The following is a 144,179-nucleotide window of genomic DNA, read 5'->3' as shown; positions in this document are numbered from 1 at the left end:
TTTGTGCAGCTGAAGTCTATGAGGAGAGAAGTGTAACGGAGGTCGAGTATGAGGAGAGAGGAGGGGGCCATTGCTGCTGCTGCTCTCTCTATACATGTACTGGCAGGGGGTACATGAGGTTCCTAGTCCTACTCATATATATTAGTCTATAAGCAGCTGCTAGGAGATTCTTATAGAGCTGGAAACCCAGTGTAAGTAATAGCAATATAGAGATAATAGATGTGATATAACGCGGTGCCAGGGGGAGGGAGAATTATTACTCACACTGGGTTTCCAGCATTGTAGGAATCCTCTGGCAGCTGCCTATAGACAAATATATATCAGTAAGAGCCTCGTATCCCCCTGCCAGTCTCTGATGACGTCACAGTGATGACGTGCCATGCCTGCTACAGCTGTATATATTAGCCTGGTGGCCAGTGGTTGGCTGTATCAGTCACCTGTCAGTATGATATGTCCCTGCACTAGTAATATAAAGATGGTTCCCCTGATCTCACTTTATATCACTAGTGTGATGACAAGCCATATCATACGGACAGGATCACCATGCTGTGATATATATAAACCAGTATAATGTTTTTGTATCTTGGAATCTCTAAGGGGTTACTTTTGATGATACTTAAAGGGAAACAATCAGCCCAATTGGATCAATGTTCCATGCATCAATGTATATGGATAAATGAACAAAGAGGGGCGCTTATAGTGCAGTAGGTTTGATTTGTTGAAATAATTTACATCAGGCAAGGCAACTCACCTTCTGGTGTTGTGCGAGCAATAGGCACAACACTAGTGGAGCTTGTAGATACTGTGGAGTCCGCAGCCTGGCACCCAGCATGTAGAGGATAGATCCGTCACGATACCATCACTCGCAATTCATAGGGGAAAAGACTAAAAGCAAACTGAGATGGCCTTGGCGCTGGACATGAAAATCAATCTCCAATTCTTGTAGAACACTTCTTTATTATGAGCAACGTGTTTCGGCGGCTTGATAAAGGCAACAGAACGCCGCCGAAACGCGTTGCTCATAATAAAGAAGTGTTCTATAAGAATTGGAGATTGATTTTCATGTCCAGCGCCAAGGCCATCTCAGTTTGCTTTAAGTCTTTTCCCCTATGCATCAATGTATAAAGCTGCTGCGCAGCTCGCGGTACGTACCGGACGCAGTAACAGCTTTATACAGGAGAAAATGAAGTTATAATCCTCGGGGGGCACAGCAGGTAGAGGCGGACAGGTAGTCATCTGGACCGCTCCCCGCCTGTTTGTAGTCACCACTCGCCAGTCACCAGTCACCGCTTGGTGAGGATGATTGACAGGCAGAGAGCGGTGACTACACATGGGCGGGGAGCCACCCAGATGACTACCTGTCCGCTTCTGCAGATGGTATGTGCCGCAAGCTGCACAGGAGCTTTATACAGAGATGCAGGGAACCAAACTAGCCCATTTGGGCAGATTGGTGGCCTTTAAAGTGACTGTACCACCAGGCCCAGGCTGAAGCACCGGAGGCGGGCCAACCCACCCCCAGTGGGAAGAAACTCCAGCCCCTCCATGACATGACTCCATTAGAAACAATGGAACCCTATCATAAAGGGGCTGGGGTTTCCTCCCACTAAGGGTGGGTCGGCCCGCCTCCAGTGCTTCAGCCTGGGCCTGGTGGTACAGTCACTTTAATGCTTCATGACGCATTGTATGACCTCAGGTGTGCAGCAACTTTTTATGTGTTAGTAGAAATACATATCCCTACATGTGACACCCAAGAGAGAGAAACCTAACCACCTCCTGCGTGCCATTGTCTGCAGCCTAGGACTATGAAACACTAGTGTCATACTTTAAAGCAGATGTACCATCAGGTACATTGCTTTAAAGCGGCACTATCAGCAGGTTCTGCCCAGAGAACCTGCTGATATGCCGCAGAAACTTAGGAGTATATTGCTGTCCCTAACGTTCCTCTAATTTTCCTCTAACGTTACCTAATTGCTCTTATGCAAATCTGCTGCCTAAGAGCATTTGGGGTGACACTACCTGGCCCTAAGCACCACCGCGCCCCTGCCCACTATGCATATTCATAGTGGGCTCTATGTACCACAATGAACCCTCTCATCATGCACACTCCCATCATCCACGCTCTCAACAGGAACACACTACCACTCACTCTCATTCAAACAATTTGCAATTTGCACACATTCACAGGTGAACACTAAGGGTCCATTTACACAGAAAGATTATCTGACAGATTATCTGCTAAAGATTTTAAGCCAAAGCCAGGAATGCATTTTAAAAGAGGAGAAATCTCACTCTTTCCTTTATGACCTGATCTCTGTTTATAGTCTGTTTCTGGCTTTGGCTTAAAATCTTTGGCAGATAATCTGTCAGATAATCTTTCTGTGTAAATGGACCCTTACACATTCACGTCCTGCCCACTATGCATATTCATATATGCATAGTGGGCTCTATGTACCACCATGCTTCCTCTCATCATGCACACTCCCATCATCCACACACTACCACTCACACTCATTCATACAATTTGCAAAAAAAACAATCGCACACATTCACAGACGAACACTTAACACATTCACCTCCTGCACACTATGCATAGTGGGCTCTATAAATCGCGCATGCGCGGGAAGCAGCCTGTCTCCGAAGGGACATCTTGCCTACGCCGGCGTGGTACATACGGCCCACTATGCATATATGAATATGTACATTGGGCAGGACAGGAGTGGGCGGGCTGGTTGGGGCATGGTGGTGCTCGGGGCCGGTGGATGACGCCCCAAATGCTCTTAGGCAGCAGATTTGCATAAGAATTAATAAAGAATGCAGGGGGAAGAGGAATGTTAGGGGCAGCAATATACTTCTAAGCTACTGAGCTTCTGCGGCATATCAGCAGGTTCTCTAGGCAGAACCTACTGAGAGTGTCACTTTAAGTCTTTTACATGAATGGATTGGTGTGGAAATGCTGGTACGGTGGTCCTTTTTTTGAACCGTCGCTAGTCTATTCCCAGGCACCGCCCTGGCATGAAGCATGGCGACAGACCTGCCAGCTCCCAGTGTGATAATCTCCCCTTCCCTCTGTGACACAGCTCCATTAGAATCGATGGAATCACATGGTAGCCGCATCACAATCGACTCTCCTTTGCACAGCAGAAGGTTATTTGCCAGTCATGGGTAAATGTGGCAACCTGAGTAACTTTGCTGACAGGGAGATCGATGTGTCAGTATTTCTAAAATAGGCAATACCTTCTCTGCTCCCCCACAACCTCTCTAATGCAAAGGTTCTTCTCATACACTAGGCTTGCTCTTTCTAGATAATGGCCCATAGCTACCAGTCTGACATTTGTTTAGAACGAATGGCAACCAATTGCAGCTCGGCTTTGGTTTCTCAGAATGGACTGTGATTGGTTGCTATTCGTCCTAAACAAAAATATGTTGGATTGAAATCATGGCCAAGAGAAATGGGTCCTTTCCCTTCTGTTAAAGGGGTTATCCAGCGCTACAAAAACATGGCCACTTTCTTCCAGAGACAACCCCACTCTTGTCTCCATTGGGCACGGGGCTCCAAGTTTAAAAGTTGTTTTTTAGGACAATAACTGCATCCCCTGCCGAACGGACCCCAGGACAGATCTTGGATTAAAAGCAGCTATCCAAAGGTACAAGTGGTTTGGGGGGGGACAGATTGTCGTTACAGAGTCACTTTAATGTTCTGCGGCTGATCTTACTGAACAATAAGTAATAAAATACATCAGTTCTCATTTTTTTATTGTATGTATCACAAACCTAATTGTTTCCTTTTTCACAGATCAGGTGACAGCTATCTACAACAACAAGACAATGTGCAGTCTCCTGAACAACAAGATGAGTAGCAACTGAGGAGAGGTCGCCCAACATACACAACATCGGCTACACAAGACCTTCATGGGTGGGCCAACAGTCCTAGTCTGAGGAGGGAATGGCAGCAGCCTCCACAGCATCTAGGGCTGCTACTGGCATCCATCCAACCATGCCATGACCCAAACTCAACAGAACTACTACTACCTACTGGTGGAGGCACAGAACCCTACAGACATTGAACTAGCTGTGGCCACATTATAGGGGGATTCTGGCATTGGGAAACTTTTTATATAGTGCTGCAGTTATATAGAATATAATAAGCTATTCTTATCTCACCTGTCCCATTGTCCACCTGCAACATCTTTGGGTCCCGCGCTTAACAATCCCTCTGCCACTTCTGAGGCAGACTCGCCAGTTGCTGACTGGGAAGAGACATCACTGCAGCCATGAAGACTAGTCTGTGCCAGAAGTGGCAGTGGGATGCTTCAGTGGGTGACCTAAAGACACCAAAGGAATGTGGTGAGGTAAAAATAGCATTTTCTGTATAACTGCAGCATTATTAAAAACTTTTTTTTTAAGGCCGGATCACCCCTTTAAGGCTAGGTGGAGGTTTAGCTGCTAACAGGAGTGCTGAGATGGGTGGGAGTTTTAACTTTTTAGAATTTTAAATGGGCTGGGGTATGGTTAGGTGTCAATGATCTTTTTTTTTTCTTTTCTAGTTTATACTGTAATAAAATTATGAACATATTTCAGCCCATTCGCTTAAAGGGTCACCCTGATGCCTCTGCTTGATTATTCTTATGAACCCTGTTCTACTCATTACATTGTTAACATGCTGTGTGCCTTGTTGACCGGCTGCACTGGGTTGAGAGCGTGTCATTGGGGTAAGTAAACAGGGGTGCTGGGCTCTAGAAGGTGAGTATACACAGTTTTATTATTTTACATCCCTGCTAGACAAATCAAAATGTGGATGACTCGAAGCACACTGTACACACTTTCATATAGGGCACATTTTTCACCCCCTGTAATGCCAGTGTACTAGTGTAAAAAAAGCAGCTCTTTTGATCTGACTGGGACAATATAGCATAAGGGCCCAAAAGGTTGCTATTGTACACATCTAAAAATTCTATTAAATGCCCCCGAAAAATTATACAAATTACCAATATACACTAATTTTGCACATTAAGTTTTTCCCTGCACTTCCCTGTCAATTTTTATTGTTTGGAAACAATTACCACAGCCATACTGAACAACGGCCTTTGTTTCAATTGATTTCATTGTTGTCCATTTCTTATGACAAGAATGGCTATTGTTTGAATCGTCAAAACAGGACTGGGCACTGCACCCTAGATTGTGTGACCAGGGCAACTGTGTGCAGAGTAGCTGCTGCTGCTCCTGGCATAGTTGTGGTGCCAGTATCCCTGTCCCCCGGGATAATACTATCGCCTGTCTCATGGCAGGGCATCGTTCCCCTCTGCCCTGGGAGATGCTCACTTTGTCTATGCCGCCCTGTGTCCTTCAGAGCGCTCCCCCGCAAGGACTCCACACCTTACATCCCCCTGCTGGTACTCCGCTGCATCCCCAGCCCAGTCTGGCTTTATTACGTGTGTCTGCGCTGCAGCCCCAACAGTGGCGGCAGACAGAGCAGGGTCTAAGAGTAGACAGCCAGGCGATATAAGAATCGGGGAGGCTGCAGTGTATTTATTGCAAGGGCAGCTGGGATACAGGTCGCCAGAGAGACACTGAGCACCCCCCTGGACAGAAGAGAACACTGCCCTGCCGTGATATGGGGACCACAAAGTGCCAGAGGCAGCAGCAGCTTCTGGGCACACAGCTGCCCTGGTCACACTCTAGTCCTCAGTTGCAGGGTCTAGTGCCCAGTCCTACCATCATCCTCTTCAGCAGCCACAGCCCGCACAGCTCTGGGAGTCAGGTTGTGACATCACCATTTTATCCAGGAAGTGAAGCCTTGATGCAGTAGTAAGTGCAGGGAAAAAAGCCCTTTATGTGCAATACCCGTAATAAGTGTATATTGGTATTTTGTCTAACTTTTTGGGGGCAATACAATACTTTAATAAAAATTTTAGTATGTAAAATGTAAAGTTTTCAAAATTGCAAAATATAAAAGGACAAATGACAGCAGACCTAAGGCAATACTTAGAGGTTTTCCCACAATTACATGTTACTCCCTTTCCTCAAGAGGGGATAAATAACTTAATACAAGGGCTCTGCTGGGATCCCTCATCATGTTTCAAAAACAGTGACCTGAGCCTCCTGTCAGAATGGAGTGGCAGGAAGTACATGTACATTGCTGCTTTATTCATTCTCTAAACTTGCTCCTGGAGATAGCTGAGTACAGCATTCAGCTGTTTGGATCCAGTAAAGAATGAATAGAGTAGCCCTTTAGAGGCGCTGAGATTGTGTCACAGTCTGGCACCCCTTCAGCTTTATGACCACGGAACCCTGGGTCACTAAGCAGAATGTAGTAAGCCATTGTTATATGGCCCAGGTTGTGTGTACTAAAGATTTCTTGAATCCTCCTTGCTAGATTAGTAAATTTTCAGAAATAATGAAGCGAATCGCTTCATTATCTCTGCAATCTGCTCATCAGCTGGCTGCCTTTTTTACCTCACGGCTGCTCCTCCTGGGTGCCTGGAAAAGCTGGATCCAGTCCTGGGAAACTGGGAGAAGCTTCCCAGGACAGGATCCTGCTTTCCCTGGCACTGAGCAGTATGGAGTTCAAAGGCAGCCGGCTGATGAGCAGATAGAGCAGGTAGAGATAATGAAGCGCTCATCTCTACTCCTGGCCCTGGGAATTTACTGACTGTAAGCCAGTGATGCATAAAGCATTTCCGGTTTCCTGTGCAGTAAAGGACTCCAGTCAGTGTTTGAAAAGAACCCTCTTCACTTTATGGAAACCTGTAAACATAAAATTTCAACCTAAGCTATAGGCATCATGTTATAGAGCAGAGGGAAATCAGTGGATTGATATATATCTTTATGGAAAAAGATTCAGTATAAGGCTATGTTCACACTATGTATTTTTTTATGACAAGGACGGCCGTTGTTGACAATTAAAACATTGTCCGTTCTTGTAATAAAAATAAACTACATTGAAACAACGGTCGTGCTCACAGAGTGGATGTTGTTCAGTATGGCCATAGAAATAATTGACCTGTCAATTATTTCCAGCCGTTTTTTCCAAACAATAATAATTGACAGTTCAGACACAGTGTGGCCGTAGTGTGACTGCAAATCAGTGCCAACAATGGCCGTGTCAAACAACATGTGCACCTGTTAATTATTGATTGAAATCTCTGATGTTTCCATGCTAAATAGAGATGAGCGAACCGGGTCGATCTGAACCCGAACGTTCGGTATTTGATTAGCGGTCGCTGCTGACCTTGGATAAAGCTCTAAGGTTGTCTGGAAAATGTGGATACAGCCAATGACTATATCCATGTTTTCCACATAGCCCTAGGGCTTTATTCAGCTTCAGCAGCCACCGCTAATCAAATGCCGAAAGTTCGGGAACGGATCGACTCGAGCATGCTAGAGGTTCGCTCATCTCTAATGCTAAAGAGTCCAGTCCATTGGGCTCCTTAACCCCTTCACGTCAGCCATCTGTATATATACGTTCCTATTGCACATGCCCCGTGCAGTAGGAATGTACATATATGTTCCTGACTGACAGGGGCTTTGTGATGAGAACGGGATCGCTGCAGGGACAGCGATCCCGTTCTCATCTGTGTACAGCACCGTAGATAATGAGGATCAGCTGCGATCCCGCAGCTGACCCCCATTAACCCCTTAGTGACCGCCGAAACGGCGGTCACTAATGGGCCGGTGCCGCCGCTGTATTTCATCTCCCCCCACCGTGAATCCACGGTGGGGGGAGATGAAATATGTAAAAATCAGACCCCAGATCAGCCCCCTAGTGCCCCAGTCACTAACCCCCCCTCCCGCGGCGGCCATCAGATCCAAGATGGCCGCCGCGATCACTGTGAACAGACTAATGTCTGTTCACAGTGATCAAAAAAGAAAAATGAATGAAAGCCCCATGCTCTCCGCCACCGGAGGTAGCGGAGAGCATGGGGCAGTCATCGGGACCCCCCCTGTGGGGTCCCGGTACAAGCGGTACAATACTATATACCGCTGATCGCTTGTGCCATGTGCCGCCGGCACTTTTTATCCCCTGTCACCAGGAATGATTGGTGACAGGGGATAAAAAGTGATGTCCCCCCACCCCCCCTGTCACCCCCGTCCCCCAGTCACCCCCCCTTCCCCATATACTCACCGCATCCACGGAGCTCCTTCCTCCTCGACGTCCTGGCTGGTTATGAAGTGCGCATGCGCTCCACAACCAGCCAAGCTCTGAAAATTTAACGTGACAGAGACCAATTTGGTCTCTGTCACTGAACTATGATTACTGTGATAGAAAATATCACAGTAATCATAGTAATACAGTGAAAATGAATGTATAAAGTACAAAAAGTGACAAACATACAAAAAAATAAAACACACACTTTTTATTATAGTAATAATTACAGTTTACTCCCAAATTACCCCTAACCCCCCCCCAGATTACCCGTAACCACCGCAGGTTGCCCATAACCACCGCACGTTGCCCGTAACCACCCCAGGTTGTCCGTAATCACGTCAGATTGCACGTAACCCCCCAGATTACCCGTAACCACCGCACGTTGCCCATAACCACCGCACGTTGCCCGTAACCACCGCACGTTGCCCGTAACCACCGCACGTTGCCAGTGACCCCCTTCAGATTGTCCGTAATCACCCCAGATTGCCTGTAACCACCCCAAATTACATGTAACCACCCCAGATTAGCTATAAGCACTTCACTCTATCCGTAACAATTCTAGATTGTCTGTAACCCCTCCAGGTTGCCCCTAACCACCGCAGGTTGGGCATAACCACCCCAGATTGCCCGTAATCATGCCAGATTACATGTAACCCCCCAGATTGCACGCAACCACCGCAGGTTGCCTCTGACCACCGCACCTTGCCTCTGACCACCGCACCTTGCCTCTGACCACCGCACGTCGCCTCTGACCACCGCACGTCGCCTCTGACCACCGCACGTCGCCTATGACCACCGCACGTCGCCTATGACCACCGCACCTTGCATCTGACCACCGCACCTTGCCTCTGAACACTGCACCTTGCCTCTAACCACCCCAAATTGCCAGTGACCCCCTCCAGATTGCCCGTAACCACGCCAGATTACAGGTACCCACCTCAGATTACCTATTAGCACTTCAGTTTATCCGTAACCACAGCAGGTTGCCTGTAACCACCCCAGATTGTCCGCAACCACCCCAGATTGTCCGTAACCACAGCAGGTTGCCTGTAACCATACCAGATTGTCTGTAACCACAGCAGGTTGTCCGTATTCACCCCACGTTGCCCATAACCACCCCAGGTTGCCTCTAACCACCCCAGGTTGCCTCTAACCACACCAGGTTGCCTGTAACCACCCCAGGTTGCCGTAACCACAGCAGGTTGCCTGTGACCACCCCATGTTGACTGTATCCACCCCAGATTATCCGTAACCACCCCAGATTGCCCGTAACCACCCCAGACTGCCCATAACCACCTCAGACTGCCCGAAACCACCTCTAGATTACCCGGAACGACCCCAGATTACCCGTAACCACCCCACATTACCTGTAATCTAATTTTTTTTATTGTATTTTAGTAACTGCGCTATTCTAATAACCATTACTAGCTGCGGTTTTGCTCCAGCAAATTGGCGCTCCTTCCCTTCTGAGCCCTGCTGTGTGCCCATACAGTGGTTTATGCCCACATATGGGGTACCGTTGTACTCAGGAGAACCTGCGTTACAGATTTTGGGGTACATTTTTTATCCTGTTCCTTGTGAAATTTAGAAATTTCAAACTAAACCAACATATTATTGGAAAAATTCAAGTTTTTCATTTTTACTGGCCAATTTTGAATACTTTCCTCTAATACCTGTGGGGCCAAAATGCTCATCCTACCCCAATATGAATTCTTTGAGGGGTGTACTTTCCGAAATGGGGTGACTTTTGGGGGGATTCTATTCTGTAGACACTACAGGGGCGCTGCAAATGCACCTGGTGCTCAGAAACTTCTTCAGAAAAATCTGCAGAGAAAATGCTAATTGGCGCTCCTTCCCTTCTGAGCCCGGCTGTGTGCCCATACAGTGGTTTATGCCCACATATGGGGTACCGTTCTACTCAGGAGACCCTGCGTTACAGATTTTGGGGTGAATTTTCTCTCCTGTTCCTCGTGAAATTGAGAAATTTCCAACTAAAGGAACATATTATTGGAAAAATTCGAGTTTTTCATTTTTACTGTCTACTTTTGAATACTTTCCTCTAATACCTGTGGGGTCAAAATGCTCACCACACACCAAGATGAATTCTTTGAGGGGTGCACTTTCCAAAATGGGGTGACTTATGGCGAGATTTTACTCCGCTGGCACTACAGGGGCTCTGCAAACCCACCTGGCGCTCAGAAACTTCTTCAGCAAAATCTGCATTGAAAAAGCTAATTGGCGCTCCTTCCCTTCTGAGCCCTGATGTGTGCCCATACAGTGGTTTATGCTCACATATGAGGTACCGTTGTACTCATGAGAACCTGCGTTACAAATTTTGGGGTACTTTTTTTCTCTTGTTCCTCGTGAAATTGAAAAATTTCAAACTAAAGGAACATATTATTGGAAAAAATTTGAGTTTTTCATTTTTACTGTCTAATTTTGAATACTTTCCTCTAACACCTGTGGGGTCAAATTGCTCATCCTACCCCAAGATGAATTCTTTGAGGGGTGTACTTTCCAAAATGGGGTGACTTATGGGGTTTTTTCTCTCTGCTGACACTATAGGGGCTCTGCAAATGCACCTGGCGCTCGGAAACTTCTTCAGCAAAATCTGCAATGGAAAAGCTAATTGGCGCTCCTTCCCTTCTGAGCCCCACTGTGTGCCCATGCAGTGGTTTACGCCCACATATGGGGTACCGTAGTACTCAAGAGAACATGTGTTACAAATTTTGGGGTGCTTTTTCTCTCATGTTCCTTTTGAAAATGAGAAACTTTAATCTAAATGTATATATTATTGGAAAATTTTAATTTTTCATTTTTTTACAGCCTAAGGCTGGGTTCACACACTGTATACTTCAGGCAGTATTTGGTCCTCAAGTCAGGTCCTCATAGCAACCAAAACCAGGAGTGGATTGAAAACACAGAAAGGCTCTGTTCACACAATGTTGAAATTGAGTGGATGGCCGTCATATAACGGTAAATAACTGCCATTATTTCAATATAACAGCCGTTGTTTTAAAATAACAGCAAAAATTTGCCATTAAATGACGGCCATCCACTCAATTACAACATTATGTGAACATAGCCTTTCTGTGTTTTCAATCCACTCCTGGTTTTGGTTGCTATACAGCCTCACAAATACAGCCTCAAATATACATAGTGTGAACCCAGCCTAATGGTGAATACTTTCCTCCAGCCCCTGTAGGATTAAAATGCTCATTATACCCCTAGATTAATTCTTTAAGGTGTCTAGTTTCCAAAATGGGGTCACTTATGGGGGTTTCCAGTATACAAACCTCCTAAATCAACTTAAAATAAGAACTGGTCCCAAAAAAATCAGTTTTGGAAACTTTCACGAAAATGTGGTAATTTGCTGATACATTTCTAAGCCCAGTAACACCCTAAAAAAGTAAAATATGTTTATGAAATGAAGCCAGAATAAAGAGGACATATTGGTAATGTTACTTAGTAACTAATTTATGTAATACAACTTTCTTTTTTTAGAAGCAGAGAATTTCAAAGTTCATAAAATGCTAATTTTTTCAATTTTTCATGATATTTTGATGTTTTTCACAAAAAACACACAAAGTAGTGACCAAATTTTGCCACTAATATAAAGTGCCATATGTGACGAAAAAACAATCTCAGAATCGCTAGCATACGTTAAAGCATCACTGAGCTATAAGCGCATAAAGTGAGACAGGTCAGATTTTGAAAAATGAGCCTGGTCTTTTAGGTGCAAATAGGCTCGGTCTTGAAGGGGTTAAAAGGAATCTGTCAGCTGTAATGTATGTTCCAAACTGCTGACACTGTTAGATCAGGGAGACACAGGGTACCTTTCATATATCTGTGATTCCAGGATGCAGAGAAATGACTTCATTCTTTGGTACAAAGAGTCAAATAGCTCCTGATGTGCTATAAGCTGGAAATGCTTCCTCTCTCCCCCTGCATGCTTGATTGACACCTGGAAGCTGAGTCCCAAGCAGGTCAGGTAGGGGAGTAAGGAGGTGTTATAGAGCACTTCAGGAGCACGGGAACCAGATTAAAAGCATTTTTCAACATTCTGGAAGCACATATACAGGGGCGGGCTGGGCCGGGGGTCAGGGTGGCATCTGCCCCCCGGGCCGGCCTTCGCCAGTACAATACAGGGCCACGCTGAGGCTGCTTACCGCCCCAGCGCTCTCCTCTCTGCCTGTGCTGCAGGGCCGGTCTGTGATGCCAGTGGCAGCTGAAGCTGCTCCCCGCCCCCGTTAAGCCCCGCCCCCTGTGTACCTCCCATGTTCCTCCTGGCCCGGGACTTCCTGTATTACACAGTGTGGAGAGGAGGAGGCTGGGCTGGCTGCTAACCTCCAGCTACACAGCGTCCTCCAGCTACGGGCTCCTGCTCCCTGACCATCCCCCTCGTGTCCTGCTCTGTGCTCAGCAGCTATAAATGCAGGTACTTTGGGTTGTAGATAGGAGGGAGGTCGGGACAGAGAGGAGAGGGCTGTCTAGCTGGGCTGACAGAGGCAAACACACACACACTAGCATCTGTTCCCCCAACCCCTTGTAGCTGCTGCCCTTAACCCCCTATAGCTGCACCCTCTTCCACAGGCTGCATTGCCCCTCTGCACCTGTAGTTCATATGTACCTCCTAAGGCTGCTGTGTGAGCCTTCCCCCAGACTGCAGCCCCTTCAAGCTGCTGTGCCCCTCCCCCCCTTTCAGGCTGCTGTGCCCCCCCTTCAGGCTGCTGTGCCCCCCCTTCAGGCTGCTTTGCCCCCCCCCCCCCCCCTTCAGGCTGCTTTGCCCCCCCCCCCCCCCCCTTCAGGCTGCTTTGCCCCCCCCCCCCTTCAGGCTGCTTTGCCCCCCCCCCCCCCCCACACACACACACACACTTCAGACTGCTGTGCCCCCACACACAGAATGATACACACTCAGAGAACAATATACGGTCATACAGAACCATACAGAACAACACGCACCCATACAGAACAACACGCACCCATACAGAACAACACGCACCCATACAGAACAATATACACCCATACAGAACAACACGCACCCATACAGAACAATATACACCCATACAGAACAATATGCACCCATACAGAACAATACGCACCCATACAGAACAATATACACCCATACAGAACAATATACACCCATACAGAACAATATGCACCCATACAGAACAATACGCACCCATACAGAACAATACACACCCATACAGAACAATACACACCCATATAGAACAATACACACCCATACAGAACAATACACACCCATACAGAACAATATACACCCATACACTACAATATACACCCATACAGAACCATACAGTGCAATATACACCCATACAGAACAATATACACCCATAGAGAACAATACGCACCCATACAGAACAATACGCACCCATACAGAACAATACGCACCCATACAGAATATACACCCATACAGTGCAATATACACCCATACAGAACAGTACACACTCATACAGAACAATATACACCCATACAGAATACGCACTCATACAGAACAATACGCACCCATACAGAACAATATACCCCCATACAGAACAATATACACCCATACAGAACCATACAGTGCAATATACACCCATACAGAACAGTACACACTCATACAGAACAATATACACCCATACAGAACAATACGCACCCATACAGAACAATATACACCCATACAGAACCATACAGTGCAATATACACCCATACAGAACAAAACGCACTCATACAGAACAATATACACCCATACAGAACAATATACACCCATACAGAACAATACGCACCCATACAGAACAATACGCACCCATACAGAACAATATACACCCATACAGAACAATACACACTCATACAGAACAATACACACTCATACAGAACAATATACACCCATACAGAACAATACACACATTTTGTTGGGTATTTTGGAGCATATTGTATAGTAGTCAGTATGTTGGAGGTCACCCAGCTTTCCCAATATCTTTCACTCAGTATAATATGGTCACCCAGCTTTCCCATCATCTTATACTCAGTGGCTGGTAGCTTCCGGGAGCTGCATAGTATATCTATACTGTGCAGCTGAAAACCATATCATCACAATTGTGCTAATTGGTTCCCTTTAAGGAGCACTCCAGCCCTTACCTATTATTACCCTCCCCACATCAGTGCAGGGATGGTAGATGGCACCCCGGGCCTGTACTTCTGCCAGCGGCGATGTTCCAACAGTTTGGATAACGTCTCCTTCCCTTCTGGTCATTTGTGACAGGGAATTCCTACTGCTCTGTGTGAAGGGGCCAGAAGTCACCTTGTCAATGTAAGTCTATGGGATGGTTCCGTGTCAGTGCTGAGCCGTCCCATATACTTATACAGTAAAGAGATCCCCGACCCCGTCACAGCGAGCAGTAGGAATTCCCTGTTTACAAATGACTGGAAGGGCTGAATGTGTTATCCGAAGTGTGAGAACAGTGCTACTGGAGAAAGTATTGGAGTGGGTGGCATCTACCTTCCCTGCACTGATGTGGGGAGCGTAATAAGTGAGGGCCTAGAGTGGTCCTTGAAGGATGGGCCGCTAGCCGGCTACTCATGGGCCAGTGCTGTGTGCTTGCCCCCCAGGCTAAAATTTGCCAGCCAGCCCCTGCACATATATGTGGATATATGAAAGGTACCAGGTGTCTCACTCTCCTAACAGCTACTGGATCTATCAGTGTCAGAAACTTGGAGTGTGAATTGCAGCTGACAAGATTCCCTTTAACACAGAAGAGCAGGGATTTCAATCAACATATTACAAGTTAAACAGAATTTTTCCCACAAAGATATATATATCTATCTGCTCAACTCTTCCTGCTCTATAACATGATGGCGATAGATTAGATTGCATTTTCTTGGTGACAGGTTCCCATTAAGTAGTTTAATTGATGATCTAGGCTGTCTACACATCACTGGTCATGTACAGTACATGGCTCTACACAAACTGCATAAAGCTATAAACTATAGACAGCACTCAAGCGTGCAGCACCAAGATGTCACCTCATTGAGACTTCTTTGGAACTGGCTACACCTGTATGTGAAGGATGAAGTAAAGGTAAATTATCAGAAAGTTAGAAGCAGGTCCCTATAGTGCTGTTAAAATTTGAGTAACCAATGGGTAATTTTCAGAGGCAGTGTATGGCTTCATTAAAGAAAAAAAAGTTGTGGGGAGAAAGTGGTTTACATCAAGTGGGAAAACATATATGGTGGGATGGCGGGAAGAGATTGTAGCCAGGAATGTGAGAACTGCTACGGAGGAAACAGATAAGATCCGGTCTTCAGGTGCTAAGTTGACAGTAAAAGCTAATTTTGTGGTCTATAAGAAGTTCCCCTCAGAAGGTGTGAAGATCCTATCACCAGTTATCCTTTCTTGAACCACATCCCATAGACCCTTTTACTGTCTGCCTTCCTTGGATCACTTTTGGTGAGTACTAAGCACAGGGCACAGCCTACCAGTTCTGTTCCTGAGATGCTCTAACCAGTTGTCTAGCCATCACAATTCCACCTTTGTCAGTCACTTACATCTTTGCACTTAACAATTTGGCCCCCTTCCAACCGGTAATTTTCAAAGTTGAGCAATGGGTGTGTATATATGGATGGCACAACGTTTTGGAGCTCTATGTAATCAATGTATGAGGTAGTGTATACTGATATCACATCTGTCGTGGTCCATGTGGGAACCAATGACAGGATACAAGGTAGGTGGAGGTCTATTAAAAATAATTTTTGAGAACTAGGTGCTAAGTTGAAGGGAAGGACCTCCAAGGTGGTATTCTCTGGAATACTGCCTGTGCCATGCGCATCACAGGAAAGACAGCGGGAGCTTAGGGAGTTAAATGCATGGCTCAAGTCATGGTGTAGAGGAGAAGGGTTTGGGTTTTTAGAGCACTGGGCTGACTTTTCATTGGAGTACAATCTGTTTTCCGCAGATAATTTGCACCTTAATGGAAGGGGGTCTGCTGTGCTGGGGGAGAGAATCCTAGAAGGGGTGGAGGGGTTTTTAAACTAGGGATGTGGAGGGAGGACAATGTAGTATGTAATGTAGTGGCAGATAGGTTAGAGAGGGGACAGAACAATGAGGAGGGAGGAGAAGGGTCCTGTGGGGGGAGGATAAGAGCAGTGCATAGGGAGATCCATATGTTGCGGATGAACAGTGGGGATGATTGTAGCCACAGCACAGTAATAAATCCCATTTCTTATAATGTAGCGGTTAAACTCGATGGTAATATAAAGTGTATGGTTACTAATGCCAGAAGTCTAGCCAGCAAGATGGGGGAGCTAGAGGCCTTGTTTCTGGAGGAGTCCATTGATGTGGTTGGTGTGACTGAGACATGGCTGGACTCCTCACATGACTGGGCTGTCAATATTCAGGGATTTACGTTGTTCAGAAGGGACCGGGTGGGCAGAAGGGGAGGAGGAGTATGTCTGTATGTCAGAAATGATATTAAAGTGAGTGTAAAAGATGCAATAGTGGGCGATGACTGTGATGATGTGGAAGCATTATGGGTAGAACTACAGAAGGAGGTAAAGAGTGAAAAAATTATTCTTGGTGTAATCTATAGACCCCCCAACAATACTGAGGAGGTAGATGGCCAGTTGAATAGACAAATAGAACGGGCTGCCCGGGAGGGAACAGTAGTGATAATGGGAGACCTCAACTACCCTGGATCCAACTACTTGGATCTGGTTATTTCTAACAACGCTGAGCTGGTTGGGGATGTCACTGTCCATGAACACCTGGGGAATAGTGACCACAATATAGTGACTTTTAGCTTAAAGTGTAGAAAAGAAAAACATGTTGGGAGGGCAAAAACTCTTAATTTTAAAAGGGCCAATTTTCCTGGGTTAAGGGCTGAACTTCAGGGCATAGACTGGAAGCGTCTGCTGTCACATACGGATACAGCTAATAAATGGGAAATCTTCAAATCCACATTAAATAACTGTACTGCCAAATATATTCCTATGGGTAACAAATATAAACGGTTAAAATCCAATCCCACATGGCTTACAACCGAGGTTAGAAGGGCTATAAATGAGAAAAAAGGGGCATTCAAAAAATATAAATCAGAGGGGTCAGCTGTAGCATTTAAACATTACAAAGAAGTTAACAAAACCTGTAAAAATGTAATAAAAGCAGCAAAAATTCACAATGAAAGGCAGGTAGCTATAGAAAGCAAAAGAAACCCCCAAAAATTCTTCAAATATATTAATGCAAAAAAAACAAGGTCAGAGCATGTAGGACCCCTAAATAATGGCGACGGGGAGTTAATAACTGGGGATCAGGAGAAAGCTGAGTTACTTAATGGCTTCTTCAGTTCTGTATATACAAAAGAGGATGGAGCTGTGGTGGGTGGGGCCAGTACTGAGGTGGGTGGGGCCAGTGCTGCTAACACATGTAATGTACTGAACTGGTTTACTATAGATATGGTCCAAGATAAATTAAACAAACTCAATGTAACCAAAGCTCCAGGGCCTGATGGATTGCACCCCAGAGTTCTTAGGGAACTCAGTTCTGTAATTTTTCTACCCTTGTATGAAATATTCCGTGATTCTTTGCTTACTGGTATTGTGCCGAGGGACTGGCGTAAGGCAAATGTAATGCCGATCTTCAAAAAGGGCTGTCGAACTTCCCCAGGTAACTATAGACCCGTAAGCTTAACGTCCATTGTGGGGAAACTATTTGAGGGGCTTATAAGGGACTACATCCAGGAATATGTAGTGGCTAATAGTATTATAAGTGATAACCAGCATGCTTTTACTAAGGACAGAAGCTGTCAAACCAACCTAATATGTTTCTATGAAGAGGTAAGTAGAAGCCTGGATGGCGGCGCGGCTGTGGATATAGTGTACCTGGATTTTGCAAAAGCGTTTGACACAGTTCCTCATGGACGTCTGATGGGTAAGTTAAAGTCTATCGGTTTGGAAAATTTAATGTGTAACTGGATTGAAAACTGGCTTAATAATCGTACCCAGAGAGTGGTGGTCAATGATTCCTACTCCGAATGCTCCCCGGTAATAAGTGGTGTACCCCAAGGGTCAGTACTGGGCCCTCTTCTGTTTAACTTGTTTATTAATGATATTGAGAATGGAATTAACAGCAATGTTTCTATCTTTGCAGATGACACCAAGCTTTGTAGTACAGTACAGTCTATGGAGGATGTGCAGATGTTACAGGATGACTTAGACACACTGAGTGTTTGGGCGTCCACTTGGCAAATGAGGTTCAATGTGGATAAATGTAAAGTTATGCACCTGGGTACTAATAACCCACATGCATCATATGTCCTGGGGGGAGTTACTCTGGGAGAGTCACTGATAGAGAAGGATCTGGGTATACTTGTAGATAATAGACTACAGAACAGCACACAATGTCAGTCAGCTGCTTCTAAGGCCAGCAGGATATTGTCATGCATTAAAACAGGCATGGACTCACAGGACAGGGATATAATATTACCGCTTTATAAAGTTTTGGTGCGGCCCCATCTGGAGTATGCCGTCCAGTTTTGGAACCCGATTCATAAAAAGGATGTTCTAGAGCTGGAGAGGGTACAAAGACGGGCAACTAAACTAATAAGGGGAATGGAGCATCTTAGTTATGAGGAGAGATTAAAAGAATTACATTTGTTTAGTCTGGAGAAGAGACGTTTAAGGGGAGATATGATTAACTTATTTAAATATATAAATGGCCCCTACAAGAGATATGGGGAAAAGATGTTCCAGGTAAAACCCCCTCAAAGGACAAGGGGGCACTGCCTCCGCCTGGAGAAAAAAAGGTTCAATCTCCGGAGGCGACAAGTCTTCTTTACCATGAGAACTGTGAATCTGTGGAACAGTCTACCACAGGATCTGGTCACAGCAAAAACAGTAGAGGGCTTCAAAACAGGGCTAGACAAGTTCTTAGACCAAAATAATATAAATGCATATGTATAGAACCTATCACCCCTCCCCCTTCCCTGTATCCATCCCCTCCTTGGTTGAACTTGATGGACATGTGTCTTTTTTCAACCGTATTAACTATGTAACTATGTATGAAATCTAGAAATGGAACTCTTATTTACACATTCTGTGCACAGTCCATATACATGGGCGCTGTGCAACGGAATGGAGTACCCAGGGTCATGTATACCTTTCAGCCAATCAGTGCTGATGTGAGGTTAAAGGCGCCAGGTTACATACTCGCAGCGGAATGAAAATTCCACTGTGGGTATGTAACCCCATTGAACTTCACAGCGTGAAATCTGCTGCAAATCCGGCATGTGTGAAGTTACCCTTAATTATCTGTTCTGACACAGCTGCAAGGCTGTCAGTACAGTAACAGGAAGATTTAAACTAATTCCGAGCTCCTGGCATCATAATGATGCATAATGCCGGAAGGTCCGTTAATCCTGTCCATAGCACATCTTATGTTCACGGAATGTGAGCATAAGGTAGAGGCAAAGTCACCTAGTCTAAAGGTCAGATGCTGTTACAGTATACTGTTAGATAAAAAAAATTGGTTGTCTTTTTTCCTTATTTTACACCATGTGTGAACACTAGAGATGAGCGAACCTTCGTATGAACCTGAACTCTCGGCGTCTGATTGACGCTGTCTGCAGCCTCCGTGAAGAGGGTGGATACAGCCGGAGGACCGCCTGGAAAACTGGGATATAGCCATAGGCTTTATCCCAGTTTTCCAGGCGGTCCTCCGACTGTATCCACCCTCTTCACGGAGCCTGCAGACAGCGTCAATCAGACGCCGAGAGTTCAGGTTCATACGAACCCGAACCTCGGCAGGTTCGCTCATCTCTAGTGAACACAGTGATCCTCAATGCAAAGGGCTCGTTCCCACTGAGGAAAGGTAGCGGAATTCCGCGACGGAATTGTCCGCCGCGGAATGCCGTTAGCCTCCCGCTCATAATGTTCATTCTTCAGCGCGGACAGGGCAGGAGCGCGCGCCTCCCATAGACTCCCATTATGAGCGGGAGGCTAACGGCATTCCGCGGCGGACAATTCCGTCGCGGAATTCCGCTACCTTTCCTCAGTGGGAACGAGCCCAAACAGTGGCAACTCGATTTTGTTTTCTGTATTTAATAATAAAATAACAATTTACAAAAACATAAACATTGGTGCCAGAAATAATTACTTTAGAATATGGTATAAGAACTGTGAATAAGAACTGTGAACAGTTACATACAGTAACAACTCTGTAAAACAGAATAAAATTAAGCAATCTTTAGGTATATGGTGCATATATCCTAAACTGGAGAGTCACTAAAATGTTTTCTCCTTTTTAACAAGTGCTATGACATCATTCATAATGTCAAAGAGAAAACTTTGGCAAGCTGGCTTATACAGTGCTTTCATAGTCCACGACTTTTGACTATTGGAAATCTCCAATTTCTGTGTCATTGGGCCCAATGCAGCGTCACTTGCAGCATCTTTCACCACCGTCTTAACAGTATGGACATTTCTATTGAGGTCGAGGACAGCAAGCTGTGTGCGTGCTACCATAGAGTCCATGAAGAAATGTAATGTCTTTGGACAATATTTAAGGCAAGTTCTATAGTATATCTCTAACTCTCCTGTGTGACAATGGAAGGACAGCTGTTTTAAGTCCTCTAATAGACTGGGATTTTCTACAATGTTTTTGAGTTGCTCATGGGCGGCCGAACCTTTCTCCAACCAGTTGGTACTGTTCACCACATCTTCTGGGAGAGGTGGGTGATGACATGCTCTGCAATCACTATCACCATCCCACTCATGGACATTGGTGACATGCTGAATAATGGATTTCCATTTCTGGATTAACAAATCAGGGTTTTTACAACATGTGCAAGAGCTCCACCAAAGATGGTTTCTGATCGCCTCCACCCATTGATGTAAGATTTCACAGTCTTTATTTTTTGCTGCCATTAAAACTTCTTCACCAATGGATCTGGAGAGGTGCCATAGATCTATGTGATGTATGATATCTGGATGACTTTCCTTTAAAATTTCCTTAATAGCAACACTCCTGCCAGTAACAATCATTTTCACATTAGCATTTATGGTCTTGAGTTCCTCCATAGCCTTTAGGAATCCTATCTTTTCTAGGTCTTCCAACGTCACTTGTTGAGTAACCGGCTCCACTGAAAATGAACAAATCTTTTTGCTAGCTACGTCCATTAAGGAGTATGTAGAATACTTAGCAGAAAATCCAGGATTGTCCAGTTGTTGATCTCCTGCCAGGCAGAGGGGTCTTCCCTGTATACTTTGCATGACTGCCTTTTGTTCCTCCTTCCAGTGATGATTAATGGTTGGGAATAGATACATAGACTGATGTTTTGAATAAGTAGTTTTGTCCATTGATTTCAAATTAAGCAATTTAAACATTTGTTGGGATTTCACAAAACTGGAGCCACTAAACAGCACTGCGGCAGATAACAGAACATTTCCCAGTGGTTCATATCCATGTCTTGGCTGGCTTTCCCACAGTAAACTTGTATGACCAGAACTGCAACGAACTTCTATTGACAGATATGATCCAACAGTTTCCTTCCTGTACTGAGTGAGCGGTGACATACATTTTATTTGGGCCCTACATGGTATCATCATTATCAGTTTCTTGAGACAGGATTCAAACACAATATACTTTTCTTCTTCAATAGGATTCTCTTCTGGTGACTCCAAGTCCTGGAAGACATGTTTTACATCATCCTCATCTTCTGCATCACTTGGAACCAAGAAGGATTCATCTTCATTCTCGCTCAATTCACCGATATGGAACGAGTAGTCATTCAGCTCCTCTGGTTCATCCTCAGTCTGTATGGCAGAGGTTTCCCATGATGTTGGATTGCTGCAAAGTGAAGAAAATTGGTCACATGGAATGGGTGAAATCCTTTCAATTTTAGGACTTTGAAATATGAAGGTGGTATCTTGTAAAGAAAAAGAAATTGGAAATTTATCCTCTTCTGTTTTTATAGTGGGTTCTATTTTCAGTGCACTGGTGTCCAAATCTGGTATTGTAAAGTTACTTTGGAAATGAATTGGGGACAGACCCACTTGCCCTACAGATGAATCATTCTCTTCTTTAATATGGAATTCATGTTTTATATCTGAAGCAGCAAGTACAGATGTTGCCTCTTCATAATCCGATAAGACTTCAACTTTAACAAATTCTAAATTAACAGTATCCAAGTCATCACATGGATCATTGTCATTGTCACTTGAGCAGGAAGGACTGTAGTCATTAAGTTCTATGTCTTCTGAGCTATCAGATTCTGATGATTTATCAGTTTCTCCTCTTGCAACTGATAAGGTGCACATAATTTTACGATCCTTAGTATATATCTTAGTTTGTGTGCGTACATTTCTTCTATACATTACATTAGTGCCAACACAGCAACTTTTTCTATTTGTTAGGTGATCAGTATTGACACCCTTGTCAACCATTACAGGTTTCTGAATTAAACAAGATGTTTGAACCAATGGGATGCTGTTTGATAAATAATAAAGATTACCTGTAACAGATAGTTGGCTTATGCAAGGCTTAGGCAAAATGAGTGGACTGGAAGAGGATACAGAACCGCGTTCCAGTTTTCTCTTCTTTGATGGTGGCACACAGCTAGAGATTAGGGTTTGTGATGTTTGAGATGTTTTTAGTGGAATACGAAAAACAGATATAGGGGATGCTTTCTGCTCTAAAGAAGATACTGGTGATGTCTCTGTCACAGAGGACACATTTGCCAAGGAGCACGGCTGTGTTTGTGATGTAGATGTTTTTAGAGGAATACGAAAAACTGATATAGGGGATGCTTTCTGCTCCAAAGAAGATGCTGGTGATGTCTCTGTCACAGAGGACACATTTGCCAAAGAGCACGGCTGTGTTTGTGATGTAGATGTTTTTAGAGGAATACGAAAAACTGATATAGGGGATGCTTTCTGCTCCAAGGAGGATGCTGGTGATGTCTGGGTCACAGAGGACACATTTGCCAAGGAGCATGGCTGTGTTCCACTAACAGCAGTAAAAGGAAGATCATTCAGATTTTTTTCAAATGCAGAAGTAGAGATTGCTGGATTTGATGCTGGAGAGAAAGATGTATTTCGACATGAATTCATAGTGGAAGATGCAGTTTTGCTGCTTGAAAACGAAGCTTCTGGTGTGAGCTGGGTATCTATAGTCAAATTGGAATTTGTAGACAAGAGAGAATGCATTTGCTTGTCAGTTGTTATGGGTTGAATAGGAAGTGATGATCTGTCGCCAACTACTGAATCAGTTTTTTGACTACTTCCGCATTCTTGAAAAAAAACCTGTTGAGGTACCACAGGGACTAAAGACATTTGCTGTATAGTGGGTTGTGAGGAAGCCTCCGGATCAACAACTGGAAAGTCTACTCGATATGCACGAATTGTGCCAGCGCCAGATTGTTTCTGGCTGTCAGCAGCTGGAACAGAAGGTTTTGGTTTTTCATTGAAAATACATGGTGGACTAGAAACTGAGGGAATATCTGAAGATACTGAAGATGGAACTGTAGATGGTGTTACTGTATTAAAAATAGTAGGAATGGCTGTCTTTTTTAAAGTCCTCCGATAACCATCATAGTGGTAACTGTCATTTGTAAAGTGTAAGGAACACATTCTATAGGAGTCATTTACTTTTCCAAGATATACTTTAACAACCATATCGTCAAGGTTGGCATCATATTGTCCAGTCTGCTGAAGCCAAAGCTTGATTTTTTCAGGTTCTCTTGGAAAGCCATGAAGAATTATAGAAGAATCACGCTTCTTCCTTGTGGGAAGACAACCATGCACAACACAATTCGGCATGATGAGATGCCTACAAAAAATAAGACAATAATAGTATTGTTAGAGAGGACTGTTTTACACGTGGAATGGCAGCTGTGCAGTAATGGTGATGCTCCCTAACACACTAAGGCCATGTTCACATGGCGTATTGGACCGGCCGGATCACGAAACGGCCAGTCTCTGCAAAGATCATGCTGGCCAGTACTAAAGAACCGTACGGATGATCTTTCCGGCTGCAGTGTTCTGATGCGGGCGCATCAGCGCGCACCCGCATCAGAACTCCTCATAGCACACAATGAAGCAATCGGCCGAAGCCGCTCACTCTATTGTGTGAACTGACAGGTCTTTCTGCGACCGCTATTCGCTGAATTGTAGCTGCAGAAAACTGACATGTCAGTTCTTTGCGGCGGCGCCGCTTGGGATCCCAGCCGGAGCGTATACTATGTGTATACACTCTGTCCGGGAACCCATAGAAAAACATGCAAAGTGTCAGGGCATACAAAGTAAGGCCGTTGTTGCAGATTGCAATGGCCGTACTTTTACGCTGTGTGAACATAGCCTAATACTGTGTGAATGTGACCTAATATTAGCATGGTCTGGCCTGTGAGAAGAATCAGTTTCTCTGCTACTCTTGGTGTTTGCATTCTGTTGACTGCCTAATGGATGGATTTCTTTTAAAAGATAATCACTAAGGCTGGGTAAATATGGTATATTTGCCATCCACTATGCAGGCAACGGATCTATAAACGCTGCATGCAACAAAAATGCCAGATGTCCTGAACCATGTCCAATTTCAGCCAACTGGGCAAAGGATGCAAAAGATTTAGCTTGTGGCATCCAGTGTGTTCATCCGTTCTCATCACAGGCAAGGCCAAATATTAGAGATTTGTAAACCCAGACTTACATGTAGTACGTCAGGTAGAGGCTGGTGAGACATGTCAATGTGATCTCTGTTCAGTCACCATATCAGAGGTCTAAAAGAACTGAGCCCACTTGCACTGGTAGAGGACTGGCAACCATAATTTCCGAGAGAAGATGAGCGTACTATACAGATATAAGACCCTGAAGTCCCTGTGAGTTAAGTATACTCACAGGGACTCACAGGGGGTAGGGAGAGAGATAATGCGAACCATTTATTTTTTTCTTTATTTACTGTTGAGACAAACAGCAAATGAGATGCAGCTCAAATCACAAAATGCAACATACTGACAGACATCTGATACAATTGAAGATGGTGAAATCACCAACAAATAATATCAGATACAGAATCTACTAACAAATTCAAAGAGCTAGCAACTCACAACTGCACCCGACTCAATTTATACAATTTTATGGCATGTAGACACCGAAAAAAAGAGATTGACAGGTCAGACATTAGATAGTTAGAGAGACAACGCAAGAAGAAAATAAGGAAAACTAGGAAAGGAACATATATACGACTGGAGAGTCATGTCCTGGCCTGTGATTGGCCAAGTGGCCTGTCAGCTGAGACAAGCCGATGTGAAGCCGGAGCGCGCGGGACCCGGGGAGAAGCACAAAGGAAGAGGAGCCCTGCAACCTGGATAGGTAATGTATTCCTTTTTTCATATTGTCAGCATTGGCCGTGCACCGCTATTACACGTAGCGGTGCGCAGTCAGCGCACGACGATTATAGGTCTGAACCTATATCAACGATCATAAGCTGATCGTTGTCATTATTACACGGAACGATAATCGGCCGGGTAGGGCCAATTCGGCCGATAATTCTTCCCTGTAATAGTACCCTTATGCAGAAGTCATTTACATGGACAGCTAAGTGCCCATGGGGGCAGGTGGGACCTCCAGATTTACTTATAAGTGTTGGATTCTTGGAATTGCATCCAGGCCAACCAAATGAGGGTAAAGCGAGATGAGGTATCTTGTAGACTGGAGGTAAGGTCTTCCATGTTCATGAGATTCTTGACTTAAGCGATCCACAAAGTGATAGGAGGAGGTTCATGTTTTTTCTAGTAAAGAGGAACACATGCCCTTGCAGCTATCACCAGGAAACGTACTAAAGAATGTTTGCAAGACAGAAAAGACATGTCGCAGTGATGGAGAAGAAAGAGTGCAGGACCCATTAGAATCATCAGGATAAACAGATAACCCGAGTCACCTCGTTCTAGAAAGGGGTAAGTCTAAGACATAAACAAAATGTGTGCAAAAATGTCCCTTCCTCTGATCCCTACTTTAGGGATAAAAGCGTGCAGGTGAGCCGGCACCCTGTACCACCTAGATAACAGCCTAAAGCCTGCTTTTGTAAAGCGTGAACTAATAGAAGCCTTGTGAATATGTGTATAGATCCTTAACGTTGAGGGGCAGGTTCTGCCTCCCTCTTCAGCATAAAATCTGATGAGGGCTCTTCCAGGGGGCGTCAGAGTGTCTGAAAAGTTAGATGGGCTTGGTATAGACACTAAGAAGTGGTGCAACTGTGCTACCCTTCAGGGGCGCAGCGGACGTGGGTTCAGACGATGCCAAGAGGGTAACAGAAAAACTGTGCACAGTTTGGGCAGAGAGTCTGATGACTCTTCAAAAGGCCCAGCAAAAACAAAGTAAATATGCAAACCTAAAGCACCGTTCCGGTCCTGACTACACAGTGGGCAATAAGGTCTGGTTATCCACAAAGAACTTACACCTCCGTGTCCCTTCTTATAAATTCGCTTCCTGTTTTATTGGTCCATTCCCCATCACGGAAGTCATAAACCCGATATCTTTCAAATTACAATTACCTCGTTCCCTTCGCATACACCCTGTGTTTCATAAAAGCTTACTTAAACAGTACATTCTTCCAGTGGTTTCTCGTCTTCCGTCCTCTCCAGTGGTAGTACAAGGTGAATTGGAGTTTGAGGTCGAACGTATATAAGATTCTAGGAGAGTTCGTAATTCTTTACAAGACTTGGTCCAGAGGAGCGAACATGGGTCACTGCTAAGGACTTGCATGCTTTGAGTCTGGTGTCAAAATTTCATTCCTTGTATCCCACCAAGCCTGGAGGTCCTCAGGGGAAGGGTTCTGTCAGGAGTCTGGCCGCACGCTCGGCTCTCTGCGCCGCTGGCTCTCTTACAGTGTCGACAGCGTCCATATTGATCGGCACAGCCGATTGCTAGGAACGCGTCAATGGCGTCCTTAGCAGTCGGCCGGGCTGCTGGGAATGCATCGGCGATTTCTTTTGATGTTGCTGCGGCCGGGTGTCGTCTAGTCACCACTCTCTACGGGGATGACTGACAGGGAGAGGCACTAGTAATGGGCCTCTCTGCCTGTCTCCTTGTCTCCTCCTCATAGCTACCATCCACTGCCAAAAGGTACAAGGAAACCTGATTGTTATGAATGCCAGTTCTGTGCCCAACAGTCCACCTTTAACCATATATAAACTGCAGATGTTGGTAATGGATTTAGGAAGCGCATGTAGAGATATGTGACTTCTATATCACTATGGCTGACCCCTCTATATCACAGGTATCTGGCATTATCATCAGTGTTTCTTTGTGTATGGTGAATATTAGTTAGAAACGTAGTTAGAAAGATGGCCAGCAAAAAAGACCACCTGCTCCATCTAGTCTAGTTCTGAATTGTTCGGGACAAGGAGGCTGGAGACTGGCTGCATCCACTGCACACACATAGGAGAATCTGCTTTATATCTTTCCTTATTTACTCAGAAGTTGCCCCAGGATCATGTAGGACATTAGGGAGAAGCTGCTGAGACAGTGTGATAAATAACTCCCCTGGTATCTGACTGGTCATTTATGAAGGAGCAGGATTCGGGAATTGGAGTTGGTCCATATAAAATTAAGAAGTCAGAGCTTATCGATTCCACAGCCCTACATGCAACTACTGCAGTGTCCTGCCATTGTATAGGGCAGGGCAATGCTGCAGTACCTTGTATCAATCCTACCATGTGTGCTGAGAAACACAATCTAACCCAATACTGATGGCCGATACAGAGAGCATTTACAGTTTTACAGAGCTGGACAGTGCTCACTGATTGTCTGATGGGGACCGAGAGGGAGCCTGGAGGGCGGTTAAAGAGGACCTGTCACGACCCCCGTTAGAGCCCCCTATACTCACCTCATCGCGCCGGGTCCCGCTTCCTGAGCCGGTCGGGTGACTAAGATTTCAGCGCCCGAAGCCCGGCGCACGCGCTCACAGGAGAGTCAGATGCTCATAGAGAATGAATAGGGAGTCCGATGCTCCATCATTCTCTATGGGCATCGGACTCTCCTGCGAGCGCCGGGCGCTGAAATCTCAGTCACCCGACCGGATCAGAAAACGGGACCCGGCGCGATGAGGTAAATATAGGGGGCTCTAACGGGGGTCGGGAGCCTGTCACCCCGACACGGGGAGTGACAGGTTTCCTTTAAAGGGGCCGGGTTACATATCCACAGCGGAATGAAAATTCCACTGCGGATATGTAACCCCATAGACCTTCAGACTACCAGGATTCACTGCGGATTTCGCTGCAAACTCGCAGCATGAAATCCGGTACGTGTGAAGCTACCCTTAAAGAGTTTTTTTTTATTTATTGAATTTTACGGTTTTACTACTTTAAGGAAACATTTGAGTTTTCCTTTGGACCTAGTAACAACAGCACAATATATGTGAGTACTAACATGTCCGGCCACTGCCCCATACTCCGCCCCCTAGCAGTGTGCACTGCACCTCATCCCTTATACACCACCCAGTAACACAGGGCAGTGCATCCATAGTGATCTATAAGGACAGCAATACACAGGGAAGGTGACACATTGGCCGGCCATACATAAGAACACAGCACACCATCATCCCGCCAGTTACCTCAGCACACTGTGCCGCCTATACGTCTCATAACCACTTCAGCTTCTCTGACGTCACACGCCGGCGACCGAGCTGCGCCGCCGAAGTGACGTCACCGGCCAAGATGGCGGAGATGTTGAGGCCACCCTCGGGGTCTCATGCAGGTGATGGGAACATAAAGTCTATGAGGAGAGAAGTGTAACGGAGGTCGTGTATGAGGAGAGAGGAGGGGGCCATTGCTGCTGCTGTATATAGAGATAATAGATGTGATATAACGCGGTGCTTACACTGGGTTTCTATAGGAATCTTCTAGCAGCTGCTTATAGATCACTATAACCAATAAGAACCTCGTATACTCCCCCTGCCCCGCCCTTCGTGGCCCTGTGCACACCCACACAGTGTCTGATGACATCATAGCAATGATACGTCATACTATTATGCCCGCTGCATTGTATTACTGTATATAACTGCAGTGCCCAGTGGTCGGCTGCATCTGTCACATGTCAGTACAGCAGTGATGTAAAGTGAGATTAGTGGGCACCATGGAGTGCCTGGGATTGATAATGTGAATAGGCTTTTATTTGCCTATAAGTGGCTGTTATATGTTGGTCCTTTTTAAGTTGAATTCTCTATAGTTGAGGGGGCGTGGCTTAAAGTGTACCTTCAGGGTTGTGCAATGTGTTCTGCACAGTGTAGTATGGAGAGGACCAGCTCATACTTGGTGGTCTGGTTGGCTGGATAATGTACTATGCCTAGAACAGAACTTACCGATCATTGTACAGTGGAATTGGCAACCTGACCACCACCCACCATGAGCTGTGTGTTTCCATGATGTACTGTGCAGAATGCTTGGGACAGTGACTGTGGGGGACACTTTAAAATGTACCTGTCGTTATAACTTCAACAGTAGATGTGATATAGGCAAGTTTGCAATTTAAATTCATTATTTTTGTTGTTATCATGCTGTAAAACAAAGCTGAACTTACCAGAAATCCAGGTCCAGTCTCCTGAAGGCAGTGCCGTGTTTTCCATGATAACTAAAAAAAAAAAATTGAATGTATATTGAAAACCTGCTTTGTATCACATCTACTGTTAGTACAGATTTAGAAAGTTATAACGACAATGACACTTTAAAGGGATACTCCGGTGGGGGGGCTATTTTGGGATCTGGCCAGGGAGAAGGTGGCTGAGAGAAAAGACGTCCACTCACCAACCCGGATCCAGCGGCGGGTCCCGTATCGCGGTGCTCCGGTCCCCGGCCGCTTCCTGGTGTCTGACGCAGGCTAGAGACGGGACGTCTCAAGTCCGTTCAGCCAGTCAGTGACAGATGCGGGAGCTGAGCGGACTTGAAACAGATCCGCCTCGTCCCGTCTCGAGGACACCTTTTAATGTACCCTGCTGTGCTAAAATCTCAAGTGTACTTTTTAGTCTAAAACAGTAAGGCCCCCTTCACACGTCCGTGTCAGTTTTTACTGTCAGGAAATCCTGATCAGGAGACCTTAAATGTCATCAGGATAGTATCAGGATTTCCTGACAGTAATCCGTTTTTACCATCAGGAAACCATCAGGAAAAACCTTCAGGATTTCCTGATGAGATAATATTGTCTAGTATGCCAACATAAATCACAGGTACCCGTGTACCTGGATGGCCACAGGCTGCAGAACTACAACTCCCATCATGGCCTACCAGCAGAGCCATGATGGGAGTTGTACTTCTGCAACCTGGATGGCCACAGGCTGCAGAACTACAACTCCCATCATGGCCTGCCAGCAGAGCCATGATGGGAGTTGTACTTCTGCAACCTGGATGGCCACAGGCTGCAGAACTACAACTCCCATCATGGCCTGCCAGCAGAGCCATGATGGGAGTTGTACTTCTGCAACCTGGATGGCCACAGGCTGCAGAACTACAACTCCCATCATGGCCTGCCAGCAGAGCCATGATGGGAGTTGTACTTCTGCAACCTGGATGGCCACAGGCTGCAGAACTACAACTCCCATCATGGCCTGCCAGCAGAGCCATGATGGGAGTTGTACTTCTGCAACCTGGATGGCCACAGGCTGCAGAACTACAACTCCCATCATGGCCTGCCAGCAGAGCCATGATGGGAGTTGTACTTCTGCAACCTGGATGGCCACAGGCTGCAGAACTACAACTCCCATCATGGCCTGCCAGCAGAGCATGGTGGGAGTAGTAGCCCTAATCTCACCTGTCCCGGATCCTGCTCTGTCGGGGCCGCGAGGTTGGGGTCCGGGTCAGAGTGCAGTGCTGAGGTCCGGGCAGCGGCGGCGGTCGGAGGTGCGGAGCATCCGGCGGGCGGCCTGGTGGTGAGTTCCCGGGGGGGGGGGGGAGAGAGGGTCAGATGCGGCGGCGGGGGCGGCGGCGGCGGGGGCGGGGGCGGGGGCGGCGGCGGGGTCGCGGCGGAGGTACTGGAGCATCCGGCGGCCGGCCCGGTGGTGAGTTCCCGGCGGCGGCGGCGGCGGCGGCGGCGGGGGGGGGGGGGGGGGGGGGGCGGGGGGGGGGGGGGGTCTGTAGTGCCGGGCAGCGTGTGCGGTGCGGTGCGGGGGGGATGGGGGTGTGCGGGTGATCGGACGGCGGCCGGGGCTGGCTCTCTACCAGTCCGGAATCGCGGGCACTTTCCTGATATACATCAGGAAAATGCCCGTGATTCCGGCGCTCCCATAGACTTCTATGGGGGCGTCCGTGCCGGATTTCCGGACGAAAATAGGACAGGATCTAAAAAATCCGGTCCTATTTTCCGGAACGGACACCCTTCCGGAAAAATCCGGAAGGGTGTCCGTGTCTAATGTTAGTCTATGAGTCCGGAAATCCGTCCGGATTTCCTGATAGGAAATCCGGACAGATTTTCCGGACGTGTGAAGGGGGCCTAACTAGACAGTCTGTGGTTGCACTAAATCCGGTAAACAGACTGAGCCACTGCGATACATTATACAACTACAGACATGTCCAAAGTTTTGATAAATCAAGCCTGCAACCCCATCCAACCCCCCCCCCCCCCCAGGTTATTTTTCAATGGCTGTAATGCTTTAACTATAGTACAGCAATGTTTATTGCATGAAATGAGGGCTGCAAATCAAAGCCGATCTCCATCATTGGTAAGCCAGCCGCCGCTCCCCAAAGTATTACATAAATGTATTCATTCAATTAAGCACACTGTGCATAACATTACATTAGTTTATATATACAATAAAGTCCCATAGACTTCTACATATAGAGCGTCTCCTGCTGGACACTCCATAGGAATTACACCGTTCGTCGTGACGTCACTGTTTCTGAGAGAATTTTAACACTCCATGATCTACTAAATTAAGGGAAATAGCCCTATATGTGCATTTCCCATAATTAATGTACATTAGAAATTCGTATAACTTTCCATAAGTAATAACATATCAAAAAAGAATTTTGGCCGGACTTCTCCTTTAATTTAAAAGGAATCTAACAGCTGTAATTCATGTTCCTAACTGATAATACTGTTATATGCTGTTAAGACAATGAGACACTTTACCTTTCATATATCCAGCTGTGCTTCCAGACTCCTCCCTGTTTGATTGACACCTGGAGTCCTAAGCAGGGTCAGGTACGGGAGGGGAAGGAGAAGTCCGGCGAAAATTTTTATTTAAAGCGACTCTGTACCCACAGTCTGTCCCCCCCAAACCGCTTTTACCTTCAGATAGCTGCTTTTAATCCAAGACCTGTCCTGGGGTCCGTTCGGCAGGTGATGCAGTTATTCTCCTAAAAACAACTTTTAATCCTCCAGCGCTGTGTCTAACGGCCGGGGCTTACATTTGTATATGCATTAGGCTGCCACCACCTCTCCGTCCTTCCTCCCCACCCTCCTCATCATTAGGAATGATCCAGGAACATTTACTGCTGTTTGAGTTTTGCACAGGTGTCTTAACGATCCAGCCCATGTTCATTATGCACACAGGTGGGGAATAGGAAGCAGTCTGCCTGGAGCATTCAGACAAAGAGTGATTGCCAGCCTAATGCATATACAAATGTAAGCCCCGGCCGTTAGACACAGCGCTGTAGGATTAAAAGTTGTTTTTAGGACAATAACTGCATCATCTGCCGAACGGACCCCAGGACAGATCTTGGATTAAAAGCAGCTATTTGAAGGTACAAGCAGTTTGGGGGGGTCAGATTGTGGGTACAGAGTCGCTTTAAGCGTAACTGTCATTTCAGGGTCATTTTTTTTTAAAACAATAAATATCTATAGTTCAATCGATTTTAAGAAACTCTATAACAGGTTTTATTTACCGAAAGAGTTTCTTTCTGTACTGAAAAAGCAGTTTTCCTAGGTCCCCCCTGACTTTAGAAGAAGCAGGATTTCTGTGTCCATTATGTGTCTATGAAGAGGGGAGGGGCTGAGAGGAGTGAGTGAGCACAGAGCAGTCCTACACAGCACAACAACCTGCAATCTTCTCTCAGCAAGTTCCTAGATAAGCACTGACCTTTCTGACCCCTGAATCCAGCATTTTAGGTGCCCAGAAGTCTACAAACAGCTGACCTTCATGTCTTCTCTTCCTGCTCACTCATCTCCTTGGCCCCTCCCCCCTTCATAGAATATAATGGACACAGCAGAACTTGTCTTCACAACGGATTTGCCTAATAATGCACAGATAAGAAGTGAGGAAGGGAGACTTGTAAATTGCTTTTTGAGTACAGAAAAAGGCTTTTTTGCCTAATAAAACCTATTAGTTTCTTAAAATCGCTAATACTACTGATTTCTGCAAAAAATAAAAAGTGACAGTTACGCTTTAAGTATTGTATTGTCCCCCAAAAGTTATACAAATCCCCAATATACACTTATTACGGGAAATGTTTATAAAGTGCTTTTTTCCCTGCACTTACTACTGCATTAAGGCTTCACTTCCTGGATAACATGGTGATGTCATGCCCCGACTTCCAGGGCTGTGGCTGCTAGAGAGGATGATGGCAGAGGAATGCCCAGTGTCCCTCCAGTGTCCTGTGTCCCTCAGTGTCCCCCTGCCACCATCCTCTCCAGCAGCCACAGCCCACACAGCTCTGGGAGTCGGGGCGTGACATCTCCATGTTATCCAGGAAGTGAAGCCTTGATGCAGTAGTAAGTGCAGGGAAAAAAGCACTTTATAAGCATATCCCGTAATAAGTGTATATTGGTGGTTTGTATAACTTTTGGGGGGCAATACAATACCTTAATAAAAAGTGGCTGAGCATAGTTCAGTGAAAATCGTGGCTGAGCAGCTGATGGCGTGGCAGAAGGGGGCCGGCATGAGGGACGGCTGGAGAGGTCCTCCCGAAGATGATGTCGTCGACCCAAGATGGCGGACGGGGTCGACAGCGAACACGTAACTACACTTAACTACACTTCTGGGGTGGGGGAAGGGGGCCATTCACGTAAATAACAGACATTACAAAGTTGTATAACTTTGTAATGTGTGTTATTTAGTAAATTAATGTTAAACGCCGCACTACCCCTTTAAGGAGGTGTTACAATTTGCTGCACACTTAAATGTTAGCTGGAATTTCACATACATGCTTTTCATCTATTTACAGGGTCCCTGACTGTCCCTGGTCAGTCTTCCAAGGATAGTGATGTCCTAACCACTGAGGATTGCTCAGGTAGTGATGAAGAGGATAATTCCAAGGAACCAGATATGGTTGGAATGCCCCCAGACTTCAGCGAGTACTGGAAGGAAGCTGTAAAGAAACAGAGTGATTACACTGCATGGACTAAGCTTGTAGCATATACAGAGAAACAGGTATGATCAAAACTAAACCCACGCTCGCCTTCTTTTATTTAAAGGGGTTATCCAGCGCTACAAAACATGGTCACTTTCTTCCAGAGACAACACCACTTTTGTCTCCAACTCAGGTGTGGTTTGCAATTAAAGGGGTTATCCGGGTAACAAAAACAATATTCTAAACAATCCCCCTTCCCAATACCACCCTATGTCTAATATACATATTTTTAGCGCCTCTTGTTGTCTAAAATCCTCTACTCTGGATCCACTCTGACCACACTCAGCTTCCCCTACCTTGTAGTCACAGGACATGTGATCTCCTCTCTGGGGGGCAGGCTAGCTGTCTATTGACTTTGTAACCCGACCTCCAGGAGACATTATCTACATCATCTCCATGCACCTGTGCTCATCTATAGACTTACATGTGTCCCTCCCTAAGACTAGGTTTCTGTAATGTAAAAAGGTATAGTTCTATCTCTGCTATCACCGAATGCAGGCATATGTACCTGTCTTTGTGTCTCAGCTCTGCATATTGTAAGTGTTATGGATGTTCTTAGAGTCTGGATGGAACTAGAATGTTTTCATTCAGAGTCAGCAAGGAGAGATCTAAACCTACACTGGGCCATTCCATCCAAACTGAACCTTTTGTAACACCCATAACACCTAGTCAAACTTTTTTTTTAACAGCTAATTAAAAAAAACAAACTGCAATATAACCACAAAAGTTATAAATATACATTAAGACGCATCTGTATATACCATAAAAACAAATTTAGGCTGGGTTCACACTACGTATATTTCAGTCAGTATTGTGGTCCTCATATTGCAACCAAAACCAGGAGTGGATTAAAAACACAGAAAGGATCTGTTCACACAATGTTGAAATTGAGTGGATGGCCGCCATATAACAGTAAATAACGGCCATTATTTCAATACAACAGCCGTTGTTTTAAAATAACAGCAAATATTTGCCATTAAATGGCGGCCATCCACTCAATTTCAACATTGTGTGAACAGATCCTTTCTGTGTTTTTAATCCACTCCTGGTTTTGGTTGCAATATGAGGACCACAATACTGACTGAAATATACGTAGTGTGAACCCAGCCGTAATGTATATATATAATATATATGTGTGTGTGTGTGTGTTGTTTATACATTTTAAGCTGTGTGAATGTAACACCCGTAACAATGGAATGGCCCCACTACAACCCTCACCCGCGGTAAACAGATGCCGTTATGCAGCACATAGCTACACCATGAGCGCATCAGCTCTGATACATCATCAGCTAGTATAGAATACATATTGGGGTGATGTGATGCAAAATCAGTGAAAAAACAATGGTTACGGTGCAATAGTAATGACAGCAGTGGGCAGTAACGAAAGCTAAGGGGGTGCGCAAATGGACAAATCAGGGAAATTCATGATGGGAAATGTAGTTTCCTATCTTGGTTATAGATCAGCTTTTAGAAAAACTTGTAACTAAGGAATGGCAGCTGCTAGAAAGACAGGAGAGGGCTGGTGAGTAAGACCAGGGGGACTTGGTAAGTATGGGTCCATTTACACAGATTATCTGCCAAAGATTTGAAGCCAAAGCCAGGAATGGATTTGAAAAGAAGAGAAATCTCAGGCTTTCCTTTATGACCTGATCTCTGTTTATAGTCAGTTTCTGGCTTTGGCTTCAAGTCTTTGGCAGATAATCTGTCAGATAATCTTTCTGTGTAAATGGACCCTTAGACCAACTAGCATTTAATTTTTTTGCTCGTAGGTGGATAACCCCTTTAAGCCCTTGCGTCGTTAGGGGCGTTCAGAGGGGGGGCGCGCGTCGCCCGCGGCAATCAGCCAATCAAAAGTTGACAAACTAGCTATCAAAGTTGACAGCTGCATTTAAAAGGCTATTTCCCCCATTGGTGGTGGTCTAGTGGGGGGATAGCCCCCCACTGCAACACAATCAAGGAGGAGCGGTCCCCGCATCTGCTCCGGCCGGAGGTCTGCGCCGTAATGACGCTGATCCCGTCACGGCAGTCGCTCTCTGCAGCAGCATAGAACACAGATCTCAAAGTAAAAAGTACAAATCATGGCGCAAAAAAATGAAACCTCACTCAGCCCCATAGACCAAAGGATAAAAGCAATATAAGCATGGTAATAAAGTGATTTTAAGGAACATTTCTTTAAAAAAAAATTAATTTTTTAAAAGCCATCAAATAAAATAAAAGTTACACGACTTACATATCGTTGTAATCGTACTAACTTGAGGAACATGTATAACAAGTCAATTTTACCCTATGGCGAATGGGGTTAAAGGGGTTAAAGGACACCTATCACTTGATAGTGGTATGTCAGAAGTTATGAATAGTGGAAATCGAGGTGCTGAGACCCCAGTGTATTAGACAGAGTTTTCACCAGTACACCGGTCTTTATATAAAATACATTTTATTCCAAAGTATTAAAGACTTCAGAGCCACATTACAAAAAATGCATATCCTCTTGACAGACAAAAATAAAAGATGCTGATATGCCACTGATTGCTAAGCGCACAGCTGAGTGCTGTGGCCATTGTTTTCTATTTGAGTCTTCTTGGAAAGAAAAGTGTCTAGTGTAGTGACTTATAGAAAGTTTAATAAACTATGCAGTACTCTTTGCATTGCTTGCTCCACTTTCTGAGGAAAACGGAGTAGAAAAGAACAGATATCATGTCTAGCTACTCTACCCCTAGAAAAAAAAAATGGAAGCACTCCAATGCCTCTGTTTACACTGTAGGTTGCACGCCACATGTGGCTAGATTACAGGCAGAAAACAAGAAGAGCAACCGCAACCTACAGGTGCAAGTGCTTACCGTACATACTCCGCCCGCCACCCCCTGTGTACACATGATAAAAAACCTGCTCAAAAGATATTAAAAAAATGAGGATCTTAGCAAACCATTTGATCAAACAGAGTGTACCATGTCAACACGTTAAGGTGTCTTTAGAGACATGGTCCTACTCTAGCATTCCCATACTAGCAATGGCCTCTCCTGGGCTAACATTAAAGGAGAAGTCCGGCCAAAATTTATTTTTGATATGTTGTTACTTATGAAAAGTTATACAAATTTCTAATGTACATTAATTATGGGAAATGCACATATAGGGCTATTTCCCTTAGTTTAGTAGATCAGGAAGTGTTAGAATTCTCTCAGATCCAAGGTGTAATTCTCTCAGATCCAAGGTGTAATTCCTATGGAGTGTCCAGCAGGGGGCGCTCTCTATATAGAAGTCTATGGGACTTTATTGTTTCTATGGATTTCTATGTAATGTAATGTAATGTAATGTAGTGTAGTGTACAGTGCTTTATTGAATGAATACATCTATGGAATACTTGCTCCCCAAAGTATTCCATAGATGTATTCATTCAATAAAGCACTGTACATTACATTACATTACATTACATAGAAATCCATAGAAACAATAAAGTCCCATAGACTTCTATATAGAGAGCGCCCCCTGCTGGACACTCCATAGGAATTACACCTTTCGTCGTGACGTCACTGGATCTGAGAGAATTCTAACACTTCCTGGTCTACTAAATTAAGGGAAATAGCAGTATATGAGCATTTCCCATAATTAATGTACATTAGAAATTTGTATAACTTTTCATAAGTAACAACATATCAAAAATTAATTTTGGCCGGACTTCTCCTTTAAGCCTACTGTACAAACTGGGCAGATAGGAGCCAAGTAATCTCAATTTATAGCACCCAAGGGACATGGGTGGAGTGCAAGCTAACAGAAGGTAGCCACACACCCCCATATGGGTTCCCTCTGCTAGATTTATCAAGAGGCACACACTTCTTGATAAATCCAGCATAGCGCAGGCTAGTCCAGGTGCTGTTGCTACTTTAGCAGTGAGAGCAGGGATTAAGGGGCGGAGTGTGTGCTGCTAAGCGCCTCTGCCTCTTTGATCAGAGGCGTTGGTGCAGCGCACTGATTGGCTGAGCGGGACGTCCATCCGGGAGCCCCCGAAGCAAGCCGGATCGCAGAGCAGGTAATGTATAAGCTCCGGCCAGCTGGGGGATTAACGGGGCGGTCTCCCGACATATTGGCAGCGAGAAATCTGCTGCGGATCTGTCATGTGTGAAGGCACCCTAAGGCATTTTTACGCAGGCTCCCCAATAATGTTGCTGCCCTTGCAGAGAATGTAGCAAACAGGCTATTTTCACCTTTCCGCAATCCCCCAGTGTCCTAGAACATCTTCGGGTCCTCTGCTGAACGATCCCGCCTCCACTTCATAGACACACTTGTCTCTCAAGTGACCAATCGCTGACTGAGGTTGGATAGTGCAGCGGCCAGTGATTGGCTGAGTGGCTGAACCTCTTGCACTGCCAAGAAGAGTCAACTGAGAAGTGGCGGCAAATTGTTCAGCGGGGGGAACTAAAGACATCACAGGAGGACACTGGAGAAGTAAGAACAGCATGGTCATGTTTTCCAACAGGGCAGCAACATATTAAAAATTTTAGGAACTGAATACAGTGGTACCTTGGTTTAAGAGTAACTTGGTTTAAGAGCTCACAGTTTTTCAAAATTATGACTTGGTTTAAGAGCATTGCTTTGGTTTAAGAGCTCCCTGTACTGGGTGGGAGCGCGAGTGGAGGAGGGGCATGGCCTGTATAGCGGGGTCTACAGCACTTTACTGTGACCCAGGAAGTGTCCCTCACCTTCCAAATCATGGCAGATCCACTTCAGGCTGGGGCTTGCATTAAGGGACAGGACTGTGGAGGTAATCTCTTCATAGCTGTAACCCCTCTCTCCCCAGACAGAGAATGCTGCATGTATGTGCCCACATCTGTCCTGCTCATTCCTTCATGCTCCCTGCAGTCTCTGTCCGCCCTGGTGTTTCCCATCTTCTCCATTACTGTACAGTAACTTATAATATCACATATTCTGCTGTTTCTGCATGTTTGTTTCATCTTTTGTACATATTCAGAATAATAAATTTGCTTTGGTGTAAGAGTGATTTGGATAACAAGCATGGTCCCGGAACGAATTATGCTTTTAATCCAAGGCACCACTGTACCTCTTTAAGCTCAGTATGTCACTTACCAATATGTCACTTACCAATACATGCAATTTAGACTTCTTCCTCCTTAGCTATGTACTTTAAGGACTTTGACAAAACAGCCTAATGAAGTTGCTAAAGTCATTTGGACAGCCCTGCTCTATAAAAAGCCATTGTGTCTGTGTAAACAAGAACTGCATTGTCAGGGTGGGTTCACACTGCGTTTTAACGGACAAAAAAAGTGTCAGCAACGTCCGTCAAAAAAAAAACTGATCCGTTTTGATCCGGTTTTTTTTATAATGGAAGTCAATGGAAAAACGTGTGTGGTTTCTTTTTTTCTGTTTTTTGGTTTGTTTGTTTTTTGCACCCTGATCCAGAATACCACTTTTAAATCTGCAGGCTTTAGATAAACACATACAATTTCCAAGAAGGAGCTTGCAAACGTTATCATTGTTGTTGCAGGGCACAGCTCTGCTCAGTATTCTGATTATGAAACCTTTTGTTGGGTCACAGTCAATTTTTGCCTGTCTGCATTATAGGTCTATGGAGACTTCGCCTGCTGCAGGCTGGGGAGTGAAACTTTTGTATGTGTTCATAATGTAATGCATTGCTTTACATAGCTGTGTGTTCTTAACTTCCACAGAAGAACCTTGCAGCCTGTAGAAAAGCGTATGATGCTTTCCTTACGACTTTCCCACTTTCTCATATCTATTGGAGGAAGTATGCAGAGTTAGAGCAGCGTCTTGGCAATACAGAAGAGGCTGAACAGGTATGTTGTTCTCAATCTGGAAAGCTCTTTGTATTATTACAGTACAAAGGAGAACTCCAGTAAATGCATTCTGCAAAAATACACTACATTGCAACAGGCCTACAGTAACACATGGGTTTAATACATTTTAAAACTGAAAACATATTCTTTGTAAGTACATTAGCGCCAATTATTTATATTTCTTTGAGTTGATATACATATTGCGTAGATAGCTCTTGTCTTATCTTCCCATCAGCTGTCTGCAGACAAGGGCGGATTGCAGATGAAAAGATAAAACAATTGACATCAGACTTTTAGCTGATGGCTGTTTACAGTTAAAACCATGTTTTCCTTCCTGGTTCAATTGTCAAAGAGGAGGTGCTGAGCTGCAGCATGCACACCTCCTCCCCTACCTGCTTTGTACCAATTTCTTTCTTACTACAGGATGCTCCCAGATATAGATATTTAGACATCAGGAAGTGGGAAAATATTACATACTAGTTAAAACTTTGGAGGTCTAAAGAAGTGGACAAGTTTTTTTTAATTCAACTTTCATTGACGCTTTTCAAAAAAGAAAAACACTTCTTTTTCGTACAAACAAAACCCAGAGAGGACATGCCCGCTCCCCCCACCCCAGCTTTCCACTTGTGACACTTCATAAATGTCCCTACATAGAATATTCCAAAACAATAAATACAACATACAACAATACAGATAGAATAGGAAACCTTCCCTGCCTGACCAACGATGGTGCATGTCCAGTAATGTCTAGCCTTACAAATAGACCTTTGGCTTTCTATATGGGAAGCTTAATTGGAGATTATGTGTGGGGACCTGATGGTGCAAGATCATGGGTACTTAACCCTCTACTTCAGATCTTATTAAATTTGGTAGACGCTGCAGTGTTCTCTCCCTGACAGGAAATTGAATATGATGTGCATTCAGCATCTCCTGCTACTCTGCACTGATCATAAAGTTTTATGCCAGGCTGTATGGGAGAGAACCATGCAGCTGTGAATCACTGTATTAAGAGGCATCTGCCACAGGCTTGCATGCAAATCTAAACCTGATTCGGAGCAGGTGTAGACATCTGACATGGTTTTTGCCTATTTCCAGGCGTAAACCATAATAATTTAGGTGCAGGGGGAGGCCACACTTCATCCCCGTCTTGCCGCACCCCCCCTTTTCCCACTCTTTTCTGTCTGCTCATCAGACAACTAGGGCTTACGGCTGGCAAAGGTAAAGGTGAAAATTTGCGCCTTTTCCTTGGTGTACACCATGGACGAATTTTTGTGTGCTGCATAGAGGGCAGAACTGTGCAATTTTTTTAAATGTAATTTTTATTGAATTTTTTGTTTACTGTTGACAACACAAAAAACATAGAAATACAAGGATATAAGTATTAGGAAATCACGGCATTGGAAAAAATACATGAACTGTAAAAACATATCACATCAATAAGTCAGAACTGTGCAATTTTAAGCAGCCTCACGGTTCTCTCAGTGACTAGTGCTTACTATGGGCTGTAAGATGCAGGCCGAAAGATATTTCTTGCTTAAAGTGCATCTTATGGCCCCCAAAATTCTGTAGTTTTAGTGTATCCTGAACATTCATCCTCGCCACGGTAAGTATCTTAAAGGAGTCAAGAGAAGAGGAACAAAAAACTTGCAGACCACAGAAATTATCCACGTTGTCTCACAGCAATGGAGCCTCTTCAACGTTCTTCCTCAGGATCACTATGGCCTTTCTCACACCGCTCTGGAGTAGAAAGAAAGAAGATGACAAGATAATGTGAAGAAGCAAAGGTTCACCTTCTGATGCAATTACTGCAACTCAGGAATTTACTAACCAAGTCACTTTGTTTTACAGTCTGGAGTTCTTTGTATTCTGTCACTGCTAGCTCTCTCTAGTAACCTAAAGTGGTAAAATGTACTTCTCTTCACCTTCTTTTTTTAAATAAAGAATTGTTTCAGCTTCTACAGCATTGGTCCTTAACCTGTTATTCTTCAGCTGTCACAAAACCACAACTTCCAGCATGCTGCTGTCAGGATATGCTAGGAGTTGTAGTTTTGCAGTAGCTGAAAAGCTATGGTTTGGGCTAACATTGTTCTAGATGGAGCTAATAGTGGGCTTAAAGCATTTGCTAAAATCACTTTTCTAATCCAGAACCTATTGCTTAAAGCTGCACCTATAAGAAAGACACTTGGATGGTTGTCAGCGATATGCACACTGTTATGTGGAGATACATTGCTTCATAATATTCATGTACATTTACTGCATGTACAGCTTCTGTCCTGTCACACTTCATGTCATTTCTCATAGATATTCCTTTTCATTACCTATGTAAATCTATACGTACCTGTCATTTTAAAATACCTGCATAGTTTGGTTACATTAACCCTTCAGAGTGATACCAAATGATTTTTGCAATCTCACTGCTGCTATTGAGTCCTTGAGAGTCCTTTCCATAGTGAACAGTCTCTCCTTTTTATTGACTAGGGCTGTGTGGCAATAGTACAAGACTTCCTTTCCCTTAGTTCTCTGACCAGCCACTGCACTACCCATACTTCTCTCTGCTCTGCCATGATATAGTGCTGGGGGGTGTTTACACACTAGCAGCACGGTAAGAAAGGGGTAAGGCTAAGCACTGAACTACTGCCGTTGCTTCTGCTGAGAAGCTGAACCAAGGGTGAAGGGGAAGTTACACGTCAGCACTGTAGATTTGCAGCAGTAGCCACACTGGTACTTACACAAGGGACAGCTAAGCTTTAGTGGTCAGACATAAGAGTCAAGCCTTGATTTACTTTTCAGGAACAGTGTGGATCTGCATCAGCAGGCAGGCTTGCTTATGTTACAGTTTCACAGCTTAGGTTTAATCTCTGCCCTACTTCCTATGTTCTATCTTGATTTAGCTGATTAGGGACAGATTTATCCTAGTAACAATCAGTGAACAGCAGATTGCAGGGTGGGAAGACTCCTAGTGGCCAAAGCTTTAGAGCTGTTTTTCTGAGATATGGAGTAATATTTTTTTTTTGTAAATGAAGGGAAATACAAAAATGGAGTACAAAGAAAGGATTTCCAGCAGCACTTACAATGAAAAAGATGTATATTTATTTGTAGCATTCAGAAACAGTGTATCACAGCAGGTCACTGATACGCTACTTCCCAGCTTGCGGCCATTTCATGCCCACTGGTGCCGGTGGGTTTGAAACATACGGAGTGAAAATGCTACGTAAAGGGAGTTGTATACACATGAAGTTATCCCAGCATGGGTTGATTGTGATGAGTAATAGAGCTGAGTGAGCGATAAAGAGTGTCATAGAAATTGCTTTGTCATCTCTTCTTCCTCATACCATTAATGCCTTATATCATTCAGACAGACAAATCAATGGAGACATTTATTGTGAGTTTGCTGATCATTATTGGTGGTTTTGGTGATTACTGGTGTCAGACAGTAATTTCAGCATCTTTCTCTTAGGTGCCTGGCTTCCATTTATTTTAAGATTTCATTTGCTTTATTGTTTGGCTTTAAATTGATGTTTTTATCCTGACAACCTGGCAATGTGTAAAAATGGAAATGGGTCAGTGATGTAGAATGATGGGGTGGAGACTGGTAGGGTAGATGGACAGGGGGCAGCTTTTGTTTGCAGTCCATTTGGAGACACCACATCTACTTATGTTGTTTGTCTTGTGAATGTTGTACAGCATTGTATGTTTATAGGGGGCATTGCTCGACTCTATATCTTACCAGAGAGGTGATTTTCTTCAGAATGAGCTTGTTTAAAAACTAAGTAAATGTAGCAAGGTGCTGCTGACCAATCAGTCCTGGGCCCTGGTATTTGTTCAGCTACGGTGAATATGGCGATTCTAAAGGACTGAGACTACTGGACCGGAAAAGGCAAGTTCTACAATAATGTCTAATTCAAAGTTTAAAATTCAAAATAAGGATTCAGGTGTCACTGAACTAACCCTAATCTCTTCCCCACGTCAAAGTTAGATTGAAGCTGAGATTTTTTTGTTATGTCTGAGCCTTTTTATTTTTGGATAAAGTGGTGATTTTGCCGGACCCATTAGTATGAATAGGAAGTATGTTGTTTTTACGCCCGTGGATCAGCAGTCTTAAAAACAATAAACCCTCTTCCATGTCTTCCTCAAAGTTGAGAGTTTGGGTTAAAGGGATTATCTAGACAGCAAAAAAGGTCCTACCTCTTCTGCTCTCCAGTTGTGTGTGATATTACTACTTGGCTCTATTCACTTTAATGGAGTAAACTAAGGACAGCAGGTGCATTTCTGTTTCATAAAGAAAGCAGCCATGTTTTTCTAAACCTGGATAACTCAACTCCAACATCATTTTGGAGTTTTTAAAATTTGGGTGGTGTTGGGTTCTTAGATACTAAGATAAATAAGCCTTTTGAATTCATTAAAAAACTGCATTCTCTGATGTTGTAAAAATGTTATAGTAATAAGCACATGATAAAGATTCAAAAAATATACTGGGAAGAAATATCTGTGATCCCAGACCTGACATTAGATGTGAAGAGATGCTCAGGTGTGCTGGGCGGAAAGTTTGTCAAGGCTACTAGATTCTGTTCAGCGAGTTTTACATGTGGGTCCTATTATAATCGGATTGATGAATGATACTTTCCGAATGTTGTATGGTTACCACAACAGCTCTACCGTCCAGGGTGCATGAGCTTCTCGCCACAGGCAAGGTTACATCAGGCAGAAAAGATTAGCTAGTGGTGGTACACTATAACATCAATACCTTACTACTTCCCCAATATTACACTGCTGTATAAAAGCTCACTAGCAGGCTCTTCACTCACTTTATAAAGACGTCTTTTGCTCTAGGGTCCTGCAAAGTTAGTGATTTGGGACTTTTATATATTTATAATTTTTTTTTATTTTCCCACTTTTGTATAGTTTTTTATTTTTTTTATCTTTACCTCTTTTCACTATGGGGAGAAATATGTATTTCTACTTTCTTCTTTGATGCTATGTATTAGGTAATTGCGCTGCAGGATTACTGATGTTTCTGATCTGTGCAGATCTTTAGTCGTGCTGTGAAGTCAAACCAACTGAATGTGACCCTGTGGACAAGCTTCATCTTATTTTTATTTAAGAAAGTGAACAGGAAGGTGCCAAACTCTGCCGAGCAGTTACAAGGGTAAGAAGAGTGGAATAATGCTATAGTATTACTTTGTAGAAGATGTTAAAGAGGTTGTCCAGGCAAAAAATAAGTAATCGCTTATTCACAGGATAGGAATCGAATAGTTGATTGATGGTTTCTTACACCTGGCCCCGCTGTCAATCATCTCTTCGGTGCCTGCACTATGGTGGGAAGGGAGGCAGAATTAGTTGGCTTTCTTCCCTGTGTAGCAGTGAACTTCAGCCTTGGTCCCTAGTCACTTTAATAGGAGGCTGCAGTGCGTCTGCTACACGGGGAAGAGAGCCAATTGCTTCTGCCTCTGTTCCCACCGTAGTGCGGGTACCGACGAGCTGACTACCAGGGGGGCCAGGTGTCGGCGCCTCACTGATCAACTATTTCCTATCTTGTGGATAGGCTGTAACTTGTTTTCTTCTGGAAAACCTTTCATGAATGGATGGATGAATGAAGATGATTGGATTATTATTTTATTTAAAAAATGAATGTGAGAGAACTATGTTCACAATGTGTATTTTCATAGCAGGAATCAGAGGTTGACCCTCAAATTTCTGTTGTGGGTGTGCAGTTTGCACTGCAGCAGATCTGCAAGCTGGTTAACCCCATTGTCATCAAAAGTTTCAATGCTTAGGAATGGGTGGTGGAAACCCCATTTGTTTGCTTTGGACACAGGTTATTATCTGATATGAGACAGATTTTTATGTGAAATGTGGGTCAAATGTAGCCAGTTTGAACCTTGTCTTAAAATTTCCTGATGGTTTGCAGTGATAATATAATAGGTGCATGAATTCCGCCTCATTCCCTCTGCTACAGTTACAGCCCTACATATTCTGATCAAATGGGGATGAGGTCTAAAAACTCCAAATCTTTGCTTCAGATCATTACTGCAGTGCTAGCAGACACCGCAAGTAGTGAAGAACCCTGCTGGTGGTCAGCACATACTTTTTTATACTAATTATTATATGTACTATACATAATATTTATTATACATTGCTCTTTTGTGTGTGTCAACTGTAAGTGGTAAGTCTTTAATTTTCTTCCCAAGTCCTAATCAAATTAGTCCTGATAAAAAAAAAAAAATCATACTCTCCTTTCTGTATCCCCCATAGCTGCTGTTCTACTGTATCCTGGTCCCTGCTACTTCAGAACTGCTCACAGCCAAATCCTGGCTGCAGTGGTGTCTGGTATTTGGCTGAGCAGGCAACTCTTGTGGGGGCCCATGTCTGAGAAACTATTTTGCCATTTTCTAACAATAAACACTTTATAGCTATCCACAGGATGGCTGATAAATGTTAGATTACTGGGGCCCCCAGTTTCTCCTCACCAGCACTATAATGATGAAGCGTTTGTAAAGAGTAACAGCATGCATGCTTGACTGCTGCTATATACAAACTCTTTGTAAGATAGGAAATATGCACTTAAAGGCTATGGACACCTTTGCCCTGACTTTTTTGTTTGTTTGTTTTTTGCGCATTTGTTTTTAAAATGCAAAATGACATAAAACCATTAGATACACTTTCTTCTTGTTGCATTAGAGATAGCAGCAGGGAGGGAGGGGGCTTTACACAAGCTCAAATTGTGAAACAATGGAGGAGAGAGACCTTTGAGGGCAGCTCACACAGGCTGTACATAGAGAGGAAAGTAGACACAAGGCATTGTGGAGGGGTAATTATATAAGCTATGCAGAGAGAAAGCTAAGCACCCACACTGAAATTTTTGAGATTTTTGTAGAAGCAAAAACAAATTCTTAGTAAAGACCTATAGAGAAAGTACATAGCAAGAATGAATAAATTTCATATAGAGTTTGTATGGTGCAGCAGTAGGCATGTATGAATGCTGTGCCATACAATCTCCTGCCTACCATGGTTGATGGGATAAGAAGTAGTGGAGGACTTCAGGTTCTTTTGTTGCATCCTGCTGGATTTTCTTTTAACAGGTAGCCTGGCGATAACTCTTAAAGAAACAATGAAGACATTTTTTCATTGGAGACATTTATCTATGTACAGCGTTCAGATTTATCTTCAATGTTAATTCACTATTGTAAATTCTGTTTGCTATGTATTACTTATAATAAATTCTCTTTAGTTTACCCTTTGCTTTATTTCTTATCTCGAGCATTGAACATCATTTTTCATTTGATTGGGAGGTAGTTTTATAGTTATGAGAAATACTACATTATTTCTGCTTTAGAAAAGTGGAGAACTACTAGTAGACAGTCCCTTTTACAATTATGTGCCACAAAACACACATCTTGCTTTAAAGCAAACCAATCCCCTCCCTGGAGGAGTGTGACCTGGCCCCAGTTACCTTACAGCTGCTGGGCATAGCTCTCCAACACTGTGCCCAGAAGACTATGGTGGGGCAGCAACTAACTAGCGCTCTGCCCTGGCACCTTGTAACTATGCATGGGGGCGGAGCTGCAACAGCATGTAGTGACACTGGCTCCACCCTCCTCCCAGCCACTCACAGTTGATTGGCAGCCTGAGCCCTGGCTTTTGCATTAAAAGGGGTATTTCACTCAAACATAACTTTTCATATGGTGCTGCCCATGGTGTGGCTAGCAATTCATTCCATACTTTTTATTATCTTATCTCAACTAGTAGAAGCAACTCGGCTTCTACTGTATAGACACACTGTATAGACACACTCAATACACGTCCGTGTGGTGCTCAATGATAGTTAGATAATATCCATAAATATATAAAATGAGAAAAAAGATCAGGCACTCACCCATCAACGTGTCAATTTTCTTCTTTATTGATCATAGAAAAATCATAAAAATGCAGGGAGAGGGAGCATGGCAAGCAGGTCTCAGCGACGCACGTTTCGTGTCAAACAAACACTTCCTCTAGCTGATGATTGACCATGGTCAATCATCAGCTAGAGGAAGTGTTTGTTTGACACGAAACGTGCGTCGCTGAGACCTGCTTGCCATGCTCCCTCTCCCTGCATTTTTATGATTTTTCTATGATCAATAAAGAAGAAAATTGACACGTTGATGGGTGAGTGCCTGATCTTTTTTCTCATTTTTTTTTCTCATTTTATATATTTATTATCTTATCTGTCTTCTTCCCCCAATTCTGAAGACACAAAAAACTGTGAGCTTTTCTCTCCTCCCCTCTCCCTTCCGAGACAGCTGATGTAAACAAGACCTATCTGCAACTTTGTAATGCTGGGAGGAATAATCACAGTGAGTTCATCAGCAACCTGACCTCAGATTTTTTTTTATAAATCTTAGGGGTGACATTTTTACATTCTTGAGTGGATTTCCCTTCTTAATATAAGGAGAAAAATACACTGCAATATTCCACAACATATAGCTATGTATGCATGGATTTATACTTTTAAAATGTACATGCTTGAATCTATGTGACACTACGTGTGTCTGTATGTGCATATTGGTATTTATCATAGAGTGTATATGTTTTTATCTGCTTGTATGTTTGTGTGCATATGTCTGCTTGTGAGTGTAAATTTGTATGTGTTTGAGTGTATATAGATATATGTTGATGTGCATGAATATGCATCTGTGGGAAGCACTACTGTTGTGATCTTATATTAAAATAAATTTGTGGGGGTGTTATATATGTACCTTAATGGGAATTGTGTGAGTTGCATTGTAATATATTAATATAAATGTTTGCATATCTTGCTTGTGATTGTAAGTGCATGTATGTATCTACAGGAAGAATTGTCTCTATTGTGTGTCTATAAGATCTTTATTGATATGGTGTGTGTGTGTGTGTGTGTGTGTGTGTGTGTGTGTGTGTGTATATATATATATATATATATATATATATATATACATACACCAAATTGGGGTGTATTTATATGCATGTGTTTTGATGTTGTGTGTTACTTTTACACATCAGAATTTTTTTTTTTTTTTTTTTTGCCAAATACCTTGATACATTTGGATTACATACAAGGGTTTCTTCTGTTGCAATTTTTTTTTCCAATGGAAATCTACCCTAACAATTTTACCTTCCTCTCCCTGTTTATTCACTGCTTGAAGAATTAATCAAAGATTCTGATCTCAGATACACTGGATTTACTAAGAGACATTTACTTTTACTAAATCCAGCATAGTAAAGGGGGGCGGGGCTTGATCTTAGACCAGCATACTTGTACGCTGCTTTCGGGGGCAGCATTAAACTCATGACACATGACAATGTCTGTTTAGCAGCATACAGACAGAGTCCCTATGAGTCTTTTGTATAAGACCTCAATCATTACCATATGCTTCTCTAGAACGTTACTTTTATATTATGGCATGCAGTGGATCATGCCATGATTTGTCTTTTAGATTCTTGGAGGCATGAGGAAAGCCTATAACAGGCTTCAAGCCGTGTATTGTGGATCTGCACAACAGTGCGCCATTTCAAAAGGGAACCATGGAAGCCATGATGCTAGTGTGAACAGAGCCTAAAACTTGCTGTTATGATGATGTAGTAGCTTTTCCAGAATGTTAACTTATTAACTAATTAACTGCATGACATTGTAACGTCCATTGTTGTGACCTACCAAATAAACGTTAAAGTTAATTGAACTATGATTGTGATATTTCAAGGACTTTTACTTCCTTGCCTATTTAAGAGCTTCATGGTCTGTCTGGCAACATATCGGATGTAGGATTGAAAAACGTGTGTGTGTGTGTGTGTGTGTGTGTGTGTGTGTATATGTATATATGTATATACATACACACTGTATTGTCAATCAAGGAAAAGATCAAAATCATTGAAACACATATCTGAATGGTAAGTAGACACTTATAGTCATTGACACTTATACATTGACTGACAGCAGTAAGGGACAACACAGCCCCTCTGCTTCCACCAATTGCTGCGTCAGGAACTGTGGGGCTGCATAAGCTTATGTCCTGGCTCAGCTACGTGTTTCTAACTCTATAGCGATATTGAACCTCCTCTAATCTCTATTCTAATGCATTGTAATTTTTATTCACCAGAATACCCCTTTAAGAATAAAATCATATTTGTAAAGTCTGTGATCTCAGTCCACCACTAAGATCCACTATAATGTGCTGAGACGGGTGTTGTTGTGACAATACATACACTGAGCCTTCAGTTGCATAACTTCACATTGGTTTGGATCTTTACTCTCTACCCACAGGGTGTTCAATGAAGCTATTGATGCCTGCGGCTTGGAATTCCGCTCAGACGAGCTCTGGAGCCTCTATGCAGAGTATGAGATAAAACATTGTCATTTTCAAAAAGCCTTGGCAGTGTATAATCGGTTATTGAATATCCCCACTCAGCGGTATCAAATGCATTTTGAGAGGTGAGGACACAGGCAGAAAAGGAGGGGATTCTGTTTGTGATAGTATTGCTTTTCTGTCTCCTTTACAGCGTGTAGAAAAATAAATATTACAGTGATTCTGTTCCTTGGTTACGTTGCAAAATAATTTCCTTATTTTTTGTTCCATACAGGTTTAAAATCCTTGTATCTACCCGGTCTCCTGTGGAATACCTGACCGCGGAAGAGCTCAATACGATTCACGTGAAACTACAAGCTGACAATGATGATGATGATCAGGTTGCTTCGGAGGATTTACCATCAGACGACATTGCAGACTCGCTAACTGTGTGTACTGTTCTCTATCCCCACTACTTTCCTATTATTGTAGCAAGTACATATGCTGTTTATCTTAGATTTGTAGTATATTTTCTGTTAGAGGGATTTTCTGGCAGAGGTGCATATATGTATGTATACAGTGGAACCTTGGTTTAAGAGTAACTTTGATTCAGAGTGTTATGCAAGAAGAGCTCAGTTTTTCAAAATTGTAACTTTGTTTAAGAGCATTGCTTTGGTTTAAGAGCGTGCGGTACTGGATGGAAGGTCTGCATAGTGGGGTCTACAGCCCTGTACTCTGACCCAGAAAGTCTCCCTCACTTTCCAAATCATAGCAGATCCACTTCAGGCTGAGGCTTGCATCAGGGGACAGGACTGTGGAGGGAATCTTTTCATAGCTGTAAGCCCTCTATGTGCCCACATATGATCTGCTTGTTCCTTCATGCTCCCTGCTGTCTCTGTCAGCCCTTTTGCTTCCCATCCTCTTCATTCCTACTCAGCTATTCACACTGCTGTAAAAAAGTTTCTGTCACTGTCCTCCCGCACAGCTCTGTGATTCTCACTTCCTGATTGGTCTATGCTGAACACACACCCCTTCCCCATTGCTGTCATGTGACCACACAGACCTCTGACAACAGCTCTGCTTCTCTATTCTAGCCTGTTGTACTACGCTACTGCATTATGGGGATCTGCAGCTCTATCCTGTATTTATAAACCTGCTGTATTTTCAGGTTTATGCGCTTACTATACATTATACACCACATGCTGATTGCTATACTGTACAGTAACTTATAATATCACATATTCAGCGGTTTCTGAATATTTGTTTCATTAGTTTTACATGTTGTTCAGAATAAAAAAAAACAAACAATCTTCTGCATTTCAATGATTTCTTATGGGAAAAATTGCTTTGGTTTAAGAGTGATTTGAATGAAAAAAAAAAAGTGGCAGGCTCTCGAAAAACACTTGACAAATAAATCTTAACTTTTAAATTTTAAACTTTAAGTTCTTGATTTATATAGTTTATAGGTAAAGAGCAGTAAAATAAAACCACTTTATAGATATAAATTCACTTAGTAAAAATAACGCATACAGTGGTGACTTGGATTACGTGCATAATTCGTTCCGGGACAGTGCTTGTAATCCAAATCCACTCTTAAACCAAAGAAAATTTTCCCTTAAGAAATCATAAAAATGGTTCCACACCCCAAAAATGATTTTTTTATTCTGATTAACATGTAACACAGATGAAACAAACATTCAGAAACAGCAGAATATGTGATATTATAAGTTACTGTACAGTAATGGAGAGGATGGGAAAGACAAGGACTGACAGAGACTGCAGGGAGCATGAAGGAATGAGCAGGACACATCTGGGCACAGTATAGCAGCACTCTCTGTCCGGAGAGAGGGGTTACAGCTATGGAGAGATTACCTCCACATTCCTGTCCTCTGATGTAAGCCCCAGCCTGAAGTTGATCTGCTATGATTTGGAAGGGGGAGGGAAATGTCCTGGGTCAGAGTACAGTGCTGTAGACCCCGCTATGCAGACCATGCCCCTCTCCCACTTGCGCTCCCACCCAGCACAGGGAGCTCTTAAACCAAAGCAATGCTCTTAAACCAAGTCACAATTTTGAAAAACTGTGAGCTCTTAAACCAAAACGCTCTTAAACCAAGGTACCACTGTATATAATTAGCCACTTATGATATTCTACGGCGGTGCAGGGCCCTTTCTTGCCGCGTATCAGAAAGTGATTTGCCCTTTACTCTTTTATGCTTATTTAAGTTTTTATTACATAAATTAATGTTTATGCTTTGGTGTATATATGTAGTTCTTACTCTGTAGAGTCACGTTGTATGATTTTTGTATGGTGGATTACCACCTCTCACCAGTTTCCGCAGCTGTACAGGCTCTCAGCGGTATTTTCTCTGTTTCATGGCAGTTGGTAGTAATCACGCCCTCCGCTGTTGTGCAGGTTCCCGACGGCATGGTGTCTGTTTGATGGGGGTTGTAGATAGTATCTCCCCCACTTGATGTCTTTAGATCAGGATCGCGTTCCCTCAGATGGGTCGCCGGGTCCGTGCCTGTGTGGATTGTATCCAGCGTTCTGCTTGTGACTTCTAACTGTGAGTCGAAAGCCCCTATTACACTGGTCGTTTAGAGGAACAAACGAGCGCTCTCAGCGCTCGTTTGCTCCTCGTTCCCCGCTCGCTGCCGCCGCTATTCATCGCGGTGGCAGCGAGCGGGTGAGTGCGGGAGGGGCGGCGGGGGGGCTGCCCGGGGGATCGCTGATCGTCCGGGCAGCCCATAGGATATAGCAGCGTCTGCTGCCGACGCTCCGATTCAATGGAGCGACGGCAGCAGATCGCTGCTATTTCAGTCGCTTGTTTTTCAACATGTTGAAAAACAAGCGACTGCAACGATCAGCCAACATGAACGATGTCGGCTGATCGTTGCACTCTATTCCACGGGACGATTATCGTCCGTAGCGGCCGATATCGGCCGAATACGGGCGATAATCGTTCCGTGGAATAGGGCCTTAAGTGCATAGGGGTCGTCCCCCCTTCGCCGTTAGGTAAAGTCCTTTGCATGCAGTGCACTCGTGCATGCGCGTGGATTTTCAGGATGAGTAATGGGTTGTGCAGTCAACTATTGCAATAGTGGCTGATTATTCTGAAAAACTGCAACATTCTTTACTGAAGAAAGGATACATAGAATCTCTGCAACATTCTTTACTAAAGACAGGATACATAGAATTATCCTGAAATGCGTCTAAAGGGTTGCAGTTTTTCAGAATAATGATCCACTATTGCAATAGTTTATTGCACAACCCGTTACTCATCCTGAACATCCACGCTCATGCACGAGTGCACTGCACGCAAAGGACTTTACCTAACGAAGGGGGGACGACCCCTATGCACTTAGACTAACAGGTAGAAGTCACAAGCCGAACGCTGGATACAATCCACCCAGGCACGGACCCGGCGACCCATCTGAGGGAGCGCGATCCTGATCTAACGACATCAAATGGGGGAGATACTATTTACAACCCTTATCAAACAGACACCATGCCGTCGGGAACCTGCACAACAGCGGAGGGCGTGATTACTACCAACTGCCATGAAACAGAGCAAATACCGCTGAGAGCCTGTACAGCGGCGGAGATTGGTGAGAGGTGGTAATCCACCATACAAAAATCATACAACGTGACATTAATTTATGTACTAAAAACTTAAATAAGCATAAGAGTAAACGGCAAATCATTTTCTGATGCGCGGCAAGCAAGGGCCCTGCACCGCAGTAGAATATCATAATAAGTGGCTAATTATGTGTGTGTTTTTATACACAGTTATGACACATTTTTATTTAATATATTTTTATTTTTCGATTTCGATATATTTATTTATATCTATAAAGTGGTTTTATTTTACTGCACTTTACCTATGAACTATATTAATCAAGAACTTTAAAGTTTAAAATTTAAAAGTTAAGATTTATCTGTCAAGTGTTTTTAGGGAGCCTGCCACTTTCTTTTCTTCGTTCATTAATCGCAATGAAGGTTCTGTAGGGTGCAGAACCAGGTAGTGCATTCAAGGCACAACATTAACGAAGTACTCTCCTCTGACCCTAGGTTAAGCTCACCACCTCTCTTTTTTTGTATTAAGACAACTTTGTAATGTATGTTATGTCTGTGAATGGCCCCCTTCCCCGTGTCCCACCACCCCCACCCGTGTACCCGGAAGTGTGGTGCGCTATACTCACCTGTCACAAGCCGACACCAGTCTCCGATCTTCATTCAGTGACGTCTTCTTCGGCCGGCCGGCGAACAGCTCTGTCTGTTCCGAATGCCGGCCGCCCTCTGCAGCGTCATCTGATGCTCAGCCGCAATTGGCTGAGCATAACTGTGCTCAGCCAATCGCGGCTGAGCACAGTTGTGACGCGGCGGAGGGGGGACGGGCGGCAGCGACTCGGCCATCCGTCCGAAGATGATGTTTGGCACAAAATGGCGGACGGCCCTCGACACTGATCAGGTAATGTATAATGCACCAACACTTCCGGGTACACGGGTGGGGGTGGTGGGACACGGGAAGGGGGCCATTCACAGACATAACATACATTACAAAGTTGTATAACTTTGTAATGTGTGTTATTCTGTGAATAATTTTTTAGCGCCGCACTACCCCTTTAATATAGGAAATCACTTTTTCAGTTCTTTGCTCACTGTAGGTTTAATGGTGCTGGTGAATAGTACTACAGTTGATTGCTAGATATTAAAGTTGACCTGTAAGCAGTTGTTTGCAGACAGTGGCGTAGCTACCACGGCCGCGACCGGGCCAGCCACGAAGGGGGGCCCGCGGGGCCCTCCCGATCAATCACTCTTGTGACCGCAAGCATTGTTTTGCTTGCTGTCACAAGAGTCCGGCTCCGTCTTCCCCCGGCTGCTGCACGGCTGCCGGGGGTGTCGCGTCTTATCCCCGGCAGCGCGCGAATCCCAGAGCTCCCTGGGCCCTGACTTCCGGTTCCGGCGCACAGGGAGCTTTGGGATGCACGCGCTGCCGGGGATAAGACGCGACACCCCCAGCAGCCGGGGACAGATCAGGAGGAGTGAGGATCAATGTGGGAGCGTGTTGTCAGGTGAGTTAAGTTTTGTTTTGTTTTTTTATCAGCCTGCAGGGTGGGGGGAAGGAAGGGCCTCTTTGAGGGTGGGGGGGAAAGAGGGGGGGCATCTATGAGGGTGGGGGGGGGAAGAGGGGGGGCATCTATGAGGGGGGGGGGAAAGAGGGGGCGTCTATGAGGGTGGGGGGAAAGAGGGGGGCATCTATGAGGGTGGGGGGAAAGGGGACCATTTATGAGGGTGGGGGGGAAGAGGGGGGCATCTATGAGGGTGGGGGGGAAAGATGGGGCCATCTATGAGGGGGGGAAGGGGACCATCTATAAGGGAGGGGGGGAAAGGGGACCATCTATAAGGGAGGGTGGGGGGAGAGGGGGCCATCTATGAGGGTGGGGGGAGAGGGGGCCATCTATAAGGGAGGGTGGGGGGAAAGAGGGGCCATCTATAAGGGAGGGTGGGGGGAGAGGGGGCCATCTATAAGGGAGGGTGGGGGGAGAGGGGGCCATCTATAAGGGAGGGTGGGGGGAGAGGGGGCCATCTATAAGGGAGGGTGGGGGGAGAGGGGGCTATCTATAAGGGAGGGTGGGGGAGAGGGGGCCATCTATAAGGGAGGGTGGGTGGAGAGGGGGCCATCTATAAGGGAGGGTGTGGAGAGAGGGGGCCATCTATAAGGGAGGGGGTAGAGGGGGCCATCTATAAGGAGGGGGGGAGAGGAGGCCATCTATATGGAGGGGGGAGAGGAGGCCATCTATATGGAGGGGGGAGAGGAGGCCATCTATAAGGGGGGGAGAGGGGGCCATCTATTTGGGGGGGCAACATAGGGTTAGAGGGAATACACAGAGGGGGGCATATATTATTAGGGGCTCACATAGAGTCAGGGCTACCCACTAAATGAGGGTGTAAAGGGGCCAATACAGATGTGCAGTTTGTATAGAGATGAGGATGGTGCCAGTTTGAGGAGACTGGCAGATTCTGTGGATTCGTGGCTCGGAGAAGTTCTCATAATGGCCCAGGGCAGATGGAGAAGATGGAAAGAACTCCGATCAGAAAAGACGTCTCCTGTGAGTCACCTGATATAACTGCACTGTAATGTATATGGTGTATAGAACCTGTGTAGAGCTGGGGCCACCTCTATATGACTGGATGAGGTGATTTAGTATACTGGATTTGGTCAGTAACAATATGGTGGTGATGGTAGTGTTTGTGGTGTGGCAGTAATGTTTCCTTCCTATATACTGGTATTACTGGTAATATTGGTCTCAGTATACAGGATTTGGTCGGTAACAGTATGGCGGTAATATTTACGGTGATAATACTTTCTCTTCCAGTATGCTGGTGATATTGGTATTGATATTGGTAATATCTATCTTGGTGTATGTGTATGTATGTGTGTGTGTGTGTGTGTGTGTGTGTGTGTATATATATATATATATATATATATATATATATATATATATATATATATATATAAACAATAGCATCACTTGGTCGTGAAAGGAGGGGAGGGGGGCCCAAGTTGGCCTCTCGCACCAGGGCCCAGGAGACATTAGCTACGCCCCTGTTTGCAGACCCATCTAAGCATGTGATTCTAGGCATACCTTTGTTTTCCTGACTATAAGAGAATATGGCACATGTGCTCCAAAACACCAATTTTCAGCTGCCTTGTAACCTTCCTTCCCCGTTCGTTGACTGTCATTAGGCTGCCTTCTTTACTCTGCTTCTGATTTGAATTCATGCCCCAGTGACATGCACTTGTGGTATAATAAAGCTATATTCTCCTGGTGGCTTCATGTGTGCTCATTCTGAGGCTGCTGGGAGAATACAGCATTATTGCATATGTGCTGTGCCATGGTAAATGCCAGTTCTATTCAGATACAGGTTAGTAAAGGCATCCGATTTTATACTTACCTGTCCAGGCTCCTCCTATGTCCTGCACAGAACTTCAATGGTGACTGTGGGGAACAGGGAGCAGGACACCAAGAGAGCCTGGACAGGTAAGTATAATCTTACTTTTACACGGACATCGCTAATGATTCCTGTGCAGTGTTTGTGGCATGATAATTTAGCCAATTAATAGGCTCTGTATGAGCGCCTATCTAGCAGGTCACCGCTTGCTTACTGTGTTAATCGGGCCATGTAATGTGGCGCTTAGATCTCAGCACTGAGGGACAGTGGGGAAAAAAAACTGCGATGTGCCCGGAAGCACGTTTAAATGCACTATTGGGCCATGTGCTTGTTTGGGTGGAAGAAACTGCTAAAAGGTCCACTTTAACCCCTTAGGGACCAAGCCTATTTGGGCCTTAATTACCAGGCTCATTTTTCAAAATCTGACCTGTCTCACTTTATGCGCTTATAGCTTAGTGATGCTTTAATGTATGCTAGCGATTCTGAGATTGTTTGTTTGTTTTTTCGTAACATATGGTACTTTATGTTAGTGGCAAAATTTGGTCACTGTCTTGTGTTTTTTTTGTGAAAAACATCTAAATATCATAAAAAAATATTTAAAAAATTTGCTCTTTACGCACTTTGAAATTCTTTGCTTCTAAAAAAAGAAAGTCACATGACAAAAATTAGTTAGTAAGTCACATTATGAATATGTCCTCTTTATTCTGGCTTCATTTTGTAAACATATTTCACTTTTTTAGGGTGTTACGGGGCTTAGAAATGTATCAGCAAATTATGAAATTTTCATGAAATTTCCAAAACTGATTTTTTTTTTTAGGCACCAGTTCTTTTTTTAAGTTGATTTAGGAGGCTTGTATATTGTAAACCCCCATAAGTGACCCCATTTTGGAAACTAGAAACCTTAAAGAATTAATCTAGGGGTATAATGAGCATTTTAACCCTACAGGGGCTGGAAGAAAGTATTCACAATTAGGCCGGACAAAAATGGAAAATAGAAATTTTCCAATAATATATTAAAGATTAAAGTATCTCATTTTCATAAGCAACATGAGAGAAAATGCACCCCAAATTTAGTAACGCAGGTTCTCCTGAGTACATTGGTACCCCATATGTGGGCGTAAACCACTGTATGGGCACACAGCGGGGCTCAGAAGGGAAGGAGCGCCTATTAGCATTTCCAGTTCAGATTTTGTTGAAGAATTTTCTGAGCGCCAGGTGCGTTTGCAGCTCCCCTGTAGTGTCAGCAGAATAGAACCCCCGCAAAAGTCACCCCATTTTGGAAAGTACACCCCTCAAAGAATACATCTTGGGGTGTGGTGACTATTTTGACCCCATAGGTATTAGAGGAAAGTATTCAAAAGAAGACGGTAAAAATTAAAAAATATAATTTTTCCAATAATATGTTTGTTTAGTTTGAAATTTCTCAATTTCACGAGGAACAGGGGAGAAAACTCACCCCAATATATGTAACGCAGGTTCTCCTGAGTAGAACGGTACCCCATACGTAGGCATAAACCACTGTATGGGCACAGAGCAGGGCTCAGAAGGGAAGGAGTGTCATTTTAGTTACAGGCAATATGTGGGTGTTTACTGGCTATCTGGGGTGGTAATGGACAATCTCGGGGTGTTTACTGGCTATCTGAGGTTGCGAAAGGGAATCTGGGGTGGTTATGGACAATCTGGGGTGGTTACGAGCAGTCTGTGCCAATCTGGGTAGGTTATGAGCAATCTGGGTAGGTTATGAGCAATCTGGGTAGGTTATGAGCAATCTGGGGTGGTTACGGGCAATCTGGGGTGGTTACGGGCAATCTGGGGTGGTTACGGGCAATCTGGGGGTGTTTACTGGCTATATGGGGGGGGTACGGGCAATCTGGGGGTGTTTACTGGCTATCTGGGGGTGTCTACTGGCCATCTGGGGGTGTCTACTGGCCATCTGGGGGTGTTTACTGGCCATCTGGGGGTGTTTACTGGCCATCTGGGGGTGGCCATCTGGGGGTGTTTACTGGCTATCTGGGGGTGTTTACTGGCTATCTGGGGGTGTTTACTGGCTATCTGGGGTGGTGACGGGCAATCTGGTGGTGTTCACTGGTGATCTAGGGTGGCGACCGGCAATCTGGGGTGGCGACGGGCTGTCTGCGATGGCTACAGGCAATCTGTGGTGGTTACGGGCTGTCTGGGGGGGGTTACGGGCAATCTGGGGAGGTGACGGGCAATCTGGGGTGGTTACAGGTAATCTGGGGTGGTTACATGTAATCTGGGGTGGTTACTTGTAATCTGGGGTGGTTACAGGTAATCTGGGGTGGTTACAGGTAATCTGGAGTGGTTACAGTTTATCCGGTGCGGCTTTTGACTTTGGTGACAGGGGTAAAAAAGTTCTAGCACTATTTGGAACAAGCGATCAGCGGTATATAGTATATACCGCTGATCGCTTGTACTGGGACCACACCGGGTGGTCCCCGATCATTGCCCCATGCTCTCTGCCACCTCCGGTGGTGGAGAGAATGGAGCTTTGATCATTTTTAGGAATCCATCACTGTGATCAGAGTCTGTTCACAGTGATGGTGGTGGCCATCTAGGAGTCAGTGACCAGGTCACTAGGGTTAATTCTAGGGACAGGGGGGGGACATGTTCTCATCTCCTCTCACTGTGGATTCACTGTGAGAAGAGATGAAAGTGTTCAGCTGCGCTGGCAATGCCTGTTACCGGTGGCCGCCGTTATACTGGTAACAACGGCGATCGCCGGTGAGGGGACTGGCCGGGACTGAACCCACTTCCTAGCAAAAACCCACAAAAACTGTCGCCACATTGCAAGATCCATAGTGTTCTTATCTTTTGCGCGGCAGAGCTGGTTTAGGGCTTATTTTATGCGGGAAGATCTGTAGTTTCTATTGATACCAAGTTTTATATGTATATGACTTTTTGATCTCTTTTATAACGTATTTTCTAAAGCAGATTGATAAAATACTGCTATTCTGGTACTGTTTTAATTTTTTTTTTTTTACAGCGTGTGTCGTGCGGTGTAATTATTGATATAGTTTTATAGATTGGGTCGACGGATGAAACGATACCAAATATGTATAGGATTTGTGTTTTTGATCACTTTTATGTCACGTTTTATTGTGCATGGGGAATGTAATGCATCTTTATTATTGGGGGGGGGGCTGGGGGGGCTGTGTTGTGTTTGGTGCACACTTTTTTCACTTTTTTTTTTTACTTTTACACTAGTGTACACTAGTGTAAAATACTTAGATCACTGATACAATACACTGCAGTACCTGATGTACTGCAATGTATTGTATCATGCCTCATGCATTGCTGACATGCAATAGCCATGGCCACCCCTGTCACCATTGGGCATCTCCATGGAGACCCCGGGGACCTTAATTAGGACCCCGGGATCACCATGGAGACATCGGGACCCCGGACAGCGCCGCGGGACATTTCGATCGCGTAAGTGACCCACGGCGCCGTCCGGGATCCACCGGGACCCATTAGATGCCGCTGTCATGGTTTGACAGCGGCATTTAATGGGTTAAACTGCTCGGAGCGGAGAATCCTCCGCTCCGGGCAGGTACAGGAGGGTGTCAGCTGTCACACTGACCGCTGATCCCACGTCCTGCAGCCGCCACCGGGCGATAGTTTATTCCGATGCGCCCGCCGTTAAAAGGCGTACGCATCGGAATAAAGCCCATTAGTGGCTGCCGTGAATATGCGTGCTGCGGTCACTAAGAGGTTAAAGGGTTTGTCTAATTAAAAAAAAAGTGGTATGGTGTGTGTTTTCTGGTAAGGCTTGGTCCCAGTCACCATTCTTTATGCTCAGACAGTGATGTGTTGACACGACATGTTCCCGCTGTAGCAATAATCCCTCTAGGGATTTTTCTTTAAAACTAGTTTTATACCATGAATTTCTAATTTTTCTTTTTCTCTTGAAGGATTTAGATCTGCAGAGGATCCGGCAGCATGTTCTAGATACAGGAAAACAGATGTATCTCTTGAATGTAGAGCAAGTTAACAGGCGATGTGGGTTTGAAGACGGGGTAAGTGCTATAACTGAACTCAAGCTTGTCGCATCTGGATTTGGCTTGTCCATCTGGGCTTGTGTCACTCTTGACAGCAAAAATAGTGCAGCAGGCTGCATTTTTTTTTTTTGCCATTAAGCTTGGAGAAATCTTGACAGGGCCCCCTTACAAGTCAACAAGTCTTTTCAGCACTGTAGGTATCAGTCATGTGACTGAGGTGCCACAACATTATGGCTTCCATCTTAAGGTTAAATGGCTGTGTGAACAAAGCCTCATGTTTCATAGATTTGAAGGGGCATTCCGATCTGGACACATCCACAGGATCTGCCATAAATGTCTGATAAATTCGATTCGGTCTATATTGAGGTCTAAAAAAGCAGAATGTTTGCACAGCGCTCACTAAAGGTGTGTTTACACAGACAGACTCATCTGACAGATTATTGAAGCCAAAACCAGGAACAGACTATAAACAGAGAACAGTGCATAAAGGAAAGACTGAGATTTCTCCTCTTTTCAAATCCATTCCTGGCTTTGGTTTCTGTCTGTGTAAACACACCATAACATCAGTTGTCTCTTGTGTTCTCCATATCATGTTCACGTCTGCGAATAGGCCTGGGAGAGCCTTGATCTTAGAGGTGGACTCTGCATCCATATGCTGTAATGGCTCAGAACGATATTTAATGTCAGGCGTCTGGAGATGTATTGTTGCTATTGGCAATCCTAGACTGCCTGTATTAAGGGCTTATGTATTTACTGCTCTTCCCTATCTTTCTTATATTGATACTGTTTTCTGCCATGTATATATTTAATATGTTGATATGTATTAATTTTTAATGAGAAAAATGTTAAGCTTGATCAGTACTCCTCCCATGCAACCTATCACACTCTTGTGATTGGCCAGGGGAAAGTTAGCTCTGCCCACCCCCTACCCAGAGGGGCTGTGCGGTCTCCTCAGTGATAGTTGGAGCTCTGGCTCTGCCAGAGGTGGACCGAACCTCCCCACGTCACCTCAGTGATCCTGTCAGACTCTATCTTCCACTCCCTAACTTGCTCCAGTCAGCCATAAGGACTAATTCGTGCCCCCTAAGTCTAAGCAGTATATACTATGTATTTATTAGTGCCTGCTGTCAGATTGGTGAGATGTTTGAGGGTCTCCCGCTCACCGTTCACATGTTCCTGGCTTCCATGTCAGTGTGTTCATGCGTCTTCCTCCTACATGATCGCGAGCGTCGACAGCGTCAAGTCTTCTACTTCTATGCGTCTTCCTCCTGCAAGTCAGTGAGTGTTGGCAGCGTCATTTTCTCCTAGTAACTCAAGTTACACGTATCCTTATAAAGGCTAAAAGCTATAAAGTCACTGGAACAGGTCTCTCTGTGTCATCCATGGGATCACCCTCACTAGGTATACTGATCAAGCTACCAAATGTCTACTACGAGAAGTCCTTACCTTTTAAGTGTACCAAGTTATCCTTCGAGTAAAGTCTTAATACATTTTCACCACTATCGTGTGAAAACTTTTTTATTAAAAAATATATGTCCCTGTGTGTATGCTGAAGAAGACAAGGGCCCCAGCCAGGGCCGGATTAAAGGGAGGGCACCAGGGGCACGTGCCCCGGGGCCTCCACCACTTAGGGGCCCCCACCAGCAGGAACCCTAGTAGATCGGTGTTGCTTATCCAGGATATCAGGCCATGTAATAGGACCCTAAAACAGTGGGCAACAGCGTACAGAAAGTGCTGTGTTCTCACATTGCATTATTAACACAAACACAATGTGGGAATACACTCTGATACTTAGCCCTCCCCGCTCCTGTCTCTAGGATCTTGCATCTTCCTCTGCACTGCAGCCTCTAGTGACCATCACATGCGCAACAGAGGAGGATGCTAAGCAATACAGCCAGGAGCGAGGAGGGCCTGTGCTAAGTCGCCTACAGTAAGCTGCCATCTGTATAGATCGTGGCATAGTCGTGGTTTGTCGCCCTGGGCCTCTACCAACCTTAATCCGGCCCTGGCCCCAGCACCCTCGGACCCCACCGTGACAGGAAGGTTTCAGAAAGTGAGCCCTAAGGTTGCACTACCCACCTAGCAACACAACCCCTCAGCATACCACAGCACAACACCAAAGGGACATTATAATGCCATAAATGTCCAGATGGAAACACCCCTTTAAAGCATAGTCTATCAGAGTAGTGGTGGCATTGTTGGTGAAACCCCTTAACGACCGCGGGCGTAAATGTACACCCTGCAGCCCATGCCTTAATGCAAACAGGCGTACATTTATGCCCGCGGTTTATCCAATCGCTGTGTGTACATGGCTATAATAGATAGCAGGCCATCTCTGCTTGTCGGCATGGGGGGGGGGATTTACACCCCCCTGTGCTGACGATCACTGTCATTGGCTGGTCAATTTAAACCAGCCACTGACACGAATTTTCAGCTTTCCGGGTCATCGGTGACCTGGAAATTAATAGCGATTGGTGCTGTCCGAGACAGCACCAATGGCCATTAATGTGTACAGTACATTATAACTACAATGCAAGGTGCCCCACATGAGATGATCCCTCGTATGACCGCCTGTACAAAGTACGACCGGTCATAGATCATTTCTCATCCAAATTTGCTGAGATGTATATCCCAGAGAAATACATGTCAGTAGATGAGTCCCTCCTGAGCTTCAAAGGAAGACTCCATTTCCGCCAGTACCTTCCCAATAAGAGATGATGGTATGGCGTGAAACTATAAAAACTCTGTGAAAGTACCTCAGGGTACACTTACAGATTTAGAGTATATGAGGGTAGGGACAACCCAACCCCCAGAAGGCCCCCCCATCCTCAGAGTTTGTGGGAAGATCGTTTGGGAACTGACCTTCCCACTGCTGGATAAAGGTTATCACCTGTATGTTGATAACTTTTATACCAGCGTCCCTCGCTTCCCGAGCTATTGTAGCTTGCGACACGATTCGGAAAAATCAACAAGGCCTCTCAAGTCATCCGGTAAGACAACCGATGCCAAGGGGTGAGAGCAGGTGAGAGCTTTGCACGTGAAAATATGTTGTTGGTTAAATATAAGGACAAACGGGATGTCCTTATTTTTACCACAATTCACCACCTCTATCCCTGTGCGAGGTACCACAAACGTGGTGCACAAACCTGATTGTGTTCTAGACTACAATCGGGAGGAGTTGATATATCAGATCAAGTCCTCAAACCATATAACGCCACGAGAAAAAACAGAACTAGGTACAAAAAGATGGCCGTACGTCTGGTCCAAACAGTGTTGTATTGTACAGATGTGCCGGCCACCCGGGGAAATACCTTGAATTCCAGGAAGCAGTAATAAAAGCCCTGATATTTGGCAGCCACGGAGAGGGTGCCATTGCTTCTGGATATGAAGGACCCCGTATCGTACCAGGACAACATTTTCCAGGTAACGTCCCCCACACTGGGAAAAAAAGGGAGATCCCAAAAGAAGTGCAGAGTGTGCCACAAAAGGGGGATCAGGGAGGACACCATTTTCCAGTGTGTCACCTGTCCTGATCACCCCGGCCTCTGCATAAAGGATTGCTTCAAGGCGTACCACACGTCATTGGAGTTCTAAATTTTCTAAATTCTTTCCCTATTCTTTTTCTATTTCAGGGGTCACGTTGATCCAGGGATTATTCTGATTGCTATTTTGGAGTCAGGAAGGAATTTTTTCCCTGTGATGAGGCTACTGTCGTCTGCCTTACGAGAGTTTTTTGCCGCCTTTTGGATCAACACAGGTTGAATTTGATGGACTCCTGTCATTTTCAACCTTATAAACTAGTAATTGGCCTAATACCCCCAAATAAATTAGAATGGTCCCTTTTCCCCAACTAAATAGGTATGGCCGCCATTCCCATTAGAGGCTTGCCATGTTGCATTTACAAATGCTGCCAGGACAGTGGAAACCCTCCACAAGTGATCCCATTCTGGAAATTACACCCCATAAGGAATCTAACAAGGGGATATGGACCCCTTGGTGGTGGGTACATTTGTGCCGTGAAAATGAAAAAAATTATATTTTTCATTTCCACAGCACATGTTCTACATATGTGACCGTCACCAGTGGGGTGCATATGCTCACTGCAGCCCTTTTTAGATTCCTTATGGGGTGTAGTTTCCAGAATGGGGTCACTTGTAAGGGGTTTCTACTGTCCTGGCAGCACAGGGGCTTTGTAAATGCGACATGGCCTCCATCCTCCATTCCAGCCTCTAAATGGCGCTCTGTCCCTTTGGTGGCTTTCCCTATGCCCATATGGCACACTATGTCCACATGTGCGTTATTTGCGTTCTCAGGGAAACCCAACACTGTTTGTGGTTTTTTTTTTTTTGTTTTTTTTTCCCTCTTTTAACCCCTAGACGACCCTGGACGTAGGGTTACGTCATGGAAGTCTGTCCCCAGACGACCCATGACGTAACCTTACGTCATGGGTGTTATTCCCGCTATGAAGCGCGCTCCGGAGCGGCGCGCGCTTCATAGGAGGTGGGGGCCGGCTGCAGTGAGCAGCCGGGACCTCACCGATAATGACACGCTGCAGCGATCGCGCTGCCGCGTGTCATTAACCCCTTAAACGCCGCGATCGCGGCGCGACCGCGGCGTTTAAGTGTAAGTGACAGGGGGAGTCCCCTGTCACTTACCGATCGGGACCCCCGCAGTGTGACTGCGGGGGTCCCGATCGGTAAAACGGACTGCAGGAGGTCTCTCACCTGCCTCCGTGCGGTCCGATCGGTGATCTGCTACACTGAGCCTGCACAGGCAGGCTCAATGAGCAGATCGCCGATAACACTGATCAATGCTATGCCTATGGCATAGCATTCATCAGTGTAGAAATCAGACTAATCTATGTACAAGTCCCCCAAAGGGACTTCAAAAGTGTAAAAAAAAAAAAGTTCAAAACACTAACACACTACCCCAAAACCCCTCCCCCAATAAAAGTCTAAATCACCCCCCTTTCCCATTATATAAATAAAACATATAAAAATGAATAAATAGATAAACATATAATATACCGTAGCGTGCGTAATTGTCCGATCTATTAAAATATAACAAGCGTCATTGCGACCGGTAAACGGCGTACACGAAAAGAGGGGAAAAAGTGCGCGGATTATCGATTTTATGTTACATTATATATTAAAAAAAATCAATAAAAAGTGATCAAAACGTCCGATCTTCACAAATATGGTATTAATAAAAACTAGAGATCATGGCGGAAAAAATGACACCCCATACAGCCCCATAGGTGAAAAAATAAAACCGTTATAAGCATCACAATATGCCCATTTTATTAATATTTAATTGCCAAAAAAAAGGATTTCATAAAAAAAATATATATAACATTAGAGAATCTGTGTAACCTGCATATGGTTGTGTTCGGGCTGACCTATAGAATAATAGTGTCATGTCGCTGTTACCATATAGTGCATTACGTAGACACAGGAACCCCCCAAACGTTACCATATTGCATTCTTTCTTACGATTTCACCTATTTATATCTTCATAAATAATATATTTGGAATTCCATCATACATGTTATGGTAAAATGAATGACACCATTACACAGTACAACTATTCCTGTAAAAAACAAGCACTTACATGGCTTGTAGATAGAAAACTGAGAGTGCTAGAGCTCTTAGAAGGGGAGGAGGGAAAAACGAAAGCACTAAGATCAAAATTTGCGCGGTCCACTGGGTCATTTTGGGCCTGGTCCTCAAAGGGTTAACCCCTTGTGGGAATGAAAACAAACCAAGGCTAGACCAACATTTGGTGTAAAAAAAAATAAATAAATAAATAAAAACTTTTACACTAAATCCTTGATCTAGTCTTGATTTTTTTCATTTTCACAAGGGGTTAAAAGATAAAAAAAAACAAAACAAAACACAATGTGTAGAGCAATTTCCCCTTACTACGGAAATACCCCACATGCAAGGAGTGCCATTTGGCTAGAATGGATGGTGAATGCCATGTCACACTTACCAAGCCCCTGGGTTGCAAAAACTGTGGAAACCCCCCACAAGTGACCCCATTTTTTAAACTACACCCCTCAAGGAATCTAACAAGGGGTTCATTGAGAATATGGACCCCTTGATGACGTGGAACAATGTGACGTAAAAGTGAAAAATTTTATTTTTTCCTTTTTACAGCACAAATGTGCCAATTTGTGCCCGTCACCAGTGGGGTCCATGGGGGTTTCCACTGTCTTGGCAACACAAGGGCTTTGGAAATGCGACATGCCCCACATGTGGACTTAAGGCGCCATGTGGCCGCAAGACGAGCCTCTAAAGGTAAGGCGCGCCATTTGGCTTTTGGAGGCTGGTTTGACTGGAATGGATTTCGAGGGCCATGTTGCATTTAAAAGGCCCCTGTTTTGCCGAGACAGTTGAGTCTGTAAATACCCCACATGTGGACATAAAGCGCCATGTGGGTGCAGGGCAAGCCTTCAAAGGGAAGGAGCGCCATTTGGATTTTGGAGGCTGGATTTGGCTAGAATGGATGGTGAATTCCATGTTGCATTTACAAAGCTTCCAACACACTGGAAACCCCCCACAAGTGACCCTATTCTGGAAACTACATCCCTCAAGGAATCTAACAAGGGGTGCAGTGAGGATATGGACCCCTTGATGTTGGGCACATTTGTGCCATGAAAGTGAAAAAATTTAATTTTTCACTTTCACGTCATATTGTCCCACATTTGTGCCCGTCACCAGTGGGGTCCATATGCTCACTGCATCCCTTGTTAGATTCCTTGAGGGGTGTAGTTTCCAGAATAGGGTCACTTGTTGGGGGTGTCTTGGCAACACAAGGGCTTTGTAAATGCGACATGGTCCTCGAAATTCATTCTAGCCAAATCCAGCCTCCAAAAGCCAAATGGAGCTCTTTCCTTTTGGAGGCTTACCCTGCACCCGCATGGCGCTTTATTTCCACATGTGGGGTATTTCTGTACTTGGGAGAAACTGCGCTACACGTTTTTGTGTTTTTTTTGTTTTTTTTTCCATTTATCCCCTTGTAAAAATTTTAAAATGAAGGCTAGAACAACGTTTTAGTGTAAAAAAATAATAAATATTTTTCCATTTTCACGCCACATTGTTCTGAAAATCTGTAAAACACCTGTGGGGCCAGATACTGACTGCACCCCTTGTTACATTCCTTGAGGGGTGCAGTTTTCTAAATGGTGTCCCTTTAGGGGTGTATTTCATGTTTTGGCACCCCAGAGCCTCTGCCAACCTGAAGTTGTACAGTAAAAAATGACCAAATATACCAGAGGCGTTGAAATTCCCTAGGCGCTCCTTTATATCTGAGGCTTGTGGTTGCGTCAAATAACGCAATAGAGCCACATATGGGGTATTTCTATAACCATTTCCTGTACAAGCAGAAAAGTTTCAAAGTTGGAAAAATGCAGTTTTTCATGTTATTTGGCCTTTTTTTTTTTAATAAAGATTTGTTATAAGTATTGACTCCAATTTACCAGAAATGTAAAGTACAATATGTCACGAGAAAACAATCTCAGAATCGGTCGGATAGGTAAAAGCACTCCCAGGTTATTAATAAATAAAGTGACACAGGTCATATTCATAAAATTTGCCTCGGTCATTAACCCCTTAACGACATCGGGCGTAAATTTACGCCCTCGCGCCCTGGTACTTGGCGCATCAGGGCGTAAATTTACGCCCGATGTTTCCCCGATCGCTGCGTGTTCACACACAGCGGTCGGGGAAGATGGCCTGCTATAAATCATAGCAGGCCATCTTAGCTTCACGGCACGGGGGGTGGTTAACACCCCCCGTGCTTACGATCGCCGCTATAGGCTGATCAATTCAGATCAGCCAATAGCGGCGATCGGAACCTTTCCGGGTCATCGGCGACCCGATGACCCGGAAAAAAAATGGCGGTCGGTGCTGTCCGAGGACGGCACCGACCGCCATTACTGTAAAAAGTAATGGTGATCGCCGTGCCACCGGCCCGATCGCCGTGAACGGCCGGCCGGCCGTTCACGGCGATCGGGCCGGTGGCACGGCGATCAGAGTCCCACAGAATAGTAAATACCTGCCCTGGACCCCTCAGCTAGGTAGCCGAGGGGTCCAGAGCAGGTATTTGTACATTACTCACCTGTCCCGGGCTCCTGATCGGCGTCTTCCGGGTTCGCGGCATCCTCGTCTTCGTTCGGGTCTTCGGCTTCTTCCGTGACGTCACGTTCGGCTTCTCTCGGCTATTTTCGGCTCCAGCGTCGGCTCTTTCCGTATTTTGCGCTCTGCTGCCCTCTAGCGGCTGATATGTGTAATACACTTATCAGCAGTTACAGGGATGTTCAGAATTTTTTTCAAATTTTTTTTTTTCTATTTTCCGCACCCTATCGCCGCTGAGTGTTGATCAGCATCGCACGAAAGTGCGCTGCTAATCAGCAACTCCTCCTTTTTGGCGTAGGGTGTTTTTTTTCTATATTCTACTGCCACGGTCTGCTTATAAGTGCCGCACATAAGTGCGGCATTTATCAGCAACTCCTTTGTTGGCGTAGGTTTTTTTTTTATACTTACTGTAAAAAAACACGTAAAAAACACTACATTACACCACACTACATTGAATAAAGTTTGACACTACACCACTACATACCCCATATACCAATCCCCATATAAAGATGGCCCCCAGGGTGTTTTCGGTATCGGACGCATACATTATTATTACCTCCGACTCCGAAACAGCCAGTGAGGATGAATGGGGGGATCCTTCTTTCCTCCATTCATCCTCATCATCCTCATCATCCAGTGACGTGTCTGGGGGTAGCGTAGCGTACGCTGCCCCCCAGACACGTCTTTTCCGCCAGTACCGTCCCAATAAGAGATGGCGGTATGGTGTGAAATTCTACAAACTGTGTGAGAGTACCTCAGGGTACACTTACAGATTTAGGGTACGTGCACACTGCGGAATGGCGAAGGATAACCCTTTGTGCATTCCACAGCTGGCACCCGCCGGCGGACTGATGCGGGCGCGCATGTCTCTACCCGTGTCATAGACTCTATCCTATGCATGGGCGGATTCCATCATCCGTCATTCCATCAACACGTTGGACGGAGAGCGGAATCCGCCCGTGCATAGAATGGAGTCTATGACACGGACGGAGACGTGCGCCTGCATCAGTCCGCCGGTGGGTGCCAGCTGTGGAATGCACGAAGGATTATCTGTTGCGATTCCGCAGTGTGCACGTACCTTAGAGTGTATGTAGGAAGGGACACCCGAATCCAGCCCCCAGATGCCCCCAGATGCCCCCCCATCCTCGGAGTTAGTGGGGAGATCGTCCGGGAACTGATCTTCCCACTGCTGGATAAAGGTCACCACCTGTATAGGGATAACTTTTATACCAGCGCCCCCCTCTTCCGGTCCCTCGCTGCCCTGTAGCTTGCGGCACGATCCGAACATATCAGAAGTAGTAATAGCGCCCTAATATTTAGCAGCCATGGAGCGGACCCAGCGCTTCTGGATATGAAGGACCCCGTATCGCACCAGGACAACATTTTCCAGGTGACGTCCCCCACACTGGAAAACAGGAGACCCCAGAATAAGTGCAGAGTGTGGCGTAACAGGGGGATCAGGAAGGACACCATTTTCCAGTGTGACGCCTGTCCTGATCCCCCCGACCTCTGCATACTGGATCGCTCCAAGGCGCACCACACGTCACTGGGGTTCTACATTATCTAAATTCTGTCCCTTATTCCTATTTCAGGGGTCACGTTGATCCAGGGATTATTCTGATCGCCATTATGGAGTCGGGAAGGAATTTTTCCCCTGTGATGAGGCTACTGTCGTCTGCCTCACGAGGGGTTTTTGCCTTCCTTTGGATCAACACAGGTTGAATTTGATGGACACCTGTCATTTTCAACCTTATAAACTAATAATTGGCCCAATACCCCCAAATAAATTAGAATTGTCCCTTTTCCCCAGCTAAGTAGGTATGGCTGCCATTCCCATTAGAGGATGCCATGATGCAATTACAAAGCCTCTATGCGGCCAGGACAGTAGAAACCCCCCACAAGTGACCCCATTCTGGAAACTACACCCCATAAGGAATCTAAGAAGGGGGGCAGCGGGGATATGGCCCCCTGGTGACGGCCACATTTGGGACGTGAAAATGAAAAAAATTGTATTTTTTATTTTCTCGGCACATGTTCTACGTAAGTGCCTGTCACCAGTGGGGTCCATATCCTCACTGCACCCCTCGTTAGATTCCTTATGGGGTGTAGTTTCCAGAATGGGGTCACTTGTCGGGGGTTTCTACTGTCCTGGCAGCACAGGAGCTTTGTAATTGCGACATGGCCTCCATCCTCCATTCCAGCCTCTAAATGGCGCTCTGTCCCTTTGGTGACTTGCCCTGTGCCCATATGGCACATTATGCCCACATGTGGGGTATTTTCGTACTCAGGGGAAACTACCCTACACGTTTTGTGTTCATTTTCTTTTTAACCCCTTGTGGAAATGGAAAAAAATCAAGGCTAGACCAACATTTAGTGTAATTTTTGTAAAATTTTTACTCTAAATCATTAATCTTGTCATGTTTTTTCATTTTCACAAGGGGTTAAAAGATAAAAAAAACATTTAATGTGTAGAGCAATTTCCCCTGAGTACGGAAATACCCCACATGTGGACATAAAGCGCCATGTGGGCGCAGGGCAAGCCTCCAAAGGGAAGAAGCGCCATTTGGTTTTTGAAGGCTGGATTTGGATGGAATGGATTTCGAGGGGCCATGTTGCATTCAAAAGGCCCCTGTGTTGCCAAGACAGTTGAAACCCCCCACAAGTGACCCCATTATGGAAACTGCACCCCTCAGGGAATGAAACAAGGGGTGTAGTGAGCATATGGACCCCACTGGTGACGGACACAAATGTGGAACAATGTGGCGTGAAAATGAAATATTACATTTTTTACACTATAATGTTGGTTTAGCCTTGAATATATCATTTTCACAAGGGGTTAAAAGAGGAGAAAAAAAACAAAATATGTAGCGCAATTTCCCCCGAGTCCGTAAATACCCCACATGTGGACATAAAGCGCCATGTGGGTGCAGGGCAAGCCTCCGAAGGGAAGGAGCGCCATTTCGTTTTTGAAGGCTGGATTTGGATGGAATGGATTTTGAGGGGCCATGTTGCATTCAAAAGGCCTCTGTGTTGCCAAGACAGTTGAAACCCCCCACAAGTGACCCCATTATGGAAACTACACCCCTCAGGGAATGTAACAAGGGGTGTAGTGAGCATATGGACCCCACTGGTGACGGGCACAAATGTGGAACAATGTGGCGTGAAAATGAAATATTACATTTTTTACACTATAATGTTGGTTTAGCCTTGAATTTATCATTTTCACAAGGGGTTAAAAGAGAAAAAAACACACAATATGTGTAGAGCAATTTCCCCCGAGTCCGTAAATACCCCACATGTGGACATAAAGCGCCATGTGGGCACAGGGCAAGCCTCCGAAGGGAAGGAGCACCATTTGGATTTTGGAGGTTGGATTTGGCTAGAATGGATGATGAACGCCATGTCGCATTTACAGAGCCCTCGTGCTGCCAAAACACTGGAAACCCCCCACAAGTGACCCCATTCTGGAAACTGCACCCCTCAAGGAATCTAACAAGGGGTGCAGTGAGGATATGGACCCCTTGATGACGGGCACATTTGTGCCATGAAAGTGAAAAAATGAAATTTTTCCCTTTCACGTCACATTGTTCCACATTTGTGCCCGTCACCAGTGGGGTCCATATGCTCACTGCACCCCTTGTTAGATTCCTTGAGGGGTGTAGTTTCCAGAATGGAGTCACTTGTGGGGGGTTTCCAGTGTCTTGGCAGCACGAGGGCTCTGTAAATGCGACATGGCCCTTGAAATCCTTTTCAGTGAAATTCAGCTTCCAAAAGCCAATTGGCGCTCCTTCCCTTTGGAGGCTCGTCCTGCGCCCCCTTGGCACTCTATCGCCACATGTGGGGTATTTCTGTACTCGGGAGAAACTGCGCTACACATTTTTTGTCTTTTTTTGCCTCTTATCCCTTTAAGAAAATGAAAAATTGAAGGCTAGAACAACGTTTTAGTGTAAAAAATAAATTTTTCTTTTTTCACGCCATATTGTTCGGAAAATCTGTGAAGCACCTGTGGGGTCCAGATGCTCACCGCACCCCTTGTTACATTCCTTGAGGGGTGTAGTTTTCTAAATGGTGTCCCTTTAGGGGTGTTTTTTAGGTTTTGACACCCCAGAGCCTCTGCCAACCTGAAGTGGTACAGTCAAAAATGACCAAATATAACGGAGGCGTTGAAATTCACTAGGCGCTCCCTTATATCTGAGGCTTGTGGTTGCGTCAAATAGCGCAATAGGGCCACATATGGGGTATTTCTATAAACTGCAGAAACGGGGCAATAATTATTGGGGTGCATTTCTCTGGTAATAGGTTTATAATTATGAAAAATATTGGATTACAATAAAATCTCTGCACAGAAAATTAAAATTTTCAAATTCCTTACACACTTAGCTTTTATTTCTGTGACTCCCCTAAAGGGTTTAAAACACTTTCTGGATGTGCTTTTGCAGAGTTTGGGGGGTGCAGTTTCTGAAATGGGGTGCTTTGTGGGGCTTTCTAACATACAGGCCCCTCAAATACACTTTAAATCTGAACAGGTCCCTAAAAATATCTGATTTTGAAATTTTACTGAAAATTTGGAAATTTGCTGCTAATGTTTTAAGCTTCCTATCGTCTAAAAAAAATGAAAGATAGTTTAATAAATGCCGCCAACATAAAGTAGACATGTTGCTAATGCTATTTAATATATAATTTATGTGGTATAACCACTTTCTGTATACGCAAAGAAGTTTCAAAGTTGGAAAAATGCATTTTTTCACATTTTTTCACATTATTTGGGTTTTTTTCATAAAGATTTGTTATGAGTATCGACTCCAATTTACCAGAAATGTAAAGTACAATATGTCACGAGAAAACAATCTCAGAATCAGCCGGATAGGTAAAAGCATCCCGAAGTTATTAATGACTAAAGTGACACTGGTCATATTCATAAAATTTGTCTCTGTCATTAAGGCCATTTCAGGCTCTGTCCTTAAGGGGTTAAGGCTATTTCAGGCCCGGTCTTTAAGGGGTTAAAGAAAATCTTTGCTTCTATAAAGATATGAAAAAATGGACATATCATTTCTGTTTTCTTTTTTTTCTCTTTATCCAGATCAAACGATTGTATTTCTTTGCCACACCTCTGTCTATTAAACAGCTGAAAAACTGGAGGAACTATCTGAATTTTGAGATGGCAGAGGGTCAGCATGAACGAGTAGTTGTACTGTTTGAGCGCTGTTTAATGCCATGTGCAAAGTATGAAGAATTCTGGCTGTTGGTGAGAACTGCTCTCTTGATTGTCAAATAGGTTTGTGCTAGGGATATAAGTCAATAGTACCTACATTAGGATATCTGTTGGAGAGGCTTGGGTGATAGGGTGAGGCAGCGGAAGGCAAATCTAATTCCCTACAAGTAAGAGGAGACTAGATATAGAGAATTCAGATTCCTGACACCAGTTGTGGAATCCAGGCTTTGTTTATACTGGTACGTATCTTGTGCCTGTCTTGGTTCACTTGCTGTCATGTACAGTATACAGTGATAGGGCATGTTTACATGGGCATTTGTGCTCTCTGTGCTGTGGGCAGCAGGGAGTGGGCTAGCCCTAAAGCTCCCATTGACTTCAGCATGTCATCACATGGAAAAGGAAGTGATATGACTCACCTTTTTTTGCCAGGTTCTCCATGTGCCATTGAAGTCAATGGGTAGAGGGTTTTTAAAGCAGCACTATCAGCAGGTTCAGCCATATGAACCTGCTGATATGCCGCAGTAGATTATTACTTGAGAAGAGCAGGGCTGCTACTAAATCTTGTCTTCTGCCCCGCATTCAAACGATAGCTTCTAATTACCCCTATGCTAATAAGGGGTTTAGGAGCATTTGGGGGCGCCACCCTAAGTGCCGAGCACCAGCTCGTCATGCCCAGTCCACCTCCCCCCCCGTGCTGCCCCCTCCATTGTCGCTCTCTATGCACACATGAATATGCATAGTGGGCGGCACAGAGCAACCCCTCGGCACGCCCGGAGCAACCCCCTCCTGTGCTGCCAGCCCGCCCCCCTCCTGTGCTGCCTAACCCTTCCTAACAATGTTTAGATGGAACAATATATCGAACGGAAAAATCGTTTTGCGAACGCTTAAGCCTATCAAGCACATAGGTTAAATCGGTAAATTTACACGGAACGATCTGCAAATTTTTTGCGTACGACCAACGACGATTTGCGAACATGTTCAAAGATCAAAATTAACGATTTCTCACTCGTTGCTTGATCGTTCGCTGCGTTTACACGTACGATTATCATTAGAATTTGATCGTTATCGTGCAAATTCGCACGATAATCCTTCCGTGTAAATGCAGCATAAGTTTACACAATGCAAAATGTACATAAAACTATTTGTACAGTAACTTGTCATGGCTACTCAAAGCGACTCTGTACCCACAATCTGCCCACCCCAAACCACTTGTTCCTTTTGATAGCTGCTTTTAATCCTAGATCTGTCCTGGGGTCCGTTTGGCAGGTGATGCAGTTATTGTCCTAAGAAAAAACTTTTAAACTTGCAGCCCTGTGCCAAACAGTCGTGGCCTAGAGTGTGTGTGCATTAGGCTGGCACAACCTCTCCATCCCTCCTCACTGCCAATCAGTGACCGGGGCTGGACACGTCTGTAGTCATTGATTGGCTGAGCGGGCGATCCATCAGCCAGGTTGGGTTATTTTCCCCCAGGCTGCGATGAGAACGGAACCCAGAGAAAAATGACTTCCACTGGGGATCCTGAAGCCTGTGATGCTGCGCTGCAAGGGCAGGGGGAGAGTTAAGTAGTTTAACATGTTCTCCCCTGCCTGCAGTAAAATTTTACTTGTTGCCAGGAATATCACTTTAAAAATAACTTTTGAGATGTTATCAGACATGTCTAAAGTTATTGAATGCAGCAGGTCTCATGCTGAGAACCAATGCGATCAGGAGATATAGCCAGGGAGAAAGCTGGGCAGTCACGCAATCTACTCTTCAGCTGCTTTCAATGTGGCTCACTATGAGGCAATGTTGATCGCCTTATAGACTGACATTGTTGGAATTAGCTAATCAGAAGATAAAGCAGGGGAGTAGATCGCACTGCTGTCGTGCTCTCTTCCCAGCTAAATCTCCTGATCACAGTGGTTCTCACCATAAGATCAGTAACTTTTGATGTGCCTGATAACATGGCAAAAGTTATTTTTAATGACAGGTCATTAATATAACGCATCAGTAAAGATTAGAACATTCACACAGGCACAGACTTATTAGAATTCGCTATATATATGTCAGTCTAGTCAAAATAGCAAAGGCGCATTTTGGTCTATCCCAGGAATGAAATGAAATGTATGCCTGCTATACGCATTTGTTAATGTGCACAGAATTTGTAACATTTTCTGGCTCTGAATTTCTGATGGTTTGCTTCTATACAGTATATCCGCTATATGGAAATACATTCCGTGGAAGCTGCTCGTTCTATTTTTGAGAGAGCCTGTCGAATCCATTTGCCATTGAAATACACACTACATCTCCAGTGGGCTTTATTTGAAGAAAAACATGGTACGTGTCATTGTATAGCTAGTAGTCAGTGTTCACTTATAGTTAAGCATTATGTCATGTATATTTTTTCCTATCCCAATGGTCTTCTGCGTTTAGGGCAACTGGACTCTTCTCGGACCATTTTGTGCAACATAGAAAATGCTGTACCTGGAGTCATCATGGTGCGTCTAAGACATGTGAACTTTGAGCGACGCAATGGAAATCTGCAAGAGGCTGAGAGATTGCTCAGAGAAGCTGTGCAGAACAGCCCTGGCTCAGGAATGGCAGCTTTTTATACTGGCAAGCTTGCTCGATTCCTGCTAAAGCTGAAAAAAGATCCAGAAAAGGCCAGAGAAGTGCTTATAGAAGGCCTCAAGAAAGAACCGGTGAGAAAGCAACAGTGATCAAGTTATGACACCAGAAATGCAGAGCTGCTGCAAAAAAATAAGCACTACCTTCATAACGGTCAGAATAGGCCATTATAAATAATGAAGAGAACGTCCATAAAATATGCAAGGAGTACAAACTAGATTAATTTAAAGAGAATCTGTCAGCAGTTTTAAACTATTAGGGTGCATTCACAAGTACAGGATTTGCAGCAGATTTGATGGCGCAGATTTGAATCTGCAGCAGATCCGCAGCAGATTTGATGGCCCAGAATTGATTTGCTTTGAATCTGCAGCTTTAAATCTGTGCCATCAAATCTGCTGCAGATCCTGTACGTGTGAACGCACCCTTAAAGTGTGGCTTTTTTCTTTTTCTGCTTAATAACACACATTACAAAGTTATATAACTTTGTAATGTGTGTAAATAAGCTGTCTGACCCCGCCCTCTTCTCCCGGGTGCCATCTTGCGTTGATGTTGTCACAGCGCATCACATGGCTTCCAGGGATGGTAAGTATATATTCTACGTGTATATATCCTACTGCTGACCACCATAAAGATGTTGGTGAGAGAGTAGAATCATACCGTAGCTTCCATGACTAATGTGAAAGCTGCAAGTGTAAAAGAGGTGGGCTCTCTGCATGGAGATTCCAGCTGCGACCATCCTCTATGATTGACAGCTAGTGGTCTTCTGATTGGACCCTAGAGATGTCAGTTTTACTTGAGCTAAAACAGGGAGAAAAAATTAATCCAATTATCCAGAATTATCCAACTGGAGAGATGTTAGGCTGCAGGCTGTACAAAAAACCCAGAATACTCCCAAAAGGGGCCGGTGGACATGCAATAAAAGAAACAAGTAAATGATATTGCTACCAAGTCAGCAATATCCAAATATGCAGACGACAAGTAGGTTAGTTCCAAAAAAGCTTTATTTGCAAATAAACCTTTGTTGGGATTTGCCTACTTGTCTTTTGGATATTTTGATATCTGTTCTGACAACTCAGTAGTACTATCTTTTATTTTTTATTCTTTAGCTTATGTTCACTCGGGACTGGAATGCTTCTGTTTTGTCGTGGGTTTTCCCCATTTCAGTAAAATAGTGAAGTCAAATCTGCAGCATTTTCTTGTTTGAACATGCCCTTTAAGTCATACATGAGAGGAGGGGCCATGCAGAGAGCTCCATGTACATAAGAGCCCACCTCTCGAATCATTCAATGACCAAGACCTAAGCTGCCATTCCTCTTCCCTATCAAACAGCTCAAGACTGCTGAGCAATTTCCTTTATGTGGCTTAATCTAAAAAGCAATGAACAGCATTGGTGTCTCTCTCCTGCTGCTGCAAGACTACAACTTTAAGCGTGCCATAAAGCAGAAGCATCACAGGCTGGAGAGACTGTTGGAACATCCTGCTGAAAGTAGTCACTGTAAGCTTTTGGCAGCTGAGAAGGAAAGCGATGTGATAAAAGCAGAATCAAGAATCCAATGTCTGTGTCCAGTTTATATTAGTGGTCACATATGGCAGTCCACTTTTGGATTTAGTTTATAAACTGAAGTGTGTGTGACCACAGCCTTATGGTATGGTATGGTATAAAACCTTTTGCACACCTATAAACTAGACTGAGAAGTGAAAGCTGAGGCCTCATTGATTGTCCGCAGGCATCACTGACAATATTTGTGAGAAATTTTTCAGGTATATTATTTATCATGAAAGTTATTCTCATTATCACATTAAAGTTGCATGGTGGATACTCATAGTTTCAATCTCAGATAAATAGGTTTATCTTTCTGACTTTTTTTTTCCAGAATAGTCCTTTCCTGCATGAGTTTCTTCTGGAAACTGAGATTTCTAGGAATGCTGTAGATGATGTGATGCTTTGTGTGGAAAAGGCGCAGAACAGCAACATCCATGATGCTGTAAAGGGGATCTTGTCACAAAGACGTCTTGAGTTCATGGAAGACTGTGGGGACAATATTAAAAGGTACACAGACCTGTCTTGCTTCATAGCATTGAATGGTAGAGTCTAGAAATTGATGCCATGTTTTAGATTAATAGTCTGTTTAAATGGGTTTTTCCATAAACCACACTTATTACCTATTCACAGTGTCTGATGGGTGGGGCCCCACCACTTGGACTCTCTCCAATCATGAGACTGGAGGGAGCAGGGCAGCAGTCAGGCATGCACAGTCCACACCATTCAGAGTCTACAGGACTGACAGATGGACAAGCACTGTACTTGCTTTCAGTCTGTTATACTTTATATTCAGAGGCTGCACCCATGCCTTACCACCGCTCCATTCAAACAGAGGATATAGGACCCACTTCTAGTCACTGGTTTGTCCCCCAGTGATCACTTGGTCCTGGAAAAGTCGTCTTCGCACACTGTGAAGAACATATACATGGTGGTGATCGCTCAGGGCACAGAAGCTTAGCCTGTGTGATCACCCTGGAGAACAGCTGTGAGAGAGCCAACCACCAGCAACAGTGACCAGAAGTGAAGAGATCTGAGCATGCTCTGTAGAACCCTTTCTACACTGCCTAGGCTGACTAAACATTATAAAGCCTGCTGTCTAGTCAGAGATTTTTAAAATGCAATCAAAGTGAAAACAGAAAGATATAAAAATCATTGACCGTAATTTGAATGTTATTTCCTCGTGCAGTTTACTTTACGCCTATGATGAACATCAGATGCTATTGATGAAACAGGAAGAACTGAAGAGGAAAGCAAATGACAAGTAAGAGTATTATCTTTTACCAAAGGTTATCTAGACCAGCGCTTCTCAAAGTGTGAGGCGCGGGTCACAGGTTGGTGAGGCGCAGGACCGTAGCCAAACACGCTGCGCCTGTCAGCAGTGGAGCAGCGGCATACTTGCAAGCTCTGACGGATGCCCTCTCGCTTACGCTGCCCGCCCACTCACCCGCCCGTCTCTGTCAGAGTCTGCATTGCTGTTCCTATGCTTATTCATGTATGTACACTCTCAGGCCAGCGGCTGCACTTCCTGACCGGCCTGAGTGTGCACCCATGAATATGCATGGAGGAACGGAGGCTTGTCAGCTGGGAGAATTTTTGAGATATTTAAAGTGGAACAGCCTGAACCCTGGCCAGCAGCAAAGGTTAATCTTCCTGGTGGCCGAGGGTTAGGCTGTCTGTTTCACCTTAAATAAGCTCTCAACAAATCCCCCGTCCCCTCTGCTCTTACCAGCCTCAAGCTTCGGATGTCATTAGTTATGGTGGTAAGTAAGAGCAGGGGATGTGTGCAGTCACGCACATCTCACACATCCCTGCTGTCTGCTTCCACATCTCTGCTCCCTGTGCCCACATCTCTGCCCTCTGCGCCCACATCCCTGCCCTCTGCTCCTATATCTCTGCTCACATCTCTGACCTCTGCTCCCTGTAACTACATCGCTGCCCTCTGCTCCCATATCTCTGCCATCTGCTCCCTGTGTCCACATCCCTGCCCTCTGCTCCTATATCTCTGCCCTCTGATGCCTGTGCTCACATCTCTGATCTCTGTGCCTACATCTCTGCCTTCTGCTCCCTGTGCCCACATCTCTGCCCTCTGCTCCTATATCTCTGCTCCCTGTGCCCACGTCTCTGCTCTCTGCTCCCACATCTCTGCCCTCTGCTCCCACATTCCTGCCCTCTTCTCCCCGTTCCCACATCTCTGCCCTCACATTCCTGCCCTCTGCTCCCTGTGCCTACATCTCTGCCCTCTTCTCCCATCTCTTTGCCCTCTGCTCCCTGTTCCCACATCTTTGCCCTCTGCTTCCACATCCCTGCCCTCTGCTTCCACATCCCTGCCCTCTGCTTCCACATCCCTGCCCTCTGCTCCCACATCCCTGCCCTCTTCTCCCCTTCCCCCCAAATTACTGCCCTCTGCCCCCACATTTCTGCCCTCTGCTCCCTGTGCCTACATCTCTGCCCTCTGCTCCCACATCTCTGTCCTCTGCTCCCTGTGCCCACATCTCTGCTCCCTGTGCCCACATCTTTGCCCTCTGCTCCCACATTCCTGCCCTGTGCTCCCTGTGCCTACATCTCTGCCCTCTTCTCCCCTTCCCACCACATTACTGCCTTTGCTCCATGTGCCCACATCTCTGCCCTCTGCTCCCATATCTCTGTCCTATGCTCCCTGTGCCCACATCTCTACCCTCTGCTCCCTCCCCTAACATCCCTGCTTCCTGATCCTCCATCTCTGCCCTCTGCTCCCACTTTCCTGCCCTTTGCTCCCTGTACCCACATCTCTGCCCTTTTCTCCTTGCCCCTGATAATCTTTTAACTCTTTTTCACTTTTGGCTTCAGCGTCCACCAATGGTGAGGCCCGAGCAACACTGTGGTTTGGTTGGTGAGGCCCGAACTGTACATATCCTATTTTTCTGAAACCAATAAATATGTTTGAAAAAAAAAAAAGTTTGAGAAGCACTGATCTAGACTGCTCTCCGTCATTACTTACTAATGCAACTAATGGTACTTTTACATGGAGCGATAATTCGCACGATTAACGATTTTGAATGAACAATGTTTTTTTTATAACGATCAGCCTTTAGACGGAACGATACATCGTACGGAATAATCGTTTTGCGATCGCTTAAGTCTATCTCACACATAGGGGAAATCGTTGAAAGACTGTTTACACTGAACGATCTGCGAATTTTTTGCGAACGGTCAACGATGATTTGAGAACATGTTGAAAGATCTAAATGAACGATTTCCCGCTCGTCGATTGATCGATCGCAGCGTTTACAAGGAACGATTATCGCTCAAATGCGATCATTATCGCGCAAAAACGAACGATAATCGTTCCATGTAAAAGGACCATAAGTCTCAGTAATAAAGCAATAAAACATTGCACCTGTCTATAAACAGGTACATGCTAATGCTGGTGAACTGACCAGTTTTAGAATTTTACAAATTTTTGGTGGTTCTCTGCCCCTATATTATGTGCTGGAAGCTCTGTAGTGCACAGAGCTCTGACACTGATACGCCAAAGAACAATGAAATATTCATTGTTGCTTTTCTCACAAGCAGCGTTCAGCATGGCTAAAGGTGCCATTACATATCTGACAAAATTCTGGTAGAGGCATAGGGTTAGTTCTCCTGATGTTGGAGTACAGAAGGATTAGGACTGCTGGGTCTGTAGTATAACAGATCGTGAAGGTAAAAAAAAAAAGTAGTAGTAGACTATGTCATGTATTCTATACACACCACACTCTCCTGATGTTGGAGTACAGAAGCACTGGGACTGCTGGGTCTGTAGTAGGGATGGTCCGAACTTGCCGAGGTTCGGGTTCGTATGAACCCAAACGCTCGGCATCAGATTCCTGCTGTCTGCCTGCTCCGTGCAGCGGGTGGATACAGCGGGAGGACCACCTGGAAAACTGGGATACAGCCTATGGCTATGGCTGTATCCCAGTTTTCCAGGCGGTCCTCCCGCTGTATCCACCCTCTCCACGGAGCAGGCAGACAGCAGGAATAATTTCCGAGAGTTCGGGTTCGTACGACCATCCCTAGTCTGTAGTATAACAGATCGTGAAGGTAAAAAAATAAAAAGTAGTAGTAGACCATGTCATGTATTCTATACTTGGGGTACAAAAACACACAGCAGATACGCAGCAGATTTGATACTGTGTTCAGTTATTTAGATCTAATCTGCTGCGTATTGCAGCAGTAAATATGCAGCGTATATGCCGTGTGTGTTTGTACCCTTAAAGTGAATGTACCATAAGGTACATTCGCTTTAAGCTTTGCCTGTGGATAGAACGGCGCCAGCACGGGGAAGCCGGTGCCACGGTCAATGGAGCTGCGTCATAGAGGGGTGGGGGTTTTACTCACACTGGGGGCGGGCTGTCCAGCCTGCCTCCACTGCTTCACCCACGACCGGTGCCCGTGAATAGAACGGAGCCGTACATAGGAACCAGGCGGTCCAAGGAAAAGGGACACTGCCCCGGCTTCCCCGCCCTGGCACTGTTCTATCCATGGGCAAAAGTTAAAGCGAATGTACCTATTGGTACATTTGCTTTAAAGGGAATCTGTCAGCTGTAATTAATGTATCAAACTGCTGATGCTGTTACATCAAGATGATACATGGTACCTTTCATATATTGCTCTGTGCTTCCAGTATGTAGAAAAATGCTTTTATTCTCCTGTGCAGAGTCAACGAGGCTTTTCCAAGCTCCTGAATAACTGCAAGCTGGAACACCTCCTCTCTCCCCCTCCCTGTTTGATTGACACCTGGAAGTCCTAAGCAGGGTCAGGTATAAGATGGGGGAGTAAAGAGGTGTTACAGGAGCTCAGGAAAGCCTCTTTGACTCTTCATACTATAGAATAAAAGCATTGGTATATGCTGTGGAAGCAAAAACTCTTTGCAAAACAATGATTATATATTTAGATATTAAATTTTGTCTTCCTATACAGGGATAAAGAAGATACAAAAAATAAAAAAGCAAAATCTGAGTCTGATAACTCTTCTGTAATAGAGCATGTTCCCATCCCAGGAGTTTCTCTTGTAGTATCAAAGCAAAGTGTTTCTACAACTGTATCATCTACATCAAAAACCAGTGTAAATGTCCTGGAAGCAACTAAAATGGGTAGGCCAACCCCTAAGGAACAGTTTACTGTACCAAGATTTGCTCCTCCCAGAGCAGCAGGCCTACCTTTCATGTCTCCCCCACCAAGAATGGGACCACCGATGCCTCCTCCATACTATATGGGAAGACCTCCTTGCCCTTTTCCTCCACCACCAAGAATGGGACCACCGATGCCTCCTCCATACTATATGGGAAGGCCTCCTTGCCCTGTTCCTCCTTACAGCTTTGGACCATTGTATCAGGTAAGAAGAAGTAATGATATATATTTTTGCCATCTTGTCCATCTGTTTTCAGTGCTAAATGGCGTTTTTCTGTTCTTAGAACTTTGGAGGATATGGCCGGCCGCCGCCTTGGAATTACAGCAGATTTTACCCTCCCTTTTGATCTCCCATGATTGGAAGTTTGTTAACTGTTGCTAACTGTTTAAAGCCAAAACCTGTGAACGGGGGTATGTTTGTTTTACCCCTGTATTAGAGACAAGTTACTGTCGGTGCTCTCTGGGAAAAGCAGTGGCTGTACCAGTAACTTACTGATGCAAAGAGTGTGTGGCATGTTGTCAGATACTAGTACACATGGGCGGGTGACCAACCACAAGATCATACAACGTGGTTGCATCAAGGTTTTATTTTGTTTCTAGGGAACAGCAGGATTGGATCCTAAAGAGACCAGCAAACAGGACACAGCCACAGTGTGTGAACCATGTCGAATCGTTTTGGTTATACATGTTCAGTGTAATGGAAAATAGAAAGTCATATACATTTCCATTTATTTAGTTGACTTTTTTTATGTAAATAAAGTTAAACACAGAAACTAACAAGGAGTCGCTGGTTCAGTAATGTTTAAAGTTGAAGGGGTTTGTCATCAATTCACCAGCTTTGTATGCTTGACATATGGCTCTGTAATGAGCAAATTGTTACATTAAAGGGGTTGTCCGGAATGAAACAAGTGATAACCTATTAACAGTTGATCAGCAATTTGCTGACAACCAGACACCGATGCCAATCAGCTGTTTAGTGCTCACTCTCCTGTGGATAGGCTATTAGCTGTTTTATCCCGGACACCCTCTTTTAAATATGCTGACCAAATCTATTGATAACTTGACCAGCCAGTTATCTGATCTGTATGGCGCCTTAATGATTTTCCCCAAACATCTGACTTCTTTTTACCTTCCTCATCTCCATAAGGAATACATGCACACTTAGCAGTTAGGTAATTAAAGGGGTTATTTAGCACTAAAAAACATGGCCACTTTCTACCAGAGACAACTCTTGTCTGCAGTTTGGGTGGGGTTTTGCTACTCAGTTCCATTGAAGTGAATGGAGCTTAAAGGAGTACTACGGCAATTTACTTTTTACACTTAATTAACACACTACAAAGTTATAACTTTGTAATGTGTGTCAATAAGCTATCTGGCCCCTTTCCCAGCCCTCGGAAGTTAAATAAAGTATACATACCCAATCACTGTCGACCCCGTCCTCTTCTCCTGGGCGTCATCTTGGGTCGATGTTGTCACAGCAGGGGGCGGTTCTGGTCTTCTTCCTCTTTGTTGTCTTCCACAGCAGTGAATGGGAGAGGAAAAGGCTGATTTGCTTTTCTCTCCCATTCACTGATCCGCAACCCGGAACTGAGGGAGATCCGAGGACGCCGGACGAAGATGGCAGGGACACGGCCGGTGGGAGATTCAAACAACGATCGTCACCGGAGGGATGCTAAGTATGTGAGTGCGCCATAGTACTCCTTTAATGGCCAACCACACCTGAACAAGAGCCAAGAATTGTCTCTAGAAGAAAGTGGTCATTTGTTTTCCTAACGCTGATGAACTTACAAGCAAGACAATCTAAACACCTGATATGTATGTGGGCCTCCCAACATTCTCCTCCAAAAAGCCAGGGATAGAAGAATAGAGTGCACAATCTTTTTGTTCTAGGGGAAATAAGCTGGTGCCAGTTTTTTCACTCTCCATATTCAGAACATGTGCAGAGTCTGTTAGGGTATGTTCACACTGAGCAAATGTGGAGGAATTCTGCGGCGGAACTCTCTGTGTGACATTCTCTTTGTGTGTCACTCTCCGCTTAAAGAACTGACATGTCAATTCTTTGTGCGGGGCACGGAGATGCCCTAGAGAAATTGTTTCACACTGAGGATTCCGCCACATTTGCTCAGTGTGAACATACCCTAAAGCCAATGTTGTATGTGGGGATCAGAAGGGATAGCTGTCCAGCTGTCTTATTTGTAGGACCAGCTTTTGATTGATCAACAAAAAGGTTATTAAGCAGGGTTATTCCTGGTTAATAACAACACATAATAGTTTGTACTGTGTTAAACTACAGTGACAAATCCAACCAAGATCACTATGATAACTTCTCTAGACTATGCATCATCTCTGCCATTTGTTGGTTGCTGGGTATTGAAAAACCTCTTTGCACCTTCTAAAAGCCATGATTAACACCCAAAGATAATGGCAGACCTCAGAATGTATAGTTTAATAAGTCCATAAACCATACTTCATATGTATCCTGTTTTCACTTTTTCAAATGTTATCAAAAGAAGGAATTGTGAAATACAACAGTCTTTATTGGTTGTCACCAAAGTCTCTGTTCTCTCAATTACAAACAGTGTCAAAAACCCTTCTCAGACAACCATGTTTGTAATTCCTTATCAAAGTAGCCTTTAATCCGGATTGAGTGATTGATCTCATTAACCTGGGTTGCTGGTGTCTTTCCTGTCAGATTGGTAAGGAATTCCCGTACTTCTGCTTCCAGAGCCTATAGAGGGTAGAGAGGTGAAGGGAAGTAAGGATCTATTAACACTTCTACACAAATATAACATGATGGTATCTATCTAATGGTGACATGATGACATGAACTTATTTTTACTGATCAGACCAGATACCAAAACATGTCTGTGCTTTCTGTATAGAATTTAGAAATGTGCTTTACAGCAAAAACAATCTGGAGGGGACCTTACTGATTTCTATGGGAGAGGTGACTAGACATGCTCTGTGATCTGTACTGAGATCATTGTGCAGGAAGGCACCTCTTAATAAATCTGCACCATGTACTCCAACACAGATGTGTAAAACGCTGGTCTTTACTAAATCTATATGTGACACCAATCCTTTTTTCTTCTTAAGATTACAAAGATACATTTGGAACTAGAAGAAAACACTGTGCACCAATATTTTTGTAATGGCTTCAAGTTACTTTTTTGCCATGATTTTCAGTGCCATTGGTCAAATCATCAGATAAAACATTATACACACTGCATCCAATCCGAAGACATCTAATAATTCCATTGGTCAGCAATAATTCTTGACAGTTCATAAAGATCCAACAACGTTTAGTTGCCACACAGATTGCCATTAAATAACAGTGTAAAGCTCAGCTGCTCTACCATGGCGTATGGTTTGTCTGCCAACATCGCCCCTCAGCAATATCTCTCCTAACAGCCTACTTTTGCCATGATGCTTTAGATTTTGCAGATTCTGCATTAGCTTTAAGTGCAGCAAGTGGTAAATCATTGACACAGAACTTCTGTTTCCTAATCTGCACTATAGAGCATCATATGACATGCAGCTTCAATCTAAAGGACCACCCCCTGTTAGGGCCCTTGCACACTACGGAAATTGTGTGGATAAGCTCCGGCGGATTATGTTTGCGCATGGAATCCGCTGGAGCTTATCCGCACAATTTCGGTAGTGCAAGGGCCCTTACACATGAAAGCATGTCATTTTCTGGTAGCTGCCGTAATAAGATGTATGAACGCAGCTGAGCTTAGGTGAAACAGATGACGCTGGGGGAGAGTTAGGGACTTTATGGGCAAAAATAATAAATGCAATGATGCTATTTTTGCTAGAAAAGGAAAGCAAGGATAAAAGCAAGAAACATAAATACAGTTGGCTTCACTCACCCATATGTCACCTTCAATCTTCCGGATAATGGTCATGTGTCGATTACCATGGGTAATGTCTGTGTACACTGGAATATTGTGCATCCGGGAGCGCCTCACAATGTAAGGAAGATCTGGCACTGTGTCTAGCAAAAAAAATTAAATGTTTAAACTGGAAGTTATGTTTCAGACAGAAAAGCTGTAACTATGTTCTCAGTGTCACTGTCGTTTTAAAAAACATTTGATGTATCATAGTGTTCGGATCCAAACCGATCGTGAGAAGGAGCGGTGAGAAAACTGCTGCAGCATGGTCTGCTCTCTTCTCTGTGTCAGTGAGAGTCGGGCTCATCACATGACACAGAGCCAGGAGAGGGTGACACTTAGGATAAGGATAATCCAGGATTAACATAAACCATACTAACCTGTGTATGGGCAAATCAGCACAATGGCGCTGATCCTAACAAGGTCTTGCTTCCGAATTGGTTGCACTGTTCTGGAGATATGGGCCAACAATTGCCACCTCTGATACGGAGAGCAAGATAATTTTCATATAATGTGCCCAATATCTCCAGAAACGAGCAAAGGTTTAGAAAACCCTGCCATGTTAAAGCTAGATTTCCTTAAAGGGAATCAGTCATCACATGCTGCCTTAACCATGAGTCATCAGGATGGCCCCTCGATATATTATTCTTACCAGCAATGTATGACTAAATAGCCATCTGGATGTTGCCAGTTGTGGGTGTTTTCCTGTATTGTCAGCTTCGATTAGATGGTCTCAGACAGTGTAGGGGCATGCCCCCAACTGGTACCACCCAGGAGACTATTGGCCCATGCATTTCTTGTACGAATAACAGAAACAACACATCACCTATAAAAAAAATGTTCTAGAATTTTTATTTCACGGGGAATACAAACTATTACACTGTTCAATTTCATTCTCTCTAAATCCTGAAACGCAGCCCCCGGTCAGGTTAGCTCTATTTTCTCCTCTCCAAAATGATCATCTAAGCTGAAATCTAATAAGCAATCAAATAATATTTTTGCTTAGGTGTGTGTTCAGGAAATGAGAAAGGGAGCAGGAGACTGACCTGTCAGGAAGCTGCTTGTTGAGACTGAACAGCATGAAGCAGCTTGCTGTGTACTGTGCAGAACAACAAACAACTCAAACCAACTCCAGAAATAGTTTAGATCACAATGCACTGATCAGCTGACCATGGTGCATCTGACTTCAGCCACCCAATAATCAGCTGATATTGCATAGGCGAGCAGGGGCCGGCCATACATCTACCCTGTAGCAGAAGTAGCTGGAATAAAAATGTAGCATACTATTTAAATGAATGGGTGGTATTGCCCCTTTCCAATGTATGGATCTGAGCTGCAGAACCAGACACCGTCCAATGAAAACATAAATCATTCTCTTCTCTTTTTATGCTCTTTCAGGGTAATTATGACGGAAACTCTGTTGCAAAATTCTCAGCTCGCGGACTGCAGCGGGCGCGTGCGTCTCCAGCTGTGTCATACCCTCCCTTCTATGCACGGGCTGATTCTTTTATCCGTCCAAAGAATGATCAAGTTCATTCTTTGGACGGAGGGTGGAATCCGCCAGTGCATAGAATGGAGTCTATGACACAGACGGAGACATGCGCACCCGCTGCAGTCCACGAGCGGGCGTGAGCTGAGAATTCCGCGATGGAGTTTCCATCATAATTACTTAGTGTGCACATACCCTGACATAGCTTGCCAGGAGAAACAATGATGTCTAATTGTAGCCGCCTGGGGCACATGCTTGCACCCACATTGCTATATGCAGTTAGAGCAAATCTGCAGTATACAAACCTTTAGCGGGGATCCACCCAGATGGGGCTACTCCAGTATGCTTTGGCGGTGTCGGCACTCGTGTTGGTGGTATGAGACGTTCTACAAAATGAAACTCTTCGTGGGACTCTATAATACCTGGATACTGAGATGTTACGCTGGCAGCTGACCCACTGCATGGCCGCTGAATAAAAAGACATATATATATTTACAGTGAATGTGAAAGTTAAAAAAAATATATTCTGCTGCGGCTCTGATCACACACCATTCAATGTAAGTGTTTGCAGATTCTAATAGGCCAGTGATTTAGGAGCCACATGTGGCTCGCCATAGCAATCCTGAGGTACGTTCTAAAAAATGACCCACCTCAGTAAGTGATTGGCTAAACAGGCACTAACTGTGTGTCAAGATGAAGGAAGCACTGCTCGGCCTGAACCATTAAAGTGACTGTACCATCAGGCCCTGGCTGAAGCACTGGAGGCGGGCCGACCCACCCTTAGTAGAAGGAAACCCCGCCCCTCTATGATAGGGTTCAATTGATTCTAATGGAGTCATGTCATGGAGGGGCTGGGGTTTCTTCCCACTGGGGGTGGGTCGGCCCGCCTCCAGTGCTTCAGCCTGGGCCTGGTGGTACAGTTACTTTAAACATTCATTCACTAACTCCCCATCATTGACTAACAGGTTAAGGGTGGGTTAACATGTAACAGATCTACACTTATGGCCAGACAAACTCGCAGCAGGACGGACATCCCGCTGCGAGTTTGTCAGCAGCCCGCCCTGTTAAACCCCCAGCCACCGAAGCCTATACATTACATGGTCCCCGCTCCGGCTTGCTTCAGGGGTTCCCAACATGTCCTGCTTGCCCAATCAGTGCATCTGCCCCGTCACAGCGCACTGATTGACTGAGCGGGATGTGCCGGGAACCCCTGAAGCAAGCCGGAGTGGGGACCAGGTGAAGTATAGGCTCCGACAGTGGGGGGTTAACAGGGCGGGCTGCTGACAAACTTGCAGCGGGATGTCCGTCCTGCTGTGAGTTTGTCTGGCCATAAGTGTAAAGGGCAGGGATCCGCAGCGGATCACACTGCAAATTCGCAGCAAGAAAGCTGCTGTGGATCCGTTACGTGTAAAGGCACCCTAAAACTCCTGCCTCCAAATCTCACACCTAGGGTCCATTTACACAGAAAGATTATCTGCCAAAGATTTAAAGCCAAAGCCAGAAACAGACTATAAACAGAGATCAGGTCATAAAGCAAAAGTCTACGATTTTTCCTCTTTTCAAATCCATTTCTGGCTTTGGCTTTAAATCTTTGGCAGATAATCTTTCTGTGTAAATGGACCCTTACCCGGCACAATGATGACATATGGAAGCTAAAGATAAGCGAACCTCAAGCATACGCAGGTTAATTTGAGCCCAAACTCTTGGCATTCCATTACCAGTGGCTGGAGAAGTTGGATGCAGCCCTTCCAGGGAGTCCTGGAAAACATGGAGACAGCCATAGGAGGTTTTCCAGGACTCTAGCACTACATTCAACGTCTGCAGCCATCGCTAATCAAATAGAGAGAGTTTGGGGGTCGGCTGATGGCTCATCCCTAGTGGAAGCCACAGAAAGCCTCTTTGCACTATAGAATAGAGACAGATATATGAAAGGTACCATGTGTCTCCCTGACCTAACAGCTATATAACAGTGTCAGCAGCATGGAATCACATCTGGCAGCTTCCCTTTGGATGCTGGGTACTGGGGCAGCACTATGGCCTCCTGACCATGGCTCCTGTAACTGCACTTCTCCTGGATAGTGGATGATGGCGCTGCTGTGCTGGGGGAGAAACAGTAAGAGGGCGCTATAGCAGCACTATAACCCCTTCATACTAAAACCGCTGCTACTCCATGGCCATCCTGAAGTGTCTAATTATATGCAATCTCTATGTGGCTATATTCACATTTGATAAGTACAATACATACCACAAACCCACTAAAACGTACAGGACATAGGTCGGTACCTGTAGCTTGAGAACCGCATTCAGGGCTCCTAGCGCTGTCCTTCTCAACATGGGGGCAGCCATCTTTGCTTGACAACTAACAGGAGGTGTACCAACATGGACGCCACTCCTCTCCCTGCATTAGCGCAGTAATGAGAGTCCCAACATGGCCGTGCGGGTGACAGCGCGACGTCATATCCCAGTACGTGCGCGTCCGCGTTCTAGTTTAAGATACGTGCGCGCTCCTTTCTCCTCCTCTTTCCTTTCCTCCATTTTGCGAGACGCGGAGAGGCCGGTGAGAGATAAGAGAGATGTTTAGGGGGATTATTCTGCCGGGGGCCGGAGGGTAATGGCGGGGCTGGTGGGTGAGGTGCTGGGAATGAGGGTGAAGCCGAATCCGAGTTCTCGTGTAGTCGGTGTCTGCCGTAATCCATCACGTGTGCCCTGCCCCAAGCATGGTGTAACGTGTGCGGGGATGTGCGCCTGTCCTGTGTACAGTTTGACCACTGCAGGCACCTGTAGCCCGTCACGTGCCCTGTATAAGTGTGAATAAAGCCCAACATGGTTACACTGCGGCTTGTTTCTATTTCCTCCGCTGCTGCCTTGTGTGTTACCATGACCGTACATCATCCCATAGCTGTTACTGTATGCTGCATATCACTATATTTCCTGTGGCTGTGCCAGTATATTACCAGACCCTCTCTGTAAGGCTATGAGGGACTGAAGCAACAAACAGGAATTCTCTAGAACAGACGTGTCAAACTTAGGCCCTCCAGCTGTTTTAAAACTACAACTCCCATCATGCCTTGACAGCCAAACCTTTAGCTGTCCAGGCATGATGGGACTTGTAGTTTTGCAACAGCTGGAGGACCTGAGTTTAACATCCCTGCTCTATAATCTCCTTTATCAGGTCTGTCATGTGTTTACCTCAGCCCAGTGTAACCTGTGGTCTGTCATGTGGCAGAGAGAAATGACATGAGTTCTCAGTGTATCGGCAGCACATCCAGTGCAGTAGGGGTTAATAAGGTACGAAATATATTCTCTCAGCTAATTGCCTACTGTTAGGGCCAGTTCACACTAGTAAATTTGGCAAACTCCACCTGCCTCAGTGTCAAATAGTTTCTCTTTGGGAGGGACATGTCAATTCTTTGAGCGTAGAGGGGAGGAAGCGGAGGCATGCACCCTCACATACAGACACTGAGACAGGCAGAACTTACTAGGTGTGAACCAGCCCTTATGTTAGAATAAGTAATTTCAGTCTTTTTACCACATTAGTTCTCATTGCTATGTAGCTCTGATTTTTTTTTTTTGTCTTGTTGCAGCTGAAACCATGCAGCTTTTTGTGAGAGCGCAGAATCTGCACACCCTTGAGGTGACTGGACAGGAGACTGTGTCCCAGATTAAGGTGAGAGCGTGAAGAACCAACATACACGACAGACTTGATACTCTGTACATAGGGGACAACCCAGAGTTGGGAATACTCTTTAGGGCCAGTTCACACGGAGTAAAACTGGCAGAATCCCGCCACACTCCATGTCATACAAGCAGTCTATGGGAGGGCTCGGGTCTCCTCCCGTAGACAGCCTGTATGACACGGAGGCTGGCGAGGTTTAGCAGAGGAGAGTTCTGCCAGTTTTGCTCTGTGTGAACTGGCCTTAAAGGGACTCTGTACCCACAATCTAACCCCCCCCACCCAACCACTTGTACCTTTGAATAGCTGCTTTTAATCCAAGATCTGTCCGGGGGTCCGTTCAGGTGATGCAGTTATTGTCCTAAAAAAAAAATTAAAACTTGAAGCCCGTGCCAAACGTGAGTATCTGTGCCCTAACTTTGCCCCACCCCTCTGTCCCTCCTCCCCACCCTCTTCATCATTAGGAATGCTACTGAAACATTTTCTCCATGCTGAACATTGCACAGGTCCTTAACGATCCAGCCCATGTGCTGGGCTGCCACAGGTGGGGAATAGGAGGCAATCTGCCTGGAGCATTCCTAATGATGAGGAGGGTGGGGAGGAAGGATGGAGGGGGTGGTGCAAAGTTAGGGCACAGATACTCCCGTTGGGCACAGGGCTTCAAGTTCAAAAGTATTTTTTAGGACAATAACTGCATCACCTGCCGAACGGACCCCAGGACAGATCTTGGATTAAAAGCAGCTATCCGAAGGTACAAGTGGTTTGGGGGGTCAAATTGTGGGTACAGAGTCGCTTTAAAGCTGAGACTGCAAATTTAATGCTCCTGACATTTGACATATGATGGTTTGACCTCTATATGCTGCAGTTGATGGTTTGACCTCTATATGCTGCAGTCGGTAGTAACAAGTTTTAGGTAGTGGGTTGTGCTTTCTTATGACCACCTTCTTTCTTGTAAAGAAATAACATGATGTAAGGCAGCTGGGGCTTTGTGATGGTTCCTAGGCATGCCAGCTCAGTACTCATAGTATATAGGGCTGAAGGTAGGATATAAAAGTGGATCGATTAGATTGCAGTGCATTAGCCTTACATTGATTACTTAGGGCTACTGCACACGTCTGCAGAATCCTGTCCATGCACAGATTGTGTTCTGGGAACTGGACCCCGGAGCTCCCAGCATCATAATTATGATATTTGGGGCTCCAATACTGTAAAGTTTTGCACTAGTGTATGGACACTGCATTGGAGCTCCCGATATCATAATCCGTCATGATGCTGGGAGTTCCGGGGTCCAGTGCACAGATGGATTCTGTGGATGTGTGCATTTGCCCTTAGGATAACTATTAGCTTATTGTTGGCCATTATATTTTCATTATATGTTTTCATTATTTCTTGTTTTGGATCCACTCCTTGTTTTGGCTTAAATGAATGAATAAAGCCTCAAACAGTAAAGTGTGAATGAAGCCTTATACCCAACAGATGTGTCTGCAGTATTTCATTGTTACTTGTACAGTGTCTGCACGACTCGATGTAAACTTATTCTAATCTTATATCTGTGCAGGCTCACATCTCCTCTCTTGAGGGAATTTCCTCTGAAGACCAGGTTATTCTCCTTGCTGGTACTCCTCTTTGTGATGAAGCCACCCTAGCCCAAAGCGGAGTATGTGAACTCAGCACCTTGGATGTAGCTGCCCGTCTTCTGGGAGGTTTGTTCTTCTTACTTGCATTTTTCCTACTCTCTAACTTAAAGTGAAACTGACAGCAGGTTAGACTGTAACCTGCTGTTGTATTTCCAGAAACACTGAGGATGAAGGTTAATTGCTCACCTTCATCCTTAGCGCTGTTGTTTAATCTTCTCTGGTGGTTTACCAGAGGCTATACAACACTCCTGCCTTTTTATTCTTCTTAAGGGTGCCTTCACACCTACCGGATCCACAGCGGATCTCACTTCTGCGCAATCGAAGCGAGAACCGCTGCGGATCCGGTATCAATTCACCCCTATGATAGCACATATTCGCAGCGGGATTGACATCCCGCTGTGAATATGTGCTTTAACTCCCTGGTGCCCGCAGCCCCGCCGTCGCATCCCCCCCCCCCCCCCCATCAGCCCACCCCCAGCCCGCATCCCGCCGCCGAGAGCATACAGTACCTGCTTGGCGGTGAGGCTGCCGGCTCCGGTCCCCCTCAGATCAGCGGGATTGGAACCGGGAGCCTCACTGCAGCCGCGCCGTCGAGCAGGTAATGTATGCTCGCGACGGCGGGCCGGAGATGGGCTGATGGGGGATGCGATAGCGGAGCTGCGGGCACAAGGGAGTTAAAGCACATATTCACAGCGGGATGTCAATCCCGCTGCGAATATGTGCTATCATAGGGGTGAATTGATACCGGATCCGCAGCGGTTCTCGCTTCGAATCCGCAGAAGTGAGATCCGGTAGGTGTGAAGGCACCCTAAAGGTGTTTTAAGTATATAAGTGCTATAACATTTTTTTTTTTTGTTTCGTTATTTAAACAGGTAAAGTCCACGGTTCTCTAGCTCGTGCCGGTAAAGTACGAGGTCAGACTCCAAAGGTATGTAGTTAAATTCAGTCATGGATGCTCAGTGAGGTAGTCTAGGGCTACCTTTTTATTGTGGAGCAAGGCTGCACAATGTCTGCAGGATGGGTCATACAGTGTAAGGTCCGCCACAGTTGCCCAGTCCCAGGTCGGCTGCTGTCCTCAGCCGCCAGCATTTTCAAAACATTCAGTGACATGCAGTTCCTCCGGAAGTGGAAGGTCAGTCGACAGTGTGTACGGAGCTTTGATTTCTGTCAGGAATGGTGCATCACCAGAGGTTTTGGAATTGCAAGCGGCCTGGGACCTGGCAAAGGCAGCAGAATGTGGCACGTAAGTATCCCTATGTCTCTGACATCTCCCCCGTGGCATAGTTAAATATATCCTGGATAACCCTTTAAGGTTTGGATGTGGATCCATCATATGGGATGTGGGGGGGGGGGGGTGGGGGGGGGGGGGGGGGGGGGGGGGCTGCGAAGCTGCCTGTGTATTTGGGATTATTCCTTAACTGGGGGTGTAATACTATTGCAGGTGGCCAAGCAAGAGAAGAAGAAAAAGAAGACTGGCAGGGCAAAGAGGCGCATGCAGTACAACAGGCGCTTTGTCAATGTTGTCCCCACCTTTGGCAAGAAGAAGGGACCCAATGCCAACTCTTAATTTGTCATAAAGAGTTAATAAAATGTAGAAATCATTGTCTCCTGTGGAAATGTAATTATTTTCTGCACTCAACAAAGTCTTGATTTTAAGTGAGAAGTCAGAATCTAAAGTGGTTATTAACTATTTCCCCAGGTGTTTGTAGGTTTGCAGTGTTTTAGATTTTTTCATTATTGGGATATAGCTTTGACTACAATGACAAGACCTACTGGGAGTCTGCCCCCCACCTACTGTCTCATCATTTGGTCAGACAGCGGTGCCCTCACCACTTTGGTTGCTGTCTATGACCAGAGGCCAGTGCAAAGAGCAGATTGAGTATTGTCTTGAGTATTCATAAAGGATTAGTGCCCAATTCATCATTTGCAACTTTTGAAAAAGTTGCACACTGGTGCAGGCCTATGTCTGGTCAGTACCAGGTAAATTTGAGCAATTTTTCCTTTTCAGACTTTACTTTTACAGTGATACATTTTAATCAGTCACAAGATATTGGGACAAAGTGAGACGATTGGTAAGTTTTGTTAACCTTATGTATAGAGGTATTATCCTTATGCTTTTGAGGCATTACTTCATACAGAGAATATCTCTAGAGACACTTGAGTACAGTGGGATCTGTACCACTATACTGTACCTGTACAGCTCTGTGATAGGCGTACCATGTAAGGTACATTTACAAGGCAAAATGTGCTGTTTTGGATGCAGATGCATGCTCACTGCCTACTGAAGTTATTCAGAGCAGGAAAAAGAAGGAACCTCTGTCATTTTCAGTGTGGTTCAATGATAAAACGCTTATTGAAGATCTGATTATACACTGTTGTGTGGGTTGGGGGAGAACCATATTTATCATGGCTGATATGTTTTCGGGTCACTTGTTGCACATATACTAGCTTTCTCTTTTGACTCTAAAGTGAAAAGTGAATGTAGTATCTAGCTATGATTAGGCCATGAAAGAAAACCATTTCAGAGCACAGGTGCATCGGCCCCTGCCTTGGAAGGTACAATGGTAAAGTAAACCCTGTCTTACTTAACCAGGGCTGTTGTCAGCACAGGGCTTATTTGGGCAAGTGCTGAGCCATGGCGCCTCTAAGTCCCAGAGAGGGAGGCCCAGTGTTCTAATGTTCAGCCAAAATCAATAACTAACCCTAAGTGTGCCTAAAAGGAATTCATACTGATGGAAATACTATCCACCACAAAACACAGGGCCGAAAGCCCAAAACACATCAGATTGGATTCCCACTATTAAAATATAACTTTTATTGGCTCAATCAAAAGTAAAACTATAGTGCGATTAAAAGATACGCACTCCTATTGCCTTTATCCCATGTGATCTCCACTTGGGGTATATACACTAGCTGGGTGGCTGCAGACTACTCGTTATAAATTATACTATCTGTCTATCTACTTGGTATCTATTTTATCAGAAGGCAGTGGAGTGCGCTCATTAAAACAACCAACGTATAGCCCCTCAACTAGTTTCACCCTCACTCGGGCGTCATCAGGAGGTGGGCTTATGGCACAGAGTAGGACGGAGGAGTAGCACAGAGTAATGATGACTGATGAACGGATTGCGGCGATAAAAAAAAGCAATTCACTTTATTACTGTAAATTCACTCAAGTTGTAGATCATTCACCTAGAGCAATGATGTGCCATCTGTAACGACACTACCTTAATGCTGTGATAAATATATATATATATTTATTTATCCTGCACAGTTGATTTAGTACATCAGGTTTTTTTTTTTTTTGGGGGGGGGGGGGGGGGGTTTGTACCCTTTTACATGTAGTGTGTTTCATGCTGCCATACAGAGTACCATTCTTACAGAGGATTTTTATTCCACAGTGAGGATGTAGTGCAGTAGCCTTGTACAACCTAAAGCTGCTATAGTACAAAACAATAAGGCAGCCATACTTGTCTGTGCCCGCTGGCACCAGTCCCCTACTTGGTGGCAGTCTGCTCAGCCATTTACTGCGCTGTCCTCCCTCAGCTAGTGACTGGATGAGTGGGGGACCAAGACCAACATCAGAGGACATTGGGAGTGCAGACAGGTATGAGTGGGGGACCAAGACCAGCATCAGAGAACATTGGGAGTGCAGACGGGTATGAGTGGGGAACCAAGAACAGCATCAGAGGATATTGGGAGTGCAGACAGGTATGAGTGGGGGACAAAGACCAGCATCAGAGAACATTGGGAGTGCAGACGGGTATGAGTGGGGAACCAAGAACAGCATCAGAGGATATTGGGAGTGCAGACAGGTATGAGTGGGGGACAAAGACCAGCATCAGAGAACATTGGGAGTGCAGACGGGTATGAGTGGAGGACCAGGAACAGCGCTGGAGTGCAGACAGGTATGAGTGGGGAACCAAGAACAGCATCAGAGGACATTGGGAGTGCAGACAGGTATGAGTGGGGGACCAGGAACAGCGCTGGAGGGCAGCAAGAGTGCAGACAGGTAAGTATGAGTGGGGGACTAGGAACAGCACTGGAGGGCAGCGGGAGTGCAGACAGGTAAGTATGAGTGGGGGACCAGGAACAGCGCTAGAGTGCAGACAGGTAAGTATGAGTGGGGGACTAGGAACAGCACTGGAGGGCAGCAAGAGTGCAGACAGGTAAGTATGAGTGGGGGACCAGGAACAGCGCTGGAGGGCAGCAAGAGTGCAGACAGGTAAGTATGAGTGGGGGACTAGGAACAGCGCTGGAGGGCAGTGGGAGTGCAGACAGGTAAGTATGAGTGGTGGACCAGGAACAGTGCTGGAGGGCGGCGAGAGTGCAGACAGGTATGAGTGGTGGACCAGGAACAGTGCTGGAGGGCGGCGAGAGTGCAGACAGGTATGAGTGGTGGACCAGGAACAGTGCTGGAGGGCGGCGAGAGTGCAGACAGGTATGAGTGGTGGACCAGGAACAGTGCTGGAGGGCAGCGAGAGTGCAGACAGGTATGAGTGGTGGACCAGGAACAGTGCTGGAGGGCGGCGAGAGTGCAGACAGGTATGAGTGGTGGACCAGGAACAGTGCTGGAGGGCAGCAAGAGTGCAGACAGGTATGAGTGGTGGACCAGGAACAGTGCTGGAGGGCAGCAAGAGTGCAGACAGGTAATTATGAGTGGGGGACTAGGAACAGCGCTGGAGGGCAGCGGGAGTGCAGACAGGTATCAGTGGTGGACCAGGAACAGCGCTGGAGGGCAGCTGGAGTGCAGACAGGTAAGTATGAGTGGGGGACTAGGAACAGCACTGGAGGGCAGCGGGAGTGCAGACAGGTAAGTATGAGTGGGGGACCAGGAACAGCGCTAGAGTGCAGACAGGTAAGTATGAGTGGGGGACTAGGAACAGCACTGGAGGGCAGCGGGAGTGCAGACAGGTAAGTATGAGTGGGGGACCAGGAACAGCGCTGGAGGGCAGCAAGAGTGCAGACAGGTAAGTATGAGTGGGGGACTAGGAACAGCGCTGGAGGGCAGTGGGAGTGCAGACAGGTAAGTATGAGTGGTGGACCAGGAACAGTGCTGGAGGGCAGCGAGAGTGCAGACAGGTATGAGTGGTGGACCAGGAACAGTGCTGGAGGGCAGCGAGAGTGCAGACAGGTATGAGTGGTGGACCAGGAACAGTGCTGGAGGGCGGCGAGAGTGCAGACAGGTATGAGTGGTGGACCAGGAACAGTGCTGGAGGGCAGCGAGAGTGCAGACAGGTATGAGTGGTGGACCAGGAACAGTGCTGGAGGGCAGCAAGAGTGCAGACAGGTAATTATGAGTGGGGGACTAGGAACAGCGCTGGAGGGCAGCGGGAGTGCAGACAGGTATCAGTGGTGGACCAGGAACAGCGCTGGAGGGCAGCTGGAGTGCAGACAGGTATGAGTGGTGGACCAGGAACAGTGCTGGAGGGCAGCAAGAGTGCAGACAGGTAATTATGAGTGGGGGACTAGGAACAGCGCTGGAGGGCAGCAGGAGTGCAGACAGGTATCAGTGGTGGACCAGGAACAGCGCTGGAGGGCAGCTGGAGTGCAGACAGGTATGAGTGGTGGACCAGGAACAGTGCTGGAGGGCAGCGAGAGTGCAGACAGGTATGAGTGGTGGACCAGGAACAGTGCTGGAGGGCAGCGAGAGTGCAGACAGGTATGAGTGGTGGACCAGGAACAGTGCTGGAGGGCAGCGAGAGTGCAGACAGGTATGAGTGGTGGACCAGGAACAGTGCTGGAGGGCAGCGAGAGTGCAGACAGGTATGAGTGGTGGACCAGGAACAGTGCTGGAGGGCAGCAAGAGTGCAGACAGGTAATTATGAGTGGGGGACTAGGAACAGCGCTGGAGGGCAGCGGGAGTGCAGACAGGTATCAGTGGTGGACCAGGAACAGCGCTGGAGGGCAGCTGGAGTGCAGACAGGTATGAGTGGTGGACCAGGAACAGTGCTGGAGGGCAGCGAGAGTGCAGACAGGTATGAGTGGTGGACCAGGAACAGTGCTGGAGGGCAGCGAGAGTGCAGACAGGTATGAGTGGTGGACCAGGAACAGTGCTGGAGGGCAGCGAGAGTGCAGACAGGTATGAGTGGTGGACCAGGAACAGTGCTGGAGGGCAGCGAGAGTGCAGACAGGTATGAGTGGTGGACCAGGAACAGTGCTGGAGGGCAGCGAGAGTGCAGACAGGTATGAGTGGTGGACCAGGAACAGTGCTGGAGGGCAGCGAGAGTGCAGACAGGTATGAGTGGTGGACCAGGAACAGTGCTGGAGGGCAGCGAGAGTGCAGACAGGTATGAGTGGTGGACCAGGAACAGTGCTGGAGGGCAGCGAGAGTGCAGACAGGTATGAGTGGTGGACCAGGAACAGCGCTGGAGTGCAGACAGGTAAGTATGGCTGCTTTATTGTTTGTTTGTTTTTTTACTGTAGCAGTAACAGCATCTTAGACTTTAGAAGTGCTATAAACTTTAAAGGAGAAGTCCAGTGAAATTTTTTATTACAGTATTGTATTGCCCCCCAAAAGTTAAACGAATCCCCAATATACACTTATTACGGGAAATGCTGATAAAGTCCTTTTTCCCTGCACTTACTACTGCATCAAGGCTTCACTTCCTGGATAAAATGGTGATGTCACGACCCGACTCCCAGAGCTGTGCGGCTGTGGCTGCTGGAGAGGATGATGGCAGAGGGATGCTCAGTGTCCCTCCAGTGCCCCCAGCAGCCACAGCCCGCACAGCTTTGGGAGTTGGGTCGTGACATCACCATTTTATCCAGGAGGTGAAGCCTTGATGCAGTAGTAAGTGCAGGGAAAAAAGCACTTTATAAGCATTTCCTATAATAAGTGTATATTGGTGATTTGTATAACTTTTGGGGGGCAATACAATACTTTAATAAAAATTTTCGCCTGACTTCTCCTTTAATAGTACTCAATATCACAGCTTAACTTGCAGCGTCAAGTCCACTATGATACTTAATGTGTAAAGGGCAAGACACCCTATTAGAGGTTTAAAATAAAAACTATTTTCATATCATATCATATACAAGTGTCCATATGGTTGAAAAAAAAGCCTCATCTGGCTACTGTGTCCATCACGTGATCTCGGGTCTATGCGTTCCAACTACGAAAAGCGCCAAGGATTTGGCACGTGTAAATAAGCGACTTCCTGTTCCCGGGTCACCTGACATTATTCTCCATTCTCATTGGTGAACGCTACAGAAAGTGTAGATCGGTGCTAAGGTAACGTTGACTTTAATGGCAGCGCCGGAGCCCGAGATTGTGTTACCGGGCCGCAGCTCTTCTCCCACACCGGCCATAACAGCACCACATGGCGGCCCCGGTCCCGTGGTGTGCGCGCTGTGTCTGTCCGCTCCCGGGAAGTACACGTGTCCGCGGTGTAACGCTCCGTACTGCAGCCTGGCCTGTTACCGGGGGGCCCGGCACTCCGCCTGCTCCGAGCTCTTCTACAGGGATGCCGTGCTGCGGACTCTAAGGGAGGAAGACGCCGAGAGAAGGGGGAGGAGGCAGGTGGAGGAGACGCTGCTGAAGCTGAGGGAGGAGGAGGCGCCGCTGTGCGGTACAGATGCGGTTATTAGTGAGGAGGAGAGCGGCTTGTGGGACAGTCTCTCCTGCCAGGAGAAGGAGCACTTCAATCAGTTGTTACAGAGTGGCCACATTGGCTCCCTGGTGCCTGAGTGGAGGCCATGGTGGGAGAACCAGCAGGGATACAAGATCATGGAGCTGCCAGAGGCTGCACAGTGCCAGGGAGCTGCTCTGCCAACCTGCCAGCACCATACTGACAGCAGGGATACACAGTGCCAGGGAGCTGCTCCGCCAACCTGCCAGCACCATACTGACAGCAGGAATACACCAACCTGCCAGCACCATACTGACAGCAGGGATACACCAACCTGCCAGCACCATACTGACAGCAGGGATACACAGTGCCAGGGAGCTGCTCTGCCAACCTGCCAGCACCATACTGACAGCAGGGATACACAGTGCCAGGGAGCTGCTCCGCCAGCCTGCCAGCACCATACTGACAGCAGGGATACACAGTGCCAGGGAGCTGCTCCGCCAACCTGCCAGCACCATACTGACAGCAGGGATACACAGTGCCAGGGAGCTGCTCCGCCAGCCTGCCAACACCGTACCAACAGCAGGAATACACCAACCTGCCAGCACCATACTGACAGCAAGGATACACAGTGTCAGGGAGCTGCTCCGCCAACCTGCCAGCACCATACCGGCAGCAAGGATACACAGTGTCAAGGAGCTGCTCCGCCAACCTGCCAGCACCATACTGACAGACAGCATATGCCAAGCCAGGGAGCTGCTCCGCCAACCTGCCAGCACCATACTGGCAGCAGGCATACACCAAGCCAGACCAGAGAAGCTGCAAGTCCTGAGAAGAGAGGAGGAGTATCTGCTCAACATGGCCACCACCAGTCAAATACAGATATAAAGCCAAAGAAGGAAGAAACGCTACAGAGAGATCCAGGTCTAGATGACCTAGTATCAGAACTCCCACCACTTCTAGGGTCTATCCCACCATTGTCCTCGCTTACCCGTCACCCTTCTCCATTAGTCCGCTTCACCTTGGTCAACGTCATCTACAGCTATGCCTTCTCCCTCCTGAGACATAATGGTGACCTGAGTGATCCGGATATCTTGGCGGATTTCGTAGGGACCCTGCTGTCTGTGTCCGGGGCGCTTAGCACAACTATTGTGTACAATTCCACAGCTCACGCCCTGAAGAGCGCTGTGCGAGCCGCTTCAGACCCCTTACTGGGTGGAGATGAAGGTGGTGCTATTTTGGCAATGGAGGCTACAGCTAAAATCCTCCTGGGCAATGGTGGTAAAAGATTTTCCCTGGCCGCACTGTCCCATCTATACCAGTTACTGGGAAAGGCTCGTAAACTTGTGGCGGCAGAGAAGGAGGTGAGGAAAGGAGCCTTCAATGCCAAGAAAAAGTGCCTGTTCCTTGCATCGTGGGTGAATGAGAATGAGGGGAGTTTGTCCGTATTATCTGCAGAGGTCATGGTGGAATATAAAGGGTATCTGAAAGATCTCAATGAAGTGGATGAGATATCAAAAGGACTTCAACGAGTCTGGGGCGGGAAAAGACCACCACCAAAGAAGACACTCATACAGGAGGTGGACTAAAAGATGGACATGATGGAAAGATACCTCTCTAGGCTGGTCTGGGGGACATGTGGTCATGTTCACCTTTTCAGACAGAAACTAGGACACCAGGCTTTTACCGATGAAGGTGTTTGCAGTGCCGGTAGATGTGTTAATATTCTTTTCTACCATTTGCTGTTAAACTTATCCGTAAAATCCTGGTGACTGAGTCCGTTAAATCTGGCTATAGCCTCTAAACTAACAATGTGTTTCTATGGGAACAGAGCAAACTTAGTCCTTAATTCTCGACCATATAGAGTTGTTAGCCAGAAGTAGGGGACAGATAGAACCAAGACTGCATAGAGTTTGTGGTGTTACTATGGAAACACATTGGTCTGCAGAACATCGGCATAAGCATTTATATTAAATGGGTATTGTCACATAAACTGGATGTCTCTAGGATGGATATTATGTCTTTTGGCATGACCTCTCACTGTAGTCCTGTCTGTGATAGGGAGGGCAGTGCTGAAAAGTGTATTTTGTACTATTGCAGATGAGTATTATGCTCTGCCCTGTATTTATATTCATATATTAGACTATTTGTAACAGAAGAATGCTGTAGTGTTATAGAAACAGTCCATTAGGTCATTGTTTAAACCTGTAACTTCAACCCTCCATGAAGCATGTACGGTGATTCACTGTCCTGGACTGTTCTCCCGTATGACATGATGTATTAATATCATGCTGGGAGTGGTGAAACTGTTTGAAGGTTTGTGCCGCTGTAATGACAGCCGTGCAATCATTCAAACAGTTTCCCCACTTCTGGCATGATATTAATACATCATGCCATACAGGAAAACAGTCCAGGACAGGGATTCACCGTACATGCTTCACAAAGAACATAGGACATGTGGATCCAGCCTAAGGGCCCGGTCACACTGAGCAAAAGACGCAGATTCTGCTTGAAATTCTGCCTGTCCTATTGCTTCAATGGGATTTTTAGTGCGCCTCTGCTATCCGCTCAAAGAATAAACATGTTCATTCTTTGAGCGGAGAGCAGAGGCGCATGAGAAATCCCATTGAAGCAAAAGAACAGGCATAATTTCAAGCGGAATCTGCACGTAAAGTCCACCTTTTTTGCAAAGGGTGACTGAGCCCTTAGACAAGTCATTTCCAAACAGCTCTATTCTTGTCCATGATCTGTGCCTGTTATTGCAAGGACTTCCAATTACATATAGTCTAAACCAGGATGCCTTGTACTGTTTACTAAATAGTTAAAGGAGAAATCTGGCAAAAAAATTTCAGATTTCAGTGTCCCCCTGCCATCATCCTCTCCAGCAGCCACAGCCCGCACAGCTCTGGGAGTTCCAGTGGGTCGTGACATCATCATTTTATCCAGGACATGAAGCCTTGATGCAGTAGTAAGTGTAAGGAAAAAAGCACTTTATAAGCATTTCCCGTAATAAGTGTATATTGGTGATTTGTATAACTTTTGGGGGGCAATACAATACTTTAATAAAAATTTTCGCCGGACTTCTCCTTTAAAGTTTATAGCACTATCTCGGAGATATAACCCAGCTACTACTCTCCCATCACCTGCTCATGCTATGAGCAGGTGGGGAGAGTAGTAGTTCAGCAGTCCAGAGGGGCGGCGATTCGGCGGGCTTACTGTTATGTACTGATTGCTTACATTTATGAAATACTTTGGGGAGCAAGGACACTTGCTCCCCAAAGTATTTCATAAATGTATTCAATCAAAAACACTGTATATTACATTTATATACACATCCATTGTAATTCCAATGGCGTGTCCAGCAGGGGCGCACTATATATAGAAGTCAATGGTACTCATTGACTTCTATATATAGAGCGCCCCCTGCTGGACACTCCATAGGAATTACACCTTTCGTCGTGACGTCACTGCTTCAGAGATAATTCTAACACTTCCCGATACACTAAATTAAGGGAAATAGCAGTATATGAGCATTTCCCATAATTAATGTACATTAGAAAATTATATAACTTTCCATCAGTAATAACATATAAAAAATAAATTTTGGCCGGACTTCTCCTTTAAGCGATCGCATAACGATTTTTCCGTACGATGTATCGTTCCTTCTAAACGCTGATCGTTATAAAAAAAATCGTTCATTCAAAATCGTTAATCGTGCGATTGGGCGAATTATCGCTCCGTGTAAAACCACCATTATGGTGGTTTTACACGGAGCAATAATTCGCCTGATCGCACGATCGTTCGCTGCGTTTACACGTACGATAATCGTTCGAATTCGTTTGTTATCATGCAAATTCAAACGATAAATCGTTCCGTGTAAAACCTCCATTAGGTAAGTAACATTGCATTTGAGCTAGTGTGCTGCCCTCAAGAATTCCATTTTTTTTCCCTGCTGTAATTGTTAGCTCTCTTGCACAATGTCCCGAGACTAAAGCCCGCACTCTGTGTGTGTGGGGGGGAATCGTCTCTATAATACTATGATATGGCAACTTACATACCAAAATATCCTTAAGCCGGAGATACAGTTAAAAACTTAAGACAAGTTTTATTAAAAAACAACTACTTTTTATTGCTTTTTCATTTTTTTATACAAATTTCCCTCAAAATATTTTATAAATCATATCAATAATCAGATATTACTCAAGTGTTAGCCAGCCATAGTACAGCTCTGCATGGGAGCCGTATGCTTAGTGCTGAGAAGTGGACAAGATCCCATCAGAAGAGCACAAACAGCTCCTGCTCACAGCTATATCAAAGGTGCGTTCACATGTACAGGATCTGTCGCAGATTTGATGCTGTGTTAAGTTATTTAGTTACAGTGATATCTGCCCCATCAAATCTGCTGCAGATCCTGTACGTGTGAACACACCCATTTATCCCTGCAAGTTCCATTATTATTAATGGGACAATTTCAGAAATGTCTGCTACAAAATCTGTATGTGAATTACCCCCTTAAAACTACTGGATGCAAATAAGGTCACTGTTATTTAAATTACTTAAAAAAATAAATCAGCAAATTGTATAAAATTGTTAGATCCCAAGCCCAATCTACCCCTGGTGGTAAAACCTTCAGGCAGTCTAATGGTAGATTTGAGCTAGTAGTCCACTTTCCAGCATGGCAGGCTACAGGCAGATCAGTTTCACCTCTGTCAGACTGTCCGGTCAAAAAAGGGATGGCAATGTAGATAAAGAAGAAAAATGAGTAGTAGTGTTCGTTTTCTTGTTTATGTTGAAAGGATGCCAATGTTTGCAAACCAGGCCAAAGAATTGAATAGGCCAAACGCCATCCAATTATGACTATGTTCAGTATGTATGGGACTAAATAAGGTGGTTGAACAGTGGAAAGTCAGGAAATAGACCAAACACAGTCACCACTAAAGTACACTTGGCCATTCAATGTTACGGGACCATCAGCAACACATTGGTCTGCGTGCTGGCATCCCTTTTCTAGCATTTTGTCAAAGGACAGCCTGATGCAGTGGTGAAGACAATGTGAATGCAGCTGGAGCCATTCCCCCCCCCCCCCCCCCCTATATAAGATCACACATTCTCCATTATAAATTTTACACCATGTAAATCTTGGCAGTCAGTGCCTATATTCTTGTCTTTGTGGCACTGAAGCTGAAATACTAGTTTGTGGATGGATGAATCAGTAGATGTATGGGAATATCCTGTAAGGCACTCTTCTGCAGTATTCCTGCCAGGCTAGTCCATACTTCTTCATACACTGGTGCTCATCTCTTGCCTCACGGTGAATCAGGAGACCAGTGAAATAAAGAACATAGAAGTAGGGTAAGATGTGACTAAGACCTGTGGGAGAGAATGAACACGGAACACACAGTAAAGGTAAAAAGTAAGAAAATATACAGGATACACCATGAATGCTCAATATATGTGGGTCTACTCCTATCTTTAAAACCAGCACCTATCAGTTTGGGTTAGGGCCATATTACAGTACCCAATGACTTATGTAAGCAAGCGCCAATCTGCTAGATTGTTAGCGATGTCTGTGCAGCCCTTGTAAAATTATGAACTATGCATACCTCTCTGCACTCCCTGACTTCCCGCTAGCTTCAGCTCTCTCCCCACAGTGTCCGAAGTGAAGAGACAGCGCTGCGGACAGTGATTGGCTGAGCAGCCCATCACTTCAGACACTGCAGGGAGCGAGCTGAAGCTAGCAGGACATCAGGGAGCGCAGAGAGGTAAGTATAGTTTATAGTTTTACACAGTTATCAGCCCTAAATGACTGTGCAAATGAATCAGCCGCATATCGCTATTACGCATAGCAATGCACTACAATGATTTTAGGTCAGGACCAAAGGACAAAATCAGCCAGCTGATCATTATGTTTGTTACACGGAGCGATGATCTTCTGAATTGGCTTGATGTGGCTGGCTTCTTTAGTACAGGATCTCTAATACACATGCACACTGACATCAGCTGACCATGCATATTGACATATAGCCACCATTTCCGCTGATGGGATCCAATTTTATATCTAGTTCCTGGCACTTAATATGGCATTGTGAAGTCACAGAAGCACAATAATAACCTCCTGCTTACTGTGAAAAGATGAGTACAATCCAATGACACCTGTCAGGGGTCTCCTTCCTGTACTCATACGATGTGATTTTTAAATTTTAGCACTACAGAGACTTACCGCATGGCAGTGACCAGGCCAGAGCCATAATTAAATCTCCCAGGTAATTTGGGTGACGAACAAGACCCCACCATCCAGATACAAGAAGCCGCTTTCCTGTTGCTGTTGGGATGGTTTCCAAACCTAAAAAATTATGGAGAGTGTTTTAAGTGCAGTGCAAAATACTGTCAAGGCAACCGGAATTCATCACCTAACTGATGTTAAAGGGGTTATCCAGCGCTACAAAACTATGGCCATTTTCTTCCAGAGACAGACAGAGACAAAAGTGTCTCCAACTGCTCAGTTCCATTGAAGTGAATGGAGCTTAAAGGGGTTGTCCAGTGAAAATCTTTTTCTTTCAAATCAATTGGTGTCAGAAAGTTATATAGATTTGTAATTTACTTCTATTAAAAAATCTCAAGTCCTCCCATACTTATTCGCTACTATATGTCCTGCAGGAAATGTCTTATTTTCATTCAGTGCTCTCTGCTGACATCTCTGGCTGAGATAGGAACTGTACAGAGTAGAAGAGGTTTTCTATGGAGATTCCCATAGAAAGCCTCTCCTGCTTTGGACAGTTTTCTGGGCTAATACATTGCTCAGGATGTTTGGTGATATTTTTATAAAATTTCTCCTGACAGTGCCCTATGATGTCATTGTACATCGTGCTCGCTCACTGGTTATAGGCGCTCGCGGTCTCGTGTGACCGCTGAGGCCAGTGATTGGCTGCATTATCCCATGTGCAGTAATATCACTAGCCGCCATCCTCTGGGCACTCCAGAGCTGTGGCAGCACTAACCCAGATCCAAGAGGAGGGTGAATATCAGTTAAAAAATTTTTCCACACCATCCAAGAGACGGGTTCTGCTGTGTCCATTATACCCGATGGAGGGGCCGATAGAGATGAGTGAGCAGGAAGAAGAGACATGAAGGACAGCTGTTTGCAGACTGGGCACCTAAAACACTGGATTCAGAGGTCATAAAGGTCAGTGGTTATCTAGGAACTTGCTGAGAGAAGATTGCAGGGTGTTGTGCACTGCAGGACTGCTCCGTGCTCACTCACTCCTCTCAGCCCCTCCCCTCTCCATAGACACATAATGGACACAAATCCTGCTTCTGAAGTCAGGGGGGGACCTAGGAAAACAGCTTTTACAGTACAGAAGGAAACTTTTGGTAAATAAAACCTATTACAGAGTTTCTTAACCCCTAGACGACCCTGGACATACAGTTACGTCCTGGATGTTTCCCCTGCTATGAAGCTTCATAGGAGGTGGGAGCCGGCTGCAGTGAGCAGCCGGCACCTAACCGCTAATGACAGGCTGCAGCGATTGCGCTGCAGTGTGTCATTAACTCCTTAAAGCCGCGATCGCATCGCGTCCTCTGTCACTTACTGATCGGGACCCCTGCAGTATCGGACCCCCGATCGCTGTATCGGACCGCCGGAGGTCTCTTACCTTCCTCCGTGCGGTCCATTCGGCGATCTACTCACTGAGCCTGCACAGGCAGGCTCAATGAGCAGATCGCCTATCACACTGATCAATGCTATGCCTATGGCATAGCAGTGATCCGTGCGAATAATCACACTAGTGTATGTAGAAGTCCCCCAAAGGGACTTCAAATTTGTGTAAAAGAAAAAAAAAAAAAAGTTAAAAACACAAATACACTACCCAAACCCCTCCCCTGATAAAAGTTGAAATCACCCCCCTTTCTCATTATATAAATAAAACATATAAAAATACATAAACATATAATATACCATAGCGTGCGTAATTGCCCGATCTATTAAAATATAATAAGCGTCATTGCGAATGGCGTACACGAAAAGAGGTGAAAAAAGTGCGCGGATTACCGATTTTGTTACATGATAGATATAAAAAAAAAATATATAAAAAAAATTAATAAAAAGTGATCAAAATGTCAGATCTTCACACATATGGTATTAATAAAAACTAGAGATCATGGTGGAAAAAATGACACCCCTTACAGCCCCGTAGGTGAAAAACTAAAACTGTTATAAGTGTCACAATAGGCCCATTTTATTAATAACTAATTGCCAAAAAAGGATTTCATTAAAAAAAATATATAACATTAGAGAATCTGTGTAAACCTGCATATGGTTGTGTTCGGACTGACCTATAGAGTAATAGTATCATGTCGCTGTTACCATATAGTTCATTACGTAGACACAGGAACCCCCCAAACGTTACCATATTGCATTCTTTTTTACGATTTCACCTATTTATATCTTCATAAATAATAATTTTGGAATTCCATCATACATGTTATGGTAAAATGAAAGGTGCCATTACAAAGTACAACTATTCCTGTAAAAAACAAGCACTTCCATGGCCTGTAGATAGAAAACAGAAAGTGCTAGAGCTCTTAGAAGTGAAGGAGGGAAAAACTAAACACTAAGATCAAAATTTGCGCTCAAAGGGTTAAAAATCGCTTGTAGATATTTGTTTTCAGAAAAATGACCCTGAATTGTCAGTTACGCTTTAAATGTCTGCAGAGGGCAAACCTGTCTACAAGGGGGAATATGTCTGCAGTAGGGGCATAACTTGCTACATCAGGGCACACCTGGCTAAAATTGGCATATTTGGCTGGAGGAGTTATATCTTGCTACAAGGGGCATATGAGCATAACAGGCTGTAGGTGGCATATGTAACTACATCGGACATGCCTGGCTACAAGAGGCATATCTGGATACAGGGGGGGCATACCTGACTATAAGGGGCACATCTGGCTGCAGTGGACATACTTGACTATTGGATACAAAGGGCATATCTGGCTGCAGGGGGCATAACTTACTACAGTAGACATACGGGGCTACAGGGGCCATTGTATCTAAAAGGAGGCATGGGGCCTTTCTGTCTGAAGGGGGTATATCTGGCTACAAGACGTATTGCCTCTACCTACAGGGGGCATATCTGGTTACAATGGGCATTATTAATGGCTACAGGGGGCATTGTTTAAGGCTACAGAGGGTACTATATCCAACTACAGATGGCATTATTACTGACTACAGGGAGCATTATTATTTGAGATTACTTGAGCATTATTACTGGGATTTACAGATTAGTCACATTTTTATAGGGGGATCTGATCTGGGAATCAACTGCTGACAGACTTTATACTGAGCCTATGGCTGCAGTGTAATCTCAGCCTTATTTTGTTAGATTTCAACTAGAGAAGAGTGAACCTGGAGCATGCACGAGTCCATCCGAACCCCATTGTTCGGCATTTGATTAGCGGTGGCTGCTGAAGTTGGATAAAGCCCTAAGGCTATGTGGAAAACATGGATATAGTCATTGGCTGTATCCATGTTTTCCAGACAACCTTAGAGCTTTATTACTTCTCATCTAGGCAAAAAGACTGAACAAAATATATATACTGGTTACTGTTTATATTTCCTTACCAGCCACACTTGGGTCTGAAGGATTTCTTCGGAAGGCATTTTTCTGGGAGTTAGACCCTCGGAAAATGATGTATCCAACAGCTGCCAAAATGTAAGGAACTGAATTAGAACAATATGAACCCAAACCTGAACAAAACCTACCTATGTGAATTTCCGTATTTTAGGCATGAATTTAATACTTCTTCTTACTGTAAGTTCATCTTTGAACACCATGGTACACTTATAGAGTATTACCAACATAAAACAGTAACTACAAATATATGGCATTACTTATCTAATACTGATCAGGAGATACACCCTGTATACCGGCTTAAAGGGGTTATCCAGCGCTACAAAAACATGGCAACTTTCCCCCTACTGTTGTCTCCAGTTATGGTGGGGTTTTGAATCTCCGTTCCATTGAAGTAAATGGAGTTAAATTGCAAACCACACCTGAACTGGAGACAACAGTAGGGAGAAAAGTGGCCATGTTTTTGTAGGGCTGGATAACCCTTTTAGGCTTGCCCTCTACCGTCCTTGACTGTCAGTATGCATGTGAAGGGAGTAAGTTTATCTCCCATAAGAACAGAAGATTTAACATAAAAGTAAATGCGCACAATTCTTCTTTCATGACATATGTCTGGGTAGAACAAGCCCACCTCCATACACATAGGGGGAGATTTATCAAGATGCGCCTCTGGCATATGCCATGAAGAAGAGGCAGATTCCCCCCTTTTCCATGACATTTGCCAGCCATATCCCCCAATCGCCTGATGGATGGGCAGGGGTGTCACAGCAAGGTGGTGATGTGGCCTCCTCCCATTCCAGATTTATCATGATTTACGCCAGCTCCCACTCAGGTGTAGATTTGTGTTGCAATGCCTGCGTAGGGACGGCCGGCTTTACTAAGAGGCGTGCGTCTGGGAAAAGGGTGCGGGGTCACCTATATGTCCCCCTAGTCTAGTGTTGCTGACATGACAAAACTATTAACCATGGGATCTAAGGGGTTATACGGCTAGGATCACCATTACCTCTGTTCTAAGCTGTTGCAGCAGAGTGCCAGCTTTAGTATATAGCCAATACCTGCTGCAGAGCCTGTTCCATCCCTGCACCATAAATGGCATTAACTACCTGATGCCAACACCGTCAATGGCACCAAGAGGTTAATATCAGTCATCAGTATAACCTGACACATACACACATGTTGGGATCTTGGGCCTGTAGGACTACTTTCATCACAATAGCACTTTGTTTAGAGGAAAAAATAAAGTGATCATACCGTTGAGAAGGGCGATGCCAATGGCAGCCAGGGTGCTCAGTTCCTGTGGGTGACGGACTAAAAAGTATCCCTGCAGCGAATATGTAAATGGGACCCAGCATAAATCTCCAAATGCCAACATGAAGCCAAATCCATCATGTACAATGTCCATGGTGGTGAGGATCGCTTCCTAGTGACAGAGAATACAAAATATCTCATGGATGAACACACCTCATGTTTGCCACCTATGGTCTGTGCTCCTTCTGACCCCCCATTGATGCTGACCTCATGCCATAGAGCGTCTATGACGTATAGAGCCTGGAATCCACACACCAAGATCATGGGGAGAGAGGGAGATCCCCGGAGCTCAATGTCCTTCATCAGGAAGCACAGATTGATCAAACACTGGAAAAGAACATTTAATGTCAAAGGGGTAAACTAAATAATTTTTGTTACTGTATACACGTCAGGATTAGTTAGGAAAGACAAGTATCTTTAAAAGGATGGGAAATCAACCTGACAATCATGGAAAGCAAACTGAGGGCAAATGGGAACCAAGCCTTCCTGTCCAAGGTGGCCAGGTGTGTGACGTCAACCAGGACATACTGTATGTAAAAAGCGGCTACCAGCGAGGGCTTTCTTCAATAGTTGTTATCTAACTACAAGCTTTGTCTGACACCAAGATGCCTGAAAACAATTCTCACCCAACCAATGAGTCCGGGCCGCAGCTCACAGAAATACTTCAGGTCAAAGGAGCCAATACGAGGGTTCAGTTCATGCCCAATGAAAAAGTCATAAAGGGGATTTCCTTTAAAATAAAAAATAAAAACATATAAATACATTTTTTACAAGATTAAATATTACAAAGGGGGGGGGAGGACGCAGTAACTGGGATCAACCAGAGCACTAATGTTGTAATGTAATGTTATTCAGGCAGCAGGACTCTCCTGAAAGGTTCCTTTTAGGGTAGCTTAACACACACCGTATCGCAGCAGATTTTCTGCTGTGGCTCCACAGTGGATCTGCAGCAGATTTGATCTAAATAACTGAACACAGCATCAAATCTGCACCATGCAACCTTAGGCCATGTTCCCTCATTGTAAGAAACTGGCCGGGACAGAACGGCCGATGTCAGAGAAGATCATCCCGGCCGGTACCGCAGTACCAGCCGGATGTTTACTGCCGCTGAATTTAGATGTGGGCGCATCCGTGTGAGCCCGCAACCGAATTCCCCGCTGCACACAATGGAGCATGCGGCCAGAGCCGCACGCTCCATTGTGTGAACTGACAGGTTTTCTGCGGCGGCTATTCAGTGAATAGCGGCCGCAGAAAACTGACATGTCAGTTTCTTGCGGCGCCTCTAGGGGTCCCGGCTGGAGTGTATACTATGTGTATACACTTCGGCCGGGATTCCTTAGAAGGCAGCACTACGTAAGTTACGTAAGAAACTTACGTAGTGTGAACATAGCCTTAATGTGTTTCAGCAGTATGACAGTATGTGATTTCTCTCCATATTACTTAGGATTAATTCCTTACCTGAATTGCCGCCTGGTGCCAGTGCAGACTCTGGTGCTGCCAAAGACTTGATGTAAAGAAAGATGCTGAGTGCTAGAGATAGGATTGCTGAGGCAACAGCAAACTGCAGGAAGTGGTCATAAACATAAGAGAGGGGCAACCGGACCATCACTGCCACGCCTGCCAGGAGGGCACTCACCAGGAATGCATAAAAAGCTGCCAAAAGACACAAATCAGAACAACCTAACTATAAGAATAAGCTGATTAATCCAACCCAGATGCCCAACAAAGCATAATTGTCAGCATTTTCGGACACATTATACATGGAATGAATCTGTCCCATCACCATTATAACTCACCATTTATTTTATATTTAAGGCGGGTATTATCTCTCAAAGTGATTCCTTCAGCGATCTGAAAGGACATTATTGCTGGGTTATTATTTCATATCGTTGATGACATGTGAGAAATGACATAATAGATCCAAACTGTTCTATGTATCATATGGATCAGTATGATCACTGCACCTGTGCAAGGCGGTTTTAATCTAGTCACACATGGAGTATTGATCAGGTAGAACATAAAGCACATTTCCTGGTATCATGATAAACATGCATGGTTCATACTAGCTTCCATCTAAAAAATGGATCTGTCATTGCAATCATTGTAAAATGATATTGACAAATGCGACAGTAAAGGGAGTTGATAACCCCCCCCCCCCACACACACACACACACACAAAATAATAATTATTATAAATATTATAAAAATGACATACTGTTCCCATAGGCAACATATACAGCACTGCCTGCAGTGCCACCCAACCCAACAGCAGTGTCAGAGCAAATGGGTTCCACAAAGACTCCAGCATGGGAAGAGGACCTGGCACCTGCAACACACTGGCATCATCTGTATTACATGCAAGCAGGAGGTATAGGACGGTTCCAGGCAGGAATACAAATAGTAGTAAGGCCCCTATACACAGGGAAGAGAAAACAAATCTTTAAGTATGTCAGTTCCAACAGCACCTTAAATGAAGTTCAGTGGTGCCTTGGATTACGAGCATAATTTGTTCCAGGACTGTGCTTGTAATCCAAATCCACTCCTAAACCAAAGCAAATTTTCCTATAAGAAATCATAAAAATGCAGCCAGTTGGTTCCACGCCCCAAACATAATGATTTTTTATTCTGAAAAATTCTAACATATAAAACACATGAAACAAACAATGAGAAACTGAATATGTGATAACTTACTGTACTGTATAGCAACCAGCATATGGAGTATAATGTATAGTAAGTGCATAAACCTGAAATAACGGCAGCAATTTGTAGATACAGAATGGAACTGCAGATCCCCATAATGCAGTAGTGTAATACAACAGGCAGGGGCCTAACTACCACTGTAGCAGCCATAGCGACCGCTGCATAAGGGGGCCTCATGGACCCCTCCTGCAATACACTTGGCTCCCTGAGCTGTCTTCATTTGCAGCACCCGGTGGCCATGTGGGCCTCCTGTGCTTAGCAAATGTCCCTTAAACTGCAAGCACTCCTAACTACACTTGACGGCTTAGTGGTCAGTCAGGAAGGGGGCCCAATCAAAAGTTTGCTATAGGGCCCAGCTATTTCTAGTTACGCTGCTGACAGCAAGCTAGAATAGAGAAGCAGGACTGCTGTCAGAGGTCTGTGTGGTCAGCGGATAGCAGTGGGGAAGGGGGGTGTTCATCATTGACCAATCAGGAAGTGAGAATCACAGAGCTGTGCAGGAGGACAGTGACAGAGACTTCTCTATACAGCAGCGTGTATAGCTGAGCACATTATAGCAGAAATAGAGAGCATGAGAAACACAAGGGCTGACAGAGGCTGCAAAGAGCATGAAGAAATGAGCAGGGCATATGTGGGTACAGTATATGAGCACTCTCTGTCCAGGGAGAGAGGGGTTACAGCTATGGAGAGATTACCTCCACAGTGCTGTCCCCTGATGTAAGCCCCAGCCTGAAGTGGATCTGCTATGATTTTGAAGGTGAGGGAGACTTCCTGGGTCAGAGTACAGGGCTGTAGACCACGCTATGCAGACCATGCCCCTCCCCCACTTCCCCTCCCACCCAGTACAGGGAGCTCTTAAAGCAACTCTGTACCCACAATCTGACCCCCCCAAACCGCTTGTACCTTTGGATAGCTGCTTTTAATCCAAGATCTATCCTGGGGTCCATTTGGCAGCTGATGCAGTTATTGTCCTAAAAAACAACTTTTAAACTTGCAGCCCTGTGTCAAATTGGCATGGCTAGAGTGCATATGCCCTAGGCTTGCAATGCCCCTCCATCCCTCCTAGTCACTAGGAATGCCTTTAGGCAGGACTTTTCCTATTCATCACCTGTCTGAACACTGCACAGGTGCCTTAACGATCCAGCTTATGTGCAGTGTTTACACAGGCAATGAATAGGAGAAATTGTTCTAGGGGCATTCCTAATGATGAAGAGGGTGGGGAGGAGGGACGGAGGGGGTGTCGCAATTCTAGCACATGGGTACTTCTTTTTTTTAGGACAATAAATGCATCACCTGCTGAACAGACCCCCGACAGATCTTGGATAAAAAACAGCTATTTGAAGGTACAAGTGGTTTGGGTGGGGGGGGGGGCAGTTTGTGGGTACTGAGTCGTTTTAAATCAAAGCAATGCTCTTAAAGAAGAAGTCCGGCGAAAATGTTTATTGAAGTATTGTATTGCCCCCCAAAAGTTACACAAATCACCAATATACACTTATTATGGGAAATGCTTCACTCCCTGAATAAAATGGTGATGTCACGACCCGACTCCCAGAGCTGGGCGGGCTGTGGCTGCTGGAGAGGATGATGGCAGGGGGGCACTGAGGGACACTGAGCATCCCTCTGCCATCATCCTCTCCAGAAGCCACAGCCTGCACAGCTCTGGGAGTCGGGTCGTGACATCATCATTTTATCCAGGAAGTGAAGCCTTGATGCAGTAGTAAGTGCAGGGAAAAAGCATTTCCCATAATAAGTGTATATTAGGGATTTATATAACTTTTCAAGGGCAACACAATACTTTAAAAGTTTTCACCGGACTTCTCCTTTAATCCAAGTTACAATTTTGGAAAACTGTGAGCTCTTCTTGCAAAATGCTCTCAGTCCAAGTTACTCTTTAACCGAGGTTCCACTGTTTACTTGTTCAAAATGATGCATGCCTTACTGGACTGGATCACCATCCACAGTCCACAAAGCAAATAGTCAGAGACAGCATCTCAGTGTAAGTACGGTATTACTACACTGTTCTACACAGAGGGTCATACACTCTTACCAATAGATCCTCCAAATTCAAACTCTTTCGTACGTGGGGTTTTTATCTTATCCGCCATTATCTCTTCTAGAAGGGAAGCGTTCACTAGAATAATAATAAAATTCAATCAGTCAAAAATACAAAACAAGCGCCTCTTTATTCCTCACCAGTATTTATTACCTGGAATCAGCTCCATCTTTTCTATATACTGTACCTCATTTTATTTTCCACTATCAGAGCTCACAAAAGCCAAGAGGGCTGCTCATCAGAGTATGCGTAGGATGCATCGTGTTACACTCCCAGTCCCTTTGCTTTAACCATGGCATTTCATATTATAAGCAATATATAAATAGGTAACAAAATAAACCATGTCCCTTTGTTTGTTTTGTTTAAGGGCTCAATCACACAGTACAAAAAATGGTTGGCTGGTATGCTATATACCACAGTGCACTGATTTTAATAGACTATACCTAGTTTTTGGTCCATCTCTAGGCATATACTGTTTTATATACTGCTGAGACCTGCAGTGATCAGGAGATATAGCCGGGGAGAGAGTGTGGCAGCGCCATTCCCAGTCAACCTCTAATTCCGACAATGTTATTCTCATAGACTTCCATTGTTGGAATTGGCCCTTACAGAGATACAGCTGGGGAGTGGATCGCACTGCTGCTTCAATCTCTCCCCGGCTATATCTCCTGATGACATGTCAATAGTTATTTTTGTGATAGGTACTCCTTACAATAGACATGTCAGCAGCTTTTTAATGCCTAGACTAAAGGCAGTGTACAATAGGGAGTCTAAGCATTGTTTCTTTACATAGAACATGAAGTGGCGGAGCTGTATACACCCCTGGGAAGGCCTGTTTTTCTCCTTTGTTTGATGCCCTGTGGTAAAAAATATCTAGTGCAGGCTGTAAACTAACACACATAACATTATGGCCATTATGGTAAGTGTTGGATAACCATCCGAATAGTATACTGACCTATCCTGCAGTGTAACCATACAGAATTCATTGGTTTCAATGGACTGAACATAGAGTAACCGATGTGAGGCTCGCCATACTGAAAGCAGCAATGGGAAAATGGCTGCACAAACCGTCCTCCTCCCCACCCCATACTGTGCCACACCTGATCGGGATTAGAAAGTGTCACCAAATACAGAGTTGACTCTAATGGGAGCTGTGATGATAAAACTAGGGACTTGTTGCTTCCTTTTAGCGTGTTTCGGGTAATAATAGGTTCTGTTATAGACCACTGAAAACCAGTGCATTTTTTTAAATTCAAAACAGTGTGTTTAATGCCTGTGTGAACATACCCTTAAACTGGTTATAGACATGAGATTCAAAGCAGATACACAACTGACTGCACATCTGTTGTATCCCTGTGTATAGGTGGCTGGCAAGTATTATAAAGCAATGGTTCATTCACCTATGGTTAACATTAGGCACCCGTGCCCGGGCCTAGTCCTTTACCAGGGAGACTATACCTACATTGTAATGAACTCTAATAGAGGTAACTGATGTGATGCATGAATGATAGATATATCAATGTCATCTACAATCAGGACTCTGCCCTGTGCTGTAGGCTGCTACACATACCAAGGGCTTGTAACCTTTGAGCATGTAAGGTATGTTAAGAAAATGGGCTGAAAGGCCATTGCTGGGTGTATGCTTTTTAGGAGGGGGTTAAATTCCCAAACGCAGGAAGTAAATTCTGCAAAGCTGGTAGGCACAGGACGCCCTATAACAAACCACAGCGACCATGGTGCGAGTGCTCTTTTTCCTGTCAAACATAATGGCAGAACCAGACAATCCCTAAATAAGGTCAAGCGTGGTGGTATCCATCACACAATAAAGAGGAAAGATCCATTGATCCCATAAAAAAAGCATATAGGTGGACTCACTGATCCCCCACATCTCCTAGCATTAGAGATGAGCGAACCGGGTTCGGATTCGAATCGATCCAAACCCGATCGTTCGGTATTTGATTAACTGGGGCTGCTGAACTTGAATAAAGCTCTAAGGTTGTCTGGAAAACATGGATACAGCCAATGACTATATCCATGTTTTTTCACATAGGCTTAGGGCTTTATCCAAGTTCAGCAGCCACCGCTAATCAAATGCCGAAAGTTCGGGTTCGGATCGACTCGAGCATGCTCCAAGTTCGCTCATCTCTACCCAGCATGCATTGTACCTCAGAATCAATTGCCGCATACTCACACACGTATCTGCCACCGCTTACTCTATCAGCTTTTGCTTTGCACAGTAAACACAGTATCTATTTACATAGATAGATGAGAGAGAGAAAGAGAGAGAGAGATAAAACAACAATGTCTCCTTTCCCCTATACTTCTCTGGAGAGGCTGTTGTTTCCCTGCCCTTGGCCAGGTGATCACTGTGAGATGTCAGTGGTGGATGTGGTTTCACATAAGGTTTAACAGCTTGCCTGGCAATTGAAGCAACAAAGATCATGTGACCTCTGTCTCAGAAGGGAGGGGGAGGACAGAGGAGTCCCGACAGAGTGGACCAGGAAGTGAGGATTTTCTGCAGCTTATCAGGGTGTAAGTCAGGATGTGATGCAGACAAACTGACCAATTTGGGTAATAGAAACCTATTACAAACAAGTTTAAGATTATGGGTGGGAAATTAACAGGGTTAAATCTTTCTTAACTGGAAATCCCCTTTAAACCCCTTTTATACATACCGTATTTTCCAGTTGCGACTGGGCGTATAAGAAGACCCCTGACTTTTAAGAAGAATGTCAGGGCTTCACCCTATATGCTGGAAAAAGTTAACCCCTTCCTGACCACAGCCCTGCAGGTAAATAAATAAAATTAAAAAAATAAAAAAAAACTTAACTCACCTGGGGCCCGTTCCCAGCATCCATGCGCATCCTGTCCGGTTCAAGGCGCAGGCAAAGTGACATACACTGCCTGCGCCGGAGACCGCCGAAACTCTCGCAAGCAGCCAAGCGTCTCCTCGGAGAGGCTTGGAGACGCTCAGCTGCCAGGAAAGCTTCGGGAGGATGAAAGAGGCTTCAGGAACTTCGCGCGCCTTTCTCATTCTCCCGGCAACCGAGCGTCTCCGAGCCTCTCCGATGAGACGCTCCGCTGCTCAGGAGAGGTTCGGCAATCTCTGGTGCAGGCAGTGTACGTCACACTGCCCGCGCCAGGAATGGTACGGGAGGCGCACGGATGCCGGGAACAGGCCCCAGGTGAGTTAACTGTTTTTTTTTTTTTTACAGTGGTCGCCCTATATAGTGGGGATGCGGCCAATTTTGAGCTCCCCCACCGTATGGGGCAACCATACTCAGCGTATAAGACAACCCCCGACTTCTAAGAAGATTTTTCAGGGTTAAAAAGTTGTCTTATACGCCAGAAAATACGGTACCTGTATTTCTTGTCACCTTATTGGCTGTCGAGTTTGCTCTGACAATCTGTAAGGTCTGAAGACCGCTACTGAACACACATAGGCAGCTCTAGAGCTAAGCGTATAGACTGCATGTTATAGCAGAGTGGACATAGACTGCTGTATGTTTCTAAGATCAAGCAGAACATTTCTGATCACCTCTATTGATTGTATCAAGAAAACGGCTTTGGGGCCTAATCATAAGGCTTATAGCTGCATAATTTATTTACATGGAAACTACACTGATATCTTGATATGTCAAAAAACAGGCATTGTCATCTTTGAAAACCCTGATCCCACTCACTTCAATATAAGTGATATACACTATAACTGCACACATGACCACATGGTCACTGGATATGTCAGTCTGCATGCAGCTCAGGGTCAGGGAATATGAGATCCCTGCGGCAGAGCTCTCCTACCTGTCTCTCCAGCTGCTGTAAAACTACAACACAAGGCATTCTGGGAGCTGTAGTTTTCCAACAGAAGGAAAAGCACATGTTGGGGATCGCTGCCCTATAGTCTTGTAGGTTATTATGGGAGCATCAGCACCCCCAGAGCTAAAGGATGGTATACAAAGAATCTGGCTGTAATAACAAAGCTTCACTATATATAGACTGGAAGAAAACACTGCTATCCAGCACAGCTCTATATCACACTGCACACAGCTCACACACACTCACCTACCTGAAGCTCTGCACCACACACAGCTCACACTCACCTACCTACAGCTCTATATCACACAGCTCACACTCACCTACCTGCAGCTCTATATCACACAGCTCACACTCACCTACCTGCAGCTCTATATCACACAGCTCACACTCACCTACCTGCAGCTCTATATCACACAGCTCACACTCACCTACCTGCAGCTCTATATCACACAGCTCACACTCACCTACCTGCAGCTCTATATCACACTGCACACAGCTCACACTCACCTACCTACAGCTCTGCACCACACAGCTCACACTCATCTACCTGCAGCTCTATATCACACTGCACACAGCTCACACACACACCTACCTGCAGCTCTATATCACACAGCTCACACTCACCTACCTGCAGCTCTGCACCACACACAGCTCACACTCACCTACCTGCAGCTCTATATCACACTGCACACAGCCCACACACACACCTACCTACAGCTCTGCACCACACACACAGCTCTGCACCGCACACACACACACACACAGCTCTGCACCACACACTGCACACAGCTCATACTCACCTACCTGCAGCTCTATATCACACAGCTCACACTCACCTACCTGAAGCTCTGCACCACACTGCACACACTCACCTACCTGCAGCTCTGCACACAGCTCACACTCACCTACCTGCAGCTCTGTACCACACAGCTCACATTTACCTACCTGCAGCTCTATATCACACAGCTCACACTCACCTACCTGAAGCTCTGCACCACACACTGCACACACACACACACACACACCTTCCTACAGCTCTGCACCACACACTGCACAGTTCACACACACACACCTTCCTACAGCTCTGCACCACACACAGCTCACACTCACCTAACTGCAGCTCTGCACCACACACTGCACACAGCTCACACTCACCTACCTGCAGCTCTGCACCACACAAAGTTCACACTCACCTACCTGCAGCTCTGCACCACACACAGTTCACACTCACCTACCTGCAGCTCTGCACCACACAGCTCACACTCACCTTCCTACAGCTCTGCACCACACACTGCACACAGTTCACACTCACCTACCTGCAGCTCTATATCACACAGCTCACACTCACCTACCTGCAGCTCTATATCACACAGCTCACACTCACCTACCTGCAGCTCTATATCACACAGCTCACACTCACCTACCTGCAGCTCTATATCACACAGCTCACACTCACCTACCTGCAGCTCTATATCACACAGCTCACACTCACCTACCTGCAGCTCTATATCACACAGCTCACACTCACCTACCTGCAGCTCTATATCACACTGCACACAGCTCACACACACCTACCTACAGCTCTGCACCACACAGCTCACACTCATCTACCTGCAGCTCTATATCACACTGCACACAGCTCACACACACACCTACCTGCAGCTCTATATCACACAGCTCACACTCACCTACCTGCAGCTCTGCACCACACACAGCTCACACTCACCTACCTGCAGCTCTATATCACACTGCACACAGCCCACACACACACCTACCTACAGCTCTGCACCACACACTGCACACACACACAGCTCTGCACCACACACTGCACACAGCTCATACTCACCTACCTGCAGCTCTATATCACACAGCTCACACTCACCTACCTGAAGCTCTGCACCACACACTGCACACACTCACCTACCTGCAGCTCTGCACACAGCTCACACTCACCTACCTGCAGCTCTGTACCACACAGCTCACATTTACTTACCTGCAGCTCTATATCACACAGCTCACACTCACCTACCTGAAGCTCTGCACCACACACTGCACACTGCCCACACACACACACACACACCTTCCTACAGCTCTGCACCACACACTGCACAGTTCACACACACACACACACCTTCCTACAGCTCTGCACCACACACAGCTCACACTCACCTAACTGCAGCTCTGCACCACACACTGCACACAGCTCACACTCACCTACCTGCAGCTCTGCACCACACACAGTTCACACTCACCTACCTGCAGCTCTGCACCACACACAGCTCACACTCACCTACCTGCAGCTCTGCACCACACACTGCACACAGCTCACACTCACCTACTTGAAGCCCTGCACCACACACTGCACACAGCTCACACTCACCTACCTGCAGCTCTGCACCACACACAGTTCACACTCACCTTCCTACAGCTCTGCACCACACACTGCACACAGTTCACACTCACCTACCTGCAGCTCTATATCACACAGCTCACACTCACCTACCTGCAGCTCTATATCACACAGCTCACACTCACCTACCTGCAGCTCTGTACAGCCTGTGACTGTCCCTTTAATTCCAATCATCTCCTCATCGCTCCTCTTCCTATACTGTCACCAGCAGCAAGAACCAATCAGAAGCCGGATTGCCAGGCCACACCTTTCCTCAACCAATCGACTGCTGATATCGCTCGAGCCACGCTGGTGTGCTGAAGGGGATTGGCTGCAGTGGTCCCCATGGCTACAAGCCGTCCCGCCTATAGGCCGGTACAATGTTGTAAAATGATAAGAAAGAACTTGTCAACATTGTACTACGCCGTGTGTATAGAGCGATATGTGCATCTGACGTCACAGCCGGAGACCTGCAGATCCCCTCAAGCTGCCTCCCTCATCCTGGCTTTAGGCGATGTCCCTATACAGTATAATGAGATGCACAGAGGGTATATTACACCTCAGTTCAATTATATTGCATTCTGTGGCAAAATGTCGCAGTTATGTGACATGGCTGGAATAATCATACATATAAATATATCATTTGTAATTTTTATATTTCTCTTTTTTTCTGACTTGCCTAAAAATGCACAGGAACGCCTGCTGCCATCTAGTGGACGCTTGACATATTGCATTACAATATTCAAAATGATATGCTACCATCTAGTGGACACTTGACATATTACATTACACTATTCCAAATCCTATGCTGCCATCTAGTGGACACTTGACATATTGCATTACACTATTCCAAATCCTATGCTGCCATCTAGTGGACAATTTACATATTGCATTACACTATTCCAACTCCTATACTGCCATCTAGTGGACACTTGACATATTACATTACAGTATTTAAAACCCTATACTGCCATCTAGTGGACACTTGACATATTACATTACAGTATTTAAAACCCTATACTGCAATCTAGTGGACACTTGACATATTATATTACACTATTCCAACTGATATACTGCCATCTAGTGGACACTTGACATATTACATTACAGTATTCAAATTCCTATGCTGCCATCTAGTGGACACATGACATTTTGCATTACACTATTCCAAATCCTATACTGCCATCTCGTGGACACTTGACATAGTACATTACACTATTCCAAATCCTATGCTGCCATCTAGTGGACACTTGACATATTACATTACACTATTCAAAATCCTATGCTGTTATCTAGTTGACACTTGACATATTACATACACTATTAAAAATCCTACACTATTACACTTTTAAAAATCCTATATCTTATTGGCACTTGACATATTGCACTACACTATTCCAAATCAAATCCTATGCTGCCATCTAGTGGCCATTTGACATATTGCATTACACTATTCCAACTCGTATACTGCCATCTAGTGGACACTTGACATATTAAATTACAGTATTCAAAATCCTATGCTGCCATCTAGTGGACACTTGACATATGACATTACACTATTAAAAATCCTATACTGCCATCTTATTGGCACATGACATATTGCATTACACTATTCCAACTCTTATACTGCCATCTAGTGGACACTTGACATATTACATTACACTATTCCAACTCTTATACTGCCATCTAGTGGACACTTGACATATTACATTACAGCATTCAAAATCCTATACTGCCATATAGTGGACACTTGCCATATTACATTACGCTATTCAAAATCCTATACTGCCATCTAGTGAACACTTGACATATTACATTATGCTATTCAAAATCCTATGCTGCCATCTCATTGACACCTGACATATTGCATTACACTATTCCAAATCCTATGCTGCCATCTCATGGACCCTTGACATATTGCACTACATTTTTTCAAATTCTATACAGCAATCTAGTGGACACTTGACATATTGCATTACACTATTCCAAACCCTGTACTGCCATCTAGTGGACACTTGACATATTTCATTACACTATTCCAAATCCTATGCTGCCATCTCATGGACACTTGACATATTGCACTACATTTTTTCAAATTCTATACAGCAATCTAGTGGACACTTGACATATTGCATTACACTATTCCAAACCCTGTACTGCCATCTAGTGGACACTTGACATATTGCATTACACTATTCAAAATCCTATACTGCCATCTAGTGGACATTTGAAATATTTCATTACACTATTAAAAATCCTATACTGCCATCTCATTGACACTTGACATATTGCATTACACTACTCCAAATCCAATGCTGCCATCTAGTGAACACTTCACATATTACCTTACACTAACCTCTTCTTTAATCAGAACTTCTCATTCCCGCCTCCAAGACTTCTCTCGTGCTGCACCAGTTATCTGGAACTCCCTACCCAAAGACCTCAGACTTATTTCAAACAGACCCCAGTTTTAAGCGTGGCCTGAAGGCCCATCTCTTCAGGCGTGCTTATAACATTTCGTAATCTCGTCTTCCTTTGCTATCCCTTCTCCATCCTCTCTATAACTTCTTCGGTGCTAGTTACACTGTCCTTGTTATCTGAGCTTAGAAAATGGCTTGTGACTGGCTTGCCCAGTCACCTATAGGCACTTAGAGATTCTATGTACAATGACTGGAACATTGACAAATAAAGCACTTGTTGCCTCTCGTGTTACTCCCAGTCATCCTAGCCTGTAAGCTCTTGAGAGCAGGTCACTAATTTGGTATTGTAATTTATTCATTGTATAACTTAATATATAACCTCTATGTATTTATATATTTAAATAAGAGCTGCGGAATCTGTTGGCGCTATACAAATAATAATAATAATAATAATAATAAAAATAATATTTATTACACTATTCCAACTCCTATACTGCCATCTCATGGACACTTGACATATTGCACTACATTTTTCCAAATTCTGTACAGCAATCTAGTGGATATTTGACATATTGCATTACACTATTCCAAATCCTGTACTGCCATCAAGTGAACACTTGACATATTAAAATATTCACAATCCTATACTGCCATCTCATGGACACTTGACATATTGCATTTTTTTTTTCTTTTTTTAATATTGCATTACACTATTCCCAATCCTATACTGTCATCTGGTGGTCACTTGACATATTAAATTACACTATTCCAAATCATATACTGCCATCTAGTGGTCATTTGACATATTACATAACACTATTCCGAATTCTATACTGCCATCTCATGGACACTTGACAAATTGCACTACACTATTCCAAATCCTATACTGCCATCTAGTAGTCATTTGACATATTACATTACACTATTCCGAATCATATACTGCCATCTAGTGGACACTTGGCGTATTACAGTAGGCTATTTCTAATCCTATACTGCCATTTAGTAGACACTTGACATATTACAGTACACTATTCTGAATCCCATACTCCCATCTAGTGGACACTTGACATATAGCACTACAATAGTCCAAATCCTATACTGCCATCTAGGGTAATAGATTAAAAACAATAAATAAATAAATACATTGCGTTACATTATTCCAAATTCTATACTGCCATCTAGTGGACACTTGACATATTACATTACACTATTCTGAAGTGTATACTGCCATCTAGTGTGCAGTTGACGTGTTGCATTACACTATTGAAAATCCTATACTGCCATCTAGTGGACACTCGAATTATTACATTACACTATTCTGAAGTGTATACTGCCATCTAGTGTGCAGTTGACGTGTTGCATTACACTATTGAAAATCCTGTACTGCCATCTAGTGGACACTCAAATTATTACATTACACTATTCTGAATCCTATGTTGCCATCTAGTGGACACTCGACATATTGTATCACATTATTTCAAATCCTACACAGCCATTTTGACATATTGCATCACGCTATTCCAAATCCTATACAGCTACTTGACATATTACATTACACTATTCTGAATCCTATACTGCCATCTAATGGACATTTGATATATTGCATTACATTATTCCAAATTCTATACTGCCATCTAGTGCAGTGTTTCTCAACCTTTTCAAGACAAGTACCCCCATGCAACAAGATGCTCCAGCCAAGTACCCCCAAGGATGCAATAGATTATAATCTTTGCCCTAGGGTAGATTCACGCGTACGTTTTGCAGCACAATTCGATAATCTGTACTGTTGTGGCCTATGGTTTTGCATTCTCGCAGCAGATTTCCATTCCGCTAACAGAATGCAGCCACTGCCTATTTAACTTATTAGCTGCCGGGCCTTACAGATCATACTTACCTGACAACGCTCCCACCTGCTTCTCAGTCTTGTAGGTCACTGTCAGCCCACCCAGCTAATCAGTGGCTGCGGCGGGCAGTCAGTGAGTCGGAAGCCAGGGAAGCAGGCATAAGTTTGGACAGGTAATGATATGTTAGGTATGCCCCTGGAGCCAGATAAGTCCCCTGAAGCCAAATACATACCATGCAGCCACATATGCCCCTTTCGCTCGGTATTTCTCTTTGAGACAGGTATGTCCCATGGAACCAGATGTGCCCATAGCCATGTATGCCCCCTGAAGCCAGATATGCCCCTAACCAGATGTGTCCCATGGAGCTAGATATGTCCCCCTGCAGCCAAATAACACCCCCAGATATCTTTCTCCATGTAGCAAGATACCTTCCCCCTTGCAGCCAGATACCTCCCCATGTAGTCAGATAGCTCCCCCTTGCAGCCAGATACCTCCCCATGTAGTCAGATAACTCCCCATGTAGTCAGATACCTCACCCTTGCAGCCAGATACCTCCCCCATGTAGTCAGATACCTCCCCATGTAGCCAGATACCTCCCCATGTAGTCAGATGCCTCCCCATGTAGTCAGATATTTCCCCCATGTAGCCAGATACCTCCCCATGTAGTCAGATACCTCCCCCATGTAGCCAGATACCTTCCCCATGTAGTCAGATACCTCCCCAAGTATGCAAAACAAGAGTCCGTGGAGCCTCAGTTACGAGTCTCAAAACACGGGATAGCCAGATATCTCTAGCCTGTTGCCAACGGGGTGCCTCCACGATGGGGAGAGCACCACACCACCCTGATAAATAACCCCTTAAGTCCCACTCGGTTGCGAGTATTGGAACATAGACAGGGAAACAACAGGGTGGCCCCTTTTGTCAATGTCTAACTCAAGGTGCTAGTATTGCGATCATGACAAGGGCTTGCAAAGGCAGGCTTCCACCCACAGACAGCCGTTTCGGGGTTTTTGCCCCTCGTCAGTGTGGGGTAGGATTCGGGCTAGTTGGGGCAATGAAAAATCAACCAACAAAACACAGTAATCACTGAACTCAAGGAGAACAGCGGAAAAAATTCCAATGAAGTACTCAATCAAGAGTCTCCACTGATGCCCCCAAAAATTTAAATATGCAAAACAAGAGTCCGTGGAGCCTCAGTTACAAGTCTCAAAACACGGGATAGCCAGATATCTCTAGCCTGTTGCCAACGGGGTGCCTCCACGATGGGGAGAGCACCACACCACCCTGATAAATAACCCCTTAAGTCCCACTCGGTTGCGAGTATTGGAACATAGACAGGGAAACAACAGGGTGGCCCCTTTTGTCAATGTCTAACTCAAGGTGCGAGTATTGCGATCATGACAAGGGCTTGCAAAGGCAGGCTTCCACCCACAGACAGCCGTTTCGGGGTTTTTGCCCCTCGTCAGTGTGGGGTAGGATTCTGGCTAGTTGGGGCAATGAAAACGGCTGTCTGTGGGTGGAAGCCTGCCTTTGCAAGCCCTTGTCATGATCGCAATACTCGCACCTTGAATTAGACATTGACAAAAGGGGCCACCCTTTTGTTTCCCTGTCTATGTTCCAATACTCGCAACCGAGTGGGACTTAAGGGGTTATTTATCAGGGTGGTGTGCTCTCCCCATCGTGGAAGCACCCCGTTGGCAACAGGCTAGAGATATCTGGCTATCCCGTGTTTTGAGACTCGTAACTGAGGCTCCACGGACTCTTGTTTTGCATATTTAAATTTTTGGGGGCATCAGTGGAGACTCTTGATTGAGTACTTCATTGGAATTTTTCCCGCTGTTCTCCTTGAGTTCAGTGATTACTGTGTTTTGTTGGTTGATACCTCCCCAAGTAGTCAGATACTTCCCCATGTAGCCAGATACCTCCCCATGTAGTCAGATACCTCCCCCCATGTAGCCAGATACCTCCCCCATGTAGTCAGATACCTCCCCCATGTAGTCAGATACCTCCTCATGTAGCCAGATACCTCCCTTATGTAGCCAGATACCTCCCCCATGTAGCCAGATACCTCCCCCATGTAGTCAAATACCTCCTCATGTAGCCAGATACCTCCCCCATGTAGCCAGATACCTCCCCATGTAGACAAATACCTCCCCATGTAGTCAGATACCTTCCCCATGTAGTCAGTTACCTCCTCATGTTGCCAGTTACCTCCCCCATGTAGACAGATACCTCCCCCATGTAGCCAGATACCCTCCCATGTAGTCAGATACCTCTCCTCCTGTAGTCAGATACCTCCCCTATTTAGCCAGATACCTCCCCCATGTAGTCAGATACCTCCCCCATGTAGTCAGATACCTCTCCTCCTGTAGTCAGATACCTCCCCTATTTAGCCAGATACCTCCCCCATGTAGTCAGATACCTCCTCATGTAGTCAGATACCTGCCTCATGTAGTCAGATACCTCCCCCATGTAGTCAGATACCTCCTCATGTTGCCATGTAGTCAGATGCCTCCCCATGTAGTTAGATACCTCCCCCATGTAGTCAGACACCTCCCCATGTAGTCAAATACCTTCCCCATGTAGTCAGACACCTCTCCCATGTAGTCAGATACCTCCTCATATAGTCAGATATCTCCCCCATGTAGTCAGATACCGCCCCATGTAGTCAGATACCTCCTCCATGTAGCCAGATACCTCCCCATGTAGTCAGATACCTCCCCCATGTAGTCAGATACCTCCTCATGTAGTCAGATACCTGCCCATGTAGTCAGATACCTCCCTCATGTAGTCAGATACCTCCCCCATGTAGTCAGCTACCTCCCCCATGTAGCCAGATACCTCCCCATGTAGTCAGATACCTCCTCCATGTAGTCAGATACCTCCACATGTAGTCAGATACCTCCCCCCATGTAGTCAGATACCTCCATCATGTAGTCAGATACCTCCTCATGTTGCCATGTAGTCAGATACCTCCCCCATGTAGTCAGATACCTCCACATGTAGTCAGATACCTGCCCCATGTAGTCAGATACCTCCCTCATGTAGTCAGATACCTCCTCATGTTGCCATGTAGTCAGATACCCCCCCATGTAGTCAAATACTTCCCCCATGTAGTCAGACACCTCCCCCATGTAGTCAGATACCTCCTCATGTAGTCAGATATCTCCCCCATGTAGTCAGATACCTCCCCCATGTAGTCAGATACCTCCCCCATGTAGCCAGACACCTCCCCCATGTAGTCAGATACCTCCTCATGTAGTCAGATATCTCCCCCATGTAGTCAGATACCTCCCCCCATGTAGCCAGATACCTCCTCCATGTAGCCAGATACCTCCTCCATGTAGCCAGATACCTCCTCCATGTAGCCAGTTGTTTTGATGGTTGATTTGATGTTGCTAATCAATTAATGCTGAACTGAGAGAGGCCTGTCACCCCTACCAAATAACGTTCCATGAAATAAAATTAAAAAATATATCATTCAGTGACTCACAGGTGACGTCTTTTTTGATCTGAGGTGTCACTTTTTCTCTCCATCTTGCCCAGGGCTCCATGATGATTTCTTGCAGCTACAATTCATCTCTTCAGAACCGGCCAAACAAACATTTTAGGCTCCGCACTTATCCAGCATCTTCCTTCCCTTTTTCCCCACCTATAGGCTCCCATACAGTAGTCATGGTGTCATGTGTCGTAAAGTGAGTAGATATGTGGGTTTCCCCCTGTGTACATGTTCCACTGCTGTACCCCAATATAGTAATGTCTCCTTCTGTGCCCTCCATATAGTAATAATGTCTACAACTGTGCCCTCATATAGTAATAATACCTCCTGCTGTGCCCCTATATAGTAATGATGCCTTCCGCTGTGTCCCCATATAGTAATGATGCCACCTGCTGTGCCCCCATATAGTACCATTGCCTCCTGCTGTGCCCAATATAGTAATAATACTTCCTGCTGTGCCCCCATATAGTAATAATGCTTCCTGCTGTGCCTCCATATAGTAATAATGCCCCCTGCTGTGCCCCCATATAGTAACAATGCATTCGTATAGTAATAATGTCTCCTGCTGTGGCCCTATATAGTAATAATGTCCCCTGCTGTGCCCCATATAGTAATAATGTCTCCTGCTGTGCCCTATACAGTAATAATGCTCCTTGCTTTGCCTCCATACAGTAATAATGCCTCCCTGTTGTGCCTCTATAGTAATTATGTTCCCCTGCTGTGTCCTCCATATAGTAATAATGCCTCCTGCTGTGCCCTCCATAGTATTAATGCTCCTGCCCTCATAGTAATAATGCCTTCCTTCCTACTGTGCCCGATAGTAAATGTCCCCTGCCCTGTCACAAAGTAATGCCCCTCCACCATGCCCCAAAACAAACTTCATACCTAATTCTAAAATTCTCTTCTCCAGCCCCTGAGCCAGGAAAAGCAGAGTGAGCCATGGCGCTGCATAGTGAGCTCTAATGGGGAGAGAGGATGAGAAGGGGGGGAGAGGAGGTGAAGGGGGGGGAGAGAGGAGGAGAAGGGGGGAAAGAGGAGGTGATGGGGGAGAGAAAGGGAGAGAGGAGGTGATGGGGGCAGAGAGGGGGAGAGAGGAGGTGATGGGGGAGAGAAGGGGCGAAAGGAGGTGATGGGAGGAGGAGAAGGGGAGAGAGGAGATGAAGGGGCGAGAGAGGAGGAGGAGAAGGGGGGAGAGGAGGAGGAGGAGAAGGGGGAGAGAGGAGAAGGTGGAGAGAGGGGGAGAGAGGAGGAGAAGAGGAGAGAGGAGGAGAAGGGGAGAGAGGAGGAGAAGAGGGGAGAGAGGGGGTGATGTGGGAAGAGAGGAGGAGAAGGGGAGAGAGGAGGAGATGGGGAGAGGAGGTGAAGGGGGAGAGAAGGGGAGAGAGGAGGTGATGGGAGAGAGAGGAGGAGAAGGGGAGAGAGGAGGTGATGGGGGAGAGAGGAGGAGAAGAGGGCAGAAGGGAGAGAGAAGGGGTGAGAGAAGTTGATAAGGGGAGAGGTGGTGATGGGGGGAGAGAGGAGGAGGAGAAGAAGGGGGAGAGAGAGAAGGTGAAAGGGGGAGGAAGGAGAAGAAAGGGGAGAAGGGAGAGAGAAGGGGTGAGAGGAGGAGAAGGGGAGAAAGGAGGTGATAAGGAGAGAGGAGGTGATGGGGGAGAGAGGAGGAGGAGGAGGAGGGGGAGAGAAGGGGAGAGAGGAGGTGATAAGGGGAGAGGAGGTGATGGGGGGAGAGAGGAGGAGGAGAAGAAGGGGGAGAGAGAGAAGGTGAAAGGGGGAGAGAGAAGGAGAAGAGAGGGGGTTGAATTTGATGTTGGAAGCGCAATCGGCAAACGCCCCATAGCACCCGCCGGTAGGTGATGCTGCTGGGGGAGGGAGAGAAGTCAGGGCCATTCCTTTTAGGACTTTGTTAGCAGCAAGCTAACAGTTTAAACTTACAAAGAGCTTACTCTCTGTGAGGTAATACAAGAGGTATATTGGTGTTTATTTTGTGCAATGTCCCATCCATCTTTTATACAAAATAAGGTAGCACACATAGAGCTACATGAGCCAGTCTCCTAGTGTCTGTATATGTACAGAAATAAGATGCATTAAAGAAGGAGGGAGTGAATGTGGGATAAAGAAATGAGGTTATCAGGAATAATGGTCATAAAAGGTCTGGAGTCAGTGCATGAATAATACATCATATATGCAAAGAGTCATTCAAACAAGTAATTTAAATATTTCTAAATGAAACAACATTCCCATTTTTTCATTTAAACTTCTCATCCTTTAGATAACCTTATAGTAGTCGACCTTATAGAGCACCCTGTATCAGCGGAACTATGTTTCCTTACTAAACAACATTAAAGCAGACTGTGACCGCTGGGTGAGAGGTTTGCACACCTGGTTTGGCCGCTGTGCTATTTATAAAATGAACATACTACCTAGACTCTTATTTCTCTTTCAATGTCTTCCGATGAGAGTGTGCCAGTAGCGTTCTTTCGCTCATTGGCAGCAGCACAGACACGTTTTATATGGGGAGAGAAGCTGGCACGTATCCGGAAGACGCTTCTCACAAAGCCGAAAGACATAGGGGAAGGGGTGTAGGAATGGTATACGGAAGCCGTGGGTCTCTATTAAACAATCGTACACTGGGATACCACTGAAAGGCATCGCTTGGTTGTCTAGTGACCTTCTCACAGAACTTAAATATCACCCCACCATTGGACCTACATTACTGGCGTGCTCGGACAAGGTGATCAGACAACATTTTATTCCTCCCACTTCCAGTATGACTCCTGTTCTGGGTAGTCCAGACTTCAGCCCCAGCCTGACGGACAAGGTTTTCCATAAGTGGATAGCATCTGGACTATTCAGGGCAGAGAATTATCTAAGTGACAACAATTGGATGTCCACTGATCGTTAGGAACTATGACTGAGCCTTGTCCCTTGGGTCCTTGGCGAAGCGAGCAACTTCGCCACTACCTGACTTCTCTACCCTCTCCCACTTCCTTCGTAGGGACACGTACCTCTTTTGAGACACTGTGTGCCGCTGAGGAACCTATCCAGCACGCATTATCTTTGATCTATACTGACGACTACCCCCGAGGAACCTCCTCCTGCTTTTCTCTTGAAATGGGAGACTGACCTGGGACTTACTTTATCTGATACTCAGAGACAACAAATTTTTTATTTGACACATAAGGCATCTATCAGTTCTAAATTCCAAGAGGCGGGTACAAGTTGTTGGCCCAGTGGTACAGAGTACCTCTAAGCTACACAAAATTATACCCAAGGTTGACCCAGTCTGCTGGAGATGCGACTTTGGGGAAGGGACTTTTCTACACGTGTTTTGGGATTGCCCAGGATTGCAACACTTCTTGGTCCGAGGTGAAAAGGGTGACCAAGTTGGTCACACGAACTTCTGCACAGTTAAGCCCAGCCCTCTTCCTTCTCCATCACTGCGAGATCCCCCAAGAAACATATAGGCGATCCCTCCTCAGTTTCCTGGTGATGGCTGCCAGGGCATGAATCTCGCTATGCTGGAAGCAAAGATCACCCCCTCCATTGTCGTTGTGGGTGGCAAAAATAAATGATTTAATGCACATGGAGGACCTAACCGCTGATCTGCACTCCAGGAATAAAAGATTCCCCTCCACTTGGCTGCCGTGGATGCAGTTTCAGGAATCCTCCGAGTATAGAGACCTACTGAGATCCTCAGATTAGATCCACATGTAGACTAATTATCGGCTTTTCCGATCAGGTCGATAGTTAAGCTGCTGCGTGTTGTGGGACTGCCCGGGGGCACACACTGCCTCCCTGTTCCTCCCCCCCCTTTTTTTCTTCCTTCTCTCCTTGTGCTTAGACCAGCTCTCCTCTCTGCTTTACTTTTTACTTTTTCTCTTGCTCCCTATCTATCATTGAAAAGGTGAAAAGGATTCAATGGTGTCGGCGGATCCGCCCTAGTGCTCTCTACTAGCTTCATACTGTTCTTGCATCTGAATTCCGTCTGGTATTACTTCATACCCTATATGCTAGAGATCTTTTGTAACCTTTTTCTTTCTTGGAGTTCTGGGGGGAATACTTTGCTGTACACCATTTTATGTTTGAGTGGCAATAAAAACAGAATAAAAAATAAAAAAAAAGATCAACCTTATAGACCTTATAGATCAGAGGTTGTTAACTAATATTAGTAAAGGTTGGCATCCTTGGGTCTGTGGTCAGGGGAAGATCTGAATATGTTGTATTTTATGTTGTTTTTATGTTTTACAGACTTTGTAGAACTGTTTACATCAGGATTTATGATGATGATGATGATGATGATGATTATTATTATTATTATTATTATTATTATTATTATTATTATGTACAGGGAAACTGAGCTGTAAGGCACTATATGTGGGAACATGAAGGCTGCAGAAGAAAAACTCAGCAAAACCTTCTGAAAATGTGTTTTTACACTAAAATCAAAACAATGCATTAATAAAAGAAAAAAATTAAGCGTAAATGTCATTTAAATTTTTATTGCAGAAATCAATAGTAAAAGCAATTTTAAGAAATTCTGTAATAGCTTTTTTTAGGCAAAAAAGCTTCTTCTGTACTTATAAAGCTGTTTCCCAGCCTCCCCCCTTCACTTCTTATCTGGTCATTATCAGGCATCAGCAGAAAAGTGAAGCCGAGTTTTCTGAGTCCATTATAACCTATGGAGGTAGGACAGCCAAGGGGGATGAGTGAGCAGAGAAGCTGCTGTCCAGTTTGGAGACTCTCTGGGCACATAAAACGCTGGATTCAAAGGTCAGTGCTTATCTGGAGCTTGGTGAGGGAAGATTGCAGGATGTTGTTTTGTACAGTGTTGCCTTTTCTTCCCCCCATGTTCACTCATCTCCCTCGGCCCCTCCATAAGGCAAAATGGACACAATAATCATGTATCTTCAGAAGTGAGGGGAGAGGTAGGAAAACAGCTTTTTCAGTACAGAAGGAAACTCTTTTGCTTAATAAAACCTATTACAGAGTTTCTTAAAGTGGCTTGTACTATTGATACTCATTGATTTCTGAAACATGACATTTAAATGACAGTTATGCTTTAAATGAGTCCATGTAGCCTCTAACTAACATGAAGGGCCCACTACCTCTCAGCCACAGCTAGTTTACTATTTGGATTCCTTTACATGAAGATGTTAAATTACAGCAACATATTGCACTATTGCTATTTTGCAGCACTCTATTTTCCTAAATTATAAGGGGGTCCGTCATGGCTACTATCAGTTTGACAACAAATATCGTTCTGCAGTGAGTGATATTCTTGCCAACAAATTTGTTAGTGTTGGCGACAGAATCAGGAGATGTGAACAGAGCCTTAAAAGTTAGCAATGTGCAGCCTACATATTTTGGATCTTTTCCTCTTTCTGCATCATGCTTGCTGTACCGCAAGCAGTCTTTATGATATAGAGATAGACCACATGTCCTCCTACTCTATCAGCACAAAACTACCACACAAATATAATTCAGTTTTAGGGTGGGTTCAGACTACGGAATTCTTGCGTATAAATTCTGCGGAATTCCGTAGCCTGTAGGCGCTCACGGCCGCGCGCCTTTCCGCTGGCTGATTCCGCGTAATGCGGAATCAGCCGGCCCATAGAATGGTGTCTATGGAGCCTGTGGAAAGGCGCACGGCCATGAGCACGTACAGGCGACGGAATTCCACAGAATTTATCCACGAGAATTCCGTAGTCTGAACCCGCCCTTAGGCGGATTTAATAATGATGCATTTCTGGGTCTGTATTGTGACCCCCATGGTCTTTGAGGAATCACCCACTGTGCTATTCACTGAAGCAGTGACCCACCCCAGTCAGAGACTGGCTGAGCAAGCACTTTATTGTGTCAAGCTGGAGACCAAGAAGTGTGTAGTGAGACCAGGTAGTGTTGGCAGATGAATACACAGCACAGAATATAGCACCAGGCAACCCCTTTAAATGTTTATTCATCCACTTAGTCTAGTCTAGTCCATTCTGCAATTTTACAATTCTGTGTAAAATACACTGTGCTTCTACCATAATTTACAGCTAAAACTGACACATGATCACGTGTGAACACTCCCTAACTGCCCTGCTACATTATAGGAACTTGGCTGTTGGTAAACTGCTTAACAAGTTTATTGACTGCTTTCAACGACCACCAGACAAATTGTAGGTTTGTAGGTCTAAATTTTAATACAAATAATAACATAGGATCGGTACAGTATATGTAATGAAAGTTATAATACAAACTTGAGGGGAACCACAGAGGGAAAAAAAATCAAACAAACTGGTAACAGAAAGTTATACAAATTTGTATATTTATTGTATCTAAAAGTCTTCCAGTACTTATTAGCTGCTGTATGTCCGACAGGAAGTAGTGTTTCCTTTCCAGTCTGACACAATGCTGTCTGCTTCCACCTCTGTCTGAAACAGGGACTGACCAGAGCAGGAGAGGTTTTCTATAGCAGTGCTTCTCAAACTGTGAGGCGGGTCTCACCAGTGAGGCGCCCCCTAGTTGTTGGTGAGGCCCAGCTGGGGAACCAGTTTTCACAAAGTAACTATGATCTTCAAAGTTCTTTGGCTGTTTGCAAAAATCTTAATTTTACCAACATTATTAATTTATTTCGTACTTGCTTTATTAGTATATAGAGCTTGGGAGATAAAAGCTAGCCCTAGCATTATTTTCAGCTTTTTAAATGAACTTTCACCACAGATAGTGAGGCCCAGGCACCCTCTTGGTCAGTCTGGTGAGGCCCAAGCATTGCCTTGATCTGTTGAGTGAGGCTCCGGTAGAAAAAGTTTGAGAAGCACTGGTCTATAGGATTTACTACTGCTCTGGACAGTTCCTGACATGGACAGAGGTGGCAGCAGAGAGCACTGTGTTACACTGGAAAGAATCCACCACTTCCTGCAAGACATATGGCAGCTGATAAGGACCGGAAGACTTTAGATTTTTAGTACAAACCCATGAAGACAGGAAGAGCAGTGTGATAGAAGAAGCTATATGCTTGACCTAGTATATAAATGGTACACGTCTTCCATTACTATATGTGTGAAAAAATATGAAAGGCATCTAACATTCATTGAAGTACACTGTCAATGGTATCTCTCGCACTGGAGGAGACGGGCTGAGACACGACATCTCATCTTTATGGTTGACTTTGACAGTCACATTAGTTGTCGTCATCCAATTCCAGAATTCATTAATGGCGCAGTTACATATCAATGTTATATCTGATAGATCAAGGCTTTGTAAGGACACCAGAGGCGTGAAATTTGAAGATGACAAGGCCACAAGGTTGTTGCTTCCTATATTTAAGGATTTTAGTGCCTTCAGGTCAGTAAACAGTTCTTGATGAATGAGTCTAAGGTTATTTCTCGACAAGTCTAAAGTTTGGAGTCTCTTTAACCCTCGGAATAAGTTTTTAGGCAAAGAGAAAATTTGATTCTTTGCCAGATTGAGTGTTTGCAGTGAGGTCAGAGGTAGGAAGATGTCTGAACACTGGCCGTCGTTCCATACTTGCCCTAGGGTATTGTCCGATACATCCAAATAAAGAAGGGAACTGTTACCCAGAAGTTTATTGGTAGTATAACACTGCGAGAGCTTATTATCACTCAGTAGTAGTTGTTGCAGAGAACGTAGCTCAAGGATGTCCCACAAGTTCCTCAGATCAGTCAGGCGGTTACTTGAAAAATCCACTAATTTACAGTCAGGGCAAAAGGAGGAAAGGCCAAAAGTGTTGGAGATGCGATTTTGCTTTAGTGAGACAAAAGTTAAACCTGGCAACTTGACCGGTGGGATATTGGTAAGAGCATTGTCCCTTAGGCTGAGCGAATCCAAGGAGCCAAAGCCATTCAAGGCTGCATGTTGTATGACTCCGATATGGTTGGAACTTAGATCCAGCATCCTAAGAGGGGAAGATGACAGACTTGCAAAACTGCTACTTGTAATTTCTCCAATGAGATTTCCTGACATATTAAGGCTTACTAGTTGTGTTAAACCCGTAAAAGCCCCAGGGCTGATGTGGTTGACTTGGCTGTTAGACACATCAAGAGACAGCAGTTTTGGGAACACAGAAAATATATCGGATGATAACTCTGAGATGTAGCTATGTGCCAGGTCAAGAATGTAGACATTGCTCTGGCTGAGCCCTGAGAATGTGCTTTTCTGTGGGTTCTTTAGGTTATTGAACCCAAATCCACTCCCCAACACAGCACTATGCCTCATCCGTACATGGTTCACTTGAGTCCCAGAAATTATTTTAAAGAAAGTCTCTACCTTTTCTGCATTCCAGGCCATTGAAGATATATCTAGCGTGCCTAATGTGATGTTTCTAAAAGGGTTGGGGCAAAAGGATGTGTCATGAACCTGGAGGGGATTAGATGAGAGGTCAAGTAGCTCCAATCTTCTTCCTTGCAAGTTCTGGAGAGCGTCTCCGCACACATCTCTGATTTTGTTCAGCTTCAGAAGGATGGTGGAAAGAGAGTGCAACCCCAGGAAACTAGGATCTGGCTGCAGTCTGCGTATATTATTATAGGAGAGGTCCAGCTTCTTCAGAGAGGTTAACTCCCCAAATAGACCAGATTCTAAGACGGACTCATTTAGTCCATTATGGTCAAGAAGCAGGGTCTCTAGTCTTGAAAGACCCCGGAAAGCATCAAGATGTAATCTGAGGTTGTTGTTGCTTCCAAGGTCAAGAGTGGTGAGGTTAGGCAGGCTCTGAAAGGCAGCTTGACCAACATAGACAGGTACACTGGTAACCTGCGCACCAAGAGTAAGAACCTGGAGCTGGGGTAGACTTTGGAATGAGTCCAGAGATATAGATGAAATTCGATTGAAGGATAGTAAGAGAACTTGGGATTCAGCAGGGACTGAAGGAATAGACACTAAACCTTCAGCCAGGCGGATATGAATATTTCGATATTTGGCCACTTGTGGGATGAAGTTGGCAGAATGTGAAGGGAAAATAGTCAAAATGAGCAGCACAATAGGCGATAGAAAGATCATGATACCTGCAACAAAAGAATGAAATAGTTTTAAGTTTTGCTAGTATGAACCCAAGTTTTTAATTTTATTTTCTAGACAGAGAAGATTGGTTTATAGAAGAAGGTTTCTTTTAGATCTTCACTGCATATAAGAGCGTGTGCAGCTGCTGACATAGGAATGTATAGTCTGCTGATCAGAACTAAATCTACCTATAGGCATAGGTGACAGACTTCTCCATTGATATTTCCTGACATATTAAGGAGTGCCTTAAAGAAGCCTATTAGTGTTGTGCATTAATGTATATGTGAATGATATCCATATGCCAAACAGGTATTACAGGACTTGATTGATGACCTATTCTCAGGATAGGCCATTAAAGTGGTTATCCAGTGCTACAAGAACATGGCCACTTTCTTCCGGAGACAACACGACTATTGTCTCCAGTTTAGCTGCGGTTTGCAATTAAGCTCCATACACTTCAATGGGACTGAATTACAAAACCCCATCAAAACTGGAGACAAGTCTGATTTCTGGGGGTCCAATAACAGTGCCATGTACTTAGTAAAAAGAAAAGGAGGCAGACAGCTGGATACTTTGTGTATTGGCTGTTTTGGGTTACTGTATTGATGTGAATGGGAGCTTAGCTGCAGTAACCCTAAGCAGACACTACACAATATATGGAGCTGTTGGCTTGTATCTCATTTGACTATGCATGCTAGCACTGATCAGCAAGGTTGGCGGGATGTCGGACACCAAATCAATCAAAGAGTCCCAGAAAGCCCATATAACTAGAGGTGAGAAGGAAAGGATGGCATCCAAGGAGGGATTATGAGAAAACTACACAGGGTGGTAGCATACTTTTCTGCTGCACAGGCAAACCACAGAGATTCTAGATCTTAAAACATATTTACATCAATGCACAGTACAAATTGTGGAAATACAGGAATATGGAGTTTATATGGAGTTTATAAAACCCTATCCAAATATATATATATATATATATATATATATATATTCTTTTTCAGAAGTCTTGCAGATTGTTAAACCATGAAAACCGCTGGCACAATTTGCTATAAAATCACTAAAATATAGGTGGACTAAGCCTACATATAGAAATAAGGACAACAGCCTAAGTAGTCTACAACATAGGGGCACCAGCAACTTTATAACTTTCATTGCTCTTAAAGGCTTAAAGGACAACAGCAGAGAATCTTTACTTATCCATATGATGCTACAGTTGAGCCTTAATGTCGCACACCGGTGTGCATTAAACCCACATTTTTCTGGAAGTGCTGTCTCCATGTTCTTTTCTTTATGATGCTTTCACAGTTGTAAAAGGTTGGAGAGAAAGCTAGTCTATAAGCTATAACAGTAGGGATTCCTTGCAGAGAAGTGGTATGGACTGCCATGACCTAAAAGCAATATGACAGATATAGCAATGGTACTTACTAGTCACTGGAATGGCGTCTTACTAGAATGTGTGCTCTTCAGATGACTGAAATCTCCCAATGTTAATCTCTGCTGCTCCTGTATTTAAATGCCTGACACATGAAGCTTCTCAGTGAGGAAACACATATGACGTCAGCCAGTGTTAGTGTTTGGTAACAATGGGAAGGAAATTTGCAAGGAGATTCCCACATTATTGTACTTCACAGATAATATCTGGATTTTACACCGGTTACTATACAAACTCAGGATGTATGGCCCATGCTTTTTTCTAGGTTGACTTTTATTAGACCCTACTACAAAAATACAGATAACACAATTGACCCTTTAAGGGATTTCCCCATTTCTGGCATAGCACTAGATCAGGAAAATCACAGTGCCTGGTTCATTTTCCATTGTAAAGTTGCCCATACTTGTGTAGTCACTTTCCAGTAAAATGAATGGGGGATAAGCAAGTAAGCAAGTGGATGCCGAATTCTGTTAGATATGGACTGGGCACCCTAGTTCTTGGGCTTGTTGGGAATTATAACAATCTGCCATCCACTGATCACACTTCTGGATTCACAGTGCAAATGCAATAAAAGTGTTTTATGGTTTAAATGTTCCAAACACACTAGAGCTACGTTCAGACACTGTAAGATAGCGGCCATTCTGTGACACGGCCGTGTCATAAAACGGCCGCTGTCTGTGAACTGTGGACATCACTTCTTTGGAAGGTGCCCTTGTTCCTATTAACCATAGCAGACAATGTAAAGTACGGCCGGAGCCACACTTAACATTGTCTGCACAGTCAATTTTGTGCGCCCACAACAGTGTGTATACACTCCGACCGGGATTCCATAGGGACAAATGGTAAATTCGCCTTTTCAATAAATAGTGGCCGGTGTTGCAATCTGCAACGACGGACGTTATTTATTGAAAATATACGGCTGGTGAAGGAGGCCTAGGGTCTGAACGTGGCTTAGAACTGTATACAAAAGAAAGTTATATAGAAAAGTGATGCATTTCCCATTCCTAGTTATAACTACATCCACAATATAGATTGCCACAATGGTGCTACATCACAAACATTAATAGTTCCACTATGCCACACCTATATCTAAATCAACAGTAGATGTGAAATAAAGCAAGTTTGTAATTTACATTCATTATTTTTCCTTTAGTTATTATGCTTTATAGCAAAGCTATACTTACTTGTATCCAGGCCCTGTCTTCTGAAGGCAGCTTTTCAGTCTTGTGCAGGTTGAAAAAAAAGACTCAACACATGAAATCCGGCCAGTACAGAGAGTCACAGCTCAATGTGTCCATCAATCACTTGACTGCCTTCTCTGTTTGCAGATGAACGGGCCTTCCTGCATCTAGTCCAATGGATTATGATGAGATTAGGGCTCTGTGGGGACAATATCATTACTTCCAGGATTCCTTCTTCTTCTTTACATATAAGATAGTTGTTACTGACATAGGCTGAGAGGCTACCAGAGATGCACTTTCTATTTCCCTTCTCTACACCTGAATTTCTTGGGCAAGTGACCTGTCTGCCCTCCCTTCCCTGCTATACCCCTGATGCTCATGGCAAAACTATGTGCAGAGTTGTTTTCCTATTAAAGAACTGTATGGCTTATGTGTACTTCTGGCCATTACAAAGCCATAGTAT

At 45.0% G+C, this 144,179-nt stretch overlaps 8 protein-coding genes across 13 annotated transcripts in view; 3 read left to right on the top strand and 5 right to left on the bottom strand.

The window, feature by feature from the left end:
* LOC138788064 (uncharacterized) overlaps positions 1-82 on the bottom strand; it is an 8,046-nt gene extending 7,964 nt beyond the window's left edge. The window contains exon 1 of the mRNA XM_069965544.1: positions 1-82. This exon is cut by the window's left edge and continues 134 nt beyond it. The gene's annotated coding sequence lies outside the window, so the exon portion shown is untranslated.
* Positions 83-20,280: 20,198 nt separating this feature from the next.
* LOC138789579 (uncharacterized) lies at positions 20,281-28,786 on the bottom strand. The gene is made up of 2 exons (XM_069968297.1): positions 28,740-28,786; positions 20,281-23,963 (listed from the first exon to the last, which is right to left on the bottom strand). The coding sequence occupies exon 2, from the start codon at positions 23,951-23,953 to the stop codon at positions 20,420-20,422; it is 3,534 nt and encodes a 1,177-aa protein (XP_069824398.1). The 5' UTR covers positions 23,954-23,963; positions 28,740-28,786; the 3' UTR covers positions 20,281-20,419.
* Positions 28,787-34,043: 5,257 nt separating this feature from the next.
* LOC138789252 (pre-mRNA-processing factor 39-like) lies at positions 34,044-84,965 on the top strand. The gene is made up of 14 exons (XM_069967853.1): positions 34,044-34,119; positions 34,279-34,484; positions 40,143-40,268; positions 45,296-45,414; positions 50,542-50,709; positions 50,859-51,012; positions 61,451-61,555; positions 74,756-74,920; positions 77,077-77,203; positions 77,300-77,568; positions 79,369-79,544; positions 80,224-80,298; positions 83,976-84,390; positions 84,470-84,965. Exons 1-14 carry the CDS (start codon positions 34,044-34,046, stop codon positions 84,530-84,532), a joined length of 2,244 nt encoding a protein of 747 aa, XP_069823954.1. The 3' UTR covers positions 84,533-84,965.
* A 1,736-nt stretch (positions 84,966-86,701) lies between these two features.
* MRPL49 (mitochondrial ribosomal protein L49) lies at positions 86,702-92,081 on the bottom strand. Its single transcript, XM_069965539.1, has 4 exons — positions 91,851-92,081; positions 89,873-90,035; positions 88,058-88,182; positions 86,702-86,913 (listed from the first exon to the last, which is right to left on the bottom strand). The coding sequence occupies exons 1-4, from the start codon at positions 91,911-91,913 to the stop codon at positions 86,767-86,769; spliced, it is 498 nt and encodes a 165-aa protein (XP_069821640.1). The 5' UTR covers positions 91,914-92,081; the 3' UTR covers positions 86,702-86,766.
* Positions 92,048-96,479, top strand: FAU (FAU ubiquitin like and ribosomal protein S30 fusion). The gene is made up of 5 exons (XM_069965540.1): positions 92,048-92,124; positions 93,152-93,234; positions 94,799-94,943; positions 95,750-95,805; positions 96,319-96,479. The coding sequence occupies exons 2-5, from the start codon at positions 93,160-93,162 to the stop codon at positions 96,442-96,444; spliced, it is 402 nt and encodes a 133-aa protein (XP_069821641.1). The 5' UTR covers positions 92,048-92,124; positions 93,152-93,159; the 3' UTR covers positions 96,445-96,479.
* A 5,605-nt stretch (positions 96,480-102,084) lies between these two features.
* On the top strand, positions 102,085-104,736 carry ZNHIT2 (zinc finger HIT-type containing 2). The gene has a single exon (XM_069968296.1). The coding sequence runs from the start codon at positions 102,127-102,129 to the stop codon at positions 104,035-104,037; it is 1,911 nt and encodes a 636-aa protein (XP_069824397.1). The 5' UTR covers positions 102,085-102,126; the 3' UTR covers positions 104,038-104,736.
* A 2,794-nt stretch (positions 104,737-107,530) lies between these two features.
* Positions 107,531-124,582, bottom strand: TM7SF2 (transmembrane 7 superfamily member 2). 4 transcript variants are annotated; one of them, XM_069965536.1, is made up of 11 exons: positions 124,488-124,582; positions 118,127-118,210; positions 115,595-115,791; positions 115,176-115,230; positions 114,838-115,032; positions 114,006-114,109; positions 113,587-113,706; positions 113,323-113,491; positions 112,065-112,145; positions 108,669-108,791; positions 107,531-107,818 (listed from the first exon to the last, which is right to left on the bottom strand). In XM_069965536.1, exons 2-11 carry the CDS (start codon positions 118,182-118,184, stop codon positions 107,658-107,660), a joined length of 1,263 nt encoding a protein of 420 aa, XP_069821637.1. In that variant the 5' UTR covers positions 118,185-118,210; positions 124,488-124,582; the 3' UTR covers positions 107,531-107,657. The 4 variants fall into 4 exon arrangements, with proteins under 4 accessions (XP_069821637.1, XP_069821636.1, XP_069821639.1 ...); XM_069965535.1 differs by having other exon boundaries at positions 124,484-124,575; XM_069965538.1 differs by lacking the exon at positions 124,488-124,582 and adding an exon at positions 122,854-122,866.
* A 13,801-nt stretch (positions 124,583-138,383) lies between these two features.
* LOC138789576 (toll-like receptor 5) lies at positions 138,384-143,913 on the bottom strand. Of its 3 annotated transcripts, none has more exons than XM_069968295.1 (2): positions 143,720-143,913; positions 138,384-141,105 (listed from the first exon to the last, which is right to left on the bottom strand). In XM_069968295.1, exon 2 carries the CDS (start codon positions 141,098-141,100, stop codon positions 139,166-139,168), a length of 1,935 nt encoding a protein of 644 aa, XP_069824396.1. In that variant the 5' UTR covers positions 141,101-141,105; positions 143,720-143,913; the 3' UTR covers positions 138,384-139,165. The 3 variants fall into 3 exon arrangements, with proteins under 3 accessions (XP_069824396.1, XP_069824395.1, XP_069824394.1); XM_069968294.1 differs by lacking the exon at positions 143,720-143,913 and adding an exon at positions 142,529-142,601; XM_069968293.1 differs by lacking the exon at positions 143,720-143,913 and adding an exon at positions 142,357-142,499.
* Positions 143,914-144,179: the final 266 nt, after the last annotated feature.

This window comes from Dendropsophus ebraccatus, chromosome 4, assembly GCF_027789765.1.
Source record: "Dendropsophus ebraccatus isolate aDenEbr1 chromosome 4, aDenEbr1.pat, whole genome shotgun sequence".
Taxonomy (NCBI): domain Eukaryota; kingdom Metazoa; phylum Chordata; class Amphibia; order Anura; family Hylidae; genus Dendropsophus; species Dendropsophus ebraccatus.
Note: the sequence above shows the minus strand (reverse complement) of the source record. Positions and strands in the feature narration are given on the sequence as shown.

Excerpts from the sequence above, each read along its gene's own strand:
- LOC138789579 (XM_069968297.1), bottom strand. The coding sequence starts at position 23,953 with ATGCCGAATTGTGTTGTGCATGGTTGTCTTCCCACAAGGAAGAAGCGT.
- LOC138789252 (XM_069967853.1), top strand. The coding sequence starts at position 34,044 with ATGGCGGACGGGGTCGACAGCGAACACGTAACTACACTTAACTACACT. Across the intron at positions 45,415-50,541 it reads TCTGCCGAGCAGTTACAAGG|GGTGTTCAATGAAGCTATTG; the intron begins GTAAGAAGAGTG and ends CTCTACCCACAG. Across the intron at positions 51,013-61,450 it reads ACATTGCAGACTCGCTAACT|GATTTAGATCTGCAGAGGAT; the intron begins GTGTGTACTGTT and ends TTTCTCTTGAAG.
- MRPL49 (XM_069965539.1), bottom strand. The coding sequence starts at position 91,913 with ATGGCTGCCCCCATGTTGAGAAGGACAGCGCTAGGAGCCCTGAATGCG. Across the intron at positions 90,036-91,850 it reads ATGCGGTTCTCAAGCTACAG|CGGCCATGCAGTGGGTCAGC; the intron begins GTACCGACCTAT and ends CTTTTTATTCAG. Across the intron at positions 86,914-88,057 it reads AGATTGAAGGTGACATATGG|GCTCTGGAAGCAGAAGTACG; the intron begins GTGAGTGAAGCC and ends TACCCTCTATAG.
- FAU (XM_069965540.1), top strand. The coding sequence starts at position 93,160 with ATGCAGCTTTTTGTGAGAGCGCAGAATCTGCACACCCTTGAGGTGACT. Across the intron at positions 94,944-95,749 it reads AGCTGCCCGTCTTCTGGGAG|GTAAAGTCCACGGTTCTCTA; the intron begins GTTTGTTCTTCT and ends TTATTTAAACAG. Across the intron at positions 95,806-96,318 it reads TACGAGGTCAGACTCCAAAG|GTGGCCAAGCAAGAGAAGAA; the intron begins GTATGTAGTTAA and ends ATACTATTGCAG.
- ZNHIT2 (XM_069968296.1), top strand. The coding sequence starts at position 102,127 with ATGGCAGCGCCGGAGCCCGAGATTGTGTTACCGGGCCGCAGCTCTTCT.
- TM7SF2 (XM_069965535.1), bottom strand. The coding sequence starts at position 124,532 with ATGATTGGAATTAAAGGGACAGTCACAGGCTGTACAGAGCTGCAGGTA. Across the intron at positions 118,211-124,483 it reads CTGTACAGAGCTGCAGGTAG|TGAACGCTTCCCTTCTAGAA; the intron begins GTGAGTGTGAGC and ends TTATTATTCTAG. Across the intron at positions 113,707-114,005 it reads GGCCCGGACTCATTGGTTGG|TGTTTGATCAATCTGTGCTT; the intron begins GTGAGAATTGTT and ends GTTCTTTTCCAG.
- LOC138789576 (XM_069968293.1), bottom strand. The coding sequence starts at position 142,381 with ATGGAGACAGCACTTCCAGAAAAAT. Across the intron at positions 141,106-142,356 it reads GACAGCACTTCCAGAAAAAT|GTATCATGATCTTTCTATCG; the intron begins GTGGGTTTAATG and ends CTTTTGTTGCAG.